General features: G+C 47.8%; 2 protein-coding genes across 2 annotated transcripts; both read left to right on the forward strand.

Moving 5' to 3' along the window:
* Nucleotides 1–5,353: 5,353 nt before the first annotated feature.
* LOC135915074 (uncharacterized) lies at nucleotides 5,354–28,137 on the forward strand. The gene is made up of 2 exons (XM_070522739.1): nucleotides 5,354–5,606; nucleotides 22,704–28,137. Exon 2 carries the CDS (start codon nucleotides 23,155–23,157, stop codon nucleotides 24,595–24,597), a length of 1,443 nt encoding a protein of 480 aa, XP_070378840.1. The 5' UTR covers nucleotides 5,354–5,606; nucleotides 22,704–23,154; the 3' UTR covers nucleotides 24,598–28,137.
* A 2,504-nt stretch (nucleotides 28,138–30,641) lies between these two features.
* Nucleotides 30,642–112,893, forward strand: LOC135915075 (nucleolin-like). The gene is made up of 10 exons (XM_065448056.1): nucleotides 30,642–30,812; nucleotides 31,156–31,234; nucleotides 39,821–40,000; nucleotides 42,541–42,663; nucleotides 49,124–49,276; nucleotides 49,952–49,984; nucleotides 50,096–50,219; nucleotides 91,279–91,524; nucleotides 92,849–92,958; nucleotides 112,380–112,893. The coding sequence occupies exons 1-10, from the start codon at nucleotides 30,768–30,770 to the stop codon at nucleotides 112,682–112,684; spliced, it is 1,398 nt and encodes a 465-aa protein (XP_065304128.1). The 5' UTR covers nucleotides 30,642–30,767; the 3' UTR covers nucleotides 112,685–112,893.
* The last annotated feature ends 31,286 nt before the right edge of the window (nucleotides 112,894–144,179 follow it).

A 144,179-nucleotide genomic window follows, 5' to 3' on the forward strand; every position in this document is an offset into this window, starting at 1 on the left:
CCCCCCAGCCCCCCTCTCCTTACCCAACATGTCATTGCCAGAGTTTTGCCAACCACATCATTTGAGGTTTCGTTCGACTTGCCTCAACCTTTTCACTTAAAATTGTATTGTCGCTAATAGCTTATTGCATCACTGTTGGCGCGGACATGCATGGATTTCATTTCATAATTTGCTTTATTTCTGCAAATCCAGACAATTGGAGAACAAGCACATTAGAACTACCAGCGGCGGCTGCCTTGTCCGTATTTTCTCACTTCAACATTGTTTTATATTTCCACTGCAAACACTGCACATGTAAGTATATTTAAATTAATACACAGGACAAAATTGGTTTTAAAAGAAAAGGAGGTAGCCAATTAACAATTATTTCTAAAGCTATGGATAGCTTATGCCTAGAGAATGAATATGTTGCTGTATGTTCACCTCGCTTCAAGATTCTTTGCGTGCTTTTTTGACTCAAAAAAGCCTGTAGACTTTAGTGATCCCTTCGGTAGTCTTTTATCAGTGGCGTGTGAAATGCATGCGATTGATATGTACGTGTCTCAGTCTCGTTTCTATTTCCAGTAAGCAAAGCTAACGACGCATTAAAAAGCACTTCTAATAATTGATAACATTTATTCGGGATGGAAGCATTGTCACTTGCATGCAGAGGTCATAAATATATCCAGGGTGTTCTAATTAACTACAGTGCACCAAGATTTTAAAAAGGCAATGCGTTACTCGAAGAAAACCTATTGCATATTGTTTACAGTACAGTGGAGTAGCTGCCAGTAATTTTTGTTACTAAGATTTATTGGGTAATTGCATTTATCCAACGCGAGACGTACCATCATAATTATGAAAGTGTCAATGAGACATTTGTAGGCACAGCCAAGGGAGATCTAACTGCAGTATTTTCAGCGACGTACTGATTGCGCGCCTTTTTTTTTTCCGACTGATAAACCCCGCGAAATATGGCGAGTACCATGTGACTGTGCTCCTACCCGCATCATAAGGTAGCGCCCTCGAACAGGCTCAGTTAGGTAGAAGGAATTGCGAAAATCACCGCCCAAGCACTCCGTACAGATGGCTCAACAGCGAAGCTGAAACGTGCGGCCCCGGTGTTTATCAATTGGTTAATCCCGACGGTTCATTAAACCATTAAACGACGGCTTAGTAGGCGGCCGGATCCTCGGTACGCAGTTGCTGAGTGCGCTCGCCTGCACGAGCCTGAACTTGTGCCCGAGCTGCAGCATTGGGACGGCGTAGGCGAGCTCGTTCCCGGTTCTGCTCGCGGCGTTGCTGATCGAAAGCTGCCTGCTCCTCAGGAGTACGTATGAGGCGTGGCCTAACCAGAGAAACTACTGCGCGCCCGCTCGGCTGTGACGGAAAGCAACGTCGTCACTAGTGCAGCCAATTGCGCGCCTCTTTTTCGTTTTTTTCTCGCGCATTCGGGGTTGCGCCGGAGTTCTCGGCGTACTGGCGACAGACGGACGGACGGACGAATCGGCTAGCCATATACAGCTTCGCTGTTACACATGGTGATCGAGCTAGTGCTTATCTGCCGCGCCTCCGCCGAAGTAAGGCGACGCGTTTGGTGGTAGTTGGAAACAAGCTGTGATCGCTGTTGTCTTAAAGTGCACAGATAGCCTTCTTTTTTTTTTCCCACAAAACCTGTTGCCCCAAAAGTGAATTGACAACGCCAGTGCAAATGTTTCAAGGTGCGTTTTGTTTCGTCCCAGTCGCTATGTCTTTCTCTAAATTTACGCCGGTGCTATGATCTGTCCCGTGTTCGATCACACACTGACTGGGCAGCATTAGGTGGACGAAACCCTTGAAAGAGCGGTGGATGAGTTTCTCGGCGAAGTCCCGCTATCACGTCTTCCGCTTCTGTGGTATCGGCAAAGTGGGGCACCAGCACAAAGCAGCAGCCACGCACGAAACCGACTTTTCATCGCAACAGATTGGAAGGCACGGGCCTGTAAATTGACCGGCCAGGCCACCTGACCTCTCCACTCGATTTTTTTTGAAGATATGTGAAAGATGGTGCTTACGTGATCGAGACGGACATCATATTAGTTGAAGGCACGGATAACGGATGTCTGCCGTCGAATTCCAGCATCGGTCATCAAGAAAGCCACCGTAGATAAAGCGGACTCTGTACTGCGTAGCTGCATAAGACCTATTCGAACTTGTCCTCTAGGCAGCAGCTGGGGTTCAACGGTGCTTACGAATTCATAGATAAAAAGGGCACACTGATATCTGATGTATTCTTGTTTGTTTTTGTACAGGCGTCACTATTGCCAATTCGGGTCATTTAGAAGTTCTATATTTACTTTCCTGAACGCATAGATTTTGCCTTTTCTCTACACGTGGGTCGCTTCCCAGTCTGTTTATTTCGCTTTCATTTTTTCCCATGACCCTGTTTTGCAGCACTCTCATAAAAAATAAAACCGTCACTTGAATTTGGCTTTGGTCCGAAGCAAATTTCTGGCGCGAAATATAGCTGCGCGCGCACCCTGTCGATGCGGTGCGAGCAAAGCCTGGATGTTGAAACATGCTGTGCCTATTACATCGCTTTTCGCGTTTCGTGCTCGGTCAGAGTGGCGCTTCGGCCGCATTATCAAGGGCCTTTTGTTATCGATGTGATCAGTCTGCCTTGAGACAGATAATAAAACGGAGGCAGGAATAGCTAGCTGCAAAGCCGCAAAACGTGCTGGAGGTGCTCCTTCCGTACAATCAAGGTGCTGTCTCTTCGGGTTTGCGACAGGCAGTGCAGTTGCTTTCAATTCGCTTATTTGAGGGCGCTGCTTTATGATGCGGGCGGGAGCGCAGTCACGTGATATTTTTCATATTTTGTGAGGTTTGTCTGCAAGTCGGAAAAAATTGCACCCAATTAGTACGTCGCTGAAAACACAGCAGATGTCATTCGGGGGGTGGGGGGCTGGCGGTGCCTACGAATGCCTTATTGACATTTTGCGAATTAGGACAGTACTCGAATTAGATAATTGCAATTGTCGAATTAAATTTCAGGAACGAAATAATTACTGGCGGCTACTCCACTGTACTGGAAACAATATGCACTAGGTTTTCTTCGAGTAACGCAACTGCTCTATCTTTAAGTCTTGGTGCATGATAGCTGAGGAACACTGTATAATTCACTCAGTACCCGATATGAGGCCAAGCCGGGTTTACTCGAAAACAGAATTAACAGCAGTCACGCGCAAGAGCGCTTATAATCGAACTCGCAGAAAAGACGAGTTACTGCAGCCTCGCCGGAAAGGCGAATTAAAGGGACACTAAAGTGGAAAATGATTTCTTCTGCCATCAGTAAATTACCTTTCTACAACACCAAAAACACCACTCCTACAACGATAAGACGTTTGGTAAACCAGAAAAAGCGCAAGAGCGAACCTGGGGGCTGTGACGTCATGGATTTTGATGGCATCTTCTAGGGCCTACTAATTATAAATAGCGGTACAGATTGACTACATTGTGTTCTAAAGGAATCGCATATTAAACATGGCAAGTTTCCGGAACCTTTACTCCGCCAACGCGGCCCAAATGCGAAAATATACTTTGGAATCCCTGACGTCACGCTGACGTACCGGCGCTGGGGTTTCGGCGCGAAATTCAAATACTGATTCTTGGACCTTCATTTCCTCATCTGATATTCAAACTATCTTTTTGAAATGACTGCCTGCAGAGTTCTGAAACAATGCTTCATTAATCTAAACTGATTTATTGTTTCCCTTTAGTGTCCCTTTAAGTACTATTAGTGATAGCGAAGTATATAACAAGACGAAGTGTGTGTGTGTGTGTGTGTGTGTGTGTGTGTGTGTGTGTGTGTGTGTGTGTGTGTGTGTGTGTGTGTGTGTGTGTGTGTGTAATGGGGTTAGGAAAGCTGGTTGAGCCCCCCCCGGAAAAAGAAAACTTTCCGCTTTTTTCCTACTGAGGTTGCTCATTGGCACAATGTTGGTTGTGTGCAGCATGAAGGCTTAAGGTTTGCTATATGCACGGTGTTTGTACGATATCAAGTACAGTTAAACCTCGATATAAGAAAGTCGATAAAATAGGCGATTTACTTCGTACTATTGAAATTCAACCTTTATTCAACCGATTTTCCTTGCACAGAAGGGGGCCGCAGAATTTTCCGAATTATCGGGAAATCGAGAAAAGCAATTTTGAAAGAAATAAAATGCATTGATAAATTTAGGAGTCAGCGTCGAATGGTACGGTTTCATGCCACGTACGTCAACGATATCTTCTGGGCGGTACGAACTAAGCTACCTTTCGCGTGCACTTCGTCCCCGCGACGACGCTATCGGGAAGTCCGCCGGCAGCGGGGAGCGAATGCTTCGTCTGCAGGCCTCTCGCTCCAACGGGTCACCGAAACTCGAGATTACGCAACCTTCAATACTAAACGCGCGGTAAGACAGCCTACACGGTGCCAAGGCGTCTCTGCACGCCCACTGTTTGCACACGCGCCAGATTACCTCTGGTGCGCGGCTGCGTATGCGCTCAGCCGCCCTTGCAGCCACGGCGGAGACGCGCGCTTGATCGCGTTCGCTCCCCTCCCTCTCTTTGCTCGCGCGGGAAGGCGGCACTCGTGAAGCCACCATTTTACTTGTCTCACCCTCGCATAGTCTATCACTCGCACCTAAAGCACACTGCGCAGGGCGCGATAGCATCCTATCGCACTAGAATCTATATTTGCTTGAACGTTATACGAAGCATGATGCGGCTCCACTTCGGCGATCGCTATTGTCGCGCGGCGCGCGATTTGAGGTGCGCTTGTAAACAGCCGCTTGCGATTTAATCATTTGACCATTTGCGTCCGCGCAAGTCCATTTATCGTCTCGGCACAACAGTAATCGTCACTCTTTAAAAATTTACAGCCTTTGGGGCTTATTTTGTCCCACAATGGTAATCGTTGTCTTGCGCGCGTTTCCTTTCTTTAACGCTGCGAGCCCGGCACTTCCCAGTCACGAACGGCATTCTCGTTGTCAGCGTGACGTACTCTCTAAAAACAGTTTGCACCCTTTGGGGTGTATATTTGTCCCACAACGATAATCGTCATCTGCCTTGCTTGCGTTTCCTTTCTTGAAAACTCGGCGCTCGCTACTTTCCTGTCGAGAATGCTGCGTCATGGTACGTCCACACTAGCGACAAAAACGCGCGCGACACAACGCGCGCGGCGAGCGGTGCTGTCGCGCGCGGCAAGATTCACGAAAAGCGGCAGCAACGCGCGGCAAACGCGCGAATGGGTGCGAGACCCATTTTTCGCGGCAGACGCGAAACGTCCACCAATCAGAAGCGAGCCGCTTTACGAGCCGCGCTGTTGTGGCGCCACCTGTCGCATAAGCAAAGAATCATAATCTATGGGCTCTGAGACTGAACAGTGACACGCGCGCCGTAAAATCTCAGAGGCCATTTCCAGTCAAGGGGGCTGTTTTTGTTAAGCCTTACCACACCGCCACTGAGGCGTCGACGAAGAATTTGCCTCGCAATGGAGGCGTTTTTGGAAACCGTTCGCGGGTATGCGTACCTCTATGATAAATCGAGCGTCGGACAAGGAGCTGCGCGCCAACCGCTGGCACATTATGGACAGCAGCTTGGCATGACAGGTGAGTAATTGGTGAAGGTGGGGAAGCAGAGTGTGCGCCTGGCCCTCAGTGTCACTGTACCGCACTCAAAACTTTCTCGTCCGCTGTCTGGCACGTCGGCGTCGCACAAGTAAAGAACAAACAAGTATTATAGTGTTCACAGTCACCAGTAGCTCCTCGTCCGTATCCGACATGCCTGAGCGTGGCCGGCAGTGGCGCAAAAAAACACAGACACTTCCGATGGAAGACGAAATGGGCAGAACGGAGAGCGCGTTGTCGCGAGAAGTATCGAATGGAACGAGACAACGCGGGACTCCACGGGCCGCTGCCGCGTGCCGCAAAACGCGACTGTGGACTTGCCCGCACGCGTCTGCCGCGCGGTCGCTTGCCGCGTGCGGCGTGTCGCGCGCGTTTTTGTCGCTAGTGTGGGCGTACCATCACACTGATAACGCGCATGCCGTTCGTGACTGGGAAGTACCGGGCTCGCAGCGTTAAACAAAGGAAAAGCGGGCAAGACAGATGACGATTATTGTTGTGGGACAAATATGCACCCCAAAGGGTGCAACTGTTTTTACACTCTTAAAACGGTCGCACCCTTTGGGGTGTATATTTGTCCCACAACAATAATCGTCATCTGCCTTGCTTGCGTTTCCTTTCCTGAAAGCTCGGCGCTCGCTACTTTCCTGTCGAGAATGCTGCGTCACACTGATAAGCCGCATGCCGTTCGTGACTGGAAAGTACCGGGCTCGCAGCGTTAAAGAAAGGAAACGCGGGCAGCACGGATGACGATTATTGTTGTGGGACAAGATACGCCTCAAAGGGTGTAATTTTTTCTAAGAGTGTAGAGTGTAGCATTCTCGTCAGGAAAGTAGCGAGCACAGCGTTTTCAAGAAAGTAAACGCAAGAAAGGCAGATAACGATTATTGTTGTGGGACAAATATTCACTTGCAACAGTTTTAAGAGTGGATATATCTTGCGTCTTTAATGCGTACCCGTTACTTCCAGATCATGAACGGAATGGACACTATCAACGTGACATAGAATATTATTGACGGGAAAGTAACGAGCACAGAGTTTTCAAGAAAGGAAACGCATTTTTCTTGCATGTGGGAAAACGATACTCTAGAAAAAAATACCGACTGGGGCATCTGAGTTCATAGCCTACGGGAAATTGTGTTTGCGAGGGTTTTTCAAAAGTCCTACTCATAAATTTGGTACACTTTAGAATGGTGTGTAATAATTTTCGTCCACTTTATATGAATTATTAGGTGCAGTTTGCAGAATTGCTATGATTTTTTTATTGAGTTAAGTGTTTTAGTTTATGATACATTCGACTGGTTTCTACCGCCCTCTGCCTCATTTTGCAGCAATGCGGAATCCTCTCAACATAGAAGTTGGATGTTTATTCTATGATAGAAGCCAGAGAAAGCCTGGCCCACTCGAATGGGCCGGCTATCATCAGAGCAACCGCAATAGCCACATGGTCGAATTTGTCGGCTCTCGATCGGGCTCCGAGTGCTCAGAGCTGGAGCGCGGAGCTCTGAATGAACCAAGCGAATGTGTTCCAAGCGCTCGATATCAAACATTCGAATGTAAACCGCATCTGAGGGCGGTCTGGAGAAATTGAAAGCGACCATGTGGGCGAACGTTTGCAATATTTAACTCTTTCTTTCGTACCGACTCGGCCTAAATAAAATATGTTTCCGACAGTCATTATACGCTGTTTCATATATAGCAGGCAATGCTATATACGAAGGCTAGAGAGTCTTCACTAACTGTTTGTATTCGCGACTAAAAAATAGTGCGTCACATATATGAAAGAAAAATATTAGGTGTGCGGCTACGTAATTCGAAGTAAAATTTGGTTTCTTGTACACCGCAAGACTTGGCATATTTATTACCTGAGCGGCGTTGGCGATATAAATCTAACACGATGCGAGCGAAGTAACATGTTTCTGCATGCGACCAGCTGCCCACAGTGCATCTTGACCGCGACCAAAACATACGTCGCCTACTAGAAGCACATAGTATGCATAACTAATGTCTGATTTGACTCAAACTTGCATTCACAAGTAGCAGTTGTAGGTAGTTATTTAATAAAAAAAAAGCATTGCAGATATAAAAGAGCTCAGTGGTGATTTAGCGGCATATGTGATAGAAATGTGTTTTGGCTTTACGTCGCACCCCTTTGAGGTTCAGGTTCCACGATTTAAAGTGTTCAACACATGACAAAGTGCTGTTTAGTAGCTCAGCCTGCACACGTCCCGCCTCTTAGCGAAATGCAAGTGACGGTGGTTCGGAGCAGACGTCAGTTGCACTATATATATATATATATATATATAGCTAAGAGATTTAATAGCAACGGGCGCAGGCGAATGGTGTTGTGCCATTACCACAAGCCCGGATTCCGAATCTGCAAGATGCGGAATCTATCCTGCGAGCGCCATAATTCTCCCTTCACAAGACAAGATGCTGCGCCGTCGTGCGGGAGAAGCCTCGGCGAGCAGCGTGTTTAGACGTGTCCGCGTGTGCCAGACGGCCCGGCGCCGCACCTCCCTTGCCTGGAGGTCACCGCGCGCGCGAACTTTGAACCGGGTGGCCAGCGCGGTCGCTGGTTGGACCCCTCGGACGACCGTCGTGTGCTGACTTTGTATTGGGCCGTTTGAGTGACAATGGGCCTCGGGGATTATAAAAGCAGCGACACGCCGCTCGAAAACAGGATCTGCCGACCCCACCGGGAGAGAGTGTCGCTCCCGACTGGGGTGAGATGTGTAACGCGTTTTCGCCGGACGTCGTCGTGCGAGAACAGTCGCGTTTGTTGTGAGCACTCGGCCCCAGTGCCGACCCGTTCATGTCCTGTATGATAACCTGTATATAATGTATAAAGTCCCTTTTGTTATTCTCATCGACGCCAGGCTCGGAGTCATCGCTACCAACGCTCTGTCACGAAACGGGTGACGAGCGCTACGGGACCACAAAGCCGTAATCGTGGTGCAGCGGTACAAGTTCGTAACACTGGATGGCAGCTACGGGATTGACCGGCATCAGCTACCTCGGCGCGGTGAGTGCCTGAAGTTTACCTCAAACACCAGACTTTCTCTGACACAGGTTATAGTAGCTTAGGGAAGGATTTGGTGTTGCATTGTGATAACCTTGTGTGTTTCAAGCCTAGTAAGAGTGTTTTGAAAACCAGGGGATGCTGAGGGGGTAAACAGGGCAGTGTGTGATATACTTGCATATGTCTTACTAGTAGTGTTATAGTAGCGTACGGCAGGTATATTCAAAAAGGGTAAACAGCAGGAGGACAGTGTGAACGATGGAGAAGTACAAGGTGAAGGAACTTCTCGAAATTTGTGAGGAGTTGGGCATTGAGTTGGGCTCAACCAAAAGAAAGAATGCGATCCTTGAGGTCATGAGGACTGGGGACGTAACGGCTGAGGAGGCCGCTGAGGCCTGGGCGGATATCAATGAACGACGGGAAAGGGAGGAAAGGAGAGAACAGGAACGTCGCGAAGAGGAGGAAAGGAGAGAACAGCAACGTCGCGAGGAGGAAAGGGAGAAAAGGAGAGAGATTCGTGAGCACGAGCTTAAAATGAAAGAGTTGGAGAACCGAAATAACTCGCCGGCGCCTAGCCTCACTTCTAATGTTCCCAGAATACGCGATCAACTTCCACCCTTTGTCGTCGGAGAGGATATGGCCAAATACCTCGTGAAATTTGAGCACGTGTGTGAACGGAATAGCATTGAGCGATCCCTCTGGGCACAGAATCTGTTAGCGTTGCTTCCTGGGGAGGCATCAGACGTAATAACTTGCTTATCGAAAGAGGCGTTTGAGAGCTACAGTGATGTGAAGGAAGCGCTACTGCGGAAGTACAAATTGTCGCCCGAAGCTTTCCGGCAGAGGTTCCGGTATGCAAAAAAGGGTAAGGAGTCGAATGTTGACTTCGCGTTTCGTCTAAAAGCCGACTTGGTGGAATGGCTGAAGGGCGAAGAGGTTTACGACGACCGCGACAAAATTGTCGAATGCATCGCGTTGGAGCAGTTCTACCGTTGCATTGATGAGGATGTCCGGCTCTGGCTGCAAGATAGGCTAAAGGAGGTTAAGCTAAACAAGGCAGCAGAGTTAGCGGAAGAGTATTACACCCGCCGCAGCTTGCACAGCAAGGCAGTGCGCATAGAAAAAGCAGATAGAAGAGATGGGTTTTACGGGAAGCCCGACGAACGGAAGGAAATCACGCGTCGCGAGTTTCGGGACGACGAGTCCCTTCCCAAAGAAACTGTAAGGGATGGACAGAATGCATCTCAGAATGATGACGATGGTCCGAAACAGCGAAACGAAATGACGCGTTCTTTTGAAAAACGGAGACCGTTAACCTGCTACAATTGCAAAAAGCAAGGGCACATCGCTGCAAGCTGCCCAGAGAGAATTGCTTTTGCAACGGTACAGGAAACTCACAAAAACATACGTCTATTGGAGCCCTATGTGCAGGAAATTAAGGTAAACGGCAAGAAGTGCCGAGCACTGCGGGACTCTGCAGCAACTATGGACGTTGTTCACCCGTCTTTCGTCTCCTCGAGGGATTTTACGGGAGAGTGCGTTAGGATACGGCAAGTGGCCGAGAAGGAGAGTGTCTGTTTACCGATCGCAACGGTTAGCATTGAAGGAGAATTTGGGAAACTTAACACCGAAGCCGCTGTGTCAGCCGCCCTCCCGGAGCAATTTTCCTACCTCTTCTCAAATAGCTCGGAGCAGCTGCTGAGGGATCAGGGCAAATCATTCTTTGCCGACGTGGCGTACATGGCCCCCACGCGATCCAAAGCGCGCCCGCTGTCGAGGGAACTTGACTTAGCGTCGGTGAGCGAAAGGCGGTGCGGCACACGGACCGATCACGGTAACTTGAGTGGCGAGCAGTCACGGGAGAGGCAGAGCTCGGAGGCTGGCCTAGACGAGCGGGTCCTGGAAGTGAGTGGGAGTGACGCGTGCAGTGCTAGCCGCGATATAGACGCGACGCCGCAATTAGGCGACGCGGGCTCCACACTCACTCCGGTTTCCGCCAGCTGGCAGGAGCAGGCTGCAGTTGAAAGGGAAACTCGGACTCGCGAACAACAGGAAGATTGTTCACTAGCCGATCTGAGGAAGAGCGTCAAACGGGGAGTGAAAAAAAAGGAGGTTTCATTTGGCAAGGAATCTGGCTTATTGTACCGCCGCTACACGGATAAGCAGGGTCGCAAATATAAGCAGCTTCGGATTCCGCGAAAATATCGCCGGGAAAAATGAATGGCCTCATTTGCTTCCTCAGAAGTATGCTTTCGGTCCAAAGCGATTTCAAGGGGACCATTCTATTTGTCATTATTATTGCTGATTATTAATTGTTTCTATTTTGTTGTGTTGATGATTTGAAAACTGATTGTTTAAGCCTTGTGTGCTAGATCGTACACCTGCCTCTTGTTGCAGCGGGAGAAAAAAAGGGGAAAACAATTTAGTTAGGTTGATTTGAATTATGGCCTTGTCTGGTGTTTGACGGGAGACAGAGGGCACTTGTTCGTGTTGGGTGTTGCCTTTTGCCGGTCGGTTTGCAAGCTGCAGAACGACCAAGCGGGACCAGTGGCGAGAAGCAAGGTCTTAGGAACGACCCGAGCGGAGCTGGTCAAGGTGCCTTGGCGACGACATGGTGAGCAGAGCTCCTGTCCTGGCGAGTCGGACCTGGGCACGTGATGTTACCTGGCGTCCCGACACTGGACGTGAACTTGGACGAGCCTGACGAACGTGCGCGCCTGGCATCCGAGCCACGTGGAGGCAGCTCGTCTTCCCGGCGCCTTATCTGAGGGCGGGGATGCTGTTGTGCCATTACCACAAGCCCGGATTCCGAATCTGCAAGATGCGGAATCTATCCTGCGAGCGCCATAATTCTCCCTTCACAAGACAAGATGCTGCGCCGTCGTGCGGGAGAAGCCTCGGCGAGCAGCGTGTTTAGACGTGTCCGCGTGTGCCAGACGGCCCGGCGCCGCACCTCCCTTGCCTGGAGGTCACCGCGCGCGCGAACTTTGAACCGGGTGGCCAGCGCGGTCGCTGGTTGGACCCCTCGGACGACCGTCGTGTGCTGACTTTGTATTGGGCCGTTTGAGTGACAATGGGCCTCGGGGATTATAAAAGCAGCGACACGCCGCTCGAAAACAGGATCTGCCGACCCCACCGGGAGAGAGTGTCGCTCCCGACTGGGGTGAGATGTGTAACGCGTTTTCGCCGGACGTCGTCGTGCGAGAACAGTCGCGTTTGTTGTGAGCACTCGGCCCCAGTGCCGACCCGTTCATGTCCTGTATGATAACCTGTATATAATGTATAAAGTCCCTTTTGTTATTCTCATCGACGCCAGGCTCGGAGTCATCGCTACCAACGCTCTGTCACGAAACGGGCGACGAGCGCTACGGGACCACAAAGCCGTAATCGTGGTGCAGCGGTACAAGTTCGTAACAATGGGTAGCAGTCACAAGCGTTCGGTCAAGGACAGCAACCACGAGATCATACCGGTAGCGATGGGGCTGCGGCGCAGGCAGGGTACTCTTCTTCGTTACAATCGCCCTCCGCAGAAAAAGGCGCCATCCTGGCGGCTTAAGGCGAAGAGACTACTATTGAGTCGTAGTACGGTTTAATGCCAGAGACGTGGACAAGTTCGTGGCCGCGATGGTGTAGGTCCGTCGATGGCGTGAAGGGCTCTATGATGTAATTGACGGAGGACGTTTGCTCCAGGATGCGGTAGGGTCCTAGGTATTTTGTGACAAGTTTCTGAGAGGCCGGGTGTGTTAGCGGGTACCCGAAGCCATACGAGAGAGCAAGGAGAAAAAGTTACTGCAGAACGGCCGGCAGGTTGACGGGATTGCTGCTGCCACTGCAGTCCTCGGTGGAAAAAGAGCGGGCAAGCTGGCGGCATTCCTCGGCATGACGAGCAGCTTCAGATAGCGGAGTACTTTCGGACGCGTCAGGTGAATGGTATCGAGCGTAGTAGAAGGTTTTCGTCCGTATAGGAGAAAGTAAGGGGAAAATCCAGTAGTTGCTTGGGCCGCAGTATTGTACGCAAACGTCACGAAAGGGAGAACTTGGTCACAGTTTGAATGATCAGAGGCGACGTACATACATCGAGAGCATATCGCCAAGAGTAAGGTTGAAGCGCTCGGTCATGCCGTTAGTCTGCGGATGGTGCGCTAGACTGGTGCGGTGGACGATTCGGCATTCGTCGTGTAGTGCATTCAACGCATCGGAAAGAAAGGCGCGGCCTCTGTCGTTCAGAAGTTCGCGAGGGGCACCGTGGCGAAGAACGAGATGTTAAACGATGCAACGTCGCGGGCGGTGGCAGTCGGTAGTGCGGCTGTTCCAGCATAGCTATAGCATAGCGGGTCAAGTGATCCACTGCAACAATAATCCAGCGGTTGCCTGCTGAAGTGGAGGGTAGCGGCCCGTATATGTCTATTGGGGGCGAGGAGTTACGGAGTCGCCATCTGTCGGAAGCGCGCCTCCCTTGCGTAGTATGAGGGATCACGCGGCACGCTCGTCATATCGCTTACGGCGCTCAATAAAAACACCATGCTGCAGCCCTCCTGGACATTTATGTAGGTACTCTCAAAACGAGGGAAGTTTTTGACTGTCCATATAATAATCTGCGGCAAACTTAAAGCACAGAATCGTTTGCAGACGCTGTCTCTTTACCGAATACGCACAGCGAACGCCACTACGCGCGGTCGCCGCGATGGAGTCAAGCTCCCGAACCGGCTTGCGTGAAAGGTAGGCAAACGCTGAAAGTAAACTATGTGAAATATGTTCTTATAGTGGGCTGTCTGTATAACCAACTGGGGCATAACAGAATGAAGCCTCAATGCGGCGATCTCATGCGGCGATCGCACAGGTTCGCAGCGACCGACTGCGCGTCTTCATGCATGTCCGCGCACAATGTTTTGCTTTCGCTGTGAGCGCGTTTTCGCACCGTGCCGTAAGCTTTAGGCCGCAGCATATGAGCATTTGACAGTACACTAGCAACCATTGTTGCGTGGACGATATCAGAACTGTTCAAAAATAATTTCGGTATAGGGACTTCGACGCCTACGGCTACTGTGATCTGCCGTCGCGAAGATTAAATCTTTTTTTTTTTGTCTTCTAAATTTTTGGACATTTCAATATTATTTCTCAAGTTGCCTCGCACTGTTTGTTTATCGGTCTTCTTAGCGTGCGATTTCCCTCTGCTTCTTTTTTGTAATCCAGTGCATTAATTCTTAACACAAACATGACCATATGCCATGCCTTTCTTTAATGTGCGTCTTACGCACTGGCGTAGCAACAGGGGGAGCCGGGAGCCGTGGGCCCCGGGTGCAAGAGGCCAGGGGGGGGGGGTGTCATATACGTCTGAAGACACCCCTCTTTCCGCCGGCTACACCCGGGGAGGGGGGTGACGGAAGACCTATGGGCCCCGGGTGCCAGACGACCTAGCTACGCCACTGGTCTTACCGCTCCCTTTCGTTCTAGTGAACTTGCCAGTATCTAGCACCAACAAGTTCATAGACCAAAGCCCCCTGACATTAGCCGGGCAGCGGGCGCGGACGAGCGTCTCAGTGCGCGTTTTCTGCTACTCACCGAACATCGCGCAGTCCCGGTGCCGTAGCAGAAGTCTTCCTCGCGTGTGTGCTTGCTGCATACCCGAGTTGTAGCCGATGGCTGTCTGCCGGTTCTAAGTTTCGCCAGCCAAGCTTCACGCAGCTCCTTGCCCTGCGGCTACGTGTGAATAAGGCTGACACCGGGCTCCGTTGTGTACGTCCGGCACTGCGGCACCGAGCAGTAGCCTACCATGCTGCACGGCTCCAAAGACAGCCACTACCTATTAGATGTTGTCAAGTTGACACCCAAGGTGGTAAAGCCTCACCACTTACAGTACCGCGGCGCAGGTGGGACTTTAAATTTTCGTTTTCAGCTTGCTATCGGCGCTTCTGAAGCAGCCGACGTGGTCGCTATGTATACACGTGATCCCTCATGCCACGTCACGCCGACAGTGGCGCCAGCTTTTCCAGTGGTGGAGCTCGCCGCTTATACCAACACGATCAAAGGGTCAACCAGGGCAGGGAAAGAGTTGTGACGGGTAGACTTGACCGGGAGGTAATTTTCGGCGTTGGCACTGGGCACAGGAGCGAATGAACTTTCGGACGTAGTTATACATGCCGCGCCAATAAAATGGATGCGTAGTCGAGCATAGGTCTTGAAGAGGCCGGCATGCACCCACTGAGGGTCTGCGTGGAAAGCGTCGCAGATAAGGTCACGGAGATGGCGGGGTATCACACGAAGCCACATGCGACCGTCAGAGATGTAATTACGACGATAAAGAAGGCCGTCGCGAATGCAGAAGTGGGTAACCTTGCGGCGAAGAGCGCGAGATGGTGAAGAGGTGGATGGATCAGAAAGGATGCTGATGATAGCACTGATCCAGGGATCCTTGCGCTGCTCCGACGGCATGTTGCGCAGTGCATGATATGTAAGTGTGGGCTCAAGGGCGGATAGGCAAGCGCAATCAGCGGAGACCGGTAAGCGAGAAAGGGCGTCAGCGTCCGTGTGCTTGCAGCCGGAGCGGTAGAGAACGTGGATGCCGTACTCCTGAGCTTAAGGGCCCAGTGAGCAAGTCAGCCAGATGGGTCCTTAAGGGTAGACAGCCAACAAAGGGCGTGCTGATCAATGACGACACCGAAAGGGTGACCATACAAATAACGACGGAATTTTCCAAGGGCCCAAATAATGGCTAAACACTCTTTCTCTGTAACAGAGTAATTAGCCTCGGCCTTTGTTAGAGTTCGGCTCGCGTAGGCAACGACATATACATCAAACCCCGCTTTTCGTTGCGCGAGTACGGCGCCGAGTCCGACGCCGCTGGCATCGGTGTGGACCTCTGTGGGGGCTGCAGGATCCAAGTGGTGGAGGATAGGCGAGGTTAGCAGGTGGCGTAATTTCGTGAAGGCGTCATCACAGGCGGGCGACCAAGTGGAAAGTTCTTTGTCCCCACTTAGAAGGGCTGTCGGCGGCGCACTTATGGAAGCGAAATTTCGAGTAAAACGTCGGAAATACGAGCATAAATCAAGGAAATTTTGAAGCTCCTTTAACTTTTTTGGTTGTGGAAAGTCGGTGACAGCGCGGAGCTTGGCTGGATCCGGAAGGACGCCGTCTCGCGATACAACATGGCCAAGAATAGTGAGCTTTCGGGCGCCGAAACGCCATTTTTTTAAAGTTGAGTTGAAGTCCCGCGTCAGCAAGGCATTTCAGAACGTGCTCGAGACGGCTGAGATGTGTTCAGAAATCAGCGGAAAAGACAACTACGTCATCCAGGTAGCATAGACACGTGTTCCATTTGAGACCGCGTAAAATATTATCCATCATTCTCTGAAAAGTGGCTGGAGCGTTACAGGCCGAATTAAAGGCATTGCGATGAATGCGTATAATTCGTCAGGTGTTACAAATACCATTTTAGGTCGATCAGATGGTGCCAAAGGGAATTGCCAGTATCCGGAACGTAAATCCAGCGAAGAACTCCGCTCCCTGCAAACAGTCGAGGGCGTCGTCGATGCGCGGTAACGGGTAAACGTCCTTTAGCGTTATCTTGTTCAGACGTCGGTAGTCGACGCAGGATCGAATAGAGCCATCCCTTTTCTTAACGAGAACTACCGGTGATGCCCAGGGACTGTTGGAAGGCTGCACAATGCCACGCTTGAGCATGTCAGCAACGTGGTGGTCAATGACACGGCGCTCAGAGGCGGATACTCGGTAAGGGCGTTGCCGTATAAAGGTGCATGACTGCCGGTATCTATCTGGTGAAAAACGGTCGATGTGCGGCCCAAACCGGAAGCATGGCTGTCGAAAGAAGCGCGGAACTTCTGCAGGAGAGCGATAAGCTGGCTTCGTTTTGAAGATGACGTTCCATCGTCGATGGAGCAGTGGAAAGCGTCGTGGAGTGACTGATCAACCGCAAGGTCACAATTAAGTGCGCCAAGGTCCGCAGAACTAGAAACGGCAGGAGCGTCAAAGATGCAAAAGGTGTCGACCGGTTAACGAGGCCTGGGAATTCACCACGAAATCAAGGGAAAGTGCAGGCCGTGGGATTGTCTACGACCATTTTCGTGACGCCACTGCGAAGAGTAAGGAGAGCAAAGGGCAGCGGAGAACATCGGCGGCAAATGAACACCTCAGAGGGCGTAAAAGGAATTGTGCCATCAGAAATCAGAAATAGCGGCGCATGAAACAGGCACAAGCAGGGAAGAGCGTGGAGAGACGGCATTGTCTTCGGACACAAACAGTTTACCACTATAAGGGCCGTTTTCGATAGCCTCAAGGTCGGGAAGTGTAGAAAGTTTGAGTTCGGCGTGACAACAGTCAATAACGGCGTTATTATTTGCAAGGAAGTCCCAGCTTAATATAATATCATGGGAACACGAGGGCAGCACGACGAATTCAACGGTATACAGTAGTCCTTGAATCAAGACGCGAACAGTACAGGCAGCGAGAGGCGTAATATTTTGAGCGTTCGCGGTTCGAAGGGAGAACTCGGAGAGAGGCGTCAAAACCTTTCGTAGTGTGCGGCAGAGTTCGGCGGAAATTATGGATACGGCGGCTCCTGTATCTACAAGTGCCAGGACGGCGATTCCTTCGACAGACACTATAATTACGTTGGCTGGAGAGGGACGAGGACTCGGGCATTGCGACGTGGACGCAGTTCGTGCCTCGGGAACTGCGGCCATCAGTTTTCCTGCTCGGTGGACACGGGACGGCGCCGCATCGGAGAAAGCGAGCGACGACGGGGAGATGGTGAGCGGCGGGTAGACGCGGTTGGGCGGTCAGGGGTAAAGGAAGAGGTAGGAAGGCCGGAAGGCGACGAGGAAAGCCGAGCGGGGAAAGGTGGTGCTCGCCGGATGTTCCGAAGAGGAAGCATGCAACGACGACAATGGCGCGCCACGTGACCAGCACCACCACAAGCAAAACATATTGGGCGGTCATCGAAGGTGCGCCACTGGTGGGGGTAAGGTCCGAGTCGTGGTTGAGGAGCCGGAAAATGCTGTCGGTCGGGTAGCGGCATAGGAGGCAAATGCTGTCGGTCGTGTAAGCGGCATAGATGGCCGCAAAAAGTCGGCGGTCGATGCATATATATAGAGGGCGGCAAGAGCGTTTATGGACGAGATCGGGAAACTTCTTCAGCGTAAGTGAGAGGTGCAGTGACTGGTGTCTGCTCAGCGGCTGGAGGAACGGCTTGAGATACTTGCTCTTGAATGAAGTCGCGGATCGTAGGAGGCAAAGCGGGTGGTGGATTCGGGACAGAAGATATCAAAGATAGCTGGCGGGCGACCTCTGCGCGAACGAATTCCTGAATTTTTATGAACAGAGCAGCATGGGTGTCGTCGACTCCAAGGCTTGGCAGAGAGTCGGCGGGCGCAGTGGGACGTCGTGTGTGAAGCCGTTACCTGCGCAACTCGTCGTAACTCTGACACAATTCTATCACTTAAGCGACAGTGTGATGACTCTTCGATAATAATATTTGAAACGCGTCGTCCTCAATACCCTTCATTATATGTTTGATCTTCTCCTCCTCTGACATCGACGCGTTTGCAAAGATCGACAATGTCCTCAATGTAGCTCGTGAAGTTCTCTCTGGCCTCTTGGGATCGTGTGCGCAAACGTTGTTCTGCACGAAGCTTTTGTACTGCTGGCCGACCGAAAACTTGGGTAAAGCTGGTCTTGAAGACCAACCACGAAGTGAGGTCGGCTTCTTGGTTTAGAAACCATAGTTTCGCAACGTCCGTAAGATAGAATGCGAGGTTTCTCAACTTGGTAACATCGCCCCACTAATTATGGGCACTCACTCGCTCACAAGAGGAGATCCAATCTTCAAAGTCTTTATCATCTGTGTCGGAGAAGATAGGGGGATCGCGCTGACGCAAGGCACCGGCTCAGAGCAAGGTGGCCGGCGCCGTTGGAGGAGTGCATGCGTCGTCGGGCATAATGGGGGGTAGAGTGCGACTCCGAAGTTCCAGGGTGGTCGAAACCCAGCACGTCCACCACTTGCTAAGAGATTTATTAGCAACGGGCGCAGGCGAATGGGTAGCGGTCACAAGTGTTCGGCCAAGGACAACAACCACGAGTTCATACCGGTAGCGACGGTGCTGTGGCGCAGGCAGGCTACTCTTCTGAAATATATATATATATATATATATATATATATATATATTAATTTGCAGCCGCTAGCTGGAATCGTTTGGCGCAGGACAGGGGCAATCGGAGATCGCAGGGAGAGGCCTTCGTCCTGCAGTGGACATAAAAATAGGCATATGATATATATATATATATATATATATATATATATATATATATATATATATATATATATATATATATATATATATATATATATATATATACACACACACCAAGCGCTGCCAGAGACTAAGCTGAGGACAGTACAGGAGACGACGCTCGCTGATGTCGCGCAGACTGGCTTCCATCTTGTATGCCTTGCATGCCAGTGCATGCCTTGTAAATACCCTGCAAATATATTTTGAACCTCACTCCTCCCCGTAAAATATATCCACGTTTTTCACTCCAATCCCTACTCTACCTCTGCTACGTCCGGCTTCCTAGACTTCACACATACACATGTTATTGCGATAGCAATTATATGGACATTCCAGGCAAATGACCGCCATCGGTGTCGCCGTGATAAAGTCCAAGTGCGATAACTTTGCGGCCGTGCGCCGTATGCTGTAGGTATAGAGGCTGGAAAGGTTCTAGCATCTATACTGTAGGTGTGAGCGAAACCTTGCGAGGGTAAGCCTAGAAGGATGGTATAGCTTGAGGTGGCTGTGTCTTCTCGCGCTCGCAACGGGGGTGGCGAAGGGGGCGCGCGCAAGGTGGAGTAGGGGCAGGTTGGTGCACATATCCTACTCCTACAGTGGCGGCCGCGCGCGTCCTATCTGGGGGGCAATCTGCGTTGGGTTCGAAGGCTAACCGACTGGAGATAGCTGATGGCTTCCTGTGCGCTGTGCTCTCGCCCACCTAGTCCGCGTTGAAGCGAGAGGCAGCACAAAGAGCGATTCGCTCGCCGCTGCTGCCACTCTAGATCACGCCAGCGTTCCGACAGCGAGTGTCAGCGGTCATCCAGTGAGATGTGTTCGGGTTTGCCTGTGCGGTAGACAAAGTGCTTATTAATTTAGTTAGTAAGTAAGCGAATGTTTACAGCAGTATATAGTTGCCGAGAAAAATAATTTATCTGTCACTGTGTATATATACGTGAAGCTGTATTTCAGAAGTCCAGTTCGTTAAAAATCTGTAGTCATTCTGAGACGGCTATACGTGACTTACACCGGTATATACCCCCATGTAACTATTGATGAAAGCTCCCAAGCCAAAGCTTCCACCTATATTAACGGTGCGTGTTGGGCTAACCGTCGAGTGGGTAAGTGTGCCGTCTGCTGGGCGTCAAGCGTAGTTCAGCGCTTCTCCGCTTCAGGAACCCCCATTTCCTTTCCCCTTTCCCCGTTTCCCACGGAACAAAGTTTCAGGATGTGGGCTCCGAAAGAGCGACATGGATGAAAGGGAAAGCTTGAATGTGAAAGCAAGGCGAGGGCTAGTGGCGGTCCGAGGGAGGGGGAGGGGTTAAAGGTGTCATGGGGGCCATCCCTTCTCCCATGCACAGAACATTAATTGCAGCTCCACCCATGGCACGCCTCTACCTCACTCCGGATCGTGTTTACCATAACTGCTGAGGGGGATCAGTGCTAAAAATTCCATACGCATATAAAGATTGGACGAGCGCGTGCATAAAACTTGGAGTCATTGTTGCTTTCATCAGGCCTTCGTGTCGTCGAAGAGCTTCTCATTTCTGGCACTTGACCGAATCGTCGACCACGCTGCGCGGAAGAAAAGCATTCCGAAACTAATGCGACTTGCTTGTCAAGGATACGCATAATAAGCTCCCCCCCCCCCCATATTTTTTCTTTTTCTTTCCATTGTCTCTTGACTTTCATAACGTCAATAATCTGAAGAGCTTGCTGTTAGGCTAGTTTGTACACGCTGTTAAGAATGGAAAGAGGACAATATAGAAAGACCTACAGAACGCTGATTTGCGTATACGGCAAAATATATCAAGGACGGGAGTGCTGGGCCAGGGAAGCTAAGAAACCGCCACAACAAACGTGGCAGGGCAGGTAGGTAAATGGTCTCGAAGTCCAGGCAGAAACAGAAATATAGGAATGTTAGCGGCCGCCGCGCCGTTCAACAACTCGGGGAATGTTGAACAATGTGACAGTGACTAACGGAAGGAATTTTAAGGGGAGTGAAGTAATGAATAGGAGGGGAGGAAGGGGGAGAGACGCGCATAAATGGCGTCAAGAACAAAGTTAGCGGATAATTATTGACATGTATTGAGAGCGTCTCGTCACTGCCCGATCGCTCAACGCCAGAAGGCTGCGGCCAGTCGCCTATAGCTGAGGCTCGCCTACCCCATCGTAAGACGAGCTGCTTGCTACAGAGAGTACATCCTAACTAAACGTCTCGGCAATTTTTAGAATAAACAGGTGTCAGAATTACACGAAGCTTTCAAATCTCTCGGATTGCCCTTATTTTACTGCGAACTACGGATGCCGTCATATTCACAAAGGCTTCTAAACAGGAAGCAGCCCTGCTTCGGACTGTCTGCCTCATAAGTTCTCGAGTGGGATCAAATAACAATATGCGTCGCGTGATGAGTACAATACCATGAGCGCGCAACTTACTTCCAAATATCTTTTCAAACAAGTCGGACAGTAGCTATAGGTCACTAAAAGGGAGTGAAAGTTGCATCATATGATACTAACGAAGTTCTAGCGCAAAGCTTCGCTCCTTTATTTTTAAATCTAGAATAATATAGCATGCCCACAACGCCGAAAGCGCGATGGGTAGGAAACTTACAAAATAGTGCCCGCCCTCTCCCGCGCATAGCCGTGGCCGTACCACTAGAAGGTCTGGCTGGAAAGCAACGGTTATCTCCACTTTACCTTAACTGCAAGAAGTCTGGCCTGCAAACAAGAAGACACACAACGCTGTCTTGATTTTGTTTGGCCGTGTTTTTAGTGCTATTGGTTTTTCCAAGTCATCTACCAGCTAGGTCATTGACACACATTACATAAATGCAATAATTCGTAAACGAAATTTTAGTTTTTAGAGAGAGAGAGGTGAAGGAGCAGGAGTGGTAGTTTCGGCGGAGAGCCCACCAAAATAAATTTCTGGCTACGCCACTTGGTTACTCCATGTGTTACCTCATGTTTTGACCAACGCTGTTGACCAGATATGGTCATGGTTTAACCAAACACTGTTCATGATAGAAATCTGCAGAAAGGTCTCATTTCTGCGTTCACGTCGTTGAGTGTAATACGGGTGTCACACGGCGCACTTTCGATCGCGATCAAGCCCTATCCGAATCGAATTTCTCGGTTGCGATTGGTTCATTTGCGCAAATTAACTGCGTGAGGGAGCCAATCGCGGTGTAGAACTTCGATCCGGATCGGGCATGATCGCGATCGAAAGTGGTCGTGTGACACCGGTATAAGACATTGCACAGCTAATTGCTTTTTTCTTTTCATTTTTTTAAAGCACAAATTTGTCTTCGTTTACGGGGTTGCAAGCACTGCCGCGACAGCGCAAGCATAAACTTGTATCGTCGCCTGCCGGCAGATACAGAAAACAACCGGTCAGGGACGGTTGCCGCGTGCTGCCCGCTCCTCTGGAACACGCGGCAGCCATCCCTGAAACGCTGCTTTCCGCAGCTGCCGCAGGCGGCGACAGAAGTTTATGCTTGCGTGTAGCGGAATCAGGTCTCATCCTCATAAACGAAGGCAAATTTGCAATTTTTTCTTAATAACTAGGCAATTAACTGTGCCAAGTCAACTGTGCCAAGTTAATTAACTGTGCCAAGTTAAACGACGTAGACTCCAAAAACGCGATCCTTCTGCAAAATTTGAGGAAGAACAGAGCAAAAACGGTGTTTTCTGTGCCTGTGTGAAGCGCAATTTTTCTCTCGAAATGTAGAAATGTAGAAGTACCTCACATGGAGCTCCGGCTTTTTCCACTCACAGCGACCGTCAGCCTATAGATTTCCTGGAAGTAACCATCGCCACTACTGCGGGAAGTCATCAGGACCACGAAGAGATCAACATCTCGGCAAGTGCTTCCATATCCATCCATAAAACGCCACATTTCGTGCCCGGTTCGCCGACCGCCGCGTTAACCCTAACGCCGGTTCGGCAGCCCGGCATCTCTACCAACTCATCAGGCAACTATGGAAATAGAAGTGGAGGGGACTGAAATCGCCCCGGAAGAACTAAACGAGGCAGGATGGCTCGCCGCCCATAAGACCCTACAGCGAAGCAAACCAAGCCTTAACGAGTCCAAAGCCATACCGCGTACAAGAACTAATTCGGTAGCGCAGACGCCGTCGTCCCGTCCGCGTCGGCAAGTGCCCCACCGCTGCCGGAAGAGGACTTCAAAGTGGTTCTCCGACCGCGTGACGGATTCACCGACAACATCATGAGAACGGCCGCTCTGGAAGCGGCAGCGCAACTAGAAGACACGATCCGAATCAACACCAGCCAAAATATCATTATTGTCAGCACACCAAGAGAAGACAACGCCGTCAAGTACAGCCAAATCAAGGAGCTCAAATTACAAGAGAAGAGATTCAGCATGACTACTTACATTACGGCGCCTGAAAACTCGGCCAAAGGAATCATCCATGGGATTCCGGACTACGACACACAAGAAGACATTATTAGAAGTTTGGCGCGTAATACCCCCCGGGTCCTGCACGCCAGGCGCATGGGCAAGACGTCCTCAGTTATCATCGTTTTTCAAGGTGAAGAAGTACCACACTACGTCAACTACCGAAATACTACGTACCGGTGCCTTCTGTACAAGAAGAAGATCGAAGTGTGCGGAATCTGCCGAAAAGTCGGCCACCGGGACGATGTGTGCCCCACCCCGAACGAAAAATGTTGTATCCGGTGCGGCAAGCAAAACCCGCCAACGGACCATGACTGCGAACTAGTGTGCGCTATCTGCAACGGCAACCATCTCTCCGGCTCAAAGCAATGCAGGAAACGTTTCCAAATCCCCTACATCATCCGACAACGACAGTGGCAGAAACTATCGGTGGAAGAACAGAACATCCCTAACGAGCGCAGGCAAAGTAGATCGCGAGAACGCCGATCGACGCAGAACAGCCAAGAAACCAGTGCAAGCTTTTTTCCCGGAGGATCGAGCAGCAGGAGCCGATCTCGGTCTTACCCGAGACTAAGCTCAACTCCAAGTGCCACCGACTCCGACGGGACGTCGCGGAACCGGTCGAGTTCCGGGAGACGAACGACCCCGACTAACAGCGGTCCACAGGTGAGCTGGGCTAACACGGTCTCTTCTCCCAATGCTCAGTATCCTAAGATGCAGGCTCTCGAGGCAGAACTCCAACAAATGAGGCAGTTAATAGAACAACAGAGAACCGAAATCACTAAGCAGCGTGCAGAAATCACCCGATTACAACAAAAACAACAGGAGCGCAGTCAGACGCCGCGCCCTACCCCACCAACTAATCCCTCACTCAACACCACAGCACCACCACATAAACGTAAGGCAGAAGATCATACAGACAACTCTTCAGACATATCACCAAGATTCGAGAAACTAGAACATATGATTACTGAGCTTGCCAACCAGATGCTTCAGCAACATCAGGAGAATGGTGCCCACTTGCAACAAATAAGCGCACGTCTAGACGCTCTGGAAACCAGAAGCACCAACCTAGAGTCTCGGGTAGCCGCGACCGAAGCCAAAGTACTTCGCTGGGAGTCGAGATTTACATCCACGGCCTCCGGCTCCCTTAAGGGCGTGGCATCCAAACCCTATGACCGTCCACCCCTATCCGAAATCTCTAAACCGATCGCTGAACCCCCTCCACCTCAAAATGGCTCACACTCCTAACTACAAGATCTGGCAGTGGAACTGCCGTGGGTTTCGCCGCAAACGGGGAAACCTTCAGCAGTTCCTTCGGGGTAAGGCGGCCCCTGATATCATTGCCCTTCAGGAGACGGGAGGCCACGCAAAATTGGCAGGGTACAAATCCTATAATGCTTCTGGGTCGGATTCCACCACCGCTATTCTAGTTCACAGAAATCTAACAGTCATTAAACATGATATTGAAGAAGTCGACATAGACCACGTCTTTATTGAACTCATTCCTAAACGTAAGGAGGATGTTAATGTCTATAGTAGCCCAAAGTGCCGACGTCACAAGTTCGGAACTCTATTCAGGAAGGTTCTCAGAATCTCCCAACAAAAGGCCATATTATTATTAGGTGACTTTAACGCTCCCCACACTGCATGGGGATACCGCACAGAGGTAGTCAAAGGTCGTAATCTTTGGCTAGAAGCCCAACAACAGGGACTGACTCTGATCACAGACCCCCAGACACCCACCCGTATCGGGAATAGTGTCAGTGTTGACACCACTCCCGACCTAACTTTCATCAAAAACATAGGCAACTATGATTGGACTAATACCGGGGAAAGCCTCGGTAGCGATCATTATATCATAGAAATCCACATTCAGGCGGGTCCACCCCGCAAGAAAGGCAAACGAGTTTCGCTCACGGAATGGGACCGCTTCCGCCAGATTCGGGAGACAACCGCCACCGAGCATATAAACGATCTCGAGGCCTGGATCGGGGATCTCAGAGATTGCGTGAAACGCGCCACGAGGGAAATCCCTGAAGACGATGGTCTGGTCGAGGTGGATAGCCGCCTCCTACACTTGTGGGAAGCCAAAAATAGCATGCAAACCCGCTGGAAAAAGAATAAACTAAATCGTACACTCCGCTTGCGCATCGCGCAAATTAACATAGAAATCGAGGAATACGCTAACCAATTAACCAAAAACCAATGGGAAAAGGTATGCGACAGCATGCAGGGACAACTCGGTCTAGCCAAAACGTGGAATCTCCTCCGATACCTTATGGACCCGGATAAGAGTAAATCCGAGCAGAGGAAATGCCTCAATAAGATCACTCACCAATACCAGGGCACGAACAACGAGCTCCTCACAGAGCTCAAAACCCGGTACATAGGCACAAATGCACAAATCCCCCAGAAGCCATACACTGGTCCGGAGAATCTTAACCTAGACGCACCCATCCTAGAGGCTGAAGTACGAGCCGTCTTGCTGAAACTCCGAACTAAATCTGCACCAGGCCCCGATGGAATAACAAATAAGACCCTCCGAAATCTAGGCGACGTATCTATCACTGCCCTAACAGAGTACTTCAACCGCTGTTGGGAAACAGGTTCTATCCCCTCGCAGTGGAAGCATGCACAAATAATATTCATACCTAAACATGGTAAGCGACTACAGCTCGAGAACTTGCGCCCCATCTCTCTGACCTCATGCGTAGGAAAACTCATGGAGCACGTTATACTTAACCGCCTCCACAATTTTGCGGAGGACAACAACTTATTCCCGAACTCCATAATTGGCTTTCGTCCAAAACTTTCCACGCAAGACATCATGCTTCAGCTTAAACATCAAGTTCTGGACCACATACCCAAGAATGGTACCCGGGCTGTCCTGGGCCTTGATCTTATAAAGGCCTTTGACAACGTAGCGCATCAGGCTATACTAGAGAATCTGCAGCACCTAGGTGTGGGCCAGAAGACATACAACTACATCAAAGACTTCCTCAACCACCGCACAGCGGAACTAAGAATAGGAGAACTACAATCGGACAAGATCCCTCTTGGAAGTCGTGGCACCCCGCAGGGATCAGTTTTATCCCCGTTCCTCTTTAATTTAGCGATGATAAGATTACCGGAACAACTTAATCAGATTCCAGGTCTACACCACAGTCTGTATGCAGACGACATTACCCTGTGGGTGGTTAAAGGTAGCGATGGAGATGTAGAAACCACGCTGCAACAAGCTGTAGACACGGTCGAAAAGTACGTTACCGACAAAGGCCTCGCCTGCTCCCCGCAAAAATCAGAACTCTTCCTACTCAGAGCCCCTACAAACCGCAAATCCGACACTGCGCCATCCCCGGAAATCACTGTGCGAGCCGGAGGAGGCGCGATCCCGGTGGTGACCACCATCCGTGTACTAGGCCTCTTCATGCAAGCTCACGGGCGCAACGGCAACACAATTCACAAACTGGAAGCATGCGTTCAGCAAACGATGCGACTCATTTCAAGAATTGCCAACCGACACTCTGGCATGAAAGAAGCCAACCTCATAAGGTTGGTACAAGCCTTCGTTCTCAGCCGCATCACCTACATCACCCCGTACCTCTGCCTCAAAGCGGCTGAGAGAGATAAAATAGAGGGGATTATCCGGAGAGCCTATAAACAGGCTCTTGGGCTACCTATAAGAACGGCCAACGCTAAATTGCTAGCCCTAGGTGTGCACAACACCCTCGATGAACTAGTAGAAGCGCACCTTATATCTCAATACGAAAGGCTAGCTCAGAGTGCCGCCGGGCGAAACATCCTCCAGAATCTCGGCATCAACTACGAGTCGATGCAAAGCATTAAAGTAGACATTTCTCACGATCAGAGGCGCCATCTCAAAATTAATCCACTCCCTAAAAACATGCACCCCGAATTCCACAAGGAAAGGAGGGCCGAGCGGTCCAAAGCCCTACATCAGAAATTCCACGCCTTCAAAGACGTAGTCTATGTCGACGCAGCAGAATACATAGAACGCAACTGTATGTCCCTTGCAGTGGTGGACTCCTCAGGTCAAATACGCGCTGGTGGTTCAATTCGCACCAGAAGCTCTGAAACAGCGGAAGAGGCGGCTATCGCTCTGGCAATAGCCTCCACACATTGTCATTATATTATTAGCGATTCCAGAGCAGCAGTACGCAATTTTGCGAAAGGTCGGGTCTCGGCTCCCGTAAAACACATAATAGACACAAACCAACACCCACGACCAATCCACATCATTTGGGCACCAGCACACTCCTCCCTACCCGGCAACGATGCCGCCCACACCACCGCTCGAGGACTCGCCAACCGAGCACCCGGACGGCTCACGCTAGGATCAGGGAGGGATCGCATGGTCAGTTACCAGGAAATAACTCAGCACTACAGGTTAGCCAGGACAGTGTACCCGCCAGCACACAAATCGCTTAACAAGCGACAAGAAGTAGCTTGGAGACGACTTCAGACGAACACCTACCCCAACCCCGTAGCCTATCACTACTACTACCCGGACCAATACCCTAATACATGTAAGCATTGTCAGCAAAAAGCGGATCTATTCCATATTATGTGGTCGTGCCCAGCCGAAAATCATACAAATCACGAAATAAGTAATACTGAGCAGTGGGAGGCCGTGTTGCTCAGCTCCGACCCTGACCTGCAGGCCAAGGTCATCGAGAGAGCTGAAGAAGCCGCCCGGGCCCAGGGGCTCGTGGCTGCCTAACAACAAGGTCATCCGTCAATACCTTGTTTTCAAATAAAGTCTTTACTCACTCACTCACTCTCGAACACGTTAAGCGAAACGAGCATGCCCCTTAATATGGTCGCGGGTGTGACGTGAGATCGATTGTTCAGTAACAGATCTTCCGCGATTGTGCGCCACGATACTCGCTCTCAAAATTGTGATTCATGTCGTTTGTTTGAGGTATGAAAGAGCGGCCACCGCCTTCGTGACTTTCGTCGAGTTGTCTGCCCATGGAGAAAGAGGAGTTTATTTCCTTTCTCCGTGGTCTAACCAGGACCTGGGTCTAACCTATGCCTGGGGTGTCTGGTGGGACGGCTGCCTAATACAGACGCCACCAGCTAGACGCCCTCAGTACGTTGATGCTAGCGCCAATGCGCGCCTTGCAGTTACCAACTTATATCCATTGGCCGGTCGCCTTGGCTATCCGCTATCACTGGCTGGAATGTGCTTTTACGAACAATTCTAGCGTAAGTAATTTTGAGAATAGGTGCATTATTGCCACAATATGTCCCTTAGTTTTACAAGGGCCCGTATTCAAAAAACACTCATGTAAGTGCCGTCCCTGAGTGGCCATCGTCGGGGCGGTCATCAGCCCCGTCGTGGGATTAGCCGGGTGCGCGTATTCACTCACTCACTCCCAACTACCGTGGTCATACCTTTTGACAGACAGCATAGACCATGACTCTCTCATTTGATCGGGAACTAGATATCCTGAAATGTGAGACTTTTTCGGTTTCGCAGCTAATTTCTTTTGTTAGTATATATATATATATATATATATATATATATATATATATATATATATGTATATATGTGTGTGTGTGTGTGTGTGTGTGTGTGTGTGTGTGTGTGTGTGTGTGTGTGTGTGTGTGTGTGTGTGTGTGTGTGAATGAATCGAATTATAGGTAGTAACCTGCTTTCAGTATTGTATAAATATTTACAAAGATAACATCCAACAGAATCAGGGCAACATTTCAATCAACCAAGAGAGCAGCCTGGCTTCAGGAATTATTTTTTACAATGAATCGCATCCGTACTATCGGCGTCAAATGAAAGTTGAACAGCGGAGCGCGTGGCCCAAGCATAAGTGAAGATATAGTGCGCGCCGTCCAGTCATCACCATTGATAAGCGCGCACATCCGATTTGGCCGCACTGCGCGATCCCCCTCTAGTGAGATAATTTCGCCTCTGTCCTGGTTCTTACAATTGAAAGGGAGTAAATAAAAAATAAAAACGAAGCTAAAATATTGCAGTTTACGGCGAGTCTTGTCGCACAGATCGCCGAAGCCACGAGTGCTGTCAGCGCGAATAGCGGTGCGCGTGGTGCAGTTTGCCCCGTCATCGCCCGCACCGTGCACCATCATCGCAAGGTAGATTCGCCCGCGCGGTGCGGGCGATGACGGGGCAAACTGCACCACGCGCACCGCTATTCGCGCTGACAGCACTCGTGGCTTCGGCGATCTGTGCGACAAGACTCGCCGTAAACTGCAATATTTTAGCTTCGTTTTTATTTTTTATTTACTCCCTTTCAATTGTAAGAACCAGGACAGAGACGAAATTATCTCACTAGAGGGGGATCGCGCAGTGCGGCCAAATCGGATGTGCGCGCTTGTCAATGGTGATGACTGGACGGCGCGCACTATATCTTCACTTATGCTTGGGCCACGCGCTCCGCTGTTCAACTTTCATTTGACGCCGATAGTACGTCTCATCACTCAGGTAATTTAGAAAGTTGCGTAGTGCAATCGGCCTCTCATATATATTGGCTTTCATAGATTATGAAAAGACATTTGATTCAGTAGAGGTATCAGAAGTCAGAGGTATTACGTAGTCAAGGAGTACATGACGCTTATGTAAATATCTTGGGAAATATGCAAAGATTACACAGCTACCGGAGAACCGGGTTCTCCACAAGAAAAGTAGAAAGTTACTTATCAAGAAAGGAGTCAGGCAAAAAGACACAATCTTTCCACTGCATGCTTAGAAGTATTCAAGCTATTAGGCGTTATAATTAGACTGGGAATTAAGGCTGAGGAGTAAGGATCAACGGCGAATATCACGGCAACCGTTGTTCAATAGCCTGTCGAGTGAACTAGAATTGAGGCTCGCCAGACAGCCTCTAGAGTCTGTCCAGGAGCACGTTTGCCTATTATCGTTTGTCCATCTATATCTATATCATGATAGGGAACATAGAGTTTCTCAGAAACTCTATGATAGGGTACCCTGATCATGAGAAGGAAGTATACAGAAGAATAAAAATTGGTTGGAGTCCATACGGCAGGCATTACCAAATCCTGACTGGAAGCTTACCATTGTCATTGAAAAGTGTACAATCGTTGCATTCTAGCAGTGCTAACATATGAGGCAGTAATATATATATATATATATATATATATATATATATATATATATATATATACACACACACACACACACGCGCGCGCGCGCACGCTTAGACAACGCCCGAAAAGCGTTGGCTTGATTGGAGGCTCCGGCTCGGAAGGCTGAGACAGGCTGAGAGGTTCGTCAAGCCACATTGAGCCTCCTCGCGAGACCCGGCAACCCGGCGAGACGCCGACTTGACAAAAAGTTTTTGAACCGCGTGGTTGCAAGTCAGTCTTGTGTAAATTGTTGACTAGGCGGGAAGATTCTCATCATGAAGCTCAAGAAGACTCAAGGTGCACCTGCAAAGCCATCTAAGGTATTCTCTTTGCTGCTATAATCGATGCGCATCCAAAAGAAAAAAAAATATTTGTTTGCCGGTTTGAAGTCTTCGTATCCCCCCCCCCCCTTTTTCTTATTTGGCTTGCGTTAAGACATCGTGTGCATAAATTCTAGCGTACAAACCAGGTTATATAAACAGCAAGCCATTGGCAGAAGCACAACTTAATAAATATGACCCAAGCGAGCACGAAGCGGGCTTGGAATTGCGTTTTCCAAGCCCGCCGTGCCCGAGGGGCAAAAACTAGGCTTATAAAAAAGACAGTGTCGAAGTAGGCTTCCATGCCGTCCATATTGAACCAAATTTGTGTGCTACATTTTAGGTCGGCAAGGAAAAGAAGCTGCAGAAGGCGAATGACAATGACGGAGATGTGGAGTCGGACACAGAAGACTACGTTAAAGGTGCGTTTCAAAACAGCGGTGCGGCCGAAATTTGAAGTGGCGTCGCAAGTCGCAGAAGCCATTGTTCGTTTCACTTAAACGTAATATTAGTAATTCTGCTTAGACCTTTGTGATATTGTCATGATCTCTTCCAAGCAATCGACGGGGTTATTGTGAGGGGCACCTTTGCGAGAAAGTTGCACACATGTATGCAGAACGCGCCCTCTTAGCTTAGCCTAATTCCATATCGCGTTGCTTGCGTGTCCTTGGTGCTTTTTGTCTAAGTTATTGCTCCAAGAAGTTGATTTTATTTCATAATCGCTTTTTTTGCGCATAGCACATGCGCGATTCGCTGTGCGGTGAAGGAAACAGTCGGTGCGTCATATTTGTAGGCGCGCACTTTCCGTCGCCATTTTTGGCGCGTCATTTGTACGTACTAATGCGATGCGGTCATAATGAGCGTCCATCTACTGCTACAAGCCTGGCTTTGAGCAAGTTCATGGTTACATGTGCTGCTCTAGGCATATAGTGCCTGGCTGAATCCTTCGGAAGTATACATTTAATTAATTCCACTCAGCAATGTACATATAACAATGTGCGGTCAAGTAGGCGCAGCAGGAGGTTACAGAACAGTTGCAATCAATGGGAGGGTACGCCATAATTTTGTAGTGTTCTTTGTTTCCTCAAATATAGAGCAGTTAGGCGTAGAGGCAGACTGTTCAAACATAATTTTTCGTATATGAAGACATGAAGTAGCTGATCAGGTGGAGCACTCACAAGCACATATTCCTATGATGTGTTACATTAATTCAAGTGAAATGTAGATTTTGCAGTCAAAGCAGCTATATTGAGCATTCTTGGCCGTTAATTCTGTTACCATTAGTGAGACACAAATCAGAAGGCAATACAGTGTGGCAACTCAGCAGTGTTGTGACTAGGCAATTCTAGTAATGAACTTGCGCCTATAAAAAGATCAATATGGCCATGTAGGTAATTTCTTTGTGCCTCCTCATTCTTGACTTCCTTTGCATTTTGCGATGCTTTTGCATTTCACTCACCCAATGAGGACTTATGCTGCTTCCAAACAAAACTCTTTTGTTCAGCAGTAGTGAAAGCTGTCTTTGGATTCTGGCGTTCCCACGACCCGTAGCCATGTTTTGACAGATGTTAGGTGGTGGAGCGCTGGTAGTGCGCTGCTAATGAAAAAAACGAAAAATAGTACATGCTAATGATTGTGGTTGCCGATGCCTTTGCACTAACAGAAACTTTAAACTTATCTGCTGCAATATTATTTCTATGTGCTGTAGTTGATGTCAATGACAAGTGATAGCTTCCCCAGTTTTGTGCACGCTCATCTCCTGTGTACCAATAAACAGCTGTAATACATTTTGGGCAAGTTAAAATTCTCGAAATATTTTCTCTCATATGACGGAATTGAAATGCAATATCCTGCAAATAAGTAAGGCGCTATTGCCTGTCCAGTGCGAAGGAACATCTTTAACCTCTTTTGTGCGTTGGACCTACTGTGTTTGTCCACGCATTGCTGGCAAAAACTATCAAGGGCGAGCCTGGCTCGTCAATGGTACTTGCCAGCAATGCCATGGACGAGCCTAGTTTCGTCTCTGTGCTTAGTCATGCTTTTGGTAGATGGCTGCACACAAACCATGTAACAGTGCAAGCACAAGTGAATTTATTCTTTCTGAGGAAGTAAACTGGGTTTTAGCTAGAGCCCTCAAAAATAATTTGGCCATTTTAGGTCAGAACTAGGGATAATAGCATGGCACAGAGAGGTTAAAGAACCTGAATCTCAACCGGGCCCTAGGCGATATGACGGTGAAAATTGTGGTATTAAGTTTTTTATATTTCACGCAGCTGAGACCTCAGTGTTTTAAAACTTTGTTTTGTTTTAAAGTACTGATTACATGTAAGACATGAGAACGTACAGTGTGATCTCCAAGCCCAAACAATCAAAATGAATAGCATAAACCTATGCGTCAAGTGCCTTTCGCCTCGCATCCTCTGGCAAAAATCATTGGCATGAGACACTGTGGTCAGTGCAGAAACAAATTTCTGGAGCGAATTGAAATACTAAGAGGGCCCTGAACCACTTTTATCGAAGTCAAGAAATGCATTTGAATTTGAAATAGACTATTTCAGAGATACTTTGCCACAAAAAGTACTTCAATGCGTTCAGCAGAAGCAGAGCTATTGGCAAACGTCCCCTATGCAATGCATCTACTCCTTTTTCAATGACTTGCAATGCAAAGGCTGTGGCAGATCGGGCTGTGCCCACAACGCTTCGCCTACTGAATGTGACCGTGGTGCGCAGTTCAAATTTGATTTTGGATGTTCATGTAGGCACCACTACTTCCAATTTTGGCACCTATGACGCACCAAATGTGGTTGCCCTCAACGAGCCTGTATCGTGCATTTGATTTTTTTATTTACCAGAATAAAGGGGGTACATAAAAAAAAAAGATACATAATACAGGCAACATAGGATGAAACACCCCATGTTCATGTCTATACTATTACGTCATGAAGTGGCTGTACTAACATATCATTTTAAGTTACTTTCACAATATCACTTGATAGCTGATTACAGTCTTGACTTGTATTGGGGAAAAAGGGCTTACTAGGCACTTTAGTTCTATACAAAGTTTATTTCACTTTCAGTTTGTGATCAACTCTCATAGACATGTAGTCGGGCATATGTAAATAGTTCATGTTATCGATACTTGTTCTTGAATTAAAAATATCGTAGAACAGTTTTTATCCATGTATTAGCCTTTTCAGAGTCAATTTATTTCGCCATATGCGACTGCCCAGGGTCGATCTTTTGCAGATTCAAATTCTGAGGGACCTATTTCGAAAATTTACCGTAATTTTTCTTGGTAGACCATGAAGTGAGAAAAAGATATTTTGCATTGGTATGTATGTACTGTTTACTCATAAGTGACAACAATTAAAAAAGTAAATAAACTTATAAGAATACAAAATTTGATGCATTGTTATACACATAAGGCTTAGAAAATGCGCACGCAAGAATATTTTGCAAGTCTCAAATGTTCCTGCTCTTACACTAATATTTACATCCATAGCGTAATTGAACTGCGCAGGTGAGCGCACTCAAAACTGGTTGTGTGCCCGTCAAAAAAGCAAAACGTGCGACAAACTTCTGCTAATCTTCATCTTATCGCCAACCAGAGGCAACTATTTTTCGCGAGTCTCCAAAAAGAGAAAAGGAAACACATGTATGGCGGCAACCTTCCTATGTGCACCTCTGTGAGCATTAAACAGGCGGTCGCCCTTTGAGCGATTAGTAAAGAGATGGCCAATAGTTTTGTGAGTGCAAGAAGCCGAAACCACCCGCAGAATAATACCCAAACTGGCGCCTGGCCGTGCGCATGCCAATGCACGAGGGGTAGTATATAGACATGCCGGAGCAAACTAGCTCTAAAACAAACCATGCAATGAAAACCGAGAGAGGGAGGTGCGATAAAAAAATTCCCCGTATTCCCACATAGTGGCAGCACATGCCAGAAAAGAAAAAGTTATGAAATTAGCGCGCATTTTAAACGTACAGACGGCACCGTAAATATACGACATCAACCATTTTGGACTTGTTCATGGCGCCGTTTATTTGCGTCATTGACCCTGAAAGGGTTCAACATAGTTTTTACAGCATGTCCCGTCCAGTTTTCTCTTTGGCTTCGGTTACACTAGAATTTCTTGTGTAATTTTTAAATACAAAGCACACAGGCTTCCCAAGCAGCCACGTACATGCGTCGAATGTCTTATGGATATCGGTTTCCGATCAACGGACATCCAGTGGATGTCCACAAATCTCCAAGAGATGTCCATCGGAGATCCCGTGCATATATAAAAAAGCTAACTTGTACATCCCTTAGACATCCAGAATGGGATCCTGTGGCGGATGTATTTTGGACGGTATGTGTAGTGTGTGTATGTGTGGGCATGCACATGTGTGTACGTGCACGCACACACATTGAGGCAGCGATAGTAAAATGCATTCAAGCACTTAACTGAGGTGCTTCAGTGCATTTCAATGCTAGCTCTGCTTCAAAAAAAAGGGGGGGGGGCACATCAGCTTCAAAAAATATTTTACTGCCACCCTATGTTATAAAGCCAACAAACCACACATGAATACTGCCTATAGCAACAAGTATACATGCTGATAAAAAAGAATAAAAAATGTGCCAATCTAGATACCTTGACTGATATAGAATAATGCAGACCTAAAAAACAAAAATAGAAAGTTCTTTCAGCATGTTAAACAGTCTGACAAATGTGGAAAAGACAATACAACTAAATGAGGTCTCATGTGATTATCATACTTATTTTTCTTTTCCGTACTGTCAAACCTTGCAAGGATTCATTATAGGCACATGCTTTAGAATAAAGAAGAAACTGTGCTGGAAACCACAAAACAAAAGCACAATGCGTAGTCGAAGTGTAAGCATCAAGGCTTATCTAATACACTAACGTACGAGAACGGGCTAGACAAAGGACGTCAAAAAAAAAAAAAAAACGGGACGAAGACAGTCTTCGTCCCACCTTTGCTGTCCTTTGTCTTGTTTTGCTCTGATTAAACAAGATTATTTAATACAGACACAGTCTACACAATATAGTGCAAGATATCAAATACAGTTATGTACAAAATATCAGAAATAGAAGGCATTTTCAAAGATATGAAAAACATAATGTGATGCACCTGCAAACTCATTGGGATGGAAAGCAAAAAATGCTACCATTTCTGCTAGTTCGAGGAATTTATGTATTGTTAAACAATAATTAAGATTTATTATGCATACAAGGAGCATTTTTTCACTCTGGAGCTTAGTAATAAGAAGAATTAAGTGCATGACACTTAAAGCTGCGAACTTTTAGCGCTTTGGCTACAAAAACGATCTATAAAGACAGCCTTTACACATATCCACAATTAGATGCAGCAATTTCCACCACAAATGAATTTTTATGACAGCATAGCCGGTACTTGCACTTAGCGACCGCAGAATAGTGAATGATGTTTACCCCTTTAAACATAAATACACTCAGTTTAATGCTATAAGGATCTTTAATACCCTCATTGCTGGTGAGTAGTAGTAGTAGTAGTAGTAGTAGCAGCAGCAGCAGCAAAACTTTAGACACGGAGTGGCCGGAAAGGGGTCAAAGAGCGATGGGTGGCTCCCTTAGTCCAGGGCTCCACTGGCCTTGGCTGCCCGCTGTACTTGCTGGAGGAGTGTCCTCTGTGCCCCCAGGTTTGAACTGGCGAGCTGTACCTTCCGTTGCTCTGCTAATCGTTGTTAGTTTTTGTTAGGCTGAATAGCTAACTCTGGTGGCATTCTTTCACACATCCGTGAAATGTGGGTAAGGGTTGGTCTACCGCCGCACCACGGCTATCTAGCTCGATATTGTGTAGGGTAGAGTGTATAAAGTTTTAGGAGGTGCGGATAAACGTCGATCTGGATTTTTCTGAGGCTTGTGGCCTCTTCCCCGTTTAAGGATTTGTGTGGGGAGGTGTATTTTTGGCATGTCAAACGCTGGTGTTCCAACATTTTGTGTGGGTGTTTCGGCATGGGCAAAGCGTGTGAGCCGGGCTGCCTCGCTCGGTTGCAAGTCAATGAGCTAGAGCATCAGCCCGTTCGTTGCCTACGAGGCCTGAATGTCCTGGGTACCATATTGTATTGTGGTAATGTTGCAAGCAAGTTACGACCAAGCAACCTAAGGTTAGTAGAAGGTAAATGGCCTGTCATAAATAAGCGACATGCTTCTTCAGTCAGTCACTATGGTTGAGGAGTGGCCTTTCTTCTCCTGATGTTAGTTAGCTAGGGCTATTGCTGTAATATCCGCAAAAGTTATGCAAGATGTGGTTAAGGATGCAGTGACGAAGGGTTGGCGTGTTTTGTCTACAGCTACTGCTGTATAACGTGATTTCGCTTGTGTAGCAGCATCTAGATATATTACATGTTTGGGTGCCACTTTGTGGCGTAGCCGTTAGACCCGGGCCAAACGAAGACCTTGGTTGGTATTGTGATGCATATGCTTGGGATGCGGTCTGGCGCATATGTGCTTGTGACAATCTTTAGTCTTGTCCTCCATAGCATCTTCCTGTATGTATGGGGGGTGGGACTGTTATGCGGGCCAAGATAGTTCTGCCTGCAGCAGTAGGGCTGAGGCAGTCTCTCTGAGACTAGTACCGCAGTTTAAAGCTCTGCAAAAGTGTTATGTAGGCCCAAGGCCAAAAGCTGCTCAGTCGGAATGTGTATAGGCAGCCCTAAGGCAGCTTTACACACGCTGTGAATGACGGTGTCGACTTCGTATTCTTCAGACTTGCTGAGGCCGTGGTAGGGAAGTCCGTGGGATATTCAACTAAGGACGAAAGCTGGAACTAGCCATAGGGTGTGTCTGTGTCTCATTCTTTTATGGTGATACACTATGTGTTGTATCATCCTAAAGATTTGTTTAGTTGTGGTTTGTAAAGTTTTGATTGTGTGTGTGTAGCCTTGCCATTGCTTTGTACCCAAAAACCCAGAATGCTGGCTTGGATGACTTCAGCGATGGGGTGGCCGTCCACGTTGAGATTTATTTGTCCATTCGTTTTATAGCAAGGGTTGTGAACTCTGATAATGTTTGATTTTTCCGGGGCTCAGCTAAGTCTGCTGTTCCTAGCGAAACAAGAGGCAATGTCGGCCGCCTGCTGAAGTGTTTGCTCTTTCTACGCTAGAGAGCTGTACGTAGCCAAACGGGTTGCATCGTCCACATATAAGGTGTAGCCTAATTGCGGGGTTTCCTCTAGGGCATGAGCGAGTCTCTGCATAGCTATCTTATGGCATTTTTCACTGGTCGATTCGGAGCAGGAAGTCTTGCATCGCGGCAACGAATCCGAATTTCACTGATAGATCTGGAGCGGGTCCGCACGTTCCACTGGTCGTTTCGGATCAACTCGCTCCGTGCCGGATCGCTCTCACTTGCTCCACCGCCGAGGCGCGGATTCGAGCGGAAATAGCTTGCGTCACTTCTGTCTTCAAGCGAAATCGGTACCCGGTTGGTACGCACAACATTGTGTTACTTTGCAAAATGGCTGTGTTCGGTGCTGCTGCAAAGCTCGCGTTTAGCGATGAGAGCTCAGATGACAGCGATTACGAGGCGACGCAGGTGCTGTACGAAGCCTTCTATGCACATTGTCCATGCACAATCCTTGCGGGCGCGACATGGAAATGACGGACTCTGCGACTACCGCGGTCAAATTACGCACGGGGGACGGTGAGTTTGCTTGCCGTGGAAATGTACAGAGCGGGAATCGGGCATGGTTTCCGGAACCGGTTTGCGCGACGTGCATGCATACTTCCTGTGTGATCCCCCGCGGAGCATTTTTGCGCTTCGCTGGCTGATTCGAATTTGTGAAACCAGAGCGCTCGCTCGAAGATTTCGGCGGCCGCTCCAGATCAACCAGTGAAAAACGCCATTAAATAGGAGTGGTGTTATTGCTTCTTGAGGGGTTCCTTTTTTAGATATGTCTGTAGGATCTGACCGGGTCTGTCCAATGCCTATTGTGGCTGTTCGGTTAGCGAGGAAGGACTTGACATAGGCAAATATTTGCTCACCACACCCTACGACATTGAGTTTGTCGAGTATAGCCTCATGTGAGATGTTATCGAAAGCCCTTTTGAGGTCGAGGGCAAGAATGAGGTGTTCGCTACCCATAAGGCTCATTCACTCCGGCTACTGACAGCGGTCTCGCTACCAAATTGGACACAAAGCGACCAGTCGCACATGGTCACTTTTCTCAAAATGTGACTATTCTGGACCAGTCCCTCGCTGCTCGATTTTTCAGTCGTGTGACCGTGGTAGCAAAACTGCTAAACCAATCAGTGCTGTGCAGAAAGTTTGTTAGCAGTAATTTTCATCCGGCGTTCAGCATCCGAATGTCATAGACATTCGTATGCTGTTGAACGTTGTTATAATGGAAGTAGTGTTTAGTGCAGCAGGCAAGACAGTTATGCAGTGAATGCTTAGGAGTATCGCAAACAGGAAAGTGCTGTCGGAAACAGCAAGAAATCGTTTTGAGTTTGAGAAATTTGGAGAGGCAAACTCCATAAAATGCAGAATAATTATTTTTGTGAGGGTGCTTGACATGCTTCTTGGCTGAGGCAAAGAGCTTTCGTCAAACAGCCAAAGAAAAGGAGGTGTAAGTAGTGTCTGTTGATGAAGAAACTGTGGCTAAAATGGCGATGTGAATATTTGAAGGTTTATGTAGGGAAATAAAAATTTTCACCTTTCTTGTATTATATTTTGGTATTCTTAAATTTTGAAAATGTTCTGTACAAACCCCTGCTTTATAGAGTTCCTCAGTGTAGTGAAAAAATCGGGATGAGGCTACATGGGATTTGACCATTTGCACTAATTCAACAGTGGAATGTTGTTGAATGCATAGATGTTGTAAAATATAAATTGCTCTCAAGGTTTGAGTGTCAAATATGTATTGTCACAAGTACATTTCAGTAGAAACGGTAATGCATTTTTTTGGCTACAAGTACATCTGGTGACTGGTACTCCTGGCTTATTGTGCTTTTTATTCTGCAGTTTCCACAGTGCCAAACAAGAAGCCGAAGATCCCAGCACCTGAGGCAGACTCTGAAGAGGATGACCTTGAGGTAGATGATGAAGATGTTGACGATGAGGATGCTGAACTGGATGAAGACAGCCTTGATGATGATGAGCTAGATGACAGTGAGGGCCTAAGTAGTGAAGATGATGATGAAGGTAAGTCTTTCTTGGCTCCAAAGCTTTGGGAATTTTATTGGGAAATTTTGAAATTTGCACAATAAGCATTTAAGGGGGGACGCGGGGATCAACTCCGGAAAAACGACCCAAAAATCACTTTTTAGAAAGTTGCCGATTTCGAATCTTTGACCCCTTTTCTATAAGTTTTCCAAGTATTTCCGCTGAAAACGACTGCTAAGTACCATAAATAAATATATACATAAGGCAATACAGCGAAAATTTCGTGAAAATCGGTGGAAAAGTCGCGGTTTTCGAGCGTCCCTAGCTCCGGAACGGCAGTACGCGGCGCGGCCATGCTGGTACCGTTGAAAAGCGCGCCTCTTCGCCTTTTGACTCCTCTCTTTCATTTCCTGATAGAGAGAAGGGCAAGCATAAAAAGCAAAAAGTCTGAAGGTCGCGGAGCTGCTTGTCGCGGCCGCCGATTGGCTTGCTCCGTCACGTGCGTTCTATGAGCCGCCCCATTGGCCGGGTCTGGAAGCGAGCTGCTGCGGCGTCTGCTTCTCCCGTTTCATAGCGCGCTGGCTGCTGCTCCTTTGTTTACATGTTGGATATTCGAGGTACGCCGCCGCTTCATCGCTTTAATCGGATTTGAGTTTTCTATTTCATTTTGTGGTTTCGAGCATGACTTGGCGGGCGTGGACGACGAAATACGCGACCAAGCGCCGCTTCGGCAGCCGCAAGCGCAAGCCGCCGAACATCCGATGGATTAGTCCTAGCAGAGTTGCGTCCGCGCGCAAGCTTAGACTGCCGACGCATTGCCGGGCAATTCGCAGGCTGTTGCAGCCTTGAGTTCCAGTGGTGATGATACTGAACTAATAACCGCCTTTTCCGATGCTTCCGGGCCTGCAACGCCCTGTAAATGCTCCGCGACGTACCCCGATTGTGCCACCGCCGTCACCGAGATGAACGACGAAAGTGCGGTCCAAGCGCGTGCGTCTGCGGCCGTGAAGACGAACCGTGCATCAGCAACGGTCGCACCATGCAGTCGCATCTTGAGTCACAATTCATCTTGTCAGAAGTGTTGAATATGACCGCCGCCACTGTCCGCGCGTCACTTCGTTCTGTGCCGGCAACCGAACGGAAGATAGGGTTTGCGGCTGGAGGATCATGCTCGGTGGCGACGGACTCAAGCGAGTCGAGCAGCTGAGAAAAATGCCTTGCGCAAGAAGAGGGCACAAAAAGCACATGAAAGCAAGCATAAAAGATCCAAGAAGCCAAGAGAGCAGCCTGACTCCTGTACCTACAAGGCCGGTGGTTTCTAGTCGAATAAACATGGCCCAAAACTTCAAACACCTTTTTCTCAAAACTTTTTTCTACCACCAAGGTCAGCTTGCAAAGCCAATATCTCAGCCACCGTTATGAATATTTTTACACCGTTTGTTTTGTTACACTCATTGTGCACCACTGCACACAGTGACATGTTTTGTTTTCAAAATAGTTGCTTCAATAATTTGTTATCTTTTGTTTTCACAGTCTCGATTTTCATGCAACTGAAGTAGCTGCAAAAGAATGAAAATATAAAAAAAATCTGTTAGGCAAAAAAAATTACAGGAATGTCACTGTGTGGAGGATACATATAGGAGTGCTATCAAAGTTTGTTTGAACTCCTAGCACCAATATACAGGTGTGCAGGCATTTTGCAAAAATGAAAGCAGAACAATTTTGTAAACAAAGATGTACTTCAGATATTGCAGCCATATTTTCACCATATTTTCACAGTTTTGTTTATGTGATATTATTAACATCTGTGCAAAATTTAATCAAAATCGGATGGTAAATAAAAAAGTTAGCTTTGATCCCCATATCCCCCCTTAAACAACACGTGTAGGGCATGAAGTCATAACTGAATATCATGGCCATGCACAAAGGTGCAAAATTCAGGACATTTGGCTTCTTAGGCTGAAAACAAAGCATCTTGGTCAGCTTGACAGCAGTTCATAATTTTTTGTAGTTGACTCGCTTCCTAATATAGTAAAGCTCTCATGGGTCAGATGACAGTCATGAAAAATGTTGTAACTTGCGTACCCTGCCACTAAGGTATGCAAGTGGTCATTGTGAGAGTCGGCTTTCTCAAGCAAGCACACTAGTGTGACCAGCTGGAAACCACTGCCAGTTTGTTGAAAGTAGTGCGCATGTAGGCCGAAAGCTCCAGACTAAGACTGTGAGGAAAAGTGTATTCATAAGCTTTTTGTGATGTTGACATTGTAAAAAAATGATCACTTGAAATTCTCTTCTTCAGGATGGTTGGTTGGCTACTGTAAATATACATGGTAGCTCTTGCAGTGAATCTACTCTTTGCCTGCACCAAGACCTGTAATGAAAGTTCATATAGCTGTTTCACTATCCTTTCTTTTTTACTGTTCTCTTCTACTGTTTCCTCTAGTGAGCCGACTATGTATACTAGTCCAATCGGATACCTTACTCTTGTTTGTAAAGATGAAACAATGCTCTGCAGCTTACTTTTGTGTGCATACATACCCTGTTGGGTGTATTCTGACTAGTGATATGTTGCGCTGCAGTGCCTCAGTTGGTGGCAGCTGGAAAGGCCAAAGCCAAGCAAAAGAATGCAGCAAAACAAGTTTCATTAGAAGAAGGGAGCGAGGATGATGATGATGAAGACGATGAGAGTGACCTGGAAGATGGTGAGAGCTACTGATTTTGTTTTGCATTCTCTAGTTATTGTATATGCAGAATTGATGCTCTGCAGGAGGGGAAAAGTAATGTACAGGTGCAGCCACTCCTAGCGGGAACACAGGAGCCTGTAGCATTGCTCTGTGGAGCGTTGCCATCGGCATCTTGTGAAGTCTTGGCAGACGGCTCGCCGGGCTTTTCGCCAATCACTTTGACTGTACAAAAAGCTGCTGTCTGTGTGGTGACAACTTGATATACCGTAGACTGTGTGTTCAAAAGGAAAATATATTCTCGTAACATGCAAAAATGAATGACCTGTCCATCAGTATAGCATGTGCTTACAGTGTATTCTGTGCTTAGTGGTGTGGTTGCTGCTCGAATTGTGCCAACTGGTGGAACATGCTACAGCTTGCTACATTTGTGCAAAAGGCCTGTTCCAAGGTATTGTTTTTTTTTTTTTGCTCTTTTGGAGAATAAGATGGTAAGTGCCCAAAATTGATCAGTCTCCACATTTGTTGCCACTCCACATATGCAGCTCACCATGGTCAAAATTACAATTACCATTTGCACCTCAGTTCAGAAAGATATTGTTGCCCATTGTGACCGTCTAAATCGCACTACTAATAGCTCGGCTATGAAGACATGTGCCCCAACACATCTCAGAAGTGGCGATGCCAGCATCGAGATGCATGCCTTGCAGCGAACATCGTCGCCTTAGCTTGCGGAGTGAGAGCATGCGCAGAACATGTGCTCATGTTAAACCAGGCAAGCTTTAAAAAAAAATTTGTGTACTGACACTGATGCATGCAAACCATTAGTCAAACCTCGATATAAAGAACCTCGATTTAGTGAAATTCTCAATGTAACGAACTATTTTCATTTCCCGATCGTAGTTGCATTAAAAGCCGTTTATATCTTTTCGCGATTTAACAAAGTTTCGTGACACGCTTTCAATTTAACGAAATTTTTGGCCATTTCAAGCATGTACCTGAAAGCCTGTACGGCTAGTAAATCTACCAAAACACTACAAAAATGTTGGCCGAGCCAAAAGGTATTTCAAGTGTCCTTCCGCATGAAACGTAGGAGCAGCAAAAACACTGTCAAAGCGTGCGCACCGGGGTGCGGTAGGTAGGAAACACCGCTGCGCCATTTGTATGTAGCCTTTGTAAACAATTCGTGGAAGCCACGGAGCACTCTGAGAAACACGGGAGTTGACGATTACATCTGTGCAAGGGGGGTGGGAAGGGAGTGAATGCGCAGTAATGTGATCAAGCACGCGCTTTTAGGAGAGCGAGGAGGGGGGCAAGAACACGGCGCCATCTGCCTTCTCTTAGTGCGCGCATCCATGCGCGGGCCGCATGCCTTAAGGGGGGATGAGGGTCTTGAAAACTTTTTTTTTATTTCTCAAGATATCTTCCTGAAATTTGGCATGCAGATATATCTTTGAATGCTGATCCCAAATATATATTCAGATTTTATATATATCATCTAGAAATGAAGATATTGCAAAATAATGTATCCCACATAGGTATTTTCTTACGGGCCATTATGATAATTTCTTAATTAAAAAAACTAGTTTTAAAGAATAGCTGTCATTTCCAAGGGCCCACTGCACATCCTAAAGCTAAAGAAATTTTTAAAAAGTCATCACATAGGTCATGAATGAATAACAAAGTAGGAAGAAAAAAACAATGCAGGAGTAATTAGCTTACATCTGACCTAATTGCTCGTCTATTGGGTTTAATGAAAAATGGAAAGCTTTAGGATGTAGCTGAAGTTTTACTGAAAAAAAAATAACTAATTCAATAAAATCAGTTGATGCAAACATTATGAAAAGTTCTGTAAGGCAAAGGGATTTGATCAAAAAAGCAAAGCTGAGAAAATTGCATTCAAAGTTTTGCTTACTCTGCCACTTTTGTTTACCTATCACATGGAAAAATTTAATGCTTTAGCATGCAGCCCAGTCATTACTGAACACAATAACACCAAACTTGCAGAAATCTGTTCATGTAAAGATTGTGAAAACCTCTGTATTGCGTTGGCACTTGCCAAAAAGAAGCTCAGAAAGTCACTTGCTATTTTCTATGAATCTGCCACACATTCACAAAAGTCCTGGGCAGTAGTCCTGGGTTCTGTCAGGCTTGTGCTTCTTGGCCATCCTCTTCATCACCTTTTCAGCATTGGTGTGACTTTTATCAGACCTGCACAGCCTCTGTTTATCTTTTTCAAGGCTCCTACGAATGAGGCAGCTACCAGAACTGTAACCAAGCTGTGCTGCAACAGCTCTGCTGGTTGCTGCCATTCCTTGGTTGAAGCGAGAAACTGCTTCTGCAACAGCTCTTTCAACAGCCAGCAAAGAAACATGCGTGTTCAACAGTTTCTTTAGCACAGAGAGATCAACGATGATGTACTCTGCCGCGATCGTCGTCTTCACTTGCTGTGCCGACGTTCATTAGCTCGAAGTTGCGGGAAGTCGCGGACTTCTTCGCCAATGAAGTTTTAATGTTGTCTGCGTATTTTTCGCGCCCCGCGCACTCCGCCTCCGTGAAAAACACCGTGTCGAAGCTTTGAGCACGCGAGCTCGGTCCAGCCGCGTCCGTCGGCACCGAAGCGGCGTGCGGAAACGCCGAAGTCGACGTTAGGCTTAGGCCAGCCGGCTCGGCCGCTTCCGACGACACGGAATCCGAAGCGACTTACAGCGTCTCAAAAGTTGGCATTTTCGATGGGCTTAGTCCAGGCGCATCCACCGGCACTGCAGAGACTTGCGGTAACACCGAAGTTGACACCGATCGGCACTGTCCTGCCGCGTCCACCGGCGAAGCTAGCGTCGACGGGGTTTGTTCAGCCGCGTCCACCGGCGAAGCTGCTGTTGGCGAGCTCAGTCCAGCCGCATCCACCAAGGGCACAGCAGCTTGCGGCATCACCGAAGCTGTAGTTCCCGACGATGTAGCGCTCTTATTCCATGCGCGTCTATTTTTGCTGACTGCTTTTCGCGTGCTTGCTTTCAAGCGCGCGTCTCGCGCCATCGTGACACGTGGAACAAAGACACCAGGCACGCAAAAGCAAGAAATTCGTGGTTAAAAAGCGACTCAATAGCCAAAATATCAACAAGAACGATAAAGAAAAAGACAGAACGAAAAATACTAGGAAACAGAGAGCTGCGCGAAAACGACGTGCGGCGAAAGCAGACGACGTGAAGGAGTCGAACAACGCGGCCGCGGGGCCGCGGCAGGCGAAGCATGCGTCACGGCCAATCAGAGGGCTGCATCTCGAGGAGGCGCCCGTTTCACCCAATCAGCGGCTGTCTCGCGACGATTTCCCGCTTGAGAACAGGTGCCGATCGCTGCGCTGCACGGGGGTCTACAGCGTGCCGAGGGGCGCCAGAATGGAGAGCGGGAAACCAGCTTTCAAACGAGACCAAGATGGCGCCGATCGGTTCGCGTCGCGCGGAGCTATGGCAGCTTGAAAATGAGGCAAACCTTCGCGCTTGGCGTTCAGTTTCGGCTCACCGACGTTTCTAAATTGCCGTTTTTATTATACTTCGAGTAGGAATTGAGCCATAATATTTTGTAAAGGCATAGTTGGGACATTAAAGACTTCAAAAACGCAATTTTTGACCATTTTTCGCGATTTCAAGACCCGCGTCCCCCCTTAACTTGGACGTAATCTCGCTGGGGCAAGTGCAAAGGTTGAGCCGAGACGTTTGGTGCCTTGATGCGCCTTGAGTTCTCGCACATCTAGTGTTCGCACCCGCCGTGGTTGCTCAGTGGCTATGGTGTTGGGCTGCTCAGCACGAGGTTGCGGGATTGAATCCCGGCCACATCGGCCGCAATTTGGTGGAGGTGAAATGCGAAAACACCTGTGTACTTAGATTTAAGTGCACGTTAAGGGGAGACGTGGGTCCCAAAACTAATTTTGTTAATTTTAGTGTGAACGCGATGTTATTTAACAGTATTGTTCAGTTTTTTCTGCTGATTGCAAATATTCAATTACGTTTTGTATATCTTCATTAGAACAAATGATGCAAAGTTTTCAATACAAAAGTTCAATCAATTTATTACGGGGCTTTTCAAAAACTTAACTGTGTCAAAAGGAAAAGCAAAGTATACGGCCAGAACGCCAGAGAGTAGCTCTAGCCGGTGATGCTATTTTTATTGTTCTCAGTGCAATTATAATGCAAAAAAATACAGATGTAAACATAATTTCAATATTTTTGCTAATTTTCATTTGTATTTAGTGGCGATTAAAATTTTGCCGGCAACTTTAGAAATAAATATATAGCATCACCGGCTAGATCCATTTGACAGAAATATATTGATACCAAACATTTTGCTGGTACTTATAAAGGACATATGAAGATCCCCTGTAAGGCAGTGTGCAGTGTCCAAAAAAATGAAGCTGAGAAAAACGAGTTTGAACTTTCAGTTCACTGTAACTTTTAATGGACTAACAATATGGCAATAGGCTTATCGTCTTCTATCGCGCATTCCACGGCCACCTTCGCGCCTTGCCGAACGCTTCACGCGTAGTAGTCTTCAGACGACTATCTCCTCCAGCCATTCGGGTAGCGAAAAAGACCTTTTATCAAACGTTGTCGAGAAGCGAGCGGCCGAACGTTCACAGCGGTGTGATGAAACCACAGAGACAAACATGCAGCGCGCACGAGAGCGACCAGCCTGTCCGGCACGCGGGAATCGGCACTCAAACGGCGCCAGACCAATATGAGCGAGGCGTGCTGGGGGCGTGCGTGCTTTGGCCAATCAGCGGCGCGGGCGAATCCTTCAGTAATGACTGCGCTTCTGCAATCACGGCTGACACAAAACGCGGCTCGAGGCGCGTCTGAATCGTGCGACAATTCGTCTGGTGAGCCTTGAGTCACCATACAGTATGTAGCTCGTCGACGGTTGGGGCTCACTCGCAGGCTGCGTGTCCCTGTCGCACGATGCATCGGAAACCCACACAGTCTCTGCCGGCGATGGAGACCTTCGACCCGCGTTGCCTCCAACAACGCGATCTCTGTTGCTGCGGCCGTACGCACAGGTGCGAGAGCCTCCGTTGGCACGTCTTCTGGTGGCTTGGTTATCGGTGTCGATGTCACAGGGCGATTGTTGGCTTCGCTGCTGGAATCGCACGGTGCAAGATAACGCGGCACGTTATCTGTGTGTTCAGTCGGGTTCTCCACTTCTCCCGCTGGTCGGCGTCTTTTTCTCGCCATAGGAGGCTCGCGCTTTCGTTTTCCGAAGGCATGCTTCGTTTAAAAGTTCTTTTCGAACGAGCGACGATCCATCACTGGCCTGGGAGCTTTCATAAATCCGAATTCTGTGAGTGTCAAACGAAGAAAGACGCCGGCCGGCATGGTTTTCAAAGCGGACAACTGCGGTCCGCTGTTGTTGCCAGCTTGCCTGCTGCTGCAGCAGCAACCAATGGCGAGACGCCTTTCAGTACGGCAACCAATTGGAGGCCCGCTTTGATCGCATGGCCCGTGTGACCGCCTCTAGCAGACCCGCGCTTCTTTTGTGTTTGTGTGTTTGTTACAAGATGGCGATGACCGAAGAATTCAGAAACGGAATGGCGAAACTTCGAGCTTTCGAACGATACCAAGATGGCGGCGTTTGGTGGCGGGAAAGACGGGTTAGGGCTCCGCGAACTGCGGTGATTTTACGCGATTTAAAGCTGTTTTCTCGCCCTACGCGCTGATAAATTAATTTTTTTCGGGCACTTTTAGTGCGTTTTCAGTCAAACCATTTTGATACAATGTAGATTAGGCATTGCAGATACCGAAACACGTCGTTGCCAAAAATAGATCTTTTTTGAGATTTTTGCGATCTGATCCCCTCTTCCCCCCTTAAGCATGGAAAGCACAGCAAGTCTAGAGATATATAATGCATGTTCCCAAAAGTCGGTGCTTCAATACAGTGATGTTACGTGGTCAAGCGTATGCAATGTATTGCAGTGATGCGTACAAAGAGTAGAAAGAGGCCACTATCGCAGGACACAGTATGCATTCCTTAATTATACACTCATGCACCTGCCGTCTCTTGTTACAGTACGAGCACCGATAAGCCTTATTAATGACTGGCAGGCCTTCAGAGCTATTTTGGACATGCCTGTTGTGATTTGAGCCTTCGGGAGCTGTAAAGGGCATGCATTTTTCGAATGTTTTCGTAGTCCTTAGGAAGTCCAAAAAATGGAATGTTAACTGTATTTGCACACTCATTATTTGCTCCATGGTTTTCATGGGTTTTCTCTATGAAAATATTAATGAGTGGAATAATTTTAAAATACAAATGGAAGACAGGCTGATGGCTGGCATTGGCAGCTGCAGCAATGGGCCATTGAAATGCGAGAACAAATGCATTGATGAGCTATTTCACCTAAGTTATTGTATTGAGAAGTCTCACTATTGCAGTATGCGTGTGGGAGTCCTAGTTCCTGCCAAAATAATGAAATTCCTGTGGCATTGCCTTACAGAGGAGGACGACGACGACGACGATGACGAAGAAGATGAGGAGGAAGAGGAGGAAGTAACCATCAAGGTCAAGAAGCCATCCAAAGCACCGCAGGCCAAACGTAAAGCAGATGAGGGGCCCACAGAGCAGACAAGCAAGAAAGCCAAGCAAGGAGGTGCACGGTCCAGTCGGCCATAATATTGATCAGTAACACGGGTCATGGGGGCCACACGGGTGACACGCTTGTGGCAGTCATGCAACACACACACACACCAATGTCGCACCCACATTTTTTAACCATTGTGATTGTAAAGATTGATGTATTACCGATTCCCTCCTCATTGATTTTGTTCTCTTTTATTCATTGCAGTCCCACTTTTTTTAATAAAAATAACTATGTTATGTGATTCACTATGTGTCGTTCCCCATAAACTTGCATGAATGGCTGAAGGCAAGGAGCCTGTAAATTCAGCTATGTTACTGTGCTTGTAGCAGAGCGTTGTCCTCTGCGTGGGATACTGGAAGTTTGACCTTGTTGTGATAATCTGAGTTCTGCCATGCTGGTGTGATTGGGATGGGAAGCATTCAGAATGCTGGCAACATGCTGCCATGCTGTGGATGCAGTATATATGTTTGGTAGCGTATTAAAGCATCGAGTCTTAATCGTAAGTGGAATGTTTTCATGTTGAAGTAGTGGAGCAAGGCAGGCAATATGGGGATGCATAATCTTAAAGCAATGTGCATTGTCAATTAAAATAAAAAGTTTGGGTGTGTGCTACACCCATTCAATGTAGTTCAGTGCAAAATTTCGGTAGTAGCTGATGTAAACCTCCTCTTCTGCTTTATCTAGATGGCATTCCAAGGTCACTCCTCATGGACGTAGGTAAGGACATTGTTGGTTTGCACATCGCTTCTCCAAAAGAAACCGAGCAGCAGCCGCGTTTCCTTGTAGCAATGAGTCTGTACAGGTGGCCACTTTCCATCTTGTTTGCAGATGAATACGACAAGTTGTTCCTGTATGTGGGCAATCTCCCAAAAGGCTGCGCTGTTGAGGAAGTGAAGGACCTGTCCCCCGACATTGTCAGTGTGCGAACGAATGTCAAATTGGGCGAGAAATTGTAAGCTCCTTGGACAATTTTTTAAAGATTTTGTACTTGTAACCAGGCTTAACATTTTATTTTATTTGTGTGAACAAGGTGGAAAGTGCAAGTTAGCGTGCGCAGACATGTTGCTACTAATTTTAAGGAAAGATGGACCTCAAGAATTGGGGTTTTGAGAGATTTCTCAGATTTGAGTTATTACTTGTGAAATTATTCTTGGTCATTTAACTTCTATGTCCTCAAAAATCAAGGCTTAATTCATACAAGAAATTAGTGAAAAATCAATGTGAATCTGTTGTGGTGGCTCTTGAAACTGCAAATTTAGTCTTGTCTGCTATCTCTGAACGCCTGCCTCTGTGCTCTTCAGTGTTGTACACCATTGCAGTATGTGCAGAGAGGTAGAGCAAGCCTCAATCTCGTAGACGAGACACCTTCAAGCTTTGTATCTTCGTTGGGAAATACAGAAAAATTGTTCTTTTGGTAGTATGTTTTCAGCTTCTCTCCTGGCCATTTAAGTCACTTTCAAATTCTTTTTCTCAATTTTCATTTTGATGCAGTTTTCACGTGTGTGTACAAACTTTTGTGCTCTAAGGGTCTGACAACCAATTTTCATGGTATCCATTTTTAGTGCAATGGAAAGGTTACTGGCCAGTGTCTAATATAAAGTGATAAGGTGGAAAACACCGTGGAACATTGTTAATCAGAATTTAATCTTCAGTGAGGAAACTTGACTGTAAACAGTGATAGGTGAGGGAGATAGCGATTGTACACTGACATTGGTGGGAGGCAAACAAGTGCAGCTGTAGCTGTGAAGAAGTACTATTTTGTTAAATCAAGCCTATGTTTTTGCGTCTCATGTTTTCCAAGGTGTTGTTATTTCTAAAATAATAGCTACGTGTTTTCGTGGTTTCCTGCCAAACTGCTTTGATTATTAACCAGTTGTTTTTCTTAGCCGAGCCAAGTTCTCAAAAGTGAAACTAAGCTTTTACCTCTGATATCCAGTTCAGAGTGCTGCCATAGCCACGCGTGGGCTAATGTCATGCTGGCACCTGTTTGCGACACTAGTCGTTGGCATTCTGTATCTCGCACGGAGACAGACCACACAACTCTGGGTACTTGCAAACTCTCACGGTTACAACAGCATGTGCATCGCCATGCATTGTGAGACGTGTGCCCCTCGTTAGCGTGGACTTACTTCATTTCGCAATATGCATACAATAAAGGGCAAGTGTCTAATAATATACGAACTGCAATTTTAAGCAATACGTATGCTGTATTTAATAACAGCCAACTTAGGTGAAGTAATCTCATACACTGCATTTGGAGTACTAAGATTTCACTGCCAGACGACGCAACTTACTGGTTTTTGAGACTTTCTTGGCCAATTTAAGATTAGAATTCCTACTTAAATCGCAGACAGCGCGCTGGATTATGTCAGTATATATCATAGTAATTTCATTTCCATCAATGTCTCACAACACGTTCTGGCCAGTTGTCAGTCCCTTAAAGAAAATTTTGCACAGAGCCTTTTCGGACAACGTAGAGTTTTGACATATATATATAACATACTGATACCCCTTGCAATATTTTTCAACTAAATATTTGAAATGCTGATACAGATAATGTAAAATATAATGTGATTCTGGTGATCTTTTGTTGGAAATGTAGTGTGTTATGCACATATCTCGGTATTCTAGCCTTTATGTGGTGCAAAAAAAGTTAAGGCACGATGCTCCGTTAAAAATTCTAAGCTAAAATGTGTGCACACACACACACCAAAAAAAAAACTGTTTGAACTCTGAACTACTACAGCTGTAATAAAACTGATGGCAATTTGAAAATCATCTAGAACTGTAACAACCAAATTTCAAAGTCCTAGGTGAAAGTTTTTTTTCAAAGGGACACTAAAGTGAAAAATGATTCCTTCTGCATCAGTAAATTATACCTGTGTCACACGGGCACATTTGGAAGGCCTTCCAGTCAACGGCCTTTGAAACGCCACAACTCTTATCGACTCAAAGGAGTTGTCACGCTGCTACACGGCACTATTGAAAGGCCGTTGAGTAGTTCAGGCGTTTCTCGCACAATTGTGTGGCGCTGCGGATCTTTATTTTCGTTTTCATGTCACGAAAAGTTAAACAACATTAAAACCATTTAAAATCACTATAATTTCTTTTATATTTGTTTATACATTAAAAAAAAATTTGTTTATACATTGCCGCCATACATATATGTTTAGTTTTTAAGTTGTTGAGTAGCGAAACTGCGGCAACGTTTGCGCCGCTCGATGCGGCTGCCGTTCTGGTGTGTGTTCGCACATGTCAAGTGGCAAAAACAGTTTATTGAATAATGAATAACACTCGCATACAGTGTTTTAAGAGCATTTGGTTTGATTTGTTCTTTCTAACCGTGAGTACGAGCACAATGTGAACGAGAAGGCATGTTCGCGCTGTTTCCGCTTCCGTTGCTCAAAGGCCATCGAGATTTCGATAGAGTTGTAAGGTGCTCCGTTGACTCGATAGACCATTGACTCGGCGGCTTTCGGAACGGCCCGTGTAGCAGCTCGAACTTCACCTTTGAGTCAACTGACTATCGGTTGGAAGGCCTTCCAAACGCCCGTGTGACAGGGGTATTACCTTTCTACAACACCGTTTGGTGTTTGGTGAGACGTTTGGTGAGCCAGAAAAAGCGCAAGAACGAAATACGGGCGGTGACGCCTACTTAAGTTCCCGCAGCTGGTGGCTGTGACGTCATGGATTTTTATGGCATCTTCTAGGGTCTACTAATTATATATAGCGGTACAGATTTACTACATTGTGTTCTAAAGGAACCAAATATTAAACATGGCAAGTTTCGGGAACCTTTACTCATCCAACGTGGCCCAAATGCGAAAACATACTTTGGAATCCCTGACGTCACGCTGACGTACCGGCGCTGGGGTTTCGGCGCGAAATTCAAATACTGGTACTTGGACCTTCATTTTCTCATCTAATAATCAAAATATTTTTTTGAAATGACTGCCTGCAGGGTTCTGAAACAATTCTTCATTAGTCTAAACTGATTTATCGTTTCGCCTTAGTGTCCCTTTAAGGAGTATCTTCACCTATAAGTTTGTCAAGCAAATTTGTTGCAAGTCAGTGTGTCTGCAATGCGAACATTAGATATTCAATTTTGATATACCTTATAAGTAGAGCTGTACATTTAGTAAAGCATGTGCAAGAGTGATTAGTCCCTAAAAGTGAATATTTTTAAAGCATTTTATTTTCTAAAGTGCGAAACTGCACTTGGATAAGGTAATGCCTCGTAGCGTGACCTGGTAATAGTGTTTCTTCAACCTTATTGTGAAGACTTGAGAGTGTAAGGAAGTCCATGCAGACTGCCCAAGGGATTTGCCATTTATAATTGACCCCTATCAGAATAGCAATTCAACCCAAACATGCATACCCATCTGTGAAACCATGTTTTCCACTTCGCATTGATCATACTGTTTACGACTGGCCAAATTACTACTAAACTTTAGGTTGGCAGATTTAAATGTAGCATGTTAGCTATAGGTCAAGGATAAGATTTTTCTGCAAGTGCTTTTGTTAAATGTTCATGCTCCAGAGAGTTCCAAATAGCCGGTAAGTGGGTTAAAGGAATGGTGGCTGAAAGTTTGACTGCTAGGGTAATTTAAGTCTAGACGTTTTTTTGGCATGTACCATAGGTACTGCAGGCCAAGCTAAGATGTATGCGTGTGCTGTAGTTGGCTTACAATGTTGGCCCACAATGTTGCATATCATGCAAGACACCCGAGAAAAAATGCAGCAGGATAAATCGTGTTGCCCAGTCCCTACAGTGAGGCTGCATACCTTTTAATTTTTGTCTCGTTACGCTCCAGCATTGCATTGATTCTCAATCTGCATTGTTATATTTCCTGTACACTAGCATTCTGTTTCAATAGGACAACATCTCGTCTGGTTGGGAAGCAAACTTATAATAAGGAAAAAAAGATAGACTAATGCCTATGCAAGATGCTTGAAGAGCTTACTGAAGTGAACCTAAGCTTGAGGTATCAAACTTAGAACTCTGTAAACAAGGCTTCTGTGTGGAAGCGGAAATGCCTTCTAACCCATTTGACCACGCCACTTTGGTCAGCGTTCTGTCTTTTCTTAAAGGACCCCTGAAATGGTTAGGACAAATTTTGCAGACGCGTAGGGTACAGCTCAAGTTAATCATTCGCAACACAGCTTGTGTGAAGCGTCTCTCATTAAGAGAGCTACGGATGACTACAAGTTACCCTCCTCCATAGCCATGCTTTTACTCAACTCGTTCGCCGAGTGATCGGGGCTAAACTGCTCCGCCTTCACTAGCTCCGAGTCATCATGGCACGTCGTGTCATCTACTTCCGGTTACTGCTACTGTGTTTAGGTTGAGCTCTGTGCCACCAGATGGCTGCACCGTGCAGATCATTCGCGTTTGCGCATCTGCTCGTCATGTGAAACTGCAAGGTCAAGTGGCCAGGCCCTGTCCCCTCCCTTGCATTTAGCCAAATACAGTCGCCGACCGTTTATTCGGACCTCACGGGGACTGCGGAAATGTCCGAATAAACAGGTGTCCAAAAAAGCAGATTAAGAAAAAAAAAACTCCTTTATTTCCACGCACTTATTCGGGCTTGGCAGTAGGCTTTAAGAAATCGTGAATGCGCTGTTGCACGCCATTCCGTTTACCCGCACTCGGATAAGCCTGGACCTCGGAGAGGGTCGTACGGTCACTATAGGCGGCTGAAAGCACAGTCACTGCTTGTACACGCTCCGCATGCGACGGCAGCGTAGCACATGGTGCGTCATCTTCCGACTCGGAATCATCGTTCGGTGGCGCAGCAGAAACCTGACGAATGATCTCGCCGTCGTTGAGTTCTGCGCAAGTCAGTACAGCGGTATCAGCACCTGTGAAACTGTCAAATGAGACGGTGTCCGGAATCGCAATGCAACCACTGCGCAGGTCTCGGAAGAACATTTTCGGCGTCAGTAGGGGCACATCGGAAGGCGACAAATCCTAGGCGTCCTGGCACCCGCTTGCCGGCATTCCCCAGCGCAGTCTGCGCGGGCACTGTCGGCGCCATTAGACACTTGACGCAATGTTTCCGTATGCCGCGTTGGATCACCGCAACCTCGACACAGCACACAAAGCAAACACCACCACGCTGGCACCAGTCGCACAAACAAAAACGTAGCCTACTCACAGCGTTGAGCACGGTGAAAGAAGCAAATCAGCTGCTGGATTGTCTTGACATGGCTTACTAAGCTGAGACCGGAACTGCTGTAGCCACGAACCAGGCAAAAATGATGATGAGCGGGGATGTGCAGCAGCGCCACTTCGTGGGGCAGCAAGGAGGCTCCGTTCAAAACATCTCCAACTCTTGCATACGCCTTGTGTACCGCCTATAGAGGTGCCACTGATAGCCACCTAGCGGCCGCTTCCAACAGTACGTGCGAGAGCAGTAGCAGACGACAACCCTTCGCAACAAGGATGGCTGAAGTTTGGGGCCTGCGGTTTCTCCTTTGTTGGGGTCCCAGGCTGCTGCTTCTGCGGTGACAGCTTTAGGGAAGACTGATCGCTGTGGGAGCGGGTATGAACACGTTACCGGTGTTTGGGACAACATGGTACACATACATGCCAGGTGTGTCCCACAGCCAAACGCCATGAACCCCAGTTGCATGAAGTGTAGCTCATGTTAACTAGCCGATAAATTTTGTTGAGTAATGTGATGTCTCAATAGTTCTTTTTTAAATTCTACCCTTGCCGTAATGCTGCTTCTGTACCTCGATACTAAGCACCCGTCGTTAGTGCAGACTTGTATCAAACAAATCCACACGGTGCTGTGTCTGCATGTGCCGTTGTGATTTTTCTGCAGATGAATACATGTGACATCGCCGAATAAGTGCGGTCAAAGTCGCCTCAAGAAGACTAATTGCGAATTTATTGATGGAAATGCTTACACCAGTCAACGAAGTCGCCAAATGCACAAGTTAAAGGGGTTGGGACACCAAAATTTGAGGCTCTAAAAAGTATGTTGTCGGCTGCTTCCGTATGCAAGGAGACCCACAACGAGGTATTGGATGCTGCAAACATTTCAAAATTTTAATTCAGCTCCAAAAAGTCAATTAAAGCTCCTTCTCATGGTCGAGACCCATCGCTAGCGCGGCAGTTATGATGTCACAGCGGAGGAACGAAAATATTGATGTCATGGTACACTAGCACAAAAACGTGACGTATGATGAGTAGCGATGAAATGCCGATTACGGCTGAGCCCAGCGACCGAGCATAGCCGTCACTATGACCGAGCTACAGGCATATAGAAATCCTTTCTTAATGCAAAGAAGGGGTAAGGTGTGCAGACATGGACACAGGAGGAGAGAAGTGGACAACACGAACGCTGCATGGCGGCCCGCGAACGGCAAACTGCGTGCGGCGAGTTGCCGTGCTGGTTATGGGGACGGGCCTTTACACGTCGAGTGTAACGCTAGCCGGCCGACTCCGAAAGGCACCAGGATATGCGGCGTTCGTGTTGTCCGCTTCTCTCCTTTTGTGTCCGTTTCTGAACGCAATTGCCCCTTAATTTGCATTATGAATCCTAACCAACTAACTCAGCTTCCTGTCAATCTAAAAATCCTTTCTCTGTGCTACAGGCTTCTAGAACACTGTAACCGAGCTAACCCTGGCCCCTGGCTGACCGAGACATGCACAGTGCTGTCGCGGAGAGCAGTTGACCTAGCATCCGCGAGTCGCATAGTTCGGCAGCTCAGAGCGGTCTGTCATTTGCTTGGCCTTTCTCAATGTGAAGGCCCGTCCACATTACCGGCACGGAAACTCGCCGCATGCCCTTTGCCGTTCGCGGGCCCCCGTGCGATGGCGGTTTCGCTCGCGAACGGCGAGATTTCCTTGCCCTAGAGAGGACGGGCCCAGGACCCGTTTGTGCTGCAGCCGTACGGCGAAGCGGCCATTCAGCGACCGAGGAGTGGTCACTCTGGCAGCGACGGCAGCGACGGCAGCCTCACTGCCTCTGATCGTTCAGCGCAGCCGATATCGTCGCTAGGCCTTTTCTGGTTCACTTCAAAGCTATAGCTTACAGCGCTTCGGAATGAATCACCGACTCTCACAAACTGCAATATTTTCTTATCGTTGATGTCGCTCTTCGCAATAATTATAATAACTGCGACATGCACTTCGAATTACCAGTTGTTTACCTCTGCTGGCAGAGCATGCGTATGCGCGAGCAGATGACGCAGCATAGTTTTAGGTCACTATTTTTGTGACCCATGTGACCAAGCCGTGTTGCATTTCCTTTCCTATGACGTCATAGCATCACCCGGAGACCACAAAACGAAATCGCTCGGTATAATAATGCTATTATTAAATTATTTATCGGGTATATATGAATGCTGCAGTGTGTATCGTGCTTCCTGAAGCAGTACGCAACGCTTGAATTGAAGAACGCATCAACGAAAATTTTCGTGTCTCGACCCCATTAAATAAAAGCATGTGTTAGTGCTGTACCGCCGATGCACTTGTGCTGCATACGCCGATGAACTGCCGTTCCTGCTGCAGTTTTTGCAATTTTCTAATCCCCAAGGGAGCTGCTTGGAAATGTACAAAGCTAAAGTCTAACTTTTCAGTACTTTTTTTTGTTTTACTAGAGGGAGGTGCCACATGATATATTTAAAGGCAGAACAGCGCCAGTCGTAAATGAGCGCTGGCGGCAAGGCCGGGTTTAATCCTCTGCAGCATAAACATAAGAAAAAACTCAGTGTAGTACAAAATTCACATGCAAGAAGGGACTACGTATGAAACAAACAAATCACTCAGCGTGTTAAGTCTGCTCAGGCAGCATCGAGGTGTGATGACTTCCCAAACGTGACGCGAACTTTTCAGCGAAAAATGGAACAAAATTACTATATGCAGCAACTGTTCGCAATTCTCGCCCTGAACTGCCTATTTTCTTAACACATTTCCCAAGAAAACACAATATCTAAGATGCCCTTGGGCGAAAAGAATAAAGCTGTTAACCCTTTGGGGGTAGATTTTTTCGCCTTATGCGACTGCCCAGGGTCGATTATTTTATTGCAGATTCCGATTCTTCTTGGGGACTTATCTCGAAAAAAATTCACAGCAATTTTTCTAGGGTGACCGTAAAGTGAGAAAAAATATTTTGCGTTGGTATATATGCACTCTTCATTCATGAATAACAACAATAAAAAAGGAACTAAACTTATCAATTAAAAATTTTATGCATTTCTATGCACATAGTTCAAGGCTTTGAAAATCCGCACACGGGAATATTTCGCAAGCCTCAAATGTTCCTGCTCTTACACTAATAGGTACGTCTATAGCGTAATCGAACTGCATAGGTGCGCGCACTCAAGAAAACTGTTTGGTTGTGTGCCCATCAAAAAAAGCAACACGTGTGTCAAACTTCTGCTAATCTTCATCTCATCGCCTACCAGCTAGGGCAGTTAGTTTTCGCGAGTCTTAAAAAAAAGAAGCGGAAATGCATGCACGGCGGCAATCCTTCCTATGTTCACCCCTGTGAGCACTAAACGAGCGAGAAACAAGCGGTTGCCTTTTGTGTTCTCAAAAACGAGATAGCCATCAGTTTCGCAAATGCAAAAAGCCGAAACCGCCCGCGAAACAAAATCCAAACGGCCTCTCGCACACGCCAATGCGCGAGTGGTAGTATGTAGACGTGCGGGAGCAAACTAGCACTAAAACTAACTATGCAACGAAAACAGAGAGGGAGGCGCACGAAAAAATTCTCTGTATCCCCACGTAGTGGCAACACATGACAGAAAAGAAAGTTAGGAAATTGGTGCGCTTTTAAATGCACAGACGGCGCCGTAAATATATGGCATCGACCATTTTCGGACTTGTTCGCTGCGCTGTATATTTACGTCATTGACCGTCAAAGGGTTAAAGAAGCGCTTCCTTGGTATCATTCCGATAAGACACAGCGTGGTTTATACCTTTTACAAACGAGGCAGGGTGAAAACCTTGCAGCTCAAAAGAATCAATTAACAAGAGTTATGCATGGAGCAACTAGGAACAGTTAAACATGTGCGAAGTCATGCATAAAATAGATGTAAAGAACATGAAGTGCACGACACCTGGTGCGAGGATTTATCGGGACACATAAAACCAACAATTTCAGTTCTTGCAAGCTTCAATAGCTTTAACATACAACACAATGCGCTTGTGCAGTAGTGCTGCTGTCAAGAATGGCGAACTGCGAAACAAGATTGCCACACAGTTACGACAGGGCGACACGACGCGCACCTCTCCCTCTCCGTCGCTGCAGCTGGGAGGCGTTCAAAGAAGCGGCCTTTGCGCTGGAATCCGCCGCCTTCCTCCAGCCCCTTCGACATTGTGACGGAACTAGTTCGGTGCGTGAACAATGATTCCGGAGTTCCCCAACGCGGAGCTGATTTGACACGCATGGACAAGCTGCCGCGGGAACTACGTATTTTTGTGCTTCTCACGCTTCGGAGTGGCGCAGAACAACGAGCGACCCTCGATCGGCTCCGATAGTTCCCGGAACGGCACCCCGCGCGGTTGCCTCTGTGTACAGAGCGCGGTTGCCTTTGTGTACGTAAACTGATCTGCAGTGCAGCGGCGAGTTGGTGATGAGTAAACGAACAGTCGCCGCGTCGTATGACCGGCGGATCGAGTGTATAAAAACTGTGGTTGTGCGAATGCTGGGCACACTTCTCTTGAGCAGTCATGTTAGACTGAGTCACTTCTCTCATGCAGTCCTGTTGGACTAATACTCTTTTTCTCAAGCAGTCATGTTAGACTGATTTAATTTCTGTAAATAAACCCTTTTCCTCGTTCTCGATGAGAAACAGTTCTTCACTTCATCAACGATCTCAGCGTAAATAAGTTGGACGACGGCATGGGCCAGCTACCTTCGAATTCATGCGGTACTCCAATCTTGGCAAAGGACCACGGACGATGGGATTGAGCCCCCAATCCTGACAACTGGTGGCAGCGGTGGGATGGACTTTGCGACATGGCGCTGTATCTGCGGTGAGTGCTTGGTTTTTGCTTTGACTCTCTAGGCTTCATTTTGTGGTTGTTCTGTTTAGAACAGTAGGGAAGCTAGATTGTTGTGTGTTAGCTAGGTTGTGTTTTACTAGCTAGATTTAGAGAGCAGAATCAAGGCAGTAAAGCAGCAGTCATGGAATTAAGGACACTGCTGAGAGACGAGTTGTTGATTGTTGGTGAGGAACTGGGCCTAGATGTACGTAAGGAAATGCTAAAATCAGAATTATTGCATATCATTTCCGAACAGGCCAGTGAGGAAGAAGTTGAACTGGGGTTTGAACTTCTGAAAAAGAGAGAAGAACGAGAGAGAAAAGAAAGGGAGGAACGCGATAAAGAAAGGGAGGAACGCGATAAAGATCGCGAGTTAAGAAAAATGCAACTTGAACTTGAAAGCAAACGTTTGGAGTTGTCTCAAGGAAGTGAAGGCGCTCTGGGACGATCAAGTGAGGCAGAATCATACCGCATGGACAGGCTATTAAAGCCATTTGAGGTCGGGACCGACATAGGCTTGTTCCTATGCAATTTTGAAAGGACTTGCGAAAAGATGAACTTCGGCCCGAGTACATGGCCACAGCGGTTGCTGTCTATGTTGCCGTGTGAGGCGGCGGAAGTAATCGCCAGACTGAGTGTGCAGGATGCATATGATTATGCAAAAGTTAAGGCTAGTCTCCTGAAGAAATACCGCCTTTCAGCCGAAGCTTTTCGGCAAAGGTTTAGGAGCACAGGCAAGAAAGATAGCGAGGGCTATCCGGAGTTTGCATATAGCTTAAAGGCCAACCTAGTCGAGTGGCTTAAAAGCGCGGAAGCGTACGACAGCAGAGACATGATCATTGAATGCATGTGTCTAGAGCAGTTTTACAAAACCATCCCCCAAGTTGTGAAACTGTGGGTGCAAGACAGAGGTAATGTAAACACTGTGGAAAGGACGGCTGAATTAGCCGAAGAGTACGCAACCCGTAGAAAGTTGAACGCCGAGGAGGGAAACTGGGACGGTCGAAATGGACCGCGGAAACCATTTCCGTTCAAAAAGGGTGCGCAAACTAGACGATCCGAGCCTGTAGACATGGCGGAAAAGCCCGCAGAAAAGAGCGAGGAGAAACTTAACGGAGAAACCGCACAAAAAGAACAGAAAAGAAAATTCGAATCTGTTAGACCAATTCGCTGTTACAAATGCCACAAACTGGGACATATAGCTGTAAACTGCGAGAAGTCTAGCGTAGTTTTTTTCCTACGTGGAGGAAAAAGATGAGAATAGGGAACTTTTAAGTCCATATCTCCACGACCTGCAAGTTAATGGAAAACCATGCCGAGTGCTAAGAGACAGTGCCGCCACGCTGGACATTGTCCATCCGTCTTACGTGATGGTAGATGACTTCACCGGAGAAGTAGCATGGATAAAACAGGTTGTAGAAGAACACAGCGTGTGTCTGCCCATGGCCAAAGTCAAAATCAGTGGACCATTCGGGGAGCTAGAGACTGAGGCTGCAGTTTCCAAATTTTTGTCACTGCAGTATCCCTACATCTTTTCGAATCGTTCGAATCAGTTACTGCGTGACAGAGGGCTCAAACTGGGAGAGGGCATAGTACAGGCATTGACCAGAGGCCAAGCTCGTAAGATCGCGGCGCTTTCGGCTGAAAATGCTCAAGCTCCTCCAGCTGAAGCAGAAAAGGGGATAGCTTCAATACCCGAATCCGAGCTAGGCCCGAGGGACAAAAGAACAGTTGAGGAGAGCCTGCCAGTTGACCAGCTCAATGAGAGCGTAGCACTAGAGTGTCAGAGTTCTAGCCTGCGGGAAGAGCAAGCAGACGCGCTCACAAGCGAGACAGGGTCGTTATTATCACCGGCCTCAAAGAACTTTGATCAACTCTTACGCGTGGATAGAGAGTCACTGGCAGCTGAGCAAAAGAATGATGAGAGCTTAGCAAAATTACATGACACAGCTAAAGAAGGCATGGCTAGGCGCAACGTAACGATACATGAGAGAGGAGGATTGTTGTATCGACATTACAGAGATCGAAAGGGTAGGATTTTAGATCAGTTAGTCATACCTACTAAGTATAGGGAGGACCTTTTGAGTCTTTGTCATGGAAATGGGTGGTCCGGCCACCTAGGCATAAACAAATCAAAGGAAAGATTGCTTATGGAATACTACTGGCCTGGCTGTTTCAAAGATGTAGAAAACTTTGTAAGATCATGCGACGCCTGCCAGCGTTCTGGTAAACCAGGAGAGACATGGAAAGCTCCACTGAAGGTAGTCCCCTTAATAACAGAGCCTTTCAGACGACTTGTAATAGACACGGTAGGGCCTCTTCCAAAAACAAAATCAGGCTACAGGTACTTGTTTACCATGCTGTGTCCGGCTACCAAGTTTCCAGAAGCAATCCCTTTGAAAGAGCTCAGCTCCACCGAAGTAGTAGACGCGCTTTTGACAGTGTTTGCACGAGTTGGGTTTCCAGCCGAAATTCAGGCAGATCAAGGGTCAGTATTCACGAGCGCACTGACTTCCACATTCTTGCAAAAGTGCGGGGTAAAGTTAATACACAGTTCTGTCTATCACCCTCAGTCAAACAGTGTAGAGAGGTGGCATTCGGTGCTTAAGCGAGTTTTGCGTGCGCTCTGTTACGAGCACAAGGAGGACTGGGAGAACTGTCTGCCGGCAACTTTGTTTGCTTTGCGAACGGTTCCACATGAAGCGACAGGGTTCTCACCAGCAGAACTAGTGTATGGGAGGACACTCCGTTCTCCACTGAGAATGTTAAGAGAGATGTGGGAGGAAAGAGGGGAGAGTCCAACATTGGTTGAATACGTGCTAAATTTACTGGAACGGCTAAGCGCAACCCAGAAATTAGTCGGAAAAAACATGGCAATAGCTCAAATGAACGCCAAAGTCTATTACGACAAGAATGCGAGGCTTCGTACGTTTAAAGTTGACTTAACGATGAAAGCGGAAAAGTGTAGGTTTGGTTGTTCGCAGGTTACTTATCTGAGCCATGTTGTCGGTCAGGACATGTGACGGCCGGCTGAGCTGAAAATAGCGACGATTGGAGATTTTTCTCAGCCGCGCACGAAAACGGACGTTCGTTCATTTTTGGGACTTGTGGGGTACTATCAACGGTACATTCCGAATTACTCGCAATTGGCAAGTCCATTAACAGACGCCCTCCGAGAGGGAGCACCGAGTAACGTACACTGGGATAAGGACAAAGAGAACGCTTTCCAAAGTTTGAAAACGCTATTGGTTTCTCGCCCTGTGCTTCGCGCGCCAGACTACACAAAGGAATTCATAGTTCAATGCGACGCAAGCGACAGAGGTATGGGCGTGGTACTTAGTCAAGTCGGCGACGATAACGAGGAGCATCCTATCCTCTACGCCAGCCGTAAACTAAATGTAAGAGAGGAAGCCTACAGCGCTTCAGAGAAGGAATGCGCTTGTTTGGTTTGGGCCGCCCAGAAGTTGTCGTGTTACTTGTACGGAGCGAAGTTCATCTTCGAGACCGACCACTGTCCTCTGACGTGGCTCAATCAAATGTCACACAAAAACGGCCGCTTGCTCCGATGGAGCCTCACTCTCCAAGAGTACAATTTCTCCGTTAGATATAAGAAGGGAAAGTTGCATAGCAATGCGGATGGTTTGAGCAGGCTAATTTGAATTCTGCGTTTGAGGGTCCCGCCTAAATTTTGGGGTTACTAGTGTTAGCTTTTCTTTAGGCGAAGAAAATCCCCTCTCATTAAGCAGAATTCCCTCCATTAATTGCTGAATTTGTCAGCAGGAATTTGCTTCAGAAAATTGGCATAGTGAAATGTAGCATTTTTTTTTTGTTTCTGCACTTATGTTGTAGTTGTTTTTTTGAAGCCTAGCGAGTCTAAAGTGAGAGCCAATGCACGTCATCTCGGCGCAGAGCCGTGTTGTGGGGTTCATTTTGCAGTTGCCTGTCCTTGTTGGATGTTTTGGGGCGGTGACATCAATGCACAAGTGGTCGCTGCGAGCCAAGACATCAATCCCCCCCCCCCCCCCCCCCTGACCAGCAGCCGTTCTCTTCCTGCCTCGCGGTTGTCAGCGCTTGACAGTCGAGACTTTCCGGGCCATGGAGGCGCTGTCAAGAATGGCGAACTGCGAAACAAGATTGCCACACAGTTACGACAGGGCGACACGACGCGCACCTCTCCCTCTCCGTCGCTGCAGCTGGGAGGCGTTCAAAGAAGCGGCCTTTGCGCTGGAATCCTCCGCCTTCCTCCAGCCCCTTCGACATTGTGACGGAACTAGTTCGGTGCGTGAACAATGATTCCGGAGTTCCCCAACACGGAGCTGATTTGACACGCATGGACAAGCTGCCGCGGGAACTACGTATTTTTGTGCTTCTCACGCTTCGGAGTGGCGCAGAACAACGAGCGACCCTCGATCGGCTCCGATAGTTCCCGGAACGGCACCCCGCGCGGTTGCCTCTGTGTACAGAGCGCGGTTGCCTTTGTGTACGTAAACTGATCTGCAGTGCAGCGGCGAGTTGGTGATGAGTAAACGAACAGTCGCCGCGTCGTGTGACCGGCGGATCGAGTGTATAAAAACTGTGGTTGTGCGAATGCTGGGCACACTTCTCTTGAGCAGTCATGTTAGACTGAGTCACTTCTCTCATGCAGTCCTGTTGGACTAATACTCTTTTTCTCAAGCAGTCATGTTAGACTGATTTAATTTCTGTAAATAAACCCTTTTCCTCGTTCTCGATGAGAAACAGTTCTTCACTTCATCAACGATCTCAGCGTAAATAAGTTGGACGACGGCATGGGCCAGCTACCTTCGAATTCATGCCGTACTCCAATCTTGGCAAAGGACCACGGACGATGGGATTGAGCCCCCAATCCTGACACTGCCTAGCTAGCGCAGCGCGGTAAAGAAGCGGAAAACAATATAAGCGGCAAACGACATTCTGAACGTCAGCAAAATGCCTTTAAACCGCATGGTACACTGCAGACGAACTTCGTTGCTTATGCGTCTCACTGTGATCGAGTGGAAAAGAACAGCAACGAGACAAAGGAAAGGACGAGAACAAGAAATTTCTCGCCGAAGCGGCGATCCATTTTTGGTACCGTTGCTCCCGCTGATGAGGCTTTGCGGGGAATGATTAGGACCGTATTGCCGGCACGTTTTCGCCGGTATTTGAGCCCCCCACCCTGCAACAATTCTTCGACATTCCTTGAAGCTTTCGCCACCCCACACATGCGAAGGGTGTTGCCTATGTTGCTCTGAAAACGTGAATAAGAGAAGCACTATCAACGACGCAACAAACCACGGTGCGCACCTTGCTCCTCTCCAGTGTGTTCTGCGCAAGGCCGCCACCAGTGGCGCGTCCATCGGCGCGCACTATGCATATAGGAGAAGGCAGGGAAGGAACGCCACTTGGGAAAGCTACTAAAGGCAGAGGGGAAGTGTCTCCCAGGGTGTCTACCAACTGGGAAAACTGGGAATTCTGAGGAATTTTTAAGTCTGGAAATTCTCAGGAAAAACTTGGGGGAACTTTTACTTCTATCAGGGAAAATTACTTGTAATTTTATTGAAAGGGAACAAAAGTCGCCCGAATGCTAGCTGGAGCTACAGAGAGGAATCGTAACGAATCGTCATAGTGCAAGCACTGATATGCCTAGTAAGTGTTCTGGCAGGCCTTTGGAGCTTTTTCGTACGTGCCTGTGGCGGTTTGAGCCCTTAAGGACCATAAAAGACATGCATTCATTTTTTCGAACATTTTCGCGGCCCCTAGGGAGTCCGAAAAATTGGGACGTTGACTGCGTACAACCATGGAGAAAGGGAGAAAAAATAAACTAGGAGGGAGAGTTACACGATTCTGCTAGCCTTGGCAAGCCAACCTCCTCTGAAGCCGCCTCTCCCGCTCGCCGGAATCTTGTGCGTAATGCCTCTTGGGGCGAGACTGTCATTTGAGGGATCGCCCGACGTTTGCACAGGCGGGAGTAATAGCAGGCGCGAGAGAGAAAATCTGGGGGCTTTTGCTCGCAGGTTTCTTAGCACATGTTGTATGTGTTTGTCCCCTAGGCATGCTGGCATTGCAGAGTGGGGTTGAGTTTGTTTACACTACGATGCTGGCTACCTGCGTGGTAAGGCAGTGGGCACGGACGTCCCATTTGGTGATTGCTGTGTCTGAACGTACGTCGGACAGACTTCCTTGCGCCTACGGCACTGGTGCCGTGTCGGTCATGCTGGATTAACCTTCTTTACCCCTTATGGCGCTCTACCTTCAACAAAACATCACTTGGCACGCTTTTCATATGCTGCTGCCTGCAACTTTTCAGGAGCATTTTTTAGTGGTCCGCTTTGAGTGAAATAAATGCACAGCGCCTTACCAATCGCGGTTGAACACCGCTGCCTGATATCTTGCCGTGAGGATTATTGGCTTTGCGTTTCGCCCATGTTACGTTAGGTTAGGTTAGCGTGAAAGACGTTAGGGTGGTGCGGCGTATTCTCAGTGGTTACGCCGTGAGCATTATTGTCATTTTGTTTTGGCCATATTTGCTTAGATTAACTTTGTTAGGTTACAGTTAGATTAGGTTAGCGTAAGAGATGTAAGGGTAGCGCGACGTATTCTCATAGTGGTTGCAGGGGTGTTGAGAGTCACCGGTGGCCTTTCAGTCACTTGCGTTTAACCATGGTTGCTAAGGCGCTCCGACTTCTAAATTTTCAATATATGCGGCCCGGCCTCTACTACGGTCCCTACTGCTCCCACGGAAACATCTGTGATGTTATTTTCAAAGTGAATCACCGTGAGGCGCTAGAAAGCTATTATCCGGCACATTGTTGCCAAACCATTCGTGTTTGTTTGGTATGTGGTGATGATTAGTGGCGCCTCTCGTTAAAAGCACTGAGGCACGTAGGAAGAATAATGTGTGGGTTTCTGCTACTGCAGGCATCATTCTTCGCTTCAAATGCGTTGCCTTGAAACGAGGAGAAAGACTGGGTTACTGGACCCATGGCGACATAATTTTAAAAGCATCACTTACGCTTACCGTCGTGTTTAATCGGTGCTCACCTCGAAACTCGTCCAAAGTACGCTGGCCCAAGTGTGGTCTATTTATTGTTTTGTCAAATCAGCTGTTGTGTACCTGAAAATCTGGTGCATATTTTCTTGTTAAATTTTGTTCCACTGTCTAGCACCTATATAGGATGAGACGAGATCTTTCTTGGGATGGTTATTTGTTGCGTGTTTGCTTAGTAAAAGGTTCTGCTGTGCGTCTTTCGTTGTAAAGAAATAAATAGCATTACCCTGTTCTCTAAACGCCAAAGTTGTCGCCTTTCCTTAAGATTTATGTGCACTATTTTGTGAGATTGTGTGGTGCATTGTCCTTACGCTGTTGAGACGTGCCTATTGAGTTCTCGCCGATCTTTTGACCATAACAATGGGCCGGCGGCCTCAAATATGGTCGGGGTCTCTGGCTCGCCAGTCCATCGCTGGGCACGAGATGGGACGAATTTTTTTCACACGGAAAAGCAGTCGCTTAGACGCTTGCTTGAGTGCTTGCACGTGTTTGCAGGGGCGAAAGGCATCTTATTGTCTCCCAGAAGATGCCCCCAGACACGACGAATCGCAGTCAGAAGGGCGGCTTGGTTGCCTTCACGCATTTGCAGGGCGAAAGGTTTCCTCGTGTCCCTGAAACTGACCAGAGACGCGACCAGTGGTCCTTGAGGTCGCAGGTTGTTGGGCACAATGCCGATTAATTACTCAACGCCTTTGTTCGCTGCGGCATTGGCGCCTGTCTGCTGCTTGCTTAAGCGGTGAGCCGCGTGGTGGTTCGGTGCGTTACTTTACTGACATAAGACAGACTTGACTCTTTCACACACTTGAATTACTTCACTCAACCTCGGCATGCGTTTGCCATGCCGACTATGTGCGCATATTCCAAAACCCCCGCAGCAGGTGCAACCAAAGTGAGCCAACTAAAGCCACTGGTTGCCTATCACGTGAGGGCCTATTTCCCATCATCCCATTCCTTCAATATTTTTTTACGTGGCTTCAAAATTGTCATGCGACGCTCCCTCCTAGTATTTTATTTCCTTTGTGTACAGCTGGTCAACAGGATGCTTTAAATGGTCCGTAGGCCGAACGAGCGGCGGAAGGAGGGCGAGAATAGAGAGGACCCATGCATTGAAGAATGAACGGGAAAGGAAGTATGCCACCGTTTCTTTGAAGGAGCTTGAGCTTAAACGAGGTGTTGGCTGACGCCGAGATGCAGGTGTCCCTCATCCAAACCAAAATAAACTCTTTAAAGCAATGAAACGCAACACTGAGGCATTGTGTGCGGGTTGAGAGTATGTCAGGACAGTTGAGATTGATTTACTAGCTGTTGGGAGAGAATCTCACTTGTGACAAAGTTTGGGCCTCTACCACTGAGCTTGCTATCAGTTGGTAGAAATAGCTCATATTCGAAAATATTTGCTTCTGTATGCACCTCTTTTTATTCGTATTTGAATATGTCCAACACGATTTGCAGTGGGCTTTACTATTCTTTTGAAGATATTTTCTTTGCTGTGAATTTTACTAACCCGTCCCTTCCGTTTTATTTTTTATAATAAAATAAATGGTACTCCTTGCTATTCAAACTGGATTAAGTCCTTTTTTAATTTTTAACATGCTTACTAGAGAGTGACGGCATCAGGCGACATGGTGTCAGCCTGTCTTGACATAAAACAAAGTTCATTGTCACTCAGGGAATTTTGCAATGGCACTAGGGGAAAACGTGGAAAACTAAGAGAATTTGGAAATGTCAACTTTGTAGACACCCTGGTCACCATCGGCAGTGATGCTCTTCTCCTGGTGGTATGATAAAAGGACGGTTAATTTCTTCTATATCCTCCAATGTTGAACCAATGTAAGAAATTCTTTTGGTAAAATGCTTGAATGGCTCTTTACAGCTTCTAGTGTACAGCCAAAATTTGCAAGGGAGACTGATGAAGTCACGCTAACGGGAATAATGTATTGGCATGCCACCATCTTGCGACTCTGAAAACAATGCCTTGTACATAAGTTATAAAGCAGGGTGAGCACTTGCACAGTTGCAACCATTCAGGTGCAAAAATTGCAGCCATAACTGCAATACTAGCTGTTTTACAGGCTACCATAAGATGCGAGACTTTAGATTTAGAGTTGGTAGTGTGAAAATGTATGGGGGAAAAAAAGCATTCTTTGGTGCTAGATACCCATTTCAGTTTTCTGTAATGAGCTCGCAAATTTCACCCAGAGGTAGCAAATGGAAGTGAAGCTAATTTTACAGGCTCTAACCTCACAAAAGTATTTCCAAGTGCATTTCAAATGTTTTTCTTCAGCCAAAAAATTTCATGCATAAGAGGTTATTATGAAAGGGAAAACTTTCACGCACTTGAATTTAGCACAAAGCTGCAACAAAAACTCTTGTGCGTTTTTTATTATATTCTTTCCGAGAAACCCATGTGGATTTCTTTTGTAGCTTTGTGCTTCAATCAAGTGGATGAGAGTGTTCCCTTTCATGACACTTCCTCCGCCTTGCGGAATTCCGCAGAACTGATTTGCCATATTCATTGACCCTGTGCTTCGACACCTTTGTCCATTTTTCTTGCTAAAAAATCAGGTGCTCGTTAGATTTATACTTTGTTTTAATGTCGTTTCTATGCTAGTTTTCTACTTTGTTCACATAAAAAATGGGTAGTGTGCATTTGATTCAGGGTCGTGTTAGAAAATCGGCGAAGTACTGCTCAATAAATCGGGTAATATGTTTTGACATTTTGTTTCTGCATCTTGTTTAATTTGACTTGCTGGCTAATTCAATCAATTTCATCGGTCCCATTAGGGTCAGATTAATGGAAGTCGGCTAATTTTTATTCCTATAAAAGGGAACGCTTGTGTTACGCATTGAAGATGGCTCCAGAGATGGCTGTGGTTAGGTACCAGTGACAGTGAATTGACACTAAAATAAAAAGTTCCTAAAGTCATTGCCGATGGTGGCAAGCACTTTTATAAAGCGTGAAAGGGAAAATCGTCATCCACCCAAATGTACCAAGAAGCTACAAAGGAAAACCACAATGGGTTTCTTGGAAAGCTGTGCAGTTGAGGAAAAATTCGTCCTATCCAGAATTCGAGCCCGGGACCAGCACCTTTCTTTGGCAGTCACTTTACCATTTGAGCTAACCAGGAGGCTGGCAGATGGCAGCACAAGGGCAAATTCATCGACAACTCAAAGCACAGGGACACTGAAAGAATATTCTTTTATATAAAACATATAAAACATATAAAACTTATACACATTTATTTTTCCTAGTGTATGAGTTGCACCTAAGAATTTTGGGCCCATTAAGAGAGAAAGGGAGGTCTCTACACAAGAATATGGTATAGTATCACTGAGAGTAGCCATACAAAGTTTTTCTGTGAAGTAGTTTCATGGCTGTAGTCCTATTTCTTCTGTCAGTTTCTACATAGCTAATTTTAGATGGTAAAGACCATCTTGTGCTTTCTGTGCTCTAAAATTGAGGGTTGTAAATGTCTGTGTGTCCCGAATATGAACTGGTGTAGGGATCAGAATTTGCAGCCATCTTTTACCAGAGATTACAGGAACTAGTGCAAGGGAAGAAAGAATGATGATGACACCGTTCTTATTGCATGCTTGCTGCCAGTGTTCGCATGCCATGGCTTTGTTGTCAGCTGCCCTATAATCAAATTGGCAGCCCGGCACAAGCTGCACCGATAGCTGGCAGCTGGAATCGAGATTAAGTGAGCTTACTCTTCACATATGTGTGAGAGTAACAGATTCTGGTCTATAGAGCAGGGACTATATTCTTACTTCAGTGTGCTCAGTGTCTTACTGGAGTGATTGGTATTCTTTGCACTGGCTTAAAGAGACTGTAAAGAGAGGAATAAGTTGAACTGTAACTAATTGCTGTTCTGCAATACCAGAAAAACTTTTACCATGAAAGGAGGCTTGATAATGGAGAAAGTTGCAAAAACTAAAAGATGGGTTGCAACACTGCTCACCATGATGTCATGGGTCATGTCATGGAAGTACCTTGAAATCCATGACATAACGATGCTGGGGTTTGGGTGCAAAATTAGACAAATGGAAGTTTGGCCTTCGTTTTTTATTCTAGCAGTCAACCCCTTAACAGTGAAATTAAGGAAAATAGTTTTGGAAGAACATTTTATCAGTCTAATAAACTGATATATTGCAGTGTTTCTCTTTAGTGTCCCTGCTGACTGAAAGCGACATCCCAGAAAGCGGTTGATTTAGATTACGACTTCACTAGGGAAAATAGTCTAGTGGCTGCTTCAAAGCCGTAGAGCATCTAGGTGGGCTACTTTGTGCTAACTTTCATGCAAGCTAAGTCTCCCCAAGTAGATGATAACAAGGATGATAGACAGGTGCTGAGCAGTGTTAATTTTTCGCAACACAGAATTCAGTCGAATGGGATCGATGTCTTTTTATTGCCGAGTTTTTTCCCGCTGCCGTCATCATGCTGTCCTGCTATTGAGGGTGCACGCACAGCTTGTGCATGGTTCTTATTGTGATAGGAGGCTTGGTAAACCATAAAAGACCCAAAAACAAAAGACGGGTGGCACTGTTGCTGTGAAGTTTCCACACTATCTCGCTGTGACATCATGGGATTTTAACGCCAGCTGCTTGCACATAGTTAATTGCTTAGTAGTAGAAATGGAATAAATTGTGTGGTACAGGAGCCAAGCTTGGCAAGAAACTTGCCAAGTTTCAGGAATTATCGCACCAAAATGATTCAAATAATTATATAAAAAAAAACTACTTGGAAATCCATGGCATCACACTGGTGTACTGGCACTGGGACTTCGGTACGAAATTTGAAGATGGTTGTTTGGTCTTCACTTTTACTTCCAGTAGTTTTTGATGAGTACTGTATGTGTCTAAACAGATTTAATATTTCTCTTTAGTGTCCTTTAATGGTACACTAAAGATACTGATTTAAAAAGACACCCTGACGAGGCCACATAGCAAATTTTGGGTTATACGCTGGAAGTTGTGCACTCTAGGGAGTTAGGACTTGAGACTGACTCCAACCAAATAACTGAATTTTATTAGCCCGACGTTTCGGAGCCCATTCGGCTCCTTCTTCAGGGGGTTGTTCTTCGGGGGTGGCGGTGTGCCGCTTTTAAAGCGTCTTTTGCAAAGAAAGGAAGGGGGAGCACGGGAGGTGGGGAGGCACTTCACAGACGGAAAGGTGGGGGGAACAAAAGGAAAGGGGGGGGGGGGCGTTGTTGACGGCTTTCGTGGTGCTGGGATGACCGGTGCTGGGGAGAGTGCTCGCGAGGGTGCCCTTGATGGGAGGCGGGGGGTGGGGGGGGGGAAGGTTACAGGGTCACGCCGACGTTTTCGTGTTGGTGAAACAAGCGAGAGTCTACCTGGCTGTGGGTCCTTTTCTTCTTTTCATCATGTCGCCAAGGCCATGGACATACACCGAGGGTAGGTTGCCCTTCACGCGGTTTATGTTATTCCCCGTATTCTGAATGTGCCATGATTCCAGTAGTAGTCTCTTTCGCCAGTTCGTCTCCGTTTGAAGGATTTCAGTTTCCTGGAAAGCAATTTTGTGGTCGGTGTCTTCAGAGTGTTCAGTGACGGCGCTGCGAATACGGTTGAATGTCCTGACGTCGTTCTCGTGTTGTCTGATCCTTTCTTTTAGATTTTTGGTTTCCCCGATGTACGACGCCGGACAGTCGGCACAACTGATTTTGTAGACGACGCCTTGAGCTTTTTCTTTAGGTGGACGATCTTTTGGTTTAGGGAGGAGGATATTGAAAGTGTTTATTGGTTTGTGCGCCACTTTGAGGCCTTCTTTTTTTAATATTCGGCTGAGCGCCTCGCTGGTACCTCTGACGTATGGGATGGACACTCGCTTCTGGGGTTGGGGAGAAGTTAACGGCTGAAGGTCCCGCATTTTGCTGCTTCTTTTTTGTTTTCTGGTTGTTTTTCGAATGAAGTCATCTGTGTAGCCGTTCCTCTTAAGTTCGTTGAGAACAGTTTTCTTTTCTTTCTTTTGATCCGATTCCGATGAGGAATGAGTTTCGGCTCGTTTGAATAAAGAGCGTCGAGCAGAGAGCTTTAAATACTTTTTCCCCGAAACCAAAAGTCTTCCTCAGGTACGTAGATGATTGTTTCTGCATCGTGAAGACGAGCCAAGTCGAAAACTTGCAGAAACGCTTAAACTCCATAGACCCGGATATACAGTTCACATATGAGCGCGAACAGAACGGATCACTCCCATTCTTAGACGTAAAAGTTGCAGGAAAAGACGGCCTTCTAACATTTTCAGTCTACCGGAAACCAACCCACACAGGCCGCTATCTTCATTTCCACTCCGACCATCCGGCAAACCACAAGGCGTCTGTTGTAAATTCTTTATTCAAACGAGCCCAAACTCATTCCTCATCGGAATCGGATCAAAAGAAAGAAAAGAAAACTGTTCTCAACGAACTTAAGAGGAACGGCTACACAGATGACTTCATTCGAAAAACAACCAGAAAACAAAAAAGAAGCAGCAAAATGCGGGACCTTCAGCCGTTAACTTCTCCCCAACCCCAGAAGCGAGTGTCCATCCCGTACGTCAGAGGTACCAGCGAGGCGCTCAGCCGAATATTAAAAAAAAGAAGGCCTCAAAGTGGCGCACAAACCAATAAACACTTTCAATATCCTCCTCCCTAAACCAAAAGATCGTCCACCTAAAGAAAAAGCTCAAGGCGTCGTCTACAAAATCAGTTGTGCCGACTGTCCGGCGTCGTACATCGGGGAAACCAAAAATCTAAAAGAAAGGATCAGACAACACGAGAACGACGTCAGGACATTCAACCGTATTCGCAGCGCCGTCGCTGAACACTCTGAAGACGCCGACCACAAAATTGCTTTCCAGGAAACTGAAATCCTTCAAACGGAGACGAACTGGCGAAAGAGACTACTACTGGAATCATGGCACATTCAGAATACGGGGAATAACATAAACCGCGTGAAGGGCAACCTACCCTCGGTGTATGTCCATGGCCTTGGCGACATGACGAAAAGAAGAAAAGGACCCACAGCCAGGTAGACTCTCGCTTGTTTCACCAACACGAAAACGTCGGCGCGACCCTGTAACCTTCCTCCCACCCCCCCACCCCCCGCCTCCCATCAAGGGCACCCTCGCGAGCACTCTCCCCAGCACCGGTCATCCCAGCACCACGAAAGCCGTCAACAACGCCCCCCCCCTTTCCTTTTGTTCCCCCCCACCTTTCCGTCTGTGAAGTGTCTCCCCACCTCCCGTGCTCCCCCTTCCTTTCTTTGCAAAAGACGCTTTAAAAGCGGCACACCGCCACCCCCGAAGAACAACCCCCTGAAGAAGGAGCCGAATGGGCTCCGAAACGTCGGGCTAATAAAATTCAGTTATTTGGTTGGAGTCAGTCTCAAGTCCTAATCAATTTCCCAACCAGACAGGCAATTCTGTCGAAATGTTTAGCTTCAACTCTAGGGAGTGTTCTACCACAATAATTTTTCAGAAAGGTTCTTTACTAGCAGAGATAATAGCATCGCTATAACTAGTGATGAAGTTAAAAGGGCCATGCAAGACATGTTCCAGTGAAAAGTGGCATGAGAAGATGGAATAACAGTCGATTCAATGAAAGGTGCAGTCGATATGCTTGGGAAGCTTGTGGCCCTTTATACACAATGCCTCATGACTTCACCAGATAGCTGCAAGGATGCCAGCATTATAAAAATCCACAAGAAAGGAGACGTTTAGGAATTGAGCTATAGGCTTGTTAGCTTGCTTTCAATGTTCTAGAAAATATTTACCAAGATAACTTCTTCACTTGACTTTAAGATATTTCGCGATTGTGCGCCACAATACCCGCTGTTAAAATTGTGATTCATGTTGTTTGTTTGAGGCATGAGAGAGTGACCACTGACTTTGCAACTTTTGTTGAGTTGCCTGCCCATGGAGGAAGAGGAGTTTATTTCCTTTCTCCGTGGTCTAACCACGACCTGGGTCTAACCTGGGCCAGTACCTGGGCTGTCTTTGCCTTGGGGGATGGGTGCCTAATACGTATGCCCTCAGTATGTTGCTGCTAGTGCCAATGTGCGCCTTCAGTACCGTACGTTCAGTTACTACCTTAGCCATTGGCCGGTCGCCTTGGCTGTCTGCTATCACTGGAATGTGCTTTTACGAATAATTCTAGCATAAGAAATTTTTGAGAATAGCTGTATTAATGCCATAATATATCCTTTAGTTTTAGAAGGGCCTGTATTCACAAAACAGTCATGCAAGTGCCGTCCCTGAGGGGCCATCTTTGGGGCGGTCATAACAACTGTGGTCACACCTTTCGACAGACGGCATAGACAATATGACTAGCAGTCGCAGCTCTTTCCTTATAACCACTGGTGCACTTGGATGTATATACTTTACTGCGATTTAGCCTTTTTCTTCAATTGCTTTAAGTATGCGGTTACCTTAGTGTTATGTATGTGGCATCTGCTACACCTGTGGTCATTCGATCGTGAAGCAAGGTATCCTGAAATGGGACTTTTATAGTTTTGCAGCTAAAAAATTTTTTTTGTATGTGTGAATTGAAGAATTATAAACCTAGTAACCTGCTTTCAGTATTGTATAACATATTAACGAAGATAACTTCCAATAGAATCAGGGCAACATTTCAATCAACGAAGAGAACAAGCTGGCTTCAGGAAGGTATATTTTACAATGGATCACATCCATGTCATCACGCAGGTGATTTAGAAAGCATAGTACAGTCAACCTCTCTGTATGTCTTTCATAGATTATTTAAAGGCATCTGATTCAGTAGGGATAGCAGCAGTCATAGAGGCATTGCATAATCAAAGAGTACATGAGGCACGCATGAATATCTTGGAAAATATTTACAAAGATTCCATAGCTACCTTGGTTCTGATAAAAAAAAGCAAGAAAAAAAATTATTTATCAAGAAAGGGGTAAGGCAAGGAAGCATATGTCCACTGCATGCTTAGTAGTGTTTGAGCTATTAGACTGGGAAGGCTTCGGAGTAAGGATCAATGGTGAATATCTCAACAACCTTTGGTTTGTAGATGGCATTGTTCAGCAACACTGGGGATGAATTGCAACAATCGATTAAGGACCTTAACTGAGAAAGTGTAAGAATGGGCTTGCAGATTAATATGCTGAAGACGTATTGTTCAATAGCCAGTTCATAAGAAGGGCTTATTGGGATAGTTAGTACATGGTTATACTAGAAGACGGGAAGGTGGCCGGCCACCTTCCTAGCGCTTTGTCTCTGTCTGCCTCTCGATTTTTTTCTTTTTTCAAGTTTGCTGGCATTCTCCTAGTATAATCAATAGCCTAGCAAAAGAACAAGAATATAGGATTGCCAGTCAGCCTCTAGAGTCTGTGCAGGAGGCCGTTTAGCTAGGTCAGTTACTCGCAGGGGACCATGATCAACGAAGAAAATAAGCAGAAGAATAAAAATTGGTTGGGGTCCATACGGCAGGCATGACCAAATCCTGACTGGAAGCTTACCATTGTTGTTCAAGAGAAAAGTGTACAATCATTGGATTCTGCAGGTGCTAACATATAGTGCAGAAATGTGGAGGTTAACAAAGAAGCTTGAGAACACGTTAAGGACCGTGGAAAGAGTGATGGAATGAAAGTTGTTAGGTGTAGCATTAAAGGGACCCTCAAACACTTTTCAAAACACTGTTCTTCTGTTCCATGTTGCATAGACTGAAGGTTGGAGATGCTTATAGCCTAGGGAAAAGCTGCAATATCAAAATATTTAATATTTTAATGATGTGTACGAATCACTACATTGCTGCTGATGATGGAACTCGCTGCTCCATGATTGGTTAAAAACTAAGTTGTGGACAACTACTGCATTGCAGCAAAAACATAATGAATTAAGAATTAATTTTATTTTTGTCTGCTGTAATCTTTCTGTTGATGCAAACAGATAGGGCCATAATAGAAATCGCTGCAACAACAAAGCTGGTAGGGGCACTGGCTGTTATTTGGCCTCTGGTATGATGGGATACCTCTGGTCTCTGAGCACAAAACTTCTCCTCTTGGTTTTGTATGCCCCTGAGCAGCCTTGTCGCTTCGCTGCATTGTTTTGCATGTTCTCGTGGTGCAGGTTTCTCAGCTCAGTGCATCGTTGCCACACTCTTTTTGTTGTTTGCAATGCTATGTTGAACTAAAGCTGAATTGAAGAGATGTTGCGCAGCCCCAGGTTGCTTGACCAGTGTCATCAGCACACCAGAGTAACTGGAATCCGTGAAAGAACATGTAGGCAACCAGGGAGTGCGAACTTCCACTATGTAGACGCTTTTGGCCTCATACCATTGACATCGAGGGGTTACGTCAGTGGGTCAAAGAAATGGGGACAGAAGACCGTGCAAAATTTGAGTGGAGGGCATGCAGTTTTTCGTTCTTGTATTTTGAAATTTTTTGGCTGAATAACTTCGGACTGCATACTCCTATTGCTGCCGTTCTTGCTACATTTATTTTTCCAACTGTCAATCTACGCAACCTGCGACTGAAAACTGGTGGCTTGAAAAGTGTTTCGTAGGTGAATTTTTGTTCGTGTAAATAGTTCATCGCTTATAAAGCTACCAGCCTTCTACATTGGCACAATTATAACGAAGAAATGTCTTCGCAAATTACACATTTTTGTGCGTATACAAGGCATTACACTTTGTGGGGATTTGGGGGATTCGATGCGCCATTGCGCTGGCGAATTTCACCCATGTCTGTAATCCTAAGCCATGCCGTTCTTGCTCCGAACCAGTTTTAGCGGTGGCGCTCCACTCGCCATGGTTCGTGGGTGAGGGCGGAGCTAGTGACGTCACGGGAGTGGCCCCTCGTGGCTACTGCCGTGACGGTAGGGGCTCTCTTCTCCTTTGGGACAGCGCCCGGTACGTACGATGCTCTCTCTCGTCCGCCGACACCTTTGTGACTAGGATTGAGCTCACGCACGGCGCCTTTGCCCGTGCGGGGAGCGCGTACCTCGTGTTGTTTCCTATCCCGACGCTAAGCCTAAGAACGGGTGCCTAGTGCTCGCGCGAGGTCGTACCACGCCGAGCCGCACTCATCGAAGGCCCAAGCCGAAGGAGATTGCCCGAGCTCTCGCGAGTTGGCCCATTGGTTATCGCCAGAGCGAGTAGCATAGCCGCCGGGACTTTTCCTAGCGGCGCGTCCCAGCTTGAGCCTGTGCTCTCGCAGCGACGTGCTACAGGCGCCCCTAGCTGTATTTTTCGCCCTTGGTGCGGGACCCCTTTGGTTCCCCGCCGTCCCGGGACCGGGCGTTTGTGCAGTGTTGGGTGCCGTTGGAAACAATAAACGGTTTCCTTCATTTTAGGGCAATACTGTGTTTTTGCGTGCGTCGCTCGGTAGCCCCTTGTGGCCTGAGCTCGCGCGCAGCGGCGCTAGAGGCTGACGGCTGACGCGGCCCTGTGGCTCGCTAAGCTCGAACCCGCGGTGGTCGGTACTCCTGTGAGACCCGAAGACCCCACACTGGCGCCCAACGCGGATTCAAAGGCTCATTAAGCCTTTGTCTGTGCTTAGCCGAGTTAGTACGCCTTTGCATATTATACTTGCCGCGTTATGTCTGCTAGGCCGAGTGACCTTTGTCATTTGTTAGGGGACTTTTGCCCTTTGTTACCGCGAGCAGACGCCACGTTGCTCGATAACGGGGCCAGTGCTCCCCTTGAGCAGCGAACTTATGCACCCTCACCTGTCGCAGCTCCCTGTGGGGACGACAACACGAGGCGCTACGTACCAGCTCCCATTGGAGCAGTAGCGTTGTTTGGGAACGGGGCCAGAGCCCTCCCCGAACAGTGCACACCAGCACATTCGTCTGCCACAACTCCCTTCGGAATGCAAGGCAGTGCGATGTCGCAGCGCTCTCGATCGGCTCCCTGTGGAGTTGACGGAGCGCGGCACGGAAACGGGGCCTTAGCCCTCTCCGACGTTTCCCCGCTGGCTGCTCCTCAAATGAGCAGCCAAAACCAGTGGTCTGCCACGGCCCCCTGTGGGGATTACAATGCTGCAGCCACGAATTTCGCTCATTCGTCTCCCTTTGGAGTACATTCGGTTGTGCCCAGTGGCGCAACCTTCGAGCGCGCACCTGTTTTGTCGACGCTGGCTGCAAGCGGCCTAAGCAATTCACGTATAGCTGCCTCAAGTGGCGGCTGTGAACGACAGCAGGCGCACCCCGCTAGGAGCCTGTTTTGCTCTGGGGCTGGCGGCGCAGCGGCCGGTATCCCTGTGGAAACCGCGCCGCTGATCGAGCTGGAGGACTGTTCACCCTTGCTCGACGACGCCGCTAACGCGCCAACGGTTCCCTTTGGAGCAGGCGCACAGACGCTGTTGCAAAACGCCGCTGAAATGATTCAGTCACTCTCGGGGGCAGTTAAGACGCTTTCGGCTGTACCGAAATGCGCGCACCCCGCTGTACGGTTGGCAGTCCCGACTTACAGCGGATACGGTGACCTGCTCAGTGCCAGGGATTATTGTGACTCAATGGTGCGCTACCAGATGGCAAATCGTTTGGAGGATCAGGAGGTGCTGGAACGCGTCGTTCCCGTAGCACTTACTGACACGGCGGCTAGGTGGTACCGGCTTTCCGGATACCGTGCAACAACCCTCGAGGAGTTCCGCGTGGCATTCCTGCGCGAATTCCTACCCGCTGACTACCAGAGTAGGATGCGGCGAGAGCTTGAGCTACGTACACAAGCTCCTGACGAGTCGCTTCAGGAGTACGTACGCGCGATGCAAGACCTGTTCTTAATCGCCGAGCCCAATGCTTCGAACGAGGAACGCGTCGAACGGGTGATCAGGCAGGCACATCCAACCTTTTCAGCGTACCTGCGCGGCGGCCGCTTCCGAGATCTGGAAGAATTGGCCGCCGAGGCAAAGCGCATTCAAGGCGACATTCTCGCCGCGCGAGCCTATCGCCCACCGCCGCCCGCCAGCGAGGCCCTTGAGCCAAGCTGCGCGTGGGGAGGGCCTGTGCCCCTCCCCCAACGGCAACAACCCGGCCAAGCTGCCTTTGCGGCTACAAGCGGGTGTGTTTGGGAGCTGAGCGCGCGCGCTCTAGATCCCTACACGTACGGGAGGCGGGCAGCCTGTGCTGCACCACCGCCCGAAATGCATGCGCAGGGACGCACTTCGACCCAACGCATCGCAGATGCGGACGCTCGTGACAACTGGCCCTTTGGTCAAGCAGCGAGTCGACCCCGGCAGGGAGCTGAGGCCGCTCCGCCTCGGGAAAGGTACCGAGAAGGAGTGCGCTGTTTTCGCTGCCAACAACGCGGGCACATAGCAAGGGACTGCACCGCGCCCAGGCCTCCTGCGAGGTCGGGAAACGGGAGCGCGGGTCGCTCGTGAAGGCACGAGTGACCGAAACCTTGCTTGTCCCCTCGGCGTATCGAGCAGGTTGTGTTGCTGGGGCGCACGCGCCCTTCATTCCGGTGACCATTGTCGGCCGCGAATTTCCTGCGCTGCTGGACACGGGCGCAAGCGCTTCGTTGTTCGGCGAACAGGTGTTATCCCACTTGCAGAAGCACTCAGTGCGCTTGCGGGATTGCCGAACGACATTCAATCTTGCGAAAGGCGTGGCCCATTCGGCGGGCGCCGCAAGGCTGACAGTCAGGTGGGGAGAGCGAATGAGACGCACGCGTTTCGTTCATCTCCCCGGGCTCAGTGTTCCTGTGATCCTCGGAAGGGACTTTCTCCTTAAAACAGGAATCGTTGTGGACATTGCGAATGGCGGCTATCGCGACGGACCGTTCACGTTGCTAAAGCCGTTCATCAGCCCGCCGGCGTCCGATCTTGCCTGTGCAGATGGGGCGTCGGAAACGTGCCGCGCGCCGAGTTCGGGGGCAAGCCCTCGAGCTGTGCGCTCGCCTGCTGCTACTCCCCTTTGGGAACGAGAGGCACGGCACGAACCGCGTCGCGCGCAGAGTTCGGGGGCAGGCCCTCGAGCTGTGCGCTCGCCCGGTTGCACCAACGTGGTAGCTGACGCGCTATCCCGTGCCCCATTGTGCACCAAGAGCATTCCTCCAGGTGTTACAGCCACTGCCGGTGCCTTTGCGCCAGCAAGCGTCGGGGGCGAAACGAGCGCAGAGAGAGGCGAGTCCGCAAGCGGGCAAACCTGTCATTCCGCTCTCCAGGCAAGCAGCGCGCCGCAAAACGAGCGAGCGGGGGAGCTTCTCGAAAGCGAACCTACAACGCCGTTGGCTGCAGTCCTGAGTGGGGACGAGACCAGACTCCCCTTTGGGAGAATTGGAATCGCATTCAGCAGGCAAGAGTTACTGAAGGCCCAGCAAATTGATTCGTTTTGTCGCGGAGTGAGCGACGGTCTCAGGGAGACGGAGCGCCGAGACGCTGCTGGTAGTGCGGCGGGCGCAGGGGGGCCGGAACCAGCGTGTGTCGCTGGGTCCCCCGCGGATTCATATTTGCTGGATCACGATGGGCTCCTGCTGAAATACATAGCCACCGATGACGAGGCTGTGGACCCGTTTAAGGTGGTTATCCCCAAGAGTCTGAGAAGCGCACTGTTGCGATCATCTCATGACGAACCCTTGGCCGGTCATTTGAGTGGCTCCAAAGTTTTTGCGAAACTAAGCCAAACTGTGACCTGGCCTGGCATAAAGCGTGACATTTTTCGCTATTGCCGTTTCCTCCATGTCTGTCAAACGGTGAAATCAAGGGGTGGCAAGCCGCCCGGATTGATGAAACCAATTGACAGTGAGCGTCCGTGGCAAGTGGCCACCTGCGATCTTATGGGGCCTTTCCCCAGGAGTAAGCAGGGGTTCACACACCTGATGGTAGTTGTCGATCATTTTTCGAAGTGGGTGGAGTTGTTTCCGCTTCGAAAAGTGACCGCGCGAGCGGTGCTGGAGAGGCTACAGGAAGTTTTTTGTCGGTTCGGCTTTCCGAAAAGACTAATTACGGACAACGCGTCGTATTTCACCGCTCGGGTGTTTGGTGCTACGTGCCGTTCCCTGGGAATTAATCACTCCACCACGTCACCCTACCATCCCCAGTCCAATTTGACGGAGAGGGTCAATAGAACCCTCAAACCAATGTTGGCGGCCTTTGCCGTGAGTCAAAAGGATTGGGCAGACCACTTGAGTGAGCTCGCGTTCGCAATCCGAACCGCCGAGAATCGCTCGACTGGTTTCTCTCCCGCTTTCCTCAATTTTGGAAGGGAGCTGGCAAATCCGGTGACCAGTGTCATTCAATGTCAGCTCGGGGATGAGGAGGCGCCGGCAGACTGTTCTGCGTATGCTTCAGCACTTCGGGACAGGCTTTGTCGGGCTCTCTGTAGAGCAAGGCAGAGTTTGACTTCGGCCAGGGCCCAGCAGAAGGCTCAATACGACCGGAAACATCGCTATCTTTCATTTAAGGTAGGTGATTTAGTCCTGAAGCGCAACCACGCTCTTAGCGACGCGAGCAAGGGGTTCTCAGCCTCGCTCGCTCCTAAGTGGCTTGGTCCGTACCGAGTAGAGAAAGTTTGGTCTCCGCTCGCGTACTTGCTGAAGGATTCCCCTTCGGGAAAACTCAGCCGTGCCCATATCGCCGACCTGAAAGCCTTTGCGTCGCGGTCCGACGAGCTCGCGCCGGTGCCCAGTGGCACCACCCGCAAGCAACAGGGCACACCCGGGGCGAAGGACCGCATTCGGACCACGCACCGGTAAAACCTGAGGAGACGGTCACCTGTGTGATATCGCGCCTGACGGCGGACTTTTTCCGCCACCGAAGGCCCTCAGTAACATTGCTTAGCCTCAGTGGGTTAGCTTCTTTGCGGCCAGTGCACGAAAAGAAGCTGGCCCCAGCCCAGCTCTAGCCTTGTTGACAGTGTGTTGTGCAGTGTGCATTTTTTTTTTATTTTTGGGTACGCATGCTGAGTGTAATTATTGTTTTAATGTCTTAAGTGTACAGTTGTATAGTTCATTTTTGTTACTTGTACATAGATTTTGACCGTTCTTGTTTTCTTCTGTGGGTGCTTTTTTTTCTTCTCGTTTTCGTTTTTTTGCCAAGAGGGGGGTCTGTGACTGGCGTGTCGTGCAGCGCGGGGGGGTGACAGTGGTCCCCTTGACTCGTTGGTGCGGGAGAGAGGGACGCTTCGCGCCTGGATCGGCGCGGCGCGTTGTGGCCAACGGGCGGCATGGCGGACGGCGAGGAGCGCGGTGCCACGAGGAGTGTGCGCGTGTGTGTGTGCGTGCGTGCGTGGGGGCTGTTGCTCATTGAAGCAAGCTGAAGCAGCCGCGCCAACTCCATCGGATCGCCGCGGATACCGTTGGTGGACGGGACCCTATGACATCACGCCAGGAGCTCGGCTCTGCAGTCGCCGACGCCGTGCGAACGCCCTGCAGCCGCCGCTGTGGCTGCCCATCCATCCTGCGTACGGCGGCGTGGCCAGCTGACCTGGCAGTGTCCTGCCCCGTCCACCTGGAGTTCGGGACCACCACCACCACGAAAGCGACACTCATTCGGGCTCACCGGCAACTCCGACGGAACAACGGTGAGCCCGTTCCTGCGTTACCTGGCCTGCTATCAAGCCTACGCTCGCAACTCCTGCGACTTCGGCCACCGTCCTGGCCACAGAACTTTACGCGCCGCGTTCTCTTCGCACCCCCGGACATTGTCCCGCGCTAGCAGCAGACTCTTTTGTTAAGATTTCTTCCCCCCCTTCGCGGCCTCATTTTCTTGTATTTTAGAGTGTATTATTATTTTTTATTATTATTTTTCCGTTATCATTGTATGTATGTTTTTTTTTTGTACGCATAGTGCTTGCTGGGCTGAGGTAGCAATTAGCTAGTGCATGAAAGGCTCAGTTGTCTTTGGTGCATTAGCCCCTACCAGCTTCTTCGCCAGACTGGTAGGGGGGCAATTAAGGAGAGGAGGATGTGGGGATTTGGGGGATTCGATGCGCCATTGCGCTGGCGAATTTCACCCATGTCTGTAATCCTAAGCCATGCCGTTCTTGCTCCGAACCAGTTTTAGCGGTGGCGCTCCACTCGCCATGGTTCGTGGGTGAGGGCGGAGCTAGTGACGTCACGGGAGTGGCCCCTCGTGGCTACTGCCGTGACGGTAGGGGCTCTCTTCTCCTTTGGGACAGCACCCGGTACGTACGATGCTCTCTCTCATCCGCCGACACCTTTGTGACTAGGATTGAGCTCACGCACGGCGCCTTTGCCCGTGCGGGGAGCGCGTACCTCGTGTTGTTTCCTATCCCGACGCTAAGCCTAAGAACGGGTGCCTAGTGCTCGCGCGAGGTCGTACCACGCCGAGCCGCACTCATCGAAGGCCCAAGCCGAAGGAGATTGCCCGAGCTCTCGCGATTTGGCCCATTGGTTATCGCCAGAGCAAGTAGCATAGCCGCCGGGACTTTTCCTAGCGGCGCGTCCCAGCTTGAGCCTGTGCTCTCGCAGCGACGTGCTACAGGCGCCCTTACCTGTATTTTTCGCCCTTGGTGCGGGACCCCTTTGGTTCCCCGCCGTCCCGGGACCGGGCGTTTGTGCAGTGTTGGGTGCCGTTGGAAACAATAAACGGTTTCCTTCACTTTAGGGCAATACTGTGTTTTTGCGTGCGTCGCTCGGTAGCCCCTTGTGGCCTGAGCTCGCGCGCAGCGGCGCTAGAGGCTGACGGCTGACGCGGCCCTGTGGCTCGCTAAGCTCGAACCCGCGGTGGTCGGTACTCCTGTGAGACCCGAAGACCCCACAACTTTTAGCTTGACTTTTCGCATGACAGAGCTGGGGTCAAAGAATGCTTACGCGTTAAAAAGGAATGCGTATCGTACACACACTGCAATCAAGAACTGTTTTACCCGCGTGCTTGTATTCTCGTTCGTACATTAGCCATGATATCGGAGTTCCGGGCATCTCCTACTTGCCTCTACATGCACAGAGTGCCCTTTTAAGAGACAGGAAGAGAGTGATGTGGATCAGAGAAAACGGGAATAGCCAGTATTCTAGGTCACATTGAAGAGGCAACCACTACATCAAGTTTGACAAGTTTTGTTGTATTTAAACCTTTCAGGGTCTATTTTTTTATTGCAGATTCCAATTCTTCCGAGGGACCTATTTCGAAAAAAAATTACTGTAATTTTTCTAGGGTGACCATAAAGTGAGGAGAAAATATTTTGCATTGGTATATATGTACTCTTTATTCATGAATAACAGCAATAAAAAAAGGAAATAAACTTATAAGAATTAAAAATTTTGTGTGTTGTTAGAGTTCAAGGCTTAGAATATGCGCAGATGAGAATATTTTGCAAATTTCAAATGTTCCTGCTCTTACACTAATATTTACGTTCATAGCCTAATCGAACTGCATAGGTGAGCGCATCCAAGAAGACTTTGTGGTTGTGTGCCCGTCAAAAAAGCAATAGGTGTGACAAACTTCCGCTAATCTTCATCTTATTGCCAACCAGAGGCAATTGGATATCGCGAATCTCCCCCCAAAAAAAGAAAAGAAAACGCATGCACGGCGGCATTCTTCCTATGCTCACCCCTGTAGGCGCTAAACGAGCGAGAAACAGGCGGCCGCCCTTTGAGCGATTAGTAATGAGATAGCCACCAGTTTTGCGAGTGCAAGAAGCGGAAACCGCTCGCGGAACAAATCCCAAACCGCCGCCCGTGCGCGTGCGTACCAATACGCGAGCGGTAGTATATAGACACACTGGAGCAAACTAGCTCTAAAACAAACCATGCAACGAAAACTGAGAGAGGGAGGTGCGAGAAAAAAATTCCCTGTATTCCCGCATAGTGGCAGCACACGCCAGGAAAGAAAAAATTAGGAAATTAGCACGCTTTTTAAAAGTACAGACGGCGCCATAAATATACGGCATCAACCATTTTGGACTTGTTCGCGGCGCCGTATATTTACGTCATTGACTCTGAAAGGGTTAAAAGAAAAAGTTAAAATATAGTGACTGTTGGTTGCACATTCTCAATTTAGGTCGCCAATTTTTTGATAAAAATTGGCAAAGATTGCAAATTTTCAGGAAATTATCAAGTTCACAACTCTGACTCGGTAATGAAAAATGATATCACAATTCTGTCAGTTGCACCTAATGGAGCGTCTAAACCGGACAAGATTGATGTATTATACATGGTTCTCAAACAAACAACTATTATGTGAGTAGAACCATTGCAATACCCTTGTAAAGCTAAAGCTTCTTCATAAGAGAAAAAATGGGGCTGGGCAGGCCATGTAATGCAGAGGGCAAGAGTACCTAATGGGTGCCAAGGGAAGGGAAGCGCAGTTGAGGAAAGCAGAAAAATTAGGTTGGGTGATGAAATTATCCAATTTGCAGGCACAAGTTGGAATCGGCTAGTGCAAGACAGGGGTAATTGGGAATCACTGGGAAAAGCCTTCTTCCTGCAGTGGACACAACTAGACTGGTGATGAAGTCTAGCAGAGATGTAAATATTTGAAGTGCCGCAACACCCATGATTTGAAGAGGTGAACATCACTGCCAACATAGAGGCTCTCTCCACTTGACCCGTCTAGCCTTTACAAGTGAAATTTCTTTCCTGCATTCTCCCATATTGGAGCCAGAGGATAGCATCACATATGCATCTCAGGCCTCACCTTGTTTTTTCCTTCGTATTTGCTGCTCTGTGCACTTCCGGTCACATGCAAACTGTGCATGAGAACACCAGCGTTGTTGTCTGATTGCTTTTACACTACATTGAAATGGGTCCATCAGTGTGCGCATGTTTCAAGATAGTTTCGTATCCTGTGTGCGCGACTGCACGATGTGGGAAGCAGATGAAACAGAAATGTGTCCCTTTTACTGCAGCACAGATTAAAACAGATTTGCAGACATTTGGTTTGTAGGTTTTATTATTTCTTGTAAACTTGGTATCGTCTAGTAGAGTGACAGATCAAACAAATAACTGCTGTAGCACTGAATAATTCTGGAAGTCATGTGTCACGGTGAGTGACGTTTCAGCAATGTGAATTACATAGGCAAACTTGTGCGTTTGACCCCGACTATCTGGCTGGGAGCGGGGCTTCGTCAAGAAGAAGGGCATGTAACATTTGGTTTGCAATTTCAACTGTCTTTGTGGTGTGCAGTGGCATAATGCATTACAGATACAATCATTGGCGCACATTGTATACACTGCACTTGTCTGTTTAAAATTGCCAAAGCTGGTGAAGGGCCGTTTAAGGCAACAAAAGTAAAGAGCTGACATAGTCAAATTCTTATCGGTAAGTAAACCACAAGAGTTCCACAAGTGCTGACGAGTATAGTCACCATGAGCAAAAATACCTTGGAGTGTGAATATTGCGTTTATTCTTCAATTCTGTGCGTTGTCTTTATCTTTTCCTACTTGAATACTTGTACTGGAAACATGGCTTCACTGTGCGCCACATTTCTGGGAAAGTTTTTGTCATTTTTGTCATTTATTTTTGTCATTTCCTGTGGTATGGAAAGAGTTCAAAACTTAGTGCAGCATTGTAGTCATAATTTTACATAGGTCGGATGCCTGAACTTCATATTACTTATGTACTGGAAAGCTTTTTTATTGCTGTAGAAAACCCTGTAGTCTCCAGCACCAATTTCCTCTGCTGGTAATGTATTGTCTCGTGTTTGGCAAAAGTGCCTGACATGGGAGTGTTGCACATTATGACTCAGCTAAGTAGTGGCTACATTATTTTGCCGGTGGTTGGAACCTGCTCCATTGATCATTAATGCAGAAAGATGGGCTAGTTGGTCATAAGGCCTTCCATACATTTTGGCAGCGCAATAGACTGGACAAGGAACACACGCAAACAGAACATGTGCCAAGCCTCAGTTGAGATAATCACATTCATAGACAGTGCCACTGAGGGTGTGCCGCATACATTTCTTTCAGCACTCGTTGCGAAGGTCTCTGAAGATTTCCCCTTTTGTCTTGGTCAGCAGAAGTGTGTAAAAGACACACCTCGCTGAATGCTGGAGAGCATAGGCCTCGGTGACCATGATCGTTGAAATGTCCCCCTGCATTCTTCGCGTCAAATGCTGTGTGGAGATCTTGCAATCTTTCATTAATGCACCTTTCTATCTGCCCAATGTTGTATCTCTCACAGGACAGCGGTATCCTTTACATAACACCTGTCCTGCATGCTACAAAGTGTGTTTTGTGATTCTTGTAGCCGGCAAGGCTTCTCTTGCTCCTGTTTACGACGAGGCAAATCCTTTCTAACTTGTGAGAGGTGGAGAATACTACGGAGACTCCACATTTGGCTGCTGTCATCTCGAGGCAGTTGGAGGACCTATATATATGGGATGGGTATGGGCAGTCCGGTGCACCTTGTGCAAATCCACCATTCTTGACATCCTGCAGAAGACCCTCTGCCACACAATCTAAAAGTTCTTTATGATAGCGCACACTTTTAAGACGGTCCACCGGATGTTGCAAACTCCGTTCGATTAGGTGCTTGCAAGACTTTGCAAGAACAGCTCTCATGCAGTTGAGAGCAATTCTATTTTAATCAATCTTGAATGAGCCAAATCAAATTTCATAAATTCTTTTGACCCATGGCATGTAGCTCCTGCATGCATGGGTGTCATGAAGTGGTAAGACACATCAAGAAACAGCAGGGTGTCATCTTCCGGCAATTCATGGGTGAAATTAAGGCCCTTCGAAAAAGCATGAAAGACGTCTAGCACAACATTAACCACATTATCCCTTGGTTGATGATCTACTGGCTTTGCTACAACAAGATAATCAACATATCCAATAACTTTGTAAACTTTCATTCCTTGAAGGCACATGTCGATATGCTTGTCACATAGGGCTAAAAAAAAATGTTTTGCTTAAAACTGGTGCAATACACGAGCCTCCAATACACACCCCATCCTCTTGGATAAAGTACACACCAATAAAACCAATAAAAGAGCTTGCTAAATAAATGACAGCCCTAAAAATCTTTCTGTAGATTGTGAGGAACTGTGAAAATCAAACAGATTCAAATCTGTTTGATACTGATTCGAAAACAGATTCGAATCTGCTCAAAGCCTGGCAGCTTTGAGCAGTTCCAGCTGAGGAACAGAAAAGATTTTTGGCATTGATTGAAAACACAAACAGAGGCTCTGTAGCCCTTTATTCATTACGAAAAGAAGTTAACTTGTTGGGCTGCTAAGCACAAGGTCGCAGGATCGAATCCCAGCCACAGCAGCCGCATTTCGATGGGGGCGAAATGCGAAAACGCCTGTGTACTTAGATTTAAGTGCACGTTAAAGAATCCCAGGTGGTCCAAATTTTCAGTCTTTCAATATGGCGGTCCTCATAATCAGATAGTGGTTTTAGCACGTAAAACCCCATAATTTAATTTTTTTAAGAAGTTAACTCCATCAGAATTTTCAGCCATACATGGGTCGTGAATTTGCAATTTGGAGAAATGCAAAGGAGCAACCAGCTTTATGAATTTAAAGCCTTGACCCTCAGACCATGTGCAAGCTTATTTTCTAATTCTTTGTTTTTATTTGTTTAGCTTTAATAAACACATTTATTTACTCACCTATTTAGAGACGCATGCATTCCCAAGATTGTAATTGGCTCATACCAACTGAGGTCCCTAGCATAAAGCCACATTTTTGTGACATGAAGGATAGGATGCCAATGTACCATACTTGTGTAACTCGTGCGATTGACAAAAAGGGGCTCCATATTTCAGTATGAACATATGAAGCTGCCCAAATCAGACTATTTCTGAAGTATGCTCTTATAGTTACTTTTAGTTGCAATTAGTATTTCATACTGAACTACTTGAGATGCAAAATTTTTGTATATTTGTAATGATGAATCAAATAATGCCTTTTTAATTTGGTGTTCAAAGTTGTCTGTATTCACAAGTATGCATACTTTTTAAATAATTTTCAAATAGTTGAACTCTGCTAGTGTGCCTAATCAAACGTAAAACTGGAGCAAAATTGTGGTAACTTTAATCCAAGCAGCTATAGTAGCAGACACAATATGTGAGACGTTGCGCATTAGAGCATGCTAAACATCACTCGGGGAGCCAGACTTTTTATTCTGGGTATGTCTTTCTGTTCAGTTTATGGTAGTAGGTTGATTATTAGATGAGGAAATGAAGTTGAAAGTTTCATTGTTTCAATTTTGCCCCAAAACCCGAGAGCTATTACCTCATTGTGACATCACCGGTTAAAATTTTTTTGATGAACTTGAGTTGTTTTCCTTTGGGACCACACTAAGTGACGATGCTCATAACTTCGTCCAGAAAGCTGAGGAAGCTTGAGAGCTCGCATGAAACCACATCTGCAGCCATCAGAGCTCCAATGCCTGCCGGTACAATAGTAGCCAAAGGTAGATACACTATGAACCCGGCGACTATGTGTGGGTGTGGATACCTGTCCGCCACCGTAGACTCTCAGAACTAATACGACAGTATTTTGTCCCATAAAAGGTTCTTCGCCGCCTCGCTGATGTGAACTACAAGGTCATGCCTCAAAGTGTAGATCCTAGATCGAAGCAACGGCAATAGCGAGCCGAAATTGTCTGCATTGTATGGATGAAGCTGTAGTATGCTTGTGAGTGAAGTGTTACTTTTTAATTTATTTTTCCTCATTTCCCTGTGCTGCAGCTATTTTTCTATTCTTTCCCCTCGGTAGAATGCTAGGTATGCAAACAAACTGCCCATTTGTTCCGAATGCTTCATTTGAACCCTTGATAAACAACTCTTTATAAATGTGCAATGTTATCACACAAGCTTGCTAACATTATGAATCCTAGGATATGAACATAATTTTATTTTAATGGAGAATATTACCAATGTTTATTCAAAAGGTATTCAATATTCGATTTGCATCTGGCGCTATTCGTATTTGATTTAGTCTTAAAAATTACTTTTCGCACACCCCTAAGAACTAGTATAGGAGAACAAAACATTAATCTGCCATCTTGCTACTCCTCTTGGAGTTCCTACTGACCCAGTCATGCTTCGGAGCCTGACATAAGTGCTCTTGTGTCACACAGGTCATTTGCTTTTGTGGAGTTCAAAAATGAAGCGGATGCTGATCGCAACTTCAAGCGCCTGCAAAAGGCCAGCCTGCGAGGCCATCCTCTGAGAGTGGGCTACCGTGGGGCCAAACGTGCTGACCTGCCTTCTAACTGGCGAGAGGTTCAGAACGAGCTTTGTGTGTATGGCCTGCCCCAAGGATTATCACAGCATCGGGTGGCCAGGCTCTTTCCCACTGCCACCAACGTTTCCACCATGGCTTTGTAAGTGAAAACAGTGTTGCTATCATCTAAACTTGAAGTGGTGGATGAGGTTGACTGTGAGTGCAGCCTGGCTTCACAGGATGGGCAATGGTTTTTTGAATATTTTTGACACTTGTATAATTTGTGTTACTCTGCTGTTGTTGGTGTGGGTATTGTACACATCAGGCTTTTGCAAAGTGAAGTTGGACTCTAATAAATTACTACCTAAACCATGAGTGTCTAAAGACACAGAATCTAGAGTCTTAGAGCCACATGAAAAAAAACCATTTTGTCAGCCGCTGCACCAACCATGGGCATCACTGATACAAATATTTGCAGGGTTAATTTTAAAGAATTGCAGATGTCGAAGTTTGTGAGAAGTCCCTACTTTAGCAAAACTAGTGCAGTATTGATGTACCATAACTACTGCCTGGCCAGTTGTATATGGAAAATATAGACCCACAATTTAGCCACTCATAACCTCATCTGAAGCAGTGTAGTTGTGGTAAGACAGTATATTCGGCAAATCTTGTAACAAACAGTGTTGTATCTTTTTAAACATGCATATTCTTAGGCCCTGATTAGAGATGAGTTCCTTTTGGCTACGAGAAATGTGAGTGAATACAGAATGCAGGAGATATTTTGATTTGTCTAAAGAGACGGATGTTCGTTTGCCTTATCGCTTGCTCTTGTTTTATCTCAAGATGAAATCCAGGTGCAACAATGCACAGGCTGCATAGAGCTCTATATGGAATGGTTAAGACTACAGCAGTTTTGCTAACTTGAGGCAAAGCCCAAAATAGCACGTAGGACAACAGAAGGGAACGAAGACAGAACTTTCTGTTGAACTACATGCTATTTTGCGGTTTGCCTCAAGTTATGGAGTACTAACTAGCCCACCAGTCTGCTCAGTTTTACTAAACATAGTTAGTGACGTCCTACTAGTGCAGTGGCAAATACGCCTCTGTGCAACTCGGCGAATTTATGTAGGTGCACCAGATAATTACAGTTGTTCATTTTTGTAACGTCACAGCATTGGCAAACTTCTTTCAATATCAGGGAGCCTCTGAAACTAAGCTCTGAAGCCAGAAAGCAAGCACACTGCAGTTTTGTGGACGGAGCTTTTACTGAATTTTGAGGTTGTTACCGAGTATGGTCCGATTATGCCAACTAGCTATACATGTTTGCAATGTCTGTGTTTTGTTTTAGCACATAACATAAGCACCTCTCACTGCTGGAGTGTGCTGGTTTGGAATTTGGCCAAACTGCTTTCTCCAATAAAATGGCTTAGCTTCTTTGTGACAATTTCTTGATGACATCTAAAATACAACCCTTTCTGACACAGCTACACCTTGGTGACCTTTGAGAGCAAGGATGCATTGCTGGCTGCCCTCAAGAACAACGCATGCCATTACATGGATGGGCATCCACTCAAGTTCTCCTACCACTTAAAGCGTGAGCATTTCTTTGGGCACCTGAACATAGTGTGACAGAAATCTGAATGCAGTTGTTCAATACTTTCAGCCTATAATTAAGACTCTCTGTTCATGATTACATCACTGTTAGCATCAATGTAGGAAAAAGTGTTGCTGTTACAGATATAGAGTAGGTTCTGTCTACTGAGCTGTCCGTGTGAGATGGCAGTGAAATCCAAAAATGCTCATGTACTTTAAATATAGTTTGTTGCTTGTCAATATTTGCTATTCAAAGTTTGCTGCTGCTTGGTGTGCTAAGTCTAAAGTTAAACCCTTGTAACTTAAGTGCGTGTGTATCCCTGAGAAGGTAAAAGCTTAGAGCAAGTTTAAATAAAATGCATGCCATTCCCTCCTTCCTCTCTCTTCCTTCTTGGAAAAGGAAAAAAGTGGTTTTGCTTGCACTTTTCAATTAACACAGATATGCCACAGGTTGGATCCTGGGCTAGTTTTCTGCAAGCCTTCGATTTGAATCTACCGTATTTACTTGCATAATGATCGCACCTTTTTCTAAAAAAAATTGACGCGAATTCAGGGCTGCGATTAATTCGCGGGTTAAATTTCCCACGAAAAGAAACATTTTCTTTTTTCATCCCACATTGGCTGCGGGATGACAAGCAGGCGGCTGCCGCTGTCAGTGCGGGACACCAAAGCAAAAATGACGGCCGGCGGAGCAAGTTGAACGCGATTATTTTTCTTCTCGTGAATACATAATGCGCATTGAAACAGTTTCTTCTGTATCAGTAATGAATAATATCGGTAATATTGGCAAGTTTGGGACAATAACGTAGCCATGTCCACTTTGAGGGGACAGAAACAGAGATGGGCACGCTTAGCTGCCAGTGACATAGAAACACATGACGGGCATGCTGCGGAAACTGCGGCATTTGTCTTCACTGCTATCCTAATACGGCACGTTTCCACTAAGGGTGGGCCAATATCTTAGCTGCGTTACAAGCGCCGGCGTATGAATAGGTTACATTTCTAACGTATTAGTGTAAACTATTGTTGCCGCTTGCGATTTGTTGCATGCCCACAAGTGCAGGCGTGAAGAATTGAAAGGTGCCCTTTATGTTGTTGTTGTTGACCAAAACCATTATGAACCCTACAAATAATAAAGCCGAGGCAAGTTTGGTTCTAGGTTTTTTTTTTTATGGAAGTGCTGAAAGTGATGTAAGGAATGAAATGGGGCATCTGCTTAAGAATGTTGGGTGCGTTCAGACGGCTTGGTATGTCTTCAAGAGTCGTATGTCTACAGCCGCGGATTCCATCTGCGGTTGTAGCGTGCGCCAACTCTGCCGCCATTATCTCTTCTGGCAACCTCGACCTCAAGTATGGCCTCTAAGATTGCACGCTATATGGTAATCTCCGAGGCCTTGTCTTGATCGCCACTCTACGCCTCTGATATTTAACTGCAACTGCTGATCTTGGAGGTTTTGCCTGAATTGTGAGGTCGCACCAACATCGCGATCATCACATCCTTTTCCAGCACCCCCGCCAGAGTGTACTGGACAATAGTTCAGTGGGACAAACGGCGCTCTCCCGCTGAGCTGCTGCATGTGGAAAAATATTGCGAGGGCGCTGCGAGTGAGCTGGATTGGGGTGGAGACGCGCTTCATGGCATATTCAATATAAATTCATTTCAGGCGTTGAGACCGATTGTACGCATACAGTCTTATAATGGTGCTTTATTTCAACTGCAAACTTATATTGACACCTTTTTGCTATGCATACTTATTTGACGCATGGGTTATACAACATGACGTCTTCAATTTTGCTGTCATTGTCAAGTGCGTCGTCTGCCAGTGAGCGCGATACCCAGTTTTTCTCGCAGAAAGTCTGTGCACTAAAATTTTTTATGGTTTTACTTGCTTTGGTGTGCCTGTGGCTCTTGTCAGCCTTCACCATTTGTAGTTTTAACCAGGTGAACTGCTATTTCTAGCACTGTTTTCTAAAGGTAACGCATAATTTTTGCCGCAGAAGCCGCCTATCTGCAATATGATGTTACGAAAGAAAATTTTATATTGTGTCATTTTACGCTCTCTTCTTGTTAATGGAATATCAATCAGGGACAATGATCAAAGAAAGCAATATTATACCGAAATAAACCAGGTTTATTGACTGTGTGGCACAAAGTGATGCAGATTACCAATGCACTTCTAGGTAAATCTAAGGGTATATAGACATATATATCGAAGACATACATGTCGGAGAAAAATTATTAAATATTTTAAATGCACTGATTGAAAAAAAAAAATGAGAACTCCCGACCGGAATAAGTGTGTTTCTGTGAAAAGCTGTACCAGCCCCAGGTGAACCAACAGACTTTCCGAGAAAAGGAATCAAGGCAATTACTGAACGTTTGAATAGGATTTATTGATAGGAAAGACAGAGAGGTCGACCTGACCTAGTGAGCTCTAGTCTGCTACTCTGCACTGGGGAAGAGGGAAAGGGAGTGAAAGTACTGGGATGGATGATGATAAGAGAAGTGGTGGGTGCTTATGTACATGAGACAGTTGTCTTGCTAGAGCTGCTCGTCGAGCTTGGTGTCCTGCAGAAACTTCAACAATACGTTTGTTGCATGCATTGAAATTGCAGTGTCATGCCATGGGCCGAGGATAGCTTCCTCCAACAGTGGTTGCCTGCCAATGCTGGCTAAATACTGAACGTTAATACGAACAGCAGTGTTAGCGAAAATGCATTGCCTATGTACTCAGACTGGATCAAGGAGACTGGAAGTCTTTACCAATGTACAGTCGAACCCACTTATTACAATATTTAAGTGCCACGAAAATTCCATTGTTATAACCGGGTTGCATGAAAAAATCAAGATAGGGGGATGACAGACCTGATGTGAGAAAACTATAATTGTGGGGAGGCCAGTGCCCCTTCGCACCATTTTCCTTCATCCGGCTGCTGATTGTGTTCACTCGTTTAGCTGATTCCTGGGTGCGCCGATCACGTCTAACAAGCCGCAGCTGTCGGCGTTAAAGAATGGCACTGCTATAACAACTGCAAAGAGAGGTCACGGGTGCCAAGCGATATGCGAGCACCACCGAGGCATCGCTTTGGTGGCCCCAAAAGGGGACTTGTCAAAATTGTGAGAAGGCTGCCACGGCAGCCTGTCAACTTGAGAAATCCAGAAGAAACGCTCAGGCGAGATCGCCACAAGCATCTCGCCACATACTTCTCACTGGCTTGCACGAGAAAACCCTGTGTCCGTCAGCCTTGCATGCGTTACGCGTAGCTTGCCGACATCCTTCTCCAAGGCATCCAGCTGCTCCACGTATTGCCACGGAAGCTTCCTCGCGAAAACGAAGCCCCGGAGGAGACTGAATCATCTGCCGGGCGTCCTGTGAGGACAACGTTGAGGCAGTCCACCCTACCGCGTCATCGCTGCCGTCGTCGCCGTTGCAATCTGATGCAAGCATCTTCGTGACAATCGCTTCATCGGTTAGAAGCGCTTAGTTTCCAAATCTATAGCCGTGTGTTTTCTTTTCACCGGCAACGTTGTTCATTGCCGATAATCAGCGGGCGCATCAGCCATCTCCCATTTCAGCGGCGAGTCAAACCAACTGCTGGTCAAACGAGGCTGAGAAACTGCATGGCCAGGAACGATTTCGACGGAACCAACAAAGACGAACGCGAGTGAATAAGCTGTTAGCAGAACTGCGCTGAATGAAAAGCGAGTGAGCAACATGCGAGCAATCTGTGGAAACCACAGTTGGCGCAGTCCATTTGCGTTTGAAGGGTTGGAAAGGTGACGGGAGAGAGGCGCTCGGAGATGGCTAAAAAATGAACGCGCAGCGACTGTTGAAGGAGCGGCCCAACGTGCAGCAGCTCGAATTTCTCATTTTCTTTTTTTGCTTTTCAAGGATTTCGCATTTCACTACCTTTCGACTCGGACACCCAGCAGCAAGACTTCATCGTTATAAACAATAATGTGGCATTGGGACTTTGTAGTAAGCGGGTTATTTCACCATGGGAAGACGTATAAAAAGTTGGCGCTGCAGCAGTTTCTCATCGTTATAATTGATATATTGTTAAAACCGGTATCGTTATAAATGGGTTCGACTGTAATCTCCATGGCTTGACTGGCGATGTCCTTCAACGGGCCAGCAGGAAAAAGGAAGCAGAAACATATAATGTAATCGAATGGTATTTGCTATTCAGATCGTATTCGACTTCATAATTCACTATTAAAAATTATCGAATAGCCGTTTCCGTTCGAATGTAATGGATAACAGCACTTTTGAAGTCTCGGAGGTGAGGGGCCGATGCAAGTGAGGACTCTTATTCCGAATGATTGTGTTGCTGGAGAGTTGCGGCTGTTGCGCAGCGGCGGACCAGTTCCTGAGAGAATTAACGCATGGGTGCTAATCGGTTCTTCGGAACAAATTCCTAGCTGTCATCCAATATGAACGCCCCGTGCAATACTTCTCTGCAAAAACGCACATGCGCCATAGACGGAGAACCAATCACAATGTGGATCGTAAACGCGTTGCTGCGGCCATCCTACTTAATTTTCTTTAAGTAACAAAAGCAGTTTCTAAGTCGTGTTACATTGTTCTTACAGAAGCAAACTGACGCCAAGAATAATTCACTCCTCCACTAGGTGCTCGAAAATGCCAAAAATTGCAGCTGCCGCGCTGGGTGAATGCGAAACGGCAATGCGAAGTTCACATTTGCGGAAATCTTAGCTGCAAAAAGCGCAGTGTAATATTGCAACGTGTGGACCAGGCTTAAATCTGCTAGCTTGATTCAGGCAAGGAAAACAGTTTTTTGGTAGTCTCGTAATGGCTGCAACCCACTAAAGCTGGGTGCCCAATGTGGCGCCACACTTAAGTTCTTCAACGAATGCAGCATTTCTACAAATATCTCTACAGGTCTGCGAGGCATGCTGTTCCTTTAATTAATTGCTTCAGTATTGTCCTTATGATAGTGCACCGCATAACTGAATGCAGCCGTTTACAATGCTGAAGCTGCTTAGCTGAGTGGACGTACATTTAGGAACAACACATTTAGGTAATTTCATACCTAAATGTATGTTGTAAGATACAGAATATAAGATAAGCGTAACATGTTTTTCTCAGGAATCGCACTCTTTTTGTTTACACATCGGAAGAAAGCCTAGGGCGCAACTACTTTTTTTTTTATTGAACAAATTCTGCCGTTTTGCATCTGGCGATATGATTTTGAGACAATTCTCACCACCTGGGTTCCTTTAAGGTGCATCTAAACAGGAGTACACGAGTGCTTTTTTTCATTTCATTCCCATCAAATTTTGCGACCTGGTTTGAACCCGTGAGCTCGCAGCGAAACGCCATATCTACTATGTAGCAACTAATTAGGCTACCACGCTGCATTTTTTTTCTTTGTTGTTGTTAAGCGTGGACTGGACAAAAATTTCGTCGTGCACTCATCAGGGACAAAAAAGTCGTGTACTCATCAGGAACGGTTCATGAGGTGATCTGTGTCGTCTTCGGATTGGACACATACACATCTAATATACAATTTTCTCCTCCGAAAAGAAATCCGCCGACTTGCAAAAAATGCAATGAACCGCTTACAATAATACATGACCTTGTGACATGCCCACACTTTGAAACACAGAGACGGAAGCTTTTACACAACCTATGTAATTTACATATACCTTTACACCCTGCCCTATTACTGGCAGATGACCCACTAGTGCCATATACTAACTTGTTTGACTTTTTAGAGACTACTGGTTATTCACATCGACTATGATGGAAGGCAGGTTTGCCTGCTTTAACGTTGTGTTGCGTTACGGACTTCTGACTTGACGCAGCATGGCCTGAGTAGCCTTTGCGCCATTAAACCCCAACTGACTAACTGATAACTGACATGGATGTGATCCATTGTACAGTATCCCTTTGTAAAGCCAGCCTGTTCTCTTGGTTAACTGAAGTCAAGTGTTGCCCTCATTCTATTGGAAATTATCTTCGTGAATATTTTATACAATGTTGGAAGTAAGCTAATGGGCCTATAATTTTTCAATTCCTTAACATCTCCCTTTTTGTAGATTAGTACAATGTTGGCATTCCTCCTGCTCTCTGGGGCCCTTGAAGTCGTGAGAAATTTCATATAAAGGGCCGCAAGCTTTTCAAGTGTGATGTGTCTTCCATCTTTGATTGAATCGACTGCTATGCCATCATCTGCCGCTTTTCCCCGTTTCATGTTTTCCAAGGCCCTTCTAACTTCATGGCTAGTTACAGAAGGAGCTTCTTTAAGCTATTCATTAGTGCTCTGAATAGAAGTACTGTACAGGTCAGTATAGAATTATTCCGCTGCTTTTACTATATCTTTGAGATTGCTGATACTACCCTGCTTATCTTTCAGTGCATACATATTGGTTTGTCCTATGCCAAGTTTCCTTTTCATTGATTTCATGCTGCGTCCATTTTTTACTGCTTCCTCAGTCTGTCTCACGTTATAATTTCGAATATCCCTTATCTTCATCTTGTTGATCCGTTTTGACAGTTGTGCGAATTCTATCTTATCTCTTGAGTTGGTCACTTTCATTCTTTGTCGTTTCTTTATTAGGTCCTTCGTTGCTTGGGAGAGCTTATTTACTGGTTGCCTTGGTGCATTGCCTGTTGTATATCCTCCATTCTGGAGCCAGGGTCCCCCGCCCCAGCGGCGCCAGACAGTTGCTAAACCCCGCGCTGCGGGCCACCGACGAAGTGGCAAGGAGAACTTCTTCTCAGAGGCGCCGGACACTTGATACCCCTCGAACTACGTGCCTTACTGGCGGGCGCGACGTATACAAACGAACCGGCGGTGCGGTGCTTCGGTGGTGCGTTCCAAGTGTGGAGATGGTGGTGATAACTTTATTGCACACAGGGGAGTTGCGGACACGCGGGTCCTTGGGCCCCCGCACAGCCCCTCTGCACTCAGGCGTTCCTGTCCCGGAGGCTCATGACGCTGCCAGCCCGGCCTGTGGCGATGGCTTTTCGCACGTACGTGGTGCAAGAATGTTTGTGTGGCATGGTGTTTTGTGACTTTCTCCTTCTCACTACTCTCTCCCATTTCCCATACCTTCTAGTGAAAAATAAAGCAGTCTTCTTGATGCGCTCGAAGCGAAAGGACGTCTGTCGTGTTTCCTTAAGTTCAAAGTGCTCCGTCTCTTATTCCACAACATTTTTTGGTGCCGAAACCCGGGAATAGGGACTTCAAAAGATGGACATCGACAGAGTCAAGCGAAAAAGGGCCGTGGCGCGATCATCTACAACCAAGCTGATCAATGAAGTATCCACCATGGACGACAGCGCATCAATCGGTGAGCTGGAAGAAAAGCTAAATCTTCTTACTCTTAAAGAAGACTCACTGAAAGAGCTAGATCGGGAGATAGAAAAAGGCGTTGAAGATGAAGCTTTCGAAGAGGAAATTGCATGCTCCGAAATGTACAGAGAAAAGATCAGCGTGGCGAAAACAAAGGTACAACGCATGCTACGCTACTTAAGCTGCTCAAATGTTTCATCAGATCGCACACTTAACTCCTCAGATCAAAGAGAATCTAGCGCAAACGATTCACAGATACGCCCCACCGTAAAGCTGCCAAAGCTCGAAATCAACAAATTCAACGGAGAGCTTCGGGAGTGGCAAGGGTTCTGGAGTCAGTTTGAGTCGACGATCAACGCTAACCAGAATCTCTCAAACGTAGACAAATTCAAGTACCTCAACAGCTACTTGACAGGAAAGGCGGCGGCTGCGGTAGCAGGACTTGACTTGTCGGAGGGCAACTACGATGTCGCTCTCTCGCTATTAAAGGAGAGGTTCGGCAGAAAGGAAGTTATTATAGAAGATCACATGTCACGGCTGCTTAACATCAAGCCAGTGCGTGACTCACGGAATCTCGGTCAACTGCGCAGCCTCGTCGACGAAGTAGAGACCGGTGTACGCAGCCTCACTTCTTTAGGCGTGAGTGTTGGCACTTACGGAACTTTGTTACTGACCGTAATAAAGAAAGCGGTGCCTGCCGACCTTCGTCTGGAATACCAAAGAAAAAGCGAGGCTACGAACGAGGGAAGTGAGCTGGAAGAGTTCCTGCGTTTTTTGAGAAAAGAGGTTGCGACGCGGGAGATCATACAGCGGGCCGAAGCTCCAAGAGACAGCAGTGCCGAATTGGTAAAGGAAAGGCGCAGCAGCAACACTAAAGCGACGAACATGCCTACTGCAGCGGCACTGCACACCACGATCAAGGACAGCACAGGATGTCTATTTTGTAATTCGAACGGCCATGAGACCGGCAACTGCAACGCAAAGATGTCTGTGGCGGATAAGAGAGAAGTGCTGAAGCGTGACAATCGATGTTTCCGGTGTACAACAAAAGGGCACGAGGCAAGAGAATGCCGTAAAGCTAAGTGGCTCAGGTGTGCGCATTGCAAGGGCAGACATTTAACGACAATGTGCGACCCTGACTTTAGGAGACGCCGCAACACCGATGAAAGGGATGCATCTTCGTCACCGGTGATTGAGCAAGCCACGGTGTTGAAGTCCTCATTAGGCACGGGAGATGACTTGATGTGCACAGGAGAGCAGCAGTTTCTCCTACAGACAGCGCGAGCTTGGACAGAGGGTCCACATGAACGTACACTTGTCAGGCTTCTCCTGGACGGTGGCAGTCAGCGAACCTTCATCCATCGCAACCTATCCGAAAAGCTGCAGTTAAAAGTGCTTGGAGAAGAGGAGCTTAAGATATTTGCCTTTGGTGAGAAATCAGCCATGACACGCACAAAAACGCGTCGAGTGGAGCTGTGGCTCAGAAGCCAGTACGACGGAAAAGGGGTGCGAGTGGAAGCGCTGGAGGTTCCTTGCATCTGTGCAGATATCATGGCTGCTCCGTCAAATTCTGTTCTACTTGAACTTTCAAAATTTCACTTCCAAGTCGCAGACGCCTCGCAGGGCGGCGAAAGTGAAAATATTGACCTTTTGATTGGCGCTGATCATTACTGGGAAATTGTGACGGGATCCACTAAGCGTCTCAGCTCCAAATTGATGGCAGTGGAGACTGTATTAGGATGGACAGTCCAGGGCCAGGTCGGCACAAGGAAGTCAACAGGAGTCTGCTCCTCAGCTGCTGGCGTGATGCGGATAGGAGTGAGTGAACAAATTTACAAGGAAATATCAGCACAGCTAAAGTCTTTCTGGGAGCTCGAGCACATCGGTATCAAGGAACATGAGCCAGTTCGTCACGAGGACGCAGTTCTTCAGCACTATAAAGAAACCGTCAACTTTGAGAATGGCCGCTATAAGGTGTCGTTCCCTTGGAATTCGATGGTTTACGAGCTTGGCGACAACTACGAGTGCGCAGCAAGGCGTCTTAAAGCACAGACAAAGCGCCTCTTGGAAGGAGATTCGTTGATTAGGGAATACGACGCCTGCATAAGAGACTACATAGAAAAGGGCTATGCAGAGCCAGCCAGCAAGGATTACGGCACGTCGGAAGGTCCGGTGTACTATATGCCACATCAAGCAGTTGTTCGTCGCGAAAGCCAGACGACAAAACTGAGGGTAGTATTCGATGCATCATCAAGTGCCAAAAATCGCCTCTCACTGAACAGTGTTTTGGAAAGTGGCCCAAACCTAAACCCAGAGCTCATTGATCTGCTGATCAATTTCCGCACTTACAACATTGCCATCGTTGCGGATATTGAAAAGGCCTTTCTCCAAATATCACTATCAGAGGGCGATCGGAACGCTGTGCAGTTTCTCTGGTACGCTATGACGCCAAAGAAAGGGGAAGAGCTTCCAGCTGTGGTGACCTATCGCATGACTCGCGTGCCGTTCGGTGTCACGTCGAGCCCATTTCTCTTGGCTGCAACGTTGCAACATCATCTTGAAGGCCTGCCGGAACGGTACACTGAAACTGCAGGTATTCTGCGCAAGCATCTTTACGTGGACGACCTTGTAACTGGTGTTGACAGTCTTGAGAAGGGTAAAGTCTTGTGCCAGGAATCCAAAGATATATTGTCTCAAGCAGGGATGCGGCTACACAAGTGGATGTCGAATGACCGCGATCTCGTCAACTTCTTGGAGAATAGCAATGTGGAGAGAAGGAACGCTGATGCTGGGCATGCTGCAGCTACAAAGGTATTGGGAGTAGGTTGGAATGCTCAGACTGACCACTTTGAATACAACCTAACTTCACTCATCGACTTCCTCTCCGAAAGAGCTGACAACAAGAGATTTGTGCTGCAGGTCTCGGCAAGAATTTTCGACCCTTTTGGATTTATTGCTCCCACAACATTATGCGTAAAGGTAATGTTCCAGAAGTTGTGGGAGTTGGGGATTGGTTGGGACGATCCCTTGCCCGAAACATTGCAGCCTGAGTGGGAGTGCTGGTGTAGGGAGCTTCCATGCATTGAAGGAGTGTCTATTCCAAGACTGCTAGCGGCAGACTTTAGAAACGATGTTACGGAGAAAGTGGTGCATGTTTTCTGTGACGCAAGCCCGAAGGCCTATGGTGCTGTCGCATATATCGTGACCAAGTCTCCGTTCGGGCTAACAAATGTCAGCTTGGTCATGGCTAAATCAAGAGTGGCCCCTTTGAAACGCCTCTCGCTACCCCGATTGGAGCTGATGGGAGCCCTTATTGGCGCGCGACTATGCCACTACGTTGCCAAGGCCTTAGATCTGAAGAACGTTGCTACCATCCTCTGGACTGACTCTACAGTAGCTATGTATTGGATCAAGGGAAACGCTGCCAGATGGAAGCCCTTCGTGGCAAATCGAGTCTCAGAGTTGCAAGCGCTGACAGATCCCAGGGATTGGAGACACTGCCCAGGCTCAGATAACCCCGCTGACCTAATCACCCGCGGCATTCTCCCATCGGCCCTGCGTGAAAGCGAACTGTGGTGGAAAGGACCCCGTTGGCTTCAGGAGGATGACACATGTTGGCCAACGATAAGTGAGCCGAGCTCGAAGGTTGGGGAGTGCCAAATGGAAGAGCGAAAGGTGACGGTGATGCCCATAGTATCATCGTCATCCATGGCAATTTTCAATGTTGAGAATTATAGTTCATTCAGCAGAGTCGTGCGAGTAACCGCGTGGGTCCGCCGCTTTGTCGACAACTGCCACAACAAAGAAGGAAGGACGACCGGCCCATTACGAGCTGAGGAAGTAATCAGCGCCGAAAGATACTGGTTGGCTAAAGCTCAAGAAGATGCGTTCAGCGACGACATTTCAAACCTGAAGAATCAAAGACCGCTGCACAAGAGCTCTCCTGTTTTGCCTTTCAACCCGTACTTGGACAAAGAGGGCCTCATGCGAGTTGGTGGACGCTTGCAATTCAGTGATAACAATGAAGAGACTAAGCATCCCATCGTTCTCCCTGGCAAGCACCCCCTCACGTCACTGCTCATACGGAAGGAACATTTGAGAATGCTGCACGCGGGCGTACGCGATACTCTAGCACAGCTGCGAGAATCGTATTGGATTATTCGAGGACGTCAGGCCGTAAAGAAAATTATCAAGCAGTGCCTCGTCTGTCACAAGCAAAGTTGCCCTCCCGCTACGGAGCCAGTAGCACCACTTCCAGCTGACAGAGTGACAAAGGGAAACCCGTTCGACATCGTTGGCATCGATTTTGCAGGACCCTTGATTTGTCAACAGTCACGCGACAGCAAAAAATGCTACATCGCTATTTTCACCTGTGCTGTGACACGTGCCGTCCACCTTGAGCTCGTCAGCGACCTGTCGGCTACAGCCTTCCTCTTGGCCTTTAAACGCTTTGTGGCACGCCGTGGAATTTGCTCGACGGTGTATTCGGACAACGCGCTCACATTCAAGCGTGCAGCCAGGGATCTAAAAGCAATGTTCAGGCTGTTGCAAGTCGAGGAATTGCAGTCATACTTCGCCGGAAACAAGATCAGATGGAAGTTTATTGTTGAACGGGCAGCTTGGTGGGGTGGATTCTGGGAGCGGATGGTGCGATCTGTGAAAGTAGCATTGCGAAAGGTGTTAGGTCGGAGCAGCTTGAGTTTCGAAGAACTGACCACCGTTCTTTATGAGGTGGAGGCCGTGATCAACTCACGCCCTTTGACTTTCATATATGATGATGCTCAAGAGCCAGAACCACTGTCACCGGCTCATTTCCTTGTCGGAAGAAGGTTGACGACCCTTCCTCCACACCTGCTGCCGGACGAAATTCCTGGCGGTGGCATGCATCTCTCACGACGCTGGAAGTACCGGACTGCCATGGCCGACAGTTTCTGGAGACGGTGGCGGAAAGAGTACTTATTGGAGCTCAGATCGGCACATATGTGCCGACCAACGACATCGAGTGATCTGAAGAAAGGCGCATTGGTGCTCCTGAGGGAAGACCGCTTGAAACGCCACATGTGGAAGACCGCCAGAATTAAGGAAACATTTAAGGGTAGAGACGGCAGGGTGCGGTCCTGCAAACTGGTATTAAGTGGGGGAACTGAGGTGAAGCGACCGATACAGCTGCTGTATCCCTTGGAGATTGTAGAGCAATGAGCTCAATAATAGTTCGCTCATCCGGGGGAGGTTGTTGTATATCCTCCATTCTGGAGCCAGGGTCCCCCGCCCCAGCGGCGCCAGACAGTTGCTAAACCCCGCGCTGCGGGCCACCGACGAAGTGGCAAGGAGAACTTCTTCTCAGAGGCGCCGGACACTTGATACCCCTCGAACTACGTGCCTTACTGGCGGGCGCGACGTATACAAACGAACCGGCGGTGCGGTGCTTCGGTGGTGCGTTCCAAGTGTGGAGATGGTGGTGATAACTTTATTGCACACAGGGGAGTTGCGGACACGCGGGTCCTTGGGCCCCCGCACAGCCCCTCTGCACTCAGGCGTTCCTGTCCCGGAGGCTCATGACGCTGCCAGCCCGGCCTGTGGCGATGGCTTTTCGCACGTACGTGGTGCAAGAATGTTTGTGTGGCATGGTGTTTTGTGACTTTCTCCTTCTCACTACTCTCTCCCATTTCCCATACCTTCTAGTGAAAAATAAAGCAGTCTTCTTGATGCGCTCGAAGCGAAAGGACGTCTGTCGTGTTTCCTTAAGTTCAAAGTGCTCCGTCTCTTATTCCACAACATTGCCTCCCACTTGATGTGCTGCTTTTGAAGCCAACCTAGTTACGTTTTCATTCATTGCTTATATGTCATTTACATCTTGCTGTTCTAAGGCTGCATATTTGTTTTCAAGTACCAGCCTGAATTGGTTCGCTTTTATCCTTACCGTGTCTAGGTTGGCCCATTTCTTCATGACCAATTTTACGCTTTCTCTCTTCAAATTCAGGTAAATCCTAGACCTCACTAACCTATGATCACTGCACTTCACCCTAACACTTCTAGATCCTGCACTATGCGGGGATCGGCAGAAAGTATGAAATTGATTTCATTCCTTGTTTGACCATTAGGGCTTTTCCAGGTCCACTTTTTTTTTGCTGTGCTTTCTGAAGAAGGTGTTCATTATTCGTAGCTTATTCCTTTCTGTGAATTCTACCAGTCTCTCCCCTCTAGTGTTTCTAGAGCCGATGCCGTAATTGCCATTTGGTTGTTCGCCAGCCTGCTTATTTCCCACTTTTGAAATTGAAGTCGCCCATTACTACAGTATGCCGGGTTGCACTTTTCTCGTGGCTAATTCCACGTCTTCATAAAAATGATCTACTTCACCATCATCATCATCATGGCTGGAGGTTGGAGTGTAGGCTTGTACTACCTTTATTCTATACCTCCTGTTCAGCTTTATTACGACTGCTGCTACCCTCTCATTAATGCTGTAGAATTCGTTAATGTTGCCCGCTATGTCCTTATGGATTATGAATCCTCCGAACTGCTTCTAATTGGTAGTCCTCTATAGCAGAGGATGTGGCCGTTAGCCAGCACTGTGTAAGCCTCACCAGTTCTAACCTCGCTAAGGCCAATGATATCACAAACAATGCCTGATAGTTCGTCAAAGAATCCTGCCAAGTTAGCCTCACTCGAAAGAGTTTGGGCTTTAAAGGTTGCAAGGGTCAGTTTCCATTGGCGGCCTGTCCAGGTCCAGAGATTATCCAATTCATATCCAATTATAAACACCGTTGAAGAGGCCTGAACGCATATAACAGTGTGTAGAGTAGTACGAATGACCCTTCCTAGAAGTATCGCCAGCAGTTTCCAGCGGCACGACCTTGATGTAGCCCACTCTACTTCGATCGCAGTGCTGCCACGGTATTTTTTGTCGTCGCACGCCTCACTGCTAAGCATGCGCCGCCCTAGCCGCTCGTCCCAGTCAACTGTATTCTAGTACACTCTACACCCGCGCATGGCCTGCTATCGCCACTCTGTTTGTTGAGTTTGCCTTGTGCACAGCGTTCTGCCATGTTGTGCTTGTTTGTTTAGTTTGTGTTCCAGACAGCACTCAGTTGGCCCCAACAAGTCTTTCTCATGATGTTATAGATAGGCCGCGTCAAATGGCACCTTGCAGTCCGACTCCAAAAGAGTTTTGAGTCGCAGTCCGAATAAGCCCTACTCTGCAACTGAAGAGGCTGAACTGCCGCCTACCACAACAAGCTCAGGTGCGGACAGCATTGATGACATGCTGGGCTGCGGTGTGCCGATTCCTGTCGCCATTAGATTTGAAGACTTTGCAAACGTCGACAGCGCGGTTTCGTCGTGTGCCGAACTGAACGATGACGGAATAATTGAGCAAGTTCTCCCACTGTCAAACAGCGACTGATTCGAATGATGATGTGCCGTGTGCTCCGGAGTCTTCCACATGCGGATCTGGCTCAAGTCTTTCCAGTCCTTGCATCGGTGTACAGCGAAACTCAAAACTGGCAGATATACAGCTGTACTTGGTTGCACGTAAGCGGAAGTGCGTGCAGCAACACATCGACCACCTATTCCATGCACAGCGGCCTTAAAACGTAAAAACAGTTATCTTTTCTGGATACATTCTTTTTTTTGGACATTCGATAGTTCAGACTTATTTACGTTTCCCGTAGAGTCCAAATTGTCGGTTGTAGACTGTAGTGGCACCCGAGACTGCCCTGCCCCTCTCGAGCCCTCTGCACTCGTTGATGGTTGGGGTTCGTGCGCGTGCCTCAACCACCTGTGCTTGCGCTCCTTATGGAGACTTACAGGTTCTGTCATGGTCAGATTGGTTCGGCATCCCTTTGACTTGCTGCCTGAGTCTCTTCACGCCATTTCTTGACCATACGTGCCGAATGAAAAGGGCCCATAGCCGAACAAACATGAAATTTCCGCAACACTTTGCATGCTTGTGGGCCTTATCAATCCTGATCAGCACTCGTATGAGTGATAAATTATACTTACTGTGGCATAGTGAGCTCTCTAGTGAGCTCGAACATCAACAGCCGCACATCGCGGCTGTTGATGTTCGGATGGACAAACATAGGGCCGTGCTACTCCTCTCTGAATGCCATGTGCAAGGATAAATTTACCTCCGATTGTGTCATGCATGGTGAGACAACGGCGCAATCTGCACACTCGACATGTGCACAATCGAATAATGGCTTTTTTTTGTTCTGTACAGTGATATGAAAGTGTATGACATCTATTCATGCATTAGAGAGCTTAGGTGCTTAACCAGGGTGTCTACCAACTGGGAAAACCGGGAATTCTTGGGGACTTTGAGTAGTCTGGAAAGACTCGGGGAAACTCAGGGAATTTGTGCTTCTATCAAGGAAAATTCGCTGTAATTTTATCGAAAGGAAACTAATGTCGCAGTAATGCTGGCTCGAGTAACAGAGAGGAATCTCAACACATTGTCATTGATGCCGTGTCGTTGGTTGGAGGAGTTGCCAATTTACAGTCAGCGATTGACTTTCAGGACGCTTATCGGGTGTCCAGACCACGTACCCCATAGAGCTAATTTATAAGAACGTATGAAATTTTGAACACAAGAACCCTTCGCCAACCGGTTTTCCGAACTTTTTGCTGTGACCGCAGGTCCGAAACGGCATTAATCGAAGCCACCACTGCCGTTATTTTTATTGCCTTGCCACCTCGAACGGGTACTTTTACACGCAGATCCACTGGCAGCCATAGCTAATGTTGGCCGTAGCCACCACCTACGTTATGAGTAACGTTGGCCAGCACCGGCGGCAATGCTAGGCCTAGCTGCTTCGACGTTCGCTAATAAATGGACACTAAAGGCAAATATTAAGTCATGCTAAAGTGATAGATTAGTGCTCGCTAAGGCGTCAATATTATCGCGACAGAGCCTTAACAATCGAGAAATTGAGGTAAATGCAGGACGTGATTAGAAACTCGCGGGACATTCAAGTACTTGCTCGATGACGAAAGCGCCCCTCAGTTAATTTTAAAATTCTGTCGCTAGTACTCAACCACTTGTTGCAAGAAACATCCTTGTATTGTATTATAAGACAAAATGCTATTTGTCCAGTTCTATTTCATTTTTAGAAAAAAACTAATTGAAATTAATCGTGACAATGACGTGATTGGTCAAAAGGTTTTGTTTTCGCTTGACTTCGCATTGCACGCGCTTTCAAGTTTCAGTAGTTTCGGTATCACGTAGTGCTGCACTGGTTTTGCTGGCACGCGAAACTCACACAAACTGTAAGTAGCAGAGAATTCTATGTGATGTTGCGAAATGCCCGAACGGTCTATGCCACTTGAACAAAAAGCAGCTGCAGGGGTAAATCCACCGCTCTTTCTTGGCTTGGTACGGCCGTCTGGCATGTGCTGTTTTACTCACCAATGGCAGCAAAGGGTGGTGATGGCGTATGCAACGTCACCACTCCCCTGGCTGGGTGTCGGGAGATTTGAACTATTAAGAAGGTATTCAGACCCTTCAGATGCAATTTTCTCGTGAGCCAAGTCTTTTCTTGACACGAAACAAGTGTTGCGAGGTTTCTGGAACGGTAGTTAAAACAGTCCATGTCGACTTAGAATTTGCCTCTAGTGTTCCTTTAAGCTTCTTGCCATTCGGTGCCGTGTTTTTCATTGAAAGAATTTGCCGCTGTCAGCAATGGCACCGACTCTGCCTTTGTGGTCCTCGCAATTGGCTTCGAAGCTTGGAATGCATGGTGCGTTGCATAATACCGGTTCCCGAAAGTCAGCTTTGCCTCATTATAGCAATGTTATGCTGTGAAGCATACGCAAAAGTATTGCGGTGAAGCATAAGCATTGGGAGGGTGAATTGTCACGTGACACAGTAGGTATTCCTTAATTATACACGCGTGCACCCACCATCTTCTGTCACAATACGAACACATATATGCCTAATAAGTGTACTGGCAGGCCTTCAGAGCTTTTTCAGAAGTTCCTGTGGCGATTTGAGCCCTTAAGGGCACTAAAAGACATGCATTTTTTTTTTTTAAACTGCCCAATTTTTTCTGAAGTTTTCGCGGCCCCTAGGGAGCCAGATTAATTGGATGTTAACTGTACAACTGACCAAGAGGATGCTTCAAACGGTCTGTGAAGCAAAGGCACGGCGGAAGGAGGATGAGAATGCTAAGGGCCTACACATTGAGGAATGAACAAGAGAGGAAGTGTGTCGCTGCTTCTTTGAAGGAGCTTTGAGTTCAAGAAAAACAAAGTGTTCGCTGACGCCAAGATGCAGGTGTGCCTCATACAAACCAAAATAAACTCTTTAAAGCAGTGAAACGCAACACTGAGGCATTGTGTGCGGGTTGAGAGTATGTCGGGACAGTTGAGATTGATTTGCTAGCTGTTGTGAGAGAATCTCACTTGTGACAAAGTTTGGGCCTCATACCAATCAGCTTGCTACCAGTTGATAGAAATAGCCCATATTCGAAAATATTTGCCTCTGTATGCATCTCCTTTCTATTCATATTTGAGAATGTTCGACTGGATTTGCAATGGGCTTTATTATTTTTTTCGAAGATATTTTCTTCGCTGCGCATTTCTATAACCCTTCCCTTTTGTTTTCTTTTGAATAAAATAAACACTACTCCTTACTATTCAAATTGAATTAAATGGTTTTTATTTTTAACATGCTTACTAGAGAGTGACAGCATCGGGCGACATGGTGTCAGCCTGACTTGGCATAAAACAAAGTTCTGTGTCACTCGGGGAATTTCGCAAAGGCACTCAAGGAAAACCTGGAAAACTTGGGGAATTTGGAAACGTCAACTTTGTGGACAGCCTGTCAACTTATAATACAGCTAGTGGGGGTCCTATGGTGTAAGATTGCAATCGTGCTTGCTCCCTGTTTGTAGTAGGCCTGCTGTGGTCAAGGGTGTTGGGTGCGAATTAGTGTCCCCCTGTTTTGTTGCCAGAGTCTCTTTGTGCCATTTCTGGACTATGGCTGTCGAACACGGGGGTGCCTAACCGAGCAAGTGTGAAATTTCTGCAGATAGTTGCTCACTTGTAGGTCTTATATAACTCCTGATGAGCACTGGTTTGAGTTTGTTGGATTGCCATATAATCTCAAGCATATGGGCTGCATCCCCAACTTGCGAGCCCAAAATTTGTAGGAAAAGAAATTTCCAGCCGAAGAACGATCATATTCTGTTGTCATGCTCAAGGTCGTTCCATACGCTGAGGAGCACGGCAGGACACTTCTGCATTGACGACAAGAGCATATGTCGGTGGCTGAAGCAGAAAGAGGAGTTCGCCACAACGAACAAATCGAGGAAGGCTTTCTGTGGGAAAGCGTGCAAGGTCCTGGAACTTGTTGGAAAAATTTGAGCAAATGGCCTGATTCCGTGGGCCGCTTCTTGTCACAATTGTGAAAAAAAGTGCGACCCTTACACAAGTCTATATGGTATACCTACCTACTATGGCTGAGTGAGCTCTCTTAAACGTGACCACTTCCACTCGGATCGACAAACGTATTGTCTAGCTGTGCCTCTCTAAATGCCAAATGAGAGGCTAGATTTAGCTCTGATTGCATAATGTGAGGCATGCTGCCGCCACCATCTGTGCACGCGACACATACTTGATGAGTAGTGACTTCTTTCCTCTATACACCGACTTAAAAGTAAGGCACATGCATAGTGTGGTTGCAAGGATATAAGCGATAACGTTATAAACATGTTTTCATTACATATGGTTTTGGCAAGCGGCTAAATGGTTCGCCCCACCAGATGCTCTATAAAAATTTTGAGTGCGGCTTGCAGAAAAAGTCGTTCTGAGGATGCAGTTGCATTTCTTGTACGGGCATTTTGTTTCTGACAGTCTATGTTAAAAGAGGTCAAATAGCTGACGTAACGAAGGTAAAAAGTCTTCAATTTCTGAGCCTTGGTTTGCATTTCAGTTGTATGTGCTGATTGTGCAAGGTTGGAAAAACTGGTGATGAGCATTGTGCCTTTGTGTCGTTTGCATCTTCTCAGTGCTGGTCACAGCGTGGTTAACAAATATATATTTGTCATGCAAGTCACTTTGTGCATTCATTTTGTGTTTTGTGCTGTTGTTTCTTGGCAGCTGCTGGTGAAGGTAAGAAGAAGAAGATCAAAAGGAAGAAGAGGAAAGACAGGCAGCAGCAAGTGAAGCGTGGCAATTTGTCCGATTCCAAGCCTGGCAAAAGCACTCTCGAAATGTCTGAAGGAAAACAAATCTCAAAAATGTCTGAAAGAAAACAAAACACAGTGTCTGGAAAAAAGCCATTTGAAAAGCAAGGAGGCAAACCTGCGCATGCAAAGACATCCAAGGCCAAGTTTGATGCTAAGCGCAAAGAGGTGAAAAACACTGCTGGATCTGCAAAGCAGAGAAAAGTTCAAAAGCAGTGAAGTGCTAAATCATTTGTGGCACGAAATAGAAAAGTGCTCCATAGCATCGTCATTTCTGCAGTTCAGCAAAATGAAGTTGCAGTACACATTGAGTTCAGTGTGAAAATGAAAAAGGTGGGACCTATGCTACATCTTAAGGGGAGACACATACTGCTATTAAAATGTTCATCATTTTTTTCATCAATATTAATAAAGCTTTCCAGTCTTAAGGTTTTTGTGCTGATTTCAAATATGTAATTAGTTTTGCTGTAGGTTAATCAGCTCCTACGATAATTAACATTTAACTTCCATTGTTTGAGGCTACAACGGAAAATAAGTGGCACAATAAAAATTATTTGTAACACATGGTTAGATAGCTTAAAGTGTAAGGAGTGAAGGATAGCAAGCACTCTTTTTTATCTGGCCATTGATATTTTACAGCCTTTGAATACAGGTCCGCCAAATGTGGCAACCGTGTGGCAGAAGATGTAGCAAAATAATTTCCAAAGTGAAGACAAAAAAATTGTTTGCAATACTTCATAGAGTACACATTTTGCTCCGTTGTGAAAAAAAAAAGAGAAAAGTTATATCTGTTAATGTTGTGATGTCGAGGCCTGTATATTACATGGAGCCCAAAATTTGCTTTGGGAAAAGTACAAAAAAAAAACAGCATTAAACATGAGGGGCCATGGCATCCAGAACAACTATTTTTGATATTCGCTCTATACGCATGAAACTTGCAGGACACGTCCAATCTTGTGTGCTGCTTACAAATATGGAATTAAATTTTTTCCAAAGTCAATAAAAAATTACTATTCTTGTGTTAGAAATTTGGGATCTGATTTGCAAAAAAATTTACTCCAAAAGATAGCTAGAAGTGAGCAGGTGTGTTCCTGGATGTTCAAAGACTGCAAGTTAGCATTAGGATGTTTGTGTCTGCACGTTACCTAAGTTATGAAATTCTAATGTTGCAGCTTTACTAATGTGAACTCTTGTCGGTGATTTCTACAGGATTTCAAGATGTTTCAGTGTCCTAAGACACTATGTCATATTTTGTGCACTCTATGACTCGCCAGCATTCAGGGGGAACAAATGACGAGAATTGAATGAGTAGAAGGGACACAATGCTGATCTCGAAATGTGAGACCTTAAAAAAAGGTACACTTGAAAAAAAAAGAAGGAAATTATCAATTTCAAGCTTCAAAACCAGGAAATAATTACTATATAATTAAAGACAAAATTCTTTCGCCGATATTGGCATTAGGCACACGTATAGGCTCGGTAACAGGATTTGGAATGCACCAACACGAACCTGCACGCTAGAACCAAGGGCAATGGTTAGCTTCGCTGCCGCGTTATTGCCGATGCAGTACAAGATTGGACAACGGAGTGACTTATCTCCGGCGCAATTTTATCGGCTCGGCTGAACCTTGGGACAACCGCCTCTCCTCTTGCCGAAGGAAGCAGAGACGGCTTGTGCTTCGCTATTCGTGGACGCGCGCCCGGTGTCAGACACTTTCTTTATTGCGATAGCAATTATATGGACACTCTAAGCGCATTTCTGCCAATGCTGTCGCCGTGAGGTTCCGCACAAAGTCCAAGAGCGATAACCGTCGCCGCGCGCCCTACGCTGTATGCGCGAGTGAACGCGTGCAGGGGAGTCGAGAATCGCTGCTCAATCTCGCCTGCACGAAAGACGAAAGCGGGGAGCAAGCGCACAGACTTCCGTCGCGCGCTAGGCACTCAACGTTGCAAGGCGCCGGGGGGCGGTGTTCTACTTCGGCTGCAACTGCGCATGTGGCGGCTGCGCGGGGTCTCGCGGCCGTGTCTAGAGAGCAAACTGGTGTTCGGAGCAGTCTAGTTGCGTCGGTGGCTCGTAGATTTGTTTGTGCTGTGTTCTCGGCGCTCCCTTTACGTTCAAGCTCGACAACACGAATGTCACTTCGCTCGCATCTGCTGCCGCGTTTCCTCACGCCAGCGTCTTGACAACCAGTTTCCGCGGTGATTGAGTGAGATGTTTGTGCAGGCCACACCATGCTTGTTCATTTAGTTAGTGTGCCTTTTTTTACAAGTTTATATGGCCGATAAAACTACTATCCTTACCTCGTATAGCTGTCCACTAATTTCATGTCGCAATCGATGCTTCGCTTTCGAGCGAAACCGACTGCTTTAGAAAGGGTCGATTTGCCGCTTGCGTTCGCAATACGATCAACAACGAAACGGCGTATCAACAGTTTTAGAAGCAGACCCACTGGCCGGCCTAGCAGACGAGCGCTGCGCTGGCAGCGTCCGGGCGTCCGGGCACTAGTTGCCATAGCGACAGCCAATCTGAAGGCGTCTGTCAGCCTGCTGGCGCACTGAGCCAATAGGAGCGCCGCGTGCACCTCGAGCTTCGTCAGACCGGGCCCTGATTGTTTTACGTTTGCGCTTTTTCTTTGCGGCCATCGTCCACTAGGATGCGAGGAACTGAAAGGCGGAACTTTGAGCTTTAAGAACGATACCAAGATGGCGGCGCTCAGCGGCAGTCAAGACCAGAAATAGCACCGGGAACTCCGGCGTTTCTGTGCGATTTTGGGCTGCTTTCACGTCCGCGCTGACAAAATTTTTTTTTTCGGACACTTGAGGGGAGTTTTTGGTATAATCGTTTCGATACGGCGTAGATTGGGTATTTTAGATGCTGAAACAAGTAGTTCTCAGAAATCTATTTTTTTTTTCTCGCGATTTTCCGTTCTTAAAACCCGTGTCCCCCCTTAAGTGACCGTGAGGGCTGATTCAATATTGACCATTTCAAGATATGCACGAAGCATTGTCACATGGATTCCAGTTACGCTGCAGATGATTATCGTCTGTTCTATGTAGACGGATTGTTTACGCAACTTTTAGAGATTAAATGGGAGAGTCAATTTTTTTTCTGGGAAGTTTTACAAGCTCTCAAGAGGAAATGTTTTGCTGGATGGATACATATACTTTTGTGCTTTTGATTGCGGGATTTATTTACACTGTCTCTTTCTGGAATCGGTGCATTAAAATAAAAGTTCCAGAAAACTGATTTTTCGTTGCTCTCGCGGTGTGGAAAATAAACTGACACACCCGTCTAACCACTTGCCTATGCCCCTTAAGAGGACTTCATAGCATTTTGTGCATTTGCTGTGACAGTCGAAATATAACACGGATATACCAAAATACTTAGACAACTTCTAACTTTCCTCTTATATAGTGCCGAACCGGCTGTAACGCGGCATTATCTGACTTCCGTATACCCACCCATAGAACTCCGTGTATACGCATATTGCGTAAATGCTGCTGCGCGAGACGAAATATCGTTTATAAGGCGACTTATTCCGATGGAAAATCGCAGAAAAACGTGGTAGCGAGCGCACTTCTCCACAAGGCACACCAGCGAAGGGGAGGACAGAGCGACGAGGGCGATGCAGAGGAGCAAGAGGAATCGCGGCGCAAGCGGACACGAAACGTAAAAAAGAAAATGACGCAGAAGCTCCTGCGGGAGTCGACTAAGTATGCGTAAGCATTGTGCCACTTTCTCATCTGTACGCAGCCCCGGTGTTATTATCAATGTTACGGAACTTGATCCGACTAGTATAAACGACAGTGCTGCGGCGACATGAACTGCTGCGGACGGCGGCGCAAGGTGAATTGACGCAAGCAAACTACGGCAGGTGGTGGCGCCAGCTGCGCTGATGTTTCGATTATTATGAGCCGTTATCGCGCTTTAGCGCTTCATCCATCCGCGTCGAACCATTATCAACATTGGTCAACCGTACTCCGACGGCGGCTGCGCATGGCGCGACCGCGCGGCCCCTATCTTGAAAGCGATCAGCGACGGGTGCAGTGCGCCGAGTGCTGATAGCTTCGTGTGCGCTGTGTTCCCGCAGCTTAGTTCGCGTTGAAGCGTGACGCGCGGGCCCTACCTCGAAGGCGATGTGCAATGGGGAGAGAGTGTCGAATGCCGATAGCTTCGTGTGCGCTGTGTTTTCGCTCGTAGATTGCGTTGAAGCGAGAGGCAGCACGAAGGCCAATTCGCTCGCTGCTGCGGACCCTATTTTGAAAGCAGTAGTCTAAGTACCGGGAAGGACGAACAGATGGGTTTCCTCGTTGGGTAGCCATAGAAATGCTAACGCATTGAAAAAATAGATTGACAGTCACACACTTCAACAAAATTACACCCTTTGGGTCGTATCTTGCCACACAACAATAATCGTCATCTGTCTTGCACGCATTTCCTTTCTTTAATGCTGCGAGCCCGGTACTGCGAAGTCACGAACGGTATGCGCGATTTTATCATGACAGAGCATTCTCTACAGGAAAGTAGCGAGCGCAGCGTTTTCAAGAAAGAAAACGCAATCGAGGCAGATGACGATAAGGCCTAACCGCCGGTTAGGCCTTACCAGTGAGCCTCATCGAGAGTCTGACCAAAGCAGTGGTTTGGTGCCGAGTCAACGAAACATGTCAGTCTCTGTACGCCACTTGGAAAGCGGAGAAACCACCACGACAACGAAAGTGAGGGCACGGACAACGCTCGAATGGTGGCAACTTCGTTCGCGATCACCATGTTTTCGACATTGCGCGCACGCGTATCAGTCTGAGAAATCGAATGAGACACTGTATGGTGTCTGAAATTTCAGTCGCTGTCTACGTTATAGTTCTGTTAAGTTGGTGGCGGTGCTGCAGGGAATTTCGAGTAATCGGGTAGGTCTGAAGATTTTGTCGGCGACTTACTTTCCTCTGTCGTTATTTTTCTGTTATTTGTTTGCTTCATGCGAACACCGCGGTCCTCGTCACATTTCAGCGTTCGTAAATTTAAACGGATGCTTCGATTCTCAGATACACACCGCTGCTTGGTATACAGTTCTACGTGTACAGCCTTTGAAAAATGTTTTCTTTTTGTTATAGCAGGATACCGCCTATAATGCAGATATTCATGTCTCCGGCGACTGTGCTATAATCTTTCTGTGCTTGTATGAGGTTAGACATGCTTTATTTCTATGGTGCATTGTCCTGTTATAATGAAACCGAAAAGGCAGAACCTGACATAGCTACAGTGCAGCAAATTAGTTTGCACATGGCAACTAATTGTTCGCTGGCCAATTTTTCAGATGCCTGATTTTTCTGACCTGCGGGTTCAATCGGAATCCCCCGCTGCAACGTCACCTATCGCTAGAGTCAATGTATCATGGCGACCTAAATTTCAGATGCTGCACGGTGTTGAACAAAAGTTGCTCCCGATGACTCGGCCCCAAACCGCACCTTTGACGACTGACTGTTGTGCAAGCGGCACAAGTTTGTTATACGCGTCACTGGTAGCACTGGTTACGCCTAGTTGCCTATAGGCAGTACGGCTGTGAAGAAAATTTGCTGACTGCTGGTGGAGTACCTGGCTACAAGCCGTCGCGGGAAGCTCTCCGTCAATAAATTTTACCAGTTGACCTCATCGGCGATCGAGCGTGAGAAAACGCACGGGCTGTAGAATGACTGCCGTGCTAGCAGAGTTGGGCGCATCTGTGGCCTCCTCCATGCCCGAAAAATTGGTCGGCGACTGGATAAGCTTACCAAACACAACTTGAAATGTATGGAGGAAAGAACATGCTGTGGAAAAAAATATGCAGGTCCCACGTAGTGTGGGAATCGGTGAAAGCGAAGCGTGCTTGAGCCAGCAAGGCAAAATGGCACATTACAACGATAGACGTGCTCCAGGTTTCAGTAACAAATGCCCCTCTCAGCCAACGTGGTGTACTTTGCAAAGCAAGTGGAAGTTGTTTTATTCAGCATTGAAACGCGTTGCACCATAAGTCACGACACGTGCCACAGCGCCACAGTACAATGAGAGATGCGCGGGCAGTTTCAGCGGCGAACGCATCCCGTGACTTGCATCCTTCATCGTCAGCGATAGAAGATGCGCGCGCTCACTGTGCAAGTAAAATTGTATCTATGCGATGCGGCTGGCGCACCAATCGTGTTAAAGTGCTGGCTTGCACGAGGGAAAGGCTTGAGGGCGAGTGTTCCATCCTTGGAGGCGTGCATCTGTGACCTACATATAAAGGCACGGTGGCCCATAGCCCCCTCCCCCCCCCCCCAAAAAAAAAAAAACTTTTGTCGAAGTTAACGCTAACACAAGAAACTGCAAAAAGTTATTCTGTAAATGCAAACCCAGTCTTTACACTCTTTTTATCAGTACAGTACAACGTTTAACACCCGAACTCTCGAGTGAAGCTAGCTTAGCAGTACTTTTTGAGGAACTATCAGGCATTGTTTGGGATATCATTGGCCTTAGTGAGGTTAGAACTGGTGAGGCTTATACAGTGCTGACAAACGGTCACGTCCGCTGCTATAAAGGAAGACTGAGGAAGCAGTAAAATATGGACGCAGCATGAAATCAGTGAGAAGGAAACATGGCACAGGACAAACCAAGGTGTATGCAGTGAAAGATAAGCAGGGTTATATCATCAGCAATCTCGAAGATATAGTAAAAGCAGCGGAATAATACTATACTGACTTGTGCAGTACCCAGAGCAGCCACGATACTTCCATTCGAAGTATTAATGAACAGTTTGATAAGCTCCTTCTGTAATTAGCGATGAAGTTAGAAGGGCCTTGCAAGATATGAAACGGGGAAATACAGCAGGAGAAGATGGAATAACAGTCGATTTAATCAAAGATGGAGGAGACATAACGCTAGAAAGATTGGCGGCCCTTTATACGAGCTGTCTATCGACTTGAAGGGTCCCAGAGAACTGGAAGAATGCCAACATTATACTAATCCACAAAAAGGGAGACATTAAAATGAAAAATTATAAGCCCATTAGCTTACTTTCAGTATTACAGTAAAAGCTCGTTAATTCGAACCGCAAGAGGAAGCCGCTTCAGTTCGAATTAACGAAAGTTCGAACTAACGAAAGTGAAGGAGGGCAACAGTACACTGCGATTTGGAAGCAGTAGGGCATGTCAGAAATTTGGCGTGTCAGAAAGTGATGGCGTGTGCCGTGGGCACACGCCATCTTCAAGTCGAAGCTCTGGGACCGACTGTGCCACACCACCGATGTCGACCGAAACGAACGTTAGCCGAGGCTTAACACCATCCCAATGAATCGCGACGGCCGATACCTCCTAAGCTGAAAACAGAGGTGCACAACCGATGAAGACTGCCGAGACGAAGACGCTGAACATGTGAAGGTGGCGAAGGCCCTGATTCGTTGGTTCTTGATTGCAAGCGCAGCTGCGACGTACTTGATTCGCTGTGTTTTGGAGCTTGCCGTGCCATCTCCGCACAACATTAGCAGCTGTACAAGATTTGCAAAGCCTCAGAGATTCGCAATGGGCAAGAAGTCTCCGAGGTTACGTAGAACGGAGAGGCGGCAGCCGCCGCTGCCTTCTGGCTGACCCCGCGTCGGTTAGATTTTTGTCCGATTTTGCCTTCTCTCGCCGTTCTCTCTGTTTCGGAGGCAATACAGCCTTGTGTGTAGGCAGTAGGCGCGTTTCTCTGGCCGTGTGCCAGGCGAGCGTAGTTCGAATTATCCGTGAGGGAACCTTCTCGCGTTCGAATTAACGGACTTTTTTATACATAGACTTCTATGGAGCTTGACCGGACCAAATCGTACAGTTCGAATTATCCATAAATTCGAATTATTGAAGTTCGAATTAACGAGCTTTCACTGTATATAAAATATTCACGAAGATAATTTCTAATAGAATAACGGCAACACTGAACTTTAGTGAACCAAGGGAACAGGCCGGCTTCAGGAAGGTATACTCTACAATGGAGAACATCCATGTCAAATCAGCCTCTCTATAAGCCTTCATAGATTACGAAAATGCATTTGATTCAGTAGAGATACCAGCAGTCATAGAGGCATTACGTAATCAAGGAGTACATGATGCTTATGTAAATATCTTGGAAAATATCTACAGAGATTCCACAGCTACCTTAATTGTTCACAAGAAAAGTAGGGAGATACCTATAAAGAAAGGGGTCAGACATGGAGACACAATCTCTCCAATGCTATTCACTGCGTGTTTGGAAGTATTCAAGCTTTTAAATCGGGAATGCTTGCGTAAGGATCAACGGTGAATATCTCAGCAACCTCCGGTTTGAAGACGACACTGTCCTGTTCAGCATCACTGGCGATGAGTTACAGCAAAAGATTGATGACCTTAACCGAAAGAGGGGGTTTGAAGATTAATATGCAGAAGTCAAAGATAATGATCAGTAGGCGGGCAAGGGGACAAGAATTCAGGATCACCATTTAGCCTCTAGAGTCTGTACAAGAGTACGTTTACCTTGGTCAATTACTCACAGGGAACCCTGATCATGAGAAGTAAATTTACAGAAGAATAAAAATATGTTGGATCGCATTCGGCAGACATTGTCAGCTCCTGACTGGAAGCTTATCATTATCACTGAAAAGAAAGGTGTACAATCAGTGCATTTTACCGGTGCTACCATATGGGGCAGTAACTTGTAGTTACTGACAAAGAAAAAATGTGGGGTTTTACGTGCTAAAACCACTTTATGGGCATGCCGTAGTGGAGGACTCCGAAAATTTCGACCACCTGGGGTTCTTTCACGTGCACCTAAATCGGTGCACCTCTGTGCAATCACGTGCACCTAAACCTAAAACACGGGTGTGTTCGCATTTCACCCCCATCGAAATGCGGCCGCCGTGGCCGGGATTCGATCCCGCGACCTCGTGCTCGGCAGCCCAACACCATAGCCACTGATCAACCACGGCGGGTACTGACAAAGAAGCTTGAGAACAAGTTAAGGACCGCTATTATGATCGGCCTGTCGGGTGGGAGAAGCATTCAAACGGGCTTCCTCACGTCAACATAATTGCCCTCTTCTCCGAATCGACGCCATCTCGTTCTCCACGAGCTGCCACCAAAGGATAGAAGAAACAACCGAACGTTAAGACGAGGTCACGCTTTTCCCTAGCTGTGCTGACGCAAAGGATAGAAGAAACCGGCAGTCAAGACGACGTCATGCTTTTCCCCGAGCTGGCACGAAAGGATAGAAGCAAAAACCGAGGGTCAAGACGACGTCACTCTTTCCCCCGAGCTGACACCAAGGATGGGCAAAAGGGAAAGACAGGCTCCGGAAGAAGACGGCGACAACGACAAGACCGCCAGAGGTTATTTAAGGCCGTGCTGGCCCACGTGTTAATAAGAACCGCTCGAGACTCAGATGAGAGTCACATCCATTGGGGTTCGTGAGTTCGAGTTCGTGAGCAGCTGATTCCTTCCACGGGGTCTCCTCCCGGAATGTCTGGATACGGCGCGGGTTCTTGAGGGTTCCAGCCAGGTGTCCATCCGTTTGGTGAGCTGCCCTCGTGGCTTTTTTCTATGTGTGTTTTTTCCTGCTGTTAGGTGGGGCTTTTAGCTTTTACACTCGTGTAGTGTTAGCTTCACTTCGGCTAGGCGCGGGCGCCAAATGGTTTTCACTGCGATGGTGGCCCCTTCATGGCTTCGTCCGCTGACTTTCTTCGGTCGTGTTCCAAAAGGCGCGACCAATGTTGACGTTTGTAAGGCGCTTGTGCAGCGCTTTTCGCAGTCCAAGTTGAAGTCGGTTCAAGAATAAGGCCTTGGTTGATCACTTTTCAACTGATCCCGCATTGAAGGTTCGCGATGTCGAGGTTCGCTTCGAATGTCGAGGTACCCGTGCGAAGGTTGTGAGGGTTTTTGGGTATATCCCGCGGATTTTCCAGACAAAGCTCTTGTCACCGAGCTGGAGGTCTTTATTAGGAGCCACGGGATCTCCGAAGAGTGCGTGCCGGGGTTCTGTGGCATTGGTTGCCGGGGTTCTGTGGCGGGTCGGGGTTCTGTGTCTTCCTTGTGTCCGTGGTTTTATTCGCGCTAAGCTACTACTTCAAATATGGACGACCAACTAGCCCAACAGTCAACTCTTCTTGGTACAGGGAACCGGCACATTCTGATGGAGATGGCGCGGCCCGTTCCTAACCTTCCTCGCGTAGGAGAGCGTGTCGTGCAGTTTGAATATAAGGGAGTCGTTCGGTTGTGTCGTAGGTGTAACCTGGAAGGTCACCACTCGGCCGAGTGCGACACGCCGAAGTGCACGCGCTGCGAGCAGTTTGGCCCCGTGGCCTGCGACGCAGCGTGCGTACGATGTGGCGGAGACTACGCGGTCTCGGCGTGTGGTGTCCGCACCTACTCGTCTGTAGCCGCGCGGCCGGAACAGCAGGAACCTGCAGCTGTGGAGGCGGTCCCATCACCGGTAGATAGCACAGCAGCCGATTTGGAGGACGGGGACAGCCGGGCTTCTTTGAGCGTGGTAGACACCGCCGAGGGTGGCGACTATACCGTGGATTCCGACGCGCGCACATGTCCATAGGTTAGGTCAGATCAACCACTTTGACAGGATTTTCCGCATCAGGTCTTTCTGGAGTTATGGCGAGTCGGGCTGCCGAGCTACGGCCATCATTTCGATGCCGGATTTTAGCGGCCTTGTTCTTCGTCATGCCAGGGATGCCGAGGGCCGTATCCTGTCAGTGGATCTTGATGTGGCATTAGAATTGTTAAGGTATACGCTCCAAACAAGGATAGAGGCCAGAGAGAGTTTTTCGCTGCTTTGGATCCATACTTGGTAGGCCCCTATTGGCTTATTCTTGTGGGAGATTCCAACTGTTTGTTAGAACAGGTTGATCGCGTCTCCCGCAGAGGAACTCCAAAATTCAAAGACAAGGCTGGAAATACTGTACTGGGAGAGCTTGTCGATGGGCTGGAACTGGTCGAAGCTTGGCGCGGGCTTCGCACTGGACAGTAAGGAATGACTTGCACAGGAAGGGGCTTGCTGAGCCGCATCGATCGTTTTTACGTCTCATCGTCACTGGCTTCCAGTATGCATTCTTCATGGTTGGTTCCTTCTGTTCTTAGCGACCACTGCTTCCTAATTCTGCGGTTTGCCGATTCGAACATAGTCTGGTGAGGGAAGAGACCATGACGTCTAAATCCAGGGTTCCTAAAGGACAGGCAGGCAACCGCAGAAATATCCATTATCTTTCGATCGCTCCACAACAGAGAGAATATAGATGGCACAGAATGAGATGAAGGCCAGTGTGCGCGAGTGCTTCAGGTCTTGGGGCAAGCGTCGCGCGCGCGAGGAGTGCGAGTAGACTAAGATCGTCTCCGACGCGATCCTCCGCCTCTCGAAGCCACTGTCCTGCGGGCCTGGTGTTGCTCGGGCGCTGGCCTCACTCCGAAAGGAACTTCGGATCCTCCTGCAGTGACGCTGGGATGGCTTGAGAGCCACAACCCAAGCAGAGCAGTGGGAAATGGGAGCGTGGTGCAGCAGAAATGTCCTTCGTAGACATCTTTCAAGGAAGAGCACAACTTTCTCTTCCCTAGCGGATCCAAGTGATGGAAGCATAGTCGATTCACCAGACGGAGTTCTTGCACTGGTGAGGCAGTTTTACACGAAATTGTATGCCGAACCAGCTGCCACTCCAGCTGTCTTTCCATACGTTTCACCAGATGAGCCGCCGGAAGACTGTTACTCAGCCATAGCCGAGGACGAGCTATTTTCGGCTTTGAAGTCTGTGAAGCATAATCGCAGTCCAGGATCCGATGGTCTGGCAGTTGAATCTTATGTAAAGTTTTGGACACTGTTAGGGAAGCCGTTCACATAATTGGTGAACAGGCTACTCAGTGAAGGGATTTTGTCAGCGTCTCAAAAAGAGCGGCTAATCACTCAATCTCCTCTGTAACGACAAATCGAGAAGCACCGATTTAAGAGCATGGCGTCCGATCACACTCCTGAACTGCGATTACAAGTTCATAGCAAAGTGTCTGTGTGTGCGACTCACTCCAGTAGTCAACACTGTTTTGGGTCCATACCAGGCATGTTGTGTCCAGGGTGTTGGAACCTCGGTGCTGACACCCGTTATTGCAGTCGCACCGCTGGCACGAGTTGTTGCAAATGGGTCGCAAGCCCCAAGGGTAGCGTTGGCCTGGCGGCCTGGGGCACAACTGGAAGCATCCGAAGGTCCTGGCAAAGCATGAGTCGACTGCTAACAGAACAACTTGTTTATTCTAGCATCGCAAAAGAGCGGCCGGTCAGGTCGACCGAAGTGGAGAGACGGGCGAGCACGCTTCTCGACGGAAGAATTCGGAGCCTCTCTCTTGGCGTCCGGGGGCAGCTGCTCTTATACTCTCGGAGTTGAGGGCAAGAGGGAAGGTCACGGGACTAGGTCACGTGACGGTGGGGCACGGACACGCTGAGAGACACGTTGGGACAAGAAGGTGACGCATCAGCCGAGCCGGCGCCGGTCAGACATCCTCGCTTCACACTTGGGGAGCTCCTTTCCCCGGCTGCCGCGCTTTGACAAGCGTGGGCACACACACACACACACACACACACACACACACACACACACACACACACACACACACACACACACACACACACACACGCACGCACACACACCCACACACACACACACACACACACGCACGCACACACACACACGAAGACACGTGGCACTGAAACACGCCTGGACGCGCTTGGCGGGGAGGCTTTGCGGCAGCTCCGAACGGGCCAAAATGTCCGCCGCTTTGAACGAAGCCCCGGCGTCCGTTGCATCCGCGTCGGCTATACCGCGCGTCGTAGGCGAAACGTAACAGACCGCCCCGCCGGAGGAAGGAGATCCCGATGGTCAGGGGACTGCATCCGCTGTCCGGAGGGATGTCGCTCGATGATGCTCATAACCGAAGTCGGTCGTCCCTCGGCGTTTCTTGAGCGCAGCGCACCGAGAAGGCCTCGTTCTCACGTTCAGGTTCACACAGGACACTGCAAAGTGACTTCGGGAGAGTTGCCATTTTTGTTCTCGTTCCTAGCAAGCGTTAGAACTGCGCCGAAACTCAGCCGCTCAGTCAGCAAGCACGGCACAACCCTCACTAAGCCATGCCAGGCTCTTCCCCCCCCCCCCCCCCCCTTTTTTTTTCTACTGCCTAGTTCCTTACAGTAGTCTCGCAGCACTCAGAACGCGTCCACAAGTTGAAAAATTGCACTAGAAAAGCACATCATGACTTTGAAACACTACACAAAAGCAATATGTTAAAAATCCTGTCTCAGGAAGAAAAACATCAGTAACAAACAATTTTGAGGCTGATTCCCACGTTAGGGGCTTCGACTTAAGCCATCGGCGTTACCGTTGAGACTCCCCTTTTGTAACGCACCTCAAAGGAATGTTGTTGCAAAGCGAGGCTCCAGCGCAGGAGGCGGTCATTTGTGAAAGAGATGGTCTGCAGCCATTGGAGAGGGCAGTGATCCGTTTCGAAGCATGCGAAGCGGAGATCGCAGCGAGCAACCGTACACTAGCTCAGCTGGCGAAAACCCCGTAGCCGCATGCGGCGCGCTCCTCAATGCAAACATCACCCCAAGCAGAAACAGCTCCCAGTCAGTGTGTTGTGCAAACCACAATGCTCTCAACACGCGCTTCATGACGGAGTGGAGCTTCTCAACGGAATTCGACTGGGGGTGGTGCACTGAGCTGTGTAACAGCTTTACCCCGCACCTTTCGAGAAAGGCTGTCGTAAAAGCGCTAGTAAACACTGTGCCCTGATCTGATTGGATTTTCGTAGGAAAACCAACTCGCGCAAATATGGACAGTAGTGCATTGACTATCTCAACTGAGCTGAGTTCTTTAAGCGGCACTGCTTCAGGGAACTTTGTCGCTGGGCAGATCACAGTCAAAATGTGTCTGTACCCCGTGGCTGTTACCGGCAGAGGTCCCACTGCATCAATAACGAGCCGTCTAAAAGGCTCCGTAATGATAGGTACCAACTTCAACGGCGCCCTCGATTTGTCCCCTGGTTTGCCCACCCGCTGACAGGTGTCACATGTGTTCACAAAGTGGTCTGCGTCCCGAAAACACCCTGGCCAATAGTACTCTTGCAAGAGACGGTCCTTAGTTTTCTTAACTCCTAGGTGTCCGGACCACGAACCCCCATGCGACAAGTGCAACAGATCCTGACGATAGCATTGAGGCACGATCACCTGATCGAACTCCACTCCCCTGCGGTCTAGATACTTCCGGTACAGGACCCCACCTCTTTCCATAAAGCGAGCATTTTTCTTGGCGATACCTTCCTTGACAATGCAGCGTATGTTTTCTAGGCTGCCATCCTTCTTTTGCTCGGCTATCAAAGCCGACCGGCTGACTTTTAGCAACCTATTAAGTCCGTCTGACGTAGGCGCGATGAGCAAATCTGCAGATAGCTCTTCTAACTTTCCCGCATCGGGAATTTCCTCTCCAGTATCTGGTGCCTTTAATGCTACAGGCTCAATTTTATTCAGTTCGGGTGTGCTCTGAATATCAGCTTGCTGCGCCTCTGACCCTTTCTCATCGTTCGACAACGTCGGCCCCGCAACTACCGCCTTTGCAGCGAGCTCCCGAACCTTCGATCTGGTTAAGGCCTGAACGCTAGCCTCACCAAACAACAGCCCCTTCTCGCGCAGGAGGTGATCGGACCTGTTCGACAATAAGTGCGGGTACTGGGGGGGGGGGGGGGGCAGCATAGATGACACTGCCGCCTCCGTCTCGAGTGCTCCGAAAGGTCCTTCAATAAGCACTTTTGCTACGGGCAGACACACGCTGTGAGCTTCCACGGCTTGCTTGATCCATGCGCACTCGCCCGTGAACATATCGGGTTCTACGTAAGAGGGGTGAACTACATCCATTGTAGCTGCGGAATCGCGAAGCACTCGGCACTCTTTCCCGTTCACGAGGAGGTCTCGCATGTAAGGCTCGAGAAGCTTCATGTTCTCGTCAGTGCTGCATAATGACAAAAACACGACTTTTGTTTTTGTTTCCGGACACTGCGCCGAAAAGTGACCCGGCTTTTGGCACGTATAACACACGCGCACTTGCCTCGTCTCGAACCGCTTTCTGCGTTCGGCTTCGGCTGCCGCCGTCTCCTTACGTTCGGTCGGACTGCTTTCACTCGCGTCCGCACTACGTGTGTCCCCCTTTGCTCTCATGGGCGTGAACTTCGGCCTCTGAAACTTGGAGCCAAATTCACCCTTTTGACCGTCCTTAGCTCCGCGAGCCCGACGCGTCACAATCTCTTCGGCTAGCTCAGCGGCTCTAGCCACCGTACTAACGTCTGGCCTATCCAAGACCCAGTACCGCACGTTCTCAGGTAACCGACTATAAAACTGTTCCAGCCCGAAACACTGCAGAACTTTCTCGTGGTCACCAAACGCTTTCTCTTCTTTGAGCCACTCCTGCATGTTTGACATTAGCCTGTAGGCAAACTCTGTATATGACTCACTTTTGCCTTTCTCATTTTCTCGAAACTTCCGACGGAACGCCTCCGCTGACAGCCTGTACTTTTTTAGCAGACTCGATTTCACTTTGTCGAAATCCTCTGCCTCCTCTCTCTCCAAGCGAGCGACTACGTCGGCCGCCTCGTCGGGTAACAAAGTGAGCAAGCGCTGTGGCCACGTTTCCCGAGAGAACCCCTGCTTCTCGCACGTTCGCTCAAAGTTAACCAGGAACAAACCAATGTCCTCTCCAAGCTTAAACGGCCGCATTAGGTCAGTCATTTTGAATAATACTCGTTCTCCTGCACCGTGTGCCTGACTTCCATTACGAGCGCGTTCCATCTCTACCTCGAGACGCTTCATTTCCAAAGCGTGTTGACGGTCACGCTCTTTTTCTTTCTCTTGTTGCTCTCGCTCTTTTTCTTTCTCTTGTTGCTCTCGTTCCTTTTCTTTCTCTTGTTGCTCTCGCTCTTTCTGTTCTTTAAGTTCGTGCTCCTGTCTTTTTGCCCTCTCCTCAATGGTCTCAAGGCATTCCGACAGCTCGTCATCCTCAGCTTCTAACTCAAGAATAGCCCTCAGCAGTTCTGGTTTTCTGAGTTTGTCTGAGACATCCAGACCCAACTCCCTTGCAAGCTCCAACAATTTCGGTTTGCGCAACGACTTCAAATCCATGGCTGCTCCGAATGCTGCTTTCTCTACTGCCTACTATTGTCTTGCCGCAAACTAACCCGGCAGCAACGACAACCACAATTACCAGCTCTGTTTCTGACACTAACAAAAGCCTGGCAAACCTCAGAAGAAGAAAGTCCCGCACTCACCAAACCTCGCAGCCAAGAATTCAGCGCAGTCGTTCCGCTGCAGGCAACCAGTCATCACACAGGGCTCGTTGCACTGCTCCCGGATGGTCGTTGTGCTGCTCAGCATACAGTAAACCGCATATCTTCGCTGCTGGCCTCCGTTGTCGCGATCCCACCGCTGCCACCAGCTGTTGGAACCTCGGTGCTGACGCCCGTTATTGCAGTCGCACCGCTGGTACGAGTTGTTGCAAATGGGTCGCAAGCCCCAAGGGTAGCGTTGGCCTGGCGGCCTGGGGCACAACTGGAAGCATCCGAAGGTCCTGGCAAAGCATGAGTCGACTGCTAACAGAACAACTTGTTTATTCTAGCATCGCAAAAGAGCGGCCGGTCAGGTCGACCGAAGTGGAGAGACGGGAGAGCACGCTTCTCGACGGAAGAATTCGGAGCCTCTCTCTTGGCGTCCGGGGGCAGCTGCTCTTATACTCTCGGAGTTGAGGGCAAGAGGGAAGGTCACGGGACTAGATCACGTGACGGTGGGGCACGGACACGCTGAGAGACACGTTGGGACAAGAAGGTGACGCATCAGCCGAGCCGGCGCCGGTCAGACATCCTCGCTTCACACTTGGGGAGCTCCTCTCCCCGGCTGCCGCGCTTTGACAAGCGTGTGCACACACACACACACACACACACACACACACACACACACACACACACACACACACACACACACACACACGCACACGCGCACACACACACACACACACACACACACACACACACACACACACACACACACACACACACACACACACACACACACACACACACGAAGACACGTGGCACTGAAACACGCCTGGACGCGCTTGGCGGGGAGGCTTTGCGGCAGCTCCGAACGGGCCAAAATGTCCGCCGCTTTGAACGAAGCCCCGGCGTACGTTGCATCCGCGTCGGCTATACCGCGCGTCGTAGGCGAAACGTAACAAGGGACGTTCCACTCAGCTTCACGGTTTAGCAGTCGGGGAACTTCTCCTGTGGGCAAATGCCAGGAAACTTCCAGGTATTCTGTGCTCCTTCGATCAGGAGAAGGCTTTCGATATCGTTCGCTATAGGTGCCTATTCCGGGTTTTGGAAGAGGCTGGCTCTAGCGCGGGTTTTCAGCAGATGGTCCAAGCTTTGTATTCTCCACCGACTTCTGCTGTTCTCATACAGGATCGTGTCTCGGAGGCATTTATTGTGGGACGTGGTGTACGGCAGGGGGATCCTCTCTCGCCTGCCCTCTACGTGCTCGCTTTTGAACCGCTTCTGCAGAGGTTGTCCTTTGATAGTAGAATTGGCAGGTTCCTACTTCCACCAGGTTCCCCTCCGGTTGCACTTTTTGCCTATGCGGATGACTTGTCTATTGTCGTCCCGGACGAGGCATTACTTTGCACCGTCTTGGATGTCATGGACAGTTTCTGCGCGGCGAGTAATGCAAGGTTGAATAGGTCGAAAAGCGCAGCCATGTACTTGAACTCCACTCCGTCCAGTCCGCAGCCCGCTCATGGTCTTCCCGTTAAAACGCGATTGCGCATTCTAGGTTTCCAATTCGATCCAGACAGTCTGTCTCCTGAGAACTGGCAGCAAGCCAAGGAGAAGCTTGAAACCAGGATTCAGGAATTCAGCGCGTTGTCATGTCCATTGCCGGCTCGAGCAACAATTCTTCGCTCACTTCTGTTTTCCTTCCGTGGCGTGTGTCTCCTGTTCCAACCCGAACCTATAGCTTACCTTGGAGAGGGTCCTCTTTCGTTTCCCCTGGAAAGGGACAACTGGTTGCGTAGCTCGGCAGGTGCTTAAGTTGCCCAAGGATAAGGGAGGACTCGGAATGCCCGACCTAGGCATCGTGGCTACTGCACTGCACGTCAGGTGGACCCAGGTACCTCTTAACTCGGATATGCTCCTGACTCGAAGCTTTACTTCTTTTTTTTCTTAGTACCCGACTTCGTTTGTTTTCGCAAAGTACATTTTCCCACTGTGTGCCTCGCTCAGGTTCCCCGTCCACCATTTATGCGGCGGCTGCCAGCTCTCTGGTATGCCTCCGCAAGGTTCACCCCGGCATCGATGTAGTTTCAACTCTAATCCAAGAACTAGTCGATATCCTCACCCCAGGTCTCCCCCCGCATTGCCAAAGGTACGATCTGTCCATCCACAGGCCAACAACTCTAATCCAAGAACTAGTCGATATCATCACCCCAGGTCTCCCCCCGCATTGCCAAAGGTACGATCTGTCCATCCACAGGCCAAGCTGGAAGCTCATTACGGCCAGTTTACTCGACGCCAGGCGAGCTACATTCATGTGCCGCCTTGCGCGAGGGTGCCCGCCGTTGAGTTACAGGCCCTTCACAGCCATCCCGGCTCGTGGAGTGGGCCCTTTTTGTGGCGGTCGTGAGGATTCGGTTAATATCTTTACGCAGTGTTTGCTTCCCGCAGCTCTTCTCGAACGAATTGCTAGTCTTTTTAGTCTCCCAGGTGTTCCATATCAGACTGTTCGATTTTCGCACCCTTTGCCTAAGCAGGCGATCAACCAGTTCGTGCTTCTTCTTGTCGAGTGCTCATACCAAGTTTGGTTGGCACGCTGTGATGCGGTTTTCGGGGAGCGGGCGCCGGGCCTTCATCAGGTACTTGCGAAAGCATGGAAGGATGTCTGGTTCCATCTCACCCGGGAGTGGCATCACTTGGGCGACAAGAAGTTTCTCGAAGTGTGGGCTCGTCCTGCCGTGATTTTTGATGAGTCAGGTGGACAGCTCTCCATTAAGTTGTGATGCATGCTCCTAAGTTCGCTCGACTTGGTCGTGTGTGCCAGTCGATCTACGGGGTTTTGTTTGGCTCAGTTGAACCCAGAACCAGAATTGGTCGTGGCACACTTCCGTGCGGTCGCGCTGCTCCGCGGATGGCTTTGGTGGTCTCCATGGTTGTATGCCTTGACCTCTTTTGTGTTAAGGCAATCCGAAAGTCTGTCAGGCTCCTGTCTTTAAGACATACCTGGCTGCTTGTGTGTTGAGTGCAGTAGCGCAGTCGCGCTGCACCACAGCAGCACCCTTGTCTGGAAAGGACCGTTGGCCCGAACCAGAGCCCCCCGCCCAGTCAAACCCGGGTAGAGGGGGAGTGCCAAGGTCAACGTACCTAATGATGTTGGGTTGATGAGTACATGTGAGGCTCTGGGACGCGGCACCTCCGGGTGCTAAGTCCTCTTCCCATCTGACAACGGCACCAATGAAGTGAATGCAATCTTTTCTATTTTTTTTTCATCATCACGATGCCCGGGTTCGTCGTCGTTTCCTGATTCTTGCCGTGAAGACCCACCTCACCCGGTCGAGATTATATCACCATGCAAAGAGCGATGGAACGTAGAATGTTAGGCGTAACGTTAAGAGACAGGAAGAGAGCGGTGTGGATCATAAAGCAAACGGGGATAGCCTGTATTCTAATTGGCATTAAGAGAAAAAATGGAGCTGGGCAGTTCATGTAATGCGTAGGTTAGATAACTGGTGGGTCATTAGGGTTACAGAATGGGTGGCAATAGAAGGGAAGCGCATTCGAGGACGGCAGAACACTAGGTGGGGCGATGAAATCAGGAAAGTCGCAGGCGCTAGTTGGAATCGGTTGGCGCAGGACAGGGGTAATTGGAGATCGCAGGGAGAGGCCTTCGTCCTGCCGTGGACATAAAATAGGCTGCTGATGGTGACGATGACTTAAGCGGGTTCGTACAATGTGTTCACCTCCTGGAGTTAAAACATTTTTCTTTAAATTTCACTGGAAAACACTTCCTGTTAAAACCTGCATGGTTAAACTTAAGGGGTTGCTTTGTGCCATGGTCAAGGTACTGTGGATTCTGTCCATAGAGTAGTGTTTTATACACTGTAGAGGTACTCTATCTTTTTTGTGGTGACATCCACCATGGATGCTTAGAAATGACACGAACATTACGCTATACTCTACTCAATTAGGTTTATACCGTTTCGGAATACTGACGGTCATCTCTATGGCATGTTCATGCTGCTGGGCCTATATAACCTCTCCAGATCTAGACTGCGTGATCGCCATGCCGAAAGCCCGGGGTCTACCGGATGCTTTTATCGTAAAAGTGCACCTTTTTTAAGAATGAACGCTGCTCAGGAAATTGCGTGCCCCGGACTGGATATACTTGTTGGACGCATGTGTGTGTTTGCCTGAGTTTTGAATGTGTAGTGATGTTCCTTCTAATATATATATTAAGTTTTGTTTTGTATCTAGTAAAGAAGCAAGAATGCGTCCGTGGTCTAGTGGTTAGCGTGTCGGGCTTCTTTGCTGGCGGAACTTGGTTCGAGCCGAACCATAGGATAAATATATATAAAATTACAAGCTTGATGGCTGGTTTTGTACCCGGTTCCTTCAGCAATGAAGCCCGATTAACAAAAATCCGTGGTGCCTGATTAACAAAGATCCGAGGTGCCCGACTAACAAAAGTCGGGCACTTCGGTTTCCTTTCTTCTCCTTCATTACATGGCGAGGGTCTAAAATCCGGCATCTGTGTGTTTTTTGGCCAGTTGCCTTCACCCAAAGAGTTAACGTAGACGTAACGCCTGCGGCAGAAAGGATCTTCCACCAGGGTTAGTTCTAGTAGACAAACATAAGTATACCTCAGAAAGTGGACGGGGAAACGGCGCCGCGGTAGCTAATTTGATAAGAGCATCGCGCGTAATGCGAAGACGTCGGTTAGTATCCCACTTGCGGCCAGTTGTTTTTTCATTCACTTTCATTTCCATTTATTTATCATTTCTTTAATTCACTTAATTAGGAACTGCAGATAATTTCCCCTGTGCTGTCCTTGGTGTCATTGATTGTTGGCTTCTTATAATAGAACTAATAAAATCGGGCCCCCTTGGTTTCCTTTCTTCTCGTTCGCGCGCGCGCACACGCACACACATGCCCACGTCCCCTTACGCTGTTGGGTCAAATGTTATATGGTGTCACAGTTTATCTGAGCTATTTACTGCTTCTCTGTGGCGGCGTTGAATCAAATCCGGGCCCTAAAGTGTCGCAGCAACTAAAACTGATAGCTGAAGATATTCAGGAAATTAAGAACGGGAAAACTGAGATCGACGATAAGCTGAATGCAACAGACCAAAAGCTTGAGAAAATTGGCGAGCTTGAAGAATATATGTCTGACTGCTCAAAAAGGAAAGCAGACCTGGAAAATGGTCTTACGGCTATTGGGAAGAAAGTGGACGAGCTAGAAAATAGGAGCCCGCCATTTAAACTTATCACATATGCTCTCAAGGAGCAACACAATGATATAGCTGAATCGTCGCACACTACAGTTGCAAAAGGTATATTCGAGGATATACTGGAATTTATTACCACAGGAATCGAAAGAATCCACCGACTCCGTGCTCGAAAAGCCGGGTAATGAACAAAAAGTGAGACCAGTAATCTGAAAGTTACTGGACCACCGTGACAAAATCAGCATTTTAAAATGGTGTTCAACATGGAAAGGCTCAAGCTATTCAATTCAAGCGAGGACTCTTCCCAGCCTATTCGTGACGACAGAAGGAAGCTATGGCAACAAACAAAAGAAAACTGTGACCGCCAAGAGAAGGTTACATTAACTTAACGATAAATTTCGCATAAATGGCTGTCTTTTCATCTGGGATAGTGAATGAAATGACATAGTTGAGGCTGAAAAAAAAAGCGACGAACAAAATAGTACAAGAATGCGCCCTACTCGAAGCCGTCAACGCTGACAATTCTGAATGTGAATTGTCGCAGCATTATTATTAAAACGCGCGAACTGGAATCTTTTCTACTCGTCTATCAGCCACACACTGTAGTCTTTTGCAACGCTACCCATCCATATCAAATAGTGAAGACAGATCCTTACACACCCCTTAATATCGCAGGTGGACGTATTATCACTTTTACTGAAGGTTCACGAAAAGAAAAGCACTGGTACAGATGGTATTCGAAACACCTTTCTAAAGCGATACGCAGAACCGGTAAGTAGATCCCTTGAGCTCATATATTTGAAATCACTTCGCTTAGATCGCCTTCCAGCTGTATGTAAAATTGCAAAAGTCATTCCTGTGCACAAGTCAGGTGACACTTCTTCCCTTGCTAAATACAGACCCATCTCACTTATATGTACCTCTTGTAATATACTCGAACATATCATGCTCTGATATCTTACAGAATGTGTCGAATATAACAACATACTACACCCAAATCAGCATAGTCTTCGTAGTGGTCTATCGACTGTTCCCCAATTAGTAGAAACACTACCTGACCTTTCCAAAGACATTTACAACCAACTACAAATTGATGTAATGTTTATGAATTTTTCCAAGGCTTTCGGTCACGTTTGTCACCTTAAACTTATTTTTAAGTTAGAATACCTAGTAAAAGATGGTCCGCTCACCCGTTGGATTGAAGATTATCTCTCAGACCGTTAACAGTATGTACAGTATAATGACTACATATCAGACGCCGTTCTAGTTTTATCCAGCGTACCGCAGGTCTCGGTTCTGACCCCACGGCTCTTCTTGTTATAGATAAATGATATAAGTAATCGCACTGACATAAACATTCTACTATATGCACATGACTGTGCACTGTACCACACAATTAAAACCCATGATGACCAAATAAATATTAATAATTCTCTGAAGGTAATAGCTCAATGGTGCACAGATTGGCAAGCGGAGAAAACAGTTTATATGAACATAACAAACAAGAAATCAGCCCTCTTCTTTCCTTAAAGCATTAATTGTCTCATACTAAGGAATGTTTCACCTGGGTGTCTTGATAAGCGTTGACCTTAGCTAGAACGCGCGTGTACAACAAATATCCAAAAAGACACTGTATGAATTGTTCTTTCTTAAACGTTTGCTTACCGGTTCTACATATGAAACAGGACTTCTCGCTTACACCAGTCTGATCCGAACAATATGAGAATATGCCAGTGTTGCGTGGTTTCCGTACACTAAAAACAATATTTTTACACTTGAAAGAGTACAAAGCAAAGCTGTGCGGTTTATTTTCAGTCATTACAGGCATACATATTCGCTAACAAAGCTGCTGCAACTTGCCGGCCTCGCAACTTTGCCTAGCCGAGCCAAAGTGCACAGGTTGAAATTCTTGCATTTATTGTTACGCAATAGTTTCAAGCTAAATCCCAGCTCATTCATTCGAAACAACTCTTCCAAACAAACGCGCCACAAACACGAACTCATCTTAGAGGAATTTTACACTACTAATAGTGTAAAATATAATAGTGTTTCGCTTCTACTTTTTCCCACAAGCAGTTAGAGGCTGGAATTCCTTGGGTTAATTTATTGTTGTTCAATTCAGCCCACTCTAGAATTGTTTACCGAACTCGTGGAAGAAGCCGTTTGCCACAGGCATGTATCGTGTTGTTGGCTACTTTTTTTTTCTCTCGTTGCTTTTGTAGTTTGCTCGTCCGAATTAATAGTTTGCGTAAAAATTGTTGTACTTGTTCCAGCCTGGATTTTTGCGTATATTCTGTGGTCAGCATCATTTTACTGCGCATGTTGTTCATGTATCACCCCAGCCCCTGTAATAATACCAGTGAGGGATCGACAGTATTTCAAAATAAAAATTACATACATTATATTGGTGGGGTCACATCCCACGGGACTGCCCCGTTGGTTTGACAGCTCCTGGTCAAGGCAAACCCCGTGCCAAAATGCGCATGCGCGTCCAGAATGTGGCTCTTCCCCCCACTTTGTTTTTGGCTGTTTATGTGACCGTGACATGTGGCTAGGAGCATATATATATATATATATATATATATATATATATATATATATATATATATATATATATATATATATATATATATATATATATATATATATATATATATATATATACGCTCCTAGGCATATGTCATAGTCACATGAGTGAGTGAGTGAAGAAACATTATTGCAGGTCCGGCGAGGACGCGAACTCGTCGCGCACCCGGGTAGTCCCACGTCGGGACCGGCAGGTCTAGCCCACTGGCCCGGTCGCGGGCACGCCGGACAGCCAGGATTTGCTTGTCTAGAGCGGGGCTACGCAGAAGCGAGTCCCACACCTCCTTGATGAACTTGCGGTATGTCGACCCGCACTCCCAGAGCATGCGGGGTAGAGTGGAGGTCTGGCCGCAGGACGGGCAGACGTCGTCGAGATATACGTCAGGGTAAGCCTCGCTTAGAACGGACAGACACGGATATGTGCTGGCCTGTAGAAGTCTGAGCGAAACGGCTTGCGTCCTATTCAACTTGGGATGAGGGGTTGGAAAGACCCTTCTAGACATGTAGAAGAATTTAACAATCTCGTTGTGAGTAGCGGGAGTGTCCCTGTGGCCGTACGGAGGAGGGGTGTTGGCGCTCCTTACAGAGGAAGCGCGGTCGGTGAGGTCACGCGCAGCCTTGTGAGCAAACTCATTCAGGTTCGGGGGAGCACCCTCGACCGACCCTACCTGAGCTGGAAACCAGTGGATTGAATGATGCGTGAGAGCATATCGACTCGCGTTGCTAAGAAGACGAGCAGCTTGCTTGGCGATGCAACCCTTCCGAAAAGCCCTAACTGCCGATTTGGAATCGCTATATATCTCGGACCCACGACCGTCTAGCAGGGCGAGGGCGATGGCGGCTTGCTCGGCGACTCCGGGGTCTGAAGTGCGAATGGAGGCGCAACTAGAAATCTTGCCGCTGGAGTCGACCACAAGGATGGCAAAGGTCTTCCCATCGCTGTACTCCGCGGCGTCGACGAAGCTTGTTCTAATGTCTTGTTGCTTGATCTGTTTGAGGATCGCTGCTGCTCTGGCCTTGCGTCTGCCCTCGTTGTGGATGGGAGGGAAGTTTCGGAGCACAGGGGCCACTTCGAATTTGTCTCGAATGCACCTAGGGATCGGGGTACTGACCATCGGTAATCCCGCAGGGTGGTAACCCAATTAACCCTTCGAGGATGCGTTTACCTGCCGCTGTGGTGGTCAGGCGAGCGAATTACGCGCGTTCTTCGGCTTCGGCAATCTCCTCGGCGTTGTTATGTACCCCGGCTCGAGGAGATCCTCGGTATGGGTCCTGATGGGCAGCCCGAGAGCCCTCTTGACTACTTTGCGGATGAGAGCGTTGAGTTTGTCTCGCTCCGCTCTGTCAGTTGTGCATAGAAATCGTGTATGTGAAGTGGCATAGTACGAAGGCATTGATCAGCCTGAGGAGATTATTTTCTATCATGCCTCGGGGATGGTTTCCGATTCTGCGAACAAGGCGGAAAGCATTGTCCGTATTTGCGATGATCTTGCGGAGAGCCGTTCCGTTCCCGCCGTTGAATTCGACAAACATGCGCACAGGACCCCAATAACGTCGATGCTGGGTATCACCCCTTCCCCCCCTCCGTCACAAGTGCGAAAACTGATGCTGCTTTCGGAGACTGGCTTCCAATCTTTGAGTATGCCTCTATTCTCTTTTCTGTAAAGCAGAAGCTCCGACTTGGCGGGGGGCATTTTTACAATTGCTAGTAGGTACAGCGGGGCGTGGCGCATCTCGCGGTGCTCGACGTTTCTGCGCAGTCATTAGTAAGAGCGGGTGCGAGAGAGAAAATCTGGGGGGCTTTGCTCCTTGAATATGTGACTGCCTAGGCACTACGGAGGAGGTTCCTTAGCGCGAGTTGAATGCGTTTGTCCCCTAGACATGCCGGCATTGCGGAGTGCGGTCGTTTGCGCTTACGCTCCGCCGCTGGCTGCCCACGCGGTGAGGTAGTGGGCACGGACTCCCCATTTGGTAATCGCTGTCTCTGAAGGGACCAGGTTCGATCTGACTGGCGTTGTATAAGTCGCGGGTCGTTTTTTTCGTCGCGACTATAGATTGAGTTTTTTACAAGCACTGCTCCAGGAGGGCACATGTAACCGGCAAACGGAGGCCTCGGGAGAGTACCTGAGGTTATAAAGCAGGCGGCGCAGTATCTCCTGGGCACCCCCAATAATGCGAAATAATGACACGTTGTTTCAATGAGTAAAAAACACGATTGAATAAATTACGTGCACCCGCCAACTTGCGACGCTAAGTTCAGCACTACCGCTCCCCGCGACTTCTGCCGGAACGCCTAGGACAAACGCATACAACACGTGCTAAGAAACTCCTCCGTAGTGCCTAGGCAGAGTCATACGATCAAGGAAAGAAAGTCCCCGCATTTATTCTCTCGCACCTTCTCTTACTCGCACATGCGCGCAAACGCCCCCGTCTCCGCAAGTGCCACGCCCCGCTGTACCTACTAGCAACTGTAAATACGCGCTGGCGGGGGAATGCTTTGTGGGAAATAACCGTGCGCGAGAACCGTGGCGAAGTGAGTGGCCGCGGCTGTAAGCATTGGCTTCACAGTGCATCAGCATATTTGGCGGTGGCACACAGAAAGGAAGCGCCGTCGTCCCTGATAAGCGATAGGCTCAACGCACGGTTGAGAGCGCTGCAATACGATAGCGCACGAGCGCAGCCACGTGGTTTTATTCCATATGTCGTGGGCTTTTCTTAAACGCCGAAAAAAATCGCCACGCAGCATGTACTGTTAAGAATGGCGAGCTACAAGGCAACATTGCCACCCAATTACGACAAGGGGGGCAAGACGCGCATTCCGCACCCTCTCCGTCACTGCAGCTAGGAGGCGTTCGAAGAAGCGGCCTTTGTGCTGAAAACCGCCGCCTTCCACCAGCCCCATCGACATTGTGACGGGACGAGTTCGGTGTGTGAACAATGGTTTCGGAGTTCCCCAACGTGGACCTGATATGACACGCATGGACAAGTTGCCGTGGGGAAGCCGTATTTTGGTGCTTCTCATGCTCGTCCAGACGCAAGACAACGAGCTACCCTCGATGGGCGCCGATACTTCCCGGAACGGCACCCCTCCAACGCCGGCGTCAGGCATCAGAACGCGGTTGCCTTTGTGTACGTAAACTGATCTGTGGAGCAGCGGCGAGTTGGTGATGAGTAAACGAACAGTCGCCGCCTCGTATGGCCGGCGGACCGAGTGTATAAAAACTGTTGTTGTGCGAATGCTGGGGACACTTCTCTCGAGCAGTCATGTTAGACTGATTCACTTCTCTCATGCAGTCATGTTGGACTGATACTCTTTTTCTCAAGCAGTCATGTTAGACTGATTTAATTTCTGTAAATAAACCCTTTTTCCTCGTTCTCGATGAGAAACAGTTCTTCACTTCATCAACGATCTCAGCGTAAATAAGTTGGACGACGGCATGGGCCAGCTACCTTCGAATTCATGCCGTACTCCAATCTTGGCAAAGGACCACGAGCGATGGGATTGAGCCCCCAATCCTGACAACTGGCTGACAGCGGTGAGATGGACTTTGCGACATGGTGCTGTATCTGCGGTGAGTGCTTGGTTTTTGCTTTGACTCTCTAGGCTTCATTTTGTGGTTGTTCTGTTTAGAACAGTAGGGAAGCTAGATTGTTGTGTGTTAGCTAGGTTGTGTTTTCCTAGCTAGATTTAGAGAGCAGAATCAAGGCAGTAAAGCAGCAGTCATGGAGTTAAGGACACTGCTGAGAGACGAGTTGTTGATTGTTGGTGAGGAACTGGGCCTAGATGTACGCAAGGAAATGCTCAAATCGGAATTATTGGAGCTAATTTCTGAAAAGGCCAGTGAGGAAGAAATTGAAATGGGGTTTGAACTTCTGAAAAAGAGAGAAGAACGAGAGAGAAAAGAACAAGAGAGAGAAAAGAACAAGAGAAAAGAACGATCAAGTGAGGCAGAATCGTACCGCATGGACAGGCTATTAAAGCTATTTGAGGTTGGCACCGACATAGGCTTGTTCCTAAGCAATTTTGAAAGGACTTGCGAAAAGATGAACTTCGGCCCGAGTACATGGCCACAGCGGTTGCTGTCTATGTTGCCGTGTGAGGCGGCGGAAGTAATCGCCAGATTGAGTGCGCAGGATGCATATGATTATGCAAAAGTTAAGGCTAGTCTCCTGAAGAAATACCGCCTTTCAGCCGAAGCTTTTCGGCAAAGGTTTAGGAGCACAGGCAAGAAAGATAGCGAGGGCTATCCGGAGTTTGCATATAGCTTAAAGGCCAACCTAGTCGAGTGGCTTAAAAGCGCGGAAGCGTACGACAGCAGAGACATGATCATTGAATGCATGTGTCTAGAGCAGTTTTACAAAACCATCCCCCAAGCTGTGAAACTGTGGGTGCAAGACAGAGGTAATGTAAACACTGTGGAAAGGGCGGCTGAATTAGCCGAAGAGTACGCAACCCGTAGAAAGTTGAATGCCGAGGAGGGAAACTGGGACGGTCGAAATGGACCGCGGAAACCATTTCCGTTCAAAAAGGGTGCGCAAACTAGACGATCAGAGCCTGTAGACATGGCGGAAAAGCCCGCAGAAAAGAGCGAGGAGAAACTTAACGGAGAAACCGCACAAAAAGAACAGAAAAGAAAATTCGAATCTGTTAGACCAATTCGCTGTTACAAATGCCACAAACTGGGACATATAGCTGTAAACTGCGAGAAGTCTAGCGTAGTTTTTTCCTACGTGGAGGAAAAAGATGAGAATATGGAACTTTTAAGTCCATATCTCCACGACCTGCAAGTTAATGGAAAACCATTCCGAGTGCTAAGAGACAGTGCCGCCACGCTGGACATTGTCCATCCGTCTTACGTGACGGTAGATGACTTCACCGGAGAAGTAGCATGGATAAAACAGGTTGTAGAAGAACACAGCGTGTGTCTGCCCATGGCCAAAGTCAAAATCAGTGGACCATTCGGGGAGCTAGAGACTGAGGCTGCAGTTTCCAAATTTTTGTCACTGCAGTACCCTTACATATTTTCGAATCGTTCGAATCAGTTACTGCGTGACAAAGGGCTCAAACTGGGAGAGGGCATAGTACAGGCATTGACCCGAGGCCAAGCTCGTAAGATCGCGTCGCTTTCGGCTGAAAATGCACAAGCTCCTCCAGCGGAAGCAGAAAAGGGGATAACTTCAATACCCGAACCCGAGCTAGGCCCGAGGGACAAAAGAACAGTTGAGGAGAGCCTGCCAGCTGACCAGTTCAATGAGAGCGTAGCACTAGAGTGTCAAAGTTCTAGCCTGCAGGAAGAGCAAGCTGACGCACTCACAAGCGAGACAGGGTCGTTATTATCACCGGCCTCAAAGAACTTTGATCAGCTGTTACGTGTGGATAGAGAGTCACTGGCAGCTGAGCAAAAGAATGATGAGAGCTTAGCTAAATTACATGACACAGCTAAAGAAGGCATTGCTAGGCGCAACGTGACGATACATGAGAGAGGAGGATTGTTGTATCGGCATTACAGAGATCGAAAGGGTAGGATTTTAGATCAGTTAGTCATACCTACTAAGTATAGGGAGGACCTTTTGAGTCTTTGTCATGGAAATGGGTGGTCCGGCCACCTAGGCATAAACAAATCATAGGAAAGATTGCTTATGGAATACTACTGGCCTGGCTGTTTCAAAGATGTAGAAAACTTTGTAAGATCATGCGACGCCTGCCAGCGTTCTGGTAAACCAGGAGAGACTTGGAAAGCTCCACTGAAGGTAGTGCCCTTAATAACAGAGCCTTTCAGACGACTTGTAATAGACACGGTAGGGCCTCTTCCAAAAACAAAATCAGGCTACAGGTACTTGTTTACCATGCTGTGTCCGGCTACCAAGTTTCCAGAAGCAATCCCTTTGAAAGAGCTCAGCTCCACCGAAGTAGTAGACGCGCTTTTGACAGTGTTTGCACGAGTTGGGTTTCCAGCCGAAATTCAGGCAGATCAAGGGTCAGTATTCACGAGCGCACTGACTTCCACATTCTTGCAAAAGTGCGGGGTAAAGTTAATACACAGTTCTGTCTATCACCCTCAGTCAAACAGTGTAGAGAGGTGGGATTCGGTGCTTAAGCGAGTTTTGCGTGCGCTCTGTTACGAGCACAAGGAGGACTGGGAGAACTGTTTGCCGGCAACTTTGTTTGCTTTGCGAACGGTTCCACATGAGGCGACAGGGTTCTCACCAGCAGAACTAGTGTATGGGAGGACACTCCGGTCTCCACTGAGAATGTTAAGAGAGATGTGGGAGGAAAGAGGGGAGAGTCCAACCGTGGTTGAATACGTGCTAAATTTACTGGAACGGCTAAGCGCAACCCAAGAACTAGTCGGAAAGAACATGGCACTAGCTCAAAAGAACGCCAAATTCTATTACGACAAGAATGCGAGGCTTCGTACGTTTAACGCCGGAGACCAGGTAATGATCCTCAAACCTTCAAGAAAGAACAAGCTTGAAGTTCACTGGGACGGGCCCGTTAAAGTGTTGCACAAACTTTCAGATACTAACTATGCTTTGAGAATGCCCGGTCGCAGGAAGGAAGTGAGGATATATCACTGTAATTTGATGAAGCCGTATGTAGAGCGGAGCGGAGTCGTTAACTATACCGTCAAAGAGCCGGATGGCATTAGTACCAAGTTTAAGGAGTATAGGGCGACCTCCAACTCTGAAATCGGCCTAGAAGTAGTAGAACACTCGGTAAGCTCGCACGCTCTAAGACCCGAGCAGCTATATGAGCTAAAAGGGGTGTTAGAGGAATATATCGACAGATTCAGCGATCGGCCGGGTAGAACCAAACTGATAACGCATGAAATTGAGCTGACCTCTGCCGAACCAGTAAGATCAAAACCTTACAGGGTGTCTCCAAGACAGAGAGAGATTATGGAGGCAGAGATACAGCGCATGCTAGAGTTGGGAGTTATTGAGCCCGCTGAGAGTGACTACATGTCACCGCTAATACTCGTAGAAACCCCTAACAAGGACCCTCGTCCGTGTGTTGACTACAGGAAGTTAAGTGCGATCACTAGGGATCAGCTGTACCCGATACCCAACATTGAGGAACGAATTGAAAGAGTTAGCGCTGCTAAATACATTTCAACTATAGATCTCGTGCGGGGGTACTGGCAAGTTCCCCTTTCAGAAAGTGCCAGCCGCTATGCCGCATTCATCTCGCCTGTAGGCACTTTTCGCCCTCTCGCACTCAGCTTCGGGCTGAAGAACGCGCCGTTTAGCTTCTCTAAGTTAATGGATGTTGTCCTAAAAGACTTGCGGGAGTTCGCCTTACCTTATCTTGATGATGTGGCCATTTTTTCGGACAGCTGCGAACAACACGTATCGCACCTCAAACAGGTGTTCTCACGGTTGAGGGAAGCCGGCTTAACGATGAAAGCGGAAAAGTGTAGGTTTGGTTGTTCGCAGGTTACTTATCTGGGCCATGTTGTCGGTCAAGGCATGAGACGGCCGGCTGAGCTGAAAATAGCGACGATTGGAGAATTTTCTCAGCCGCGCACGAAAACGGACCGTCGTTCATTTTTGGGACTTGTGGGGTACTATCAACGGTACATTCCGAATTACTCGCAATT

This window comes from Dermacentor albipictus, chromosome 1, assembly GCF_038994185.2.
Source record: "Dermacentor albipictus isolate Rhodes 1998 colony chromosome 1, USDA_Dalb.pri_finalv2, whole genome shotgun sequence".
NCBI lineage: Eukaryota > Metazoa > Arthropoda > Arachnida > Ixodida > Ixodidae > Dermacentor > Dermacentor albipictus.

Excerpts from the sequence above, each read along its gene's own strand:
- LOC135915074 (XM_070522739.1), top strand. The coding sequence starts at position 23,155 with ATGAGAACGGCCGCTCTGGAAGCGGCAGCGCAACTAGAAGACACGATC.
- LOC135915075 (XM_065448056.1), top strand. The coding sequence starts at position 30,768 with ATGAAGCTCAAGAAGACTCAAGGTGCACCTGCAAAGCCATCTAAG. Across the intron at positions 42,664-49,123 it reads TGAGAGTGACCTGGAAGATG|AGGAGGACGACGACGACGAC; the intron begins GTGAGAGCTACT and ends ATTGCCTTACAG. Across the intron at positions 92,959-112,379 it reads GTTCTCCTACCACTTAAAGC|CTGCTGGTGAAGGTAAGAAG; the intron begins GTGAGCATTTCT and ends GTTTCTTGGCAG.